The sequence below is a fragment of the Odontesthes bonariensis genome, chromosome 8 (assembly GCF_027942865.1).
Source record: "Odontesthes bonariensis isolate fOdoBon6 chromosome 8, fOdoBon6.hap1, whole genome shotgun sequence".
Lineage (NCBI taxonomy): Eukaryota > Metazoa > Chordata > Actinopteri > Atheriniformes > Atherinopsidae > Odontesthes > Odontesthes bonariensis.
In genome coordinates, this window is record NC_134513.1 from 37,221,157 (window position 1) to 37,338,639 (window position 117,483).

The 117,483-nt window shown below is 45.9% G+C and overlaps 2 protein-coding genes and 1 long non-coding RNA gene across 12 annotated transcripts; all 3 read right to left on the reverse strand.

Moving 5' to 3' along the window:
- Positions 1-16,017: 16,017 nt before the first annotated feature.
- On the reverse strand, positions 16,018-92,494 carry LOC142385656 (filamin-C-like). Of its 8 annotated transcripts, XM_075472360.1 has the most exons (49): positions 91,640-92,493; positions 69,285-69,533; positions 68,337-68,434; positions 64,568-64,718; positions 64,172-64,368; positions 63,843-64,005; positions 63,219-63,419; positions 56,792-56,914; positions 54,586-54,723; positions 53,136-53,262; positions 52,754-52,890; positions 52,183-52,376; positions 51,984-52,097; positions 51,742-51,885; positions 47,997-48,120; positions 47,499-47,659; positions 47,310-47,400; positions 46,948-47,117; positions 46,753-46,870; positions 46,328-46,590; positions 45,404-46,001; positions 41,910-42,083; positions 40,402-40,564; positions 40,161-40,321; positions 39,913-40,080; positions 38,219-38,342; positions 37,986-38,142; positions 37,576-37,692; positions 33,425-33,614; positions 33,312-33,335; positions 30,295-30,542; positions 29,578-29,670; positions 28,910-29,009; positions 28,627-28,767; positions 28,420-28,548; positions 27,252-27,425; positions 26,273-26,434; positions 25,965-26,168; positions 25,732-25,884; positions 22,222-22,344; positions 21,851-22,105; positions 21,155-21,424; positions 20,737-20,874; positions 19,929-20,044; positions 18,491-18,623; positions 18,219-18,395; positions 17,919-18,137; positions 17,543-17,749; positions 16,018-17,468 (listed from the first exon to the last, which is right to left on the reverse strand). In XM_075472360.1, exons 1-49 carry the CDS (start codon positions 92,016-92,018, stop codon positions 17,281-17,283), a joined length of 8,448 nt encoding a protein of 2,815 aa, XP_075328475.1. In that variant the 5' UTR covers positions 92,019-92,493; the 3' UTR covers positions 16,018-17,280. The 8 variants fall into 8 exon arrangements, with proteins under 8 accessions (XP_075328475.1, XP_075328481.1, XP_075328478.1 ...); XM_075472366.1 differs by lacking the exon at positions 21,851-22,105 and having other exon boundaries at positions 91,640-92,494; XM_075472363.1 differs by lacking the exon at positions 56,792-56,914.
- Positions 92,495-94,916: 2,422 nt separating this feature from the next.
- LOC142385890 (uncharacterized) lies at positions 94,917-95,351 on the reverse strand. The gene is made up of 3 exons (XR_012770266.1): positions 95,274-95,351; positions 95,074-95,185; positions 94,917-94,972 (listed from the first exon to the last, which is right to left on the reverse strand). It is a non-coding gene; the product is annotated as an uncharacterized LOC142385890 (long non-coding RNA).
- Positions 95,352-98,824: 3,473 nt separating this feature from the next.
- parp12b (poly (ADP-ribose) polymerase family, member 12b) lies at positions 98,825-115,631 on the reverse strand. 3 transcript variants are annotated; one of them, XM_075472370.1, is made up of 8 exons: positions 115,236-115,631; positions 105,479-105,614; positions 103,804-104,053; positions 103,170-103,259; positions 102,870-102,996; positions 101,546-101,711; positions 101,335-101,455; positions 98,825-101,060 (listed from the first exon to the last, which is right to left on the reverse strand). In XM_075472370.1, the coding sequence occupies exons 1-8, from the start codon at positions 115,547-115,549 to the stop codon at positions 100,948-100,950; spliced, it is 1,317 nt and encodes a 438-aa protein (XP_075328485.1). In that variant the 5' UTR covers positions 115,550-115,631; the 3' UTR covers positions 98,825-100,947. The 3 variants fall into 3 exon arrangements, with proteins under 3 accessions (XP_075328485.1, XP_075328484.1, XP_075328486.1); XM_075472369.1 differs by having other exon boundaries at positions 101,546-101,714; positions 115,236-115,630; XM_075472371.1 differs by having other exon boundaries at positions 101,546-101,714; positions 114,819-115,328.
- Between the last annotated feature and the right edge of the window lie 1,852 nt (positions 115,632-117,483).

Consider the following 117,483-nt stretch of genomic DNA (forward strand, 5'->3'; position numbering starts at 1 on the left):
ACAGAGTAATGTGCACCTTTAACAACAGGGCATCCACAGACAGAGCAATGTGCACCTTTAACAACAGGGCATCCACAGACAGAGCAATGTGCACCTTTAACAACAGGGCATCCACAGACAGAGCAATGTGCACCTTTAACAACAGGGCATCCACAGACAGAGCAATGTGCACCTTTAACAACAGGGCATCCACAGACAGAGCAATGTGCACCTTTAACAAAAGGGCATCCACAGACAGAGCAATGTGCACCTTTGACAACAGGGCATCCACAGACAGAGCAATGTGCACCTTTAACAACAGGGCATCCACACACAGAGCAATGTGCACCTTTAACAACAGGGCATCCACAGACAGAGCAATGTGCACCTTTAACAACAGGGCATCCACAGACAGAGTAACGTGCACCTTTAACAACAGGGCATCCACAGACAGAGCAATGTGCACCTTTAACAACAGGGCATCCACAGACAGAGCAATGTGCACCTTTAATAACAGTGCACCCACAGGCAGAGCAATGTGCACCTTTAACAACAGGGCATCCACAGACAGAGCAATGTGCACCTTTAACAACAGGGGATCCACAGACAGAGCAATGTGCACCTTTAACAACAGGGCATCCACAGACAGAGCAATGTGCACCTTTAATAACAGGGCATCCACAGACAGAGCAATGTGCACCTTTAACAACAGGGCATCCACAGACAGAGCAATGTACACCTTTAACAACAGGGCATCCACAGACAGAGCAATGTGCACCTTTAACAACAGGGCATCCAGAGACAGAGCAATGTGCACCTTTAACAACAGGGCATCCACAGACAGAGCAATGTGCACCTTTAACAACAGGGCATCCACAGACAGAGCAATGTGCACCTTTGACAACAGGGCATCCACAGACAGAGCAGTGTGCACCTTTAACAACAGGGCATCCACAGACAGAGCAATGTGCACCTTTAACAACAGGGCATCCAGAGACAGAGCAATGTGCACCTTTAACAACAGGGCATCCACAGGCAGAGCAATGTGCACCTTTAACAACAGGGCATCCACAGACAGAGCAATGTGCACCTTTAACAACAGGGCATCCAAAGACAGAGCAATGTGCACCTTTAACAACAGGGCATCCAAAGACAGAGCAATGTGCACCTTTAACAACAGGGCATCCACAGACAGAGCAATGTGCACCTTTAACAACAGGGCATCCACAGACAGAGCAATGCGCACCTTTAACAACAGGGCATCCACAGACAGAGCAATGTGCACCTTTAACAACAGGGCATCCACAGACAGAGCAATGTGCACCTTTAACAACAGGGCATCCACAGACAGAGCAATGTGCACCTTTAACAACAGGGCATCCACAGACAGAGCAATGTGCACCTTTAACAACAGGGCATCCACAGGCAGAGCAATGTGCACCTTTAACAACAGGGCATCCAGAGACAGAGCAATGTGCACCTTTAACAACAGGGCATCCACAGAGAGAGCAATGTGCACCTTTAACAGTGCAGACTCTGCTGTGAGACCTGAACCCAGATTGGAATTTCTCAAAAACAGAGTTATCCTCAAGAAAGGACTGTAATTGTATAAAAACAACTTTTTCTAAAACCTTAGAAAGAAAGGGCAGATTGGAAACAGGTCTAAAATTTGACAACACTGAGAGGTCAAGATTAGGCTTTTTAAGAAGGGGCCTGACCACAGCCTGTTTAAAGGCAGCTGGGACAGTTCCTAATCTCAGACAGGAGTCAATAAAAACCAGGAGACTGGGCCCCACAGTATTAAAAACCACTTTGAAAACATTGGCAGGGACAATATCCAATGGGCAGTTTGTAGGTTTCAGATTTCACTACGTCACAGAGAGAAGAGGGAAACCCGCTCAAACTGATCAAACGCAGCAGAAAGAGGTGGGGCAACAAGTAGATCCTTATTTCTACTCAGAATAACATTACTGGGGCAACAGGTAGATCCTTATTTCTACTCAGAATAACATTACTGGGGCAACAGGTAGATCCTTATTTCTACTCAGAGTAACATTACTGGGGCAACAAGTAGATCCTTATTTCTACTCAGAATAACATTACTGGGGCAACAGGTAGATCCTTATTTCTACTCAGAGTAACATTACTGGGGCAACAGGCAGATCCTTATTTCTACTCAGAATAACATTACTGGGGCAACAGGTAGATCCTTATTTCTACTCAGAGTAACATTACTGGGGCAACAGGCAGATCCTTATTTCTACTCAGAGTAACATTACTGGGGCAACAGGCAGATCCTTATTTCTACTCAGAGTAACATTACTGGGGCAACAGGCAGATCCTTATTTCTACTCAGAGTAACATTACTGGGGCAACAGGTAGATCCTTATTTCTACTCAGAGTAACATTACTGGGGCAACAGGTAGATCCTTATTTCTACTCAGAGTAACATTACTGGGGCAACAGGTAGATCCTTATTTCTACTCAGAATAACATTACTGGGGCAACAGGCAGATCCTTATTTCTACTCAGAGTAACATTACTGGGGCAACAGGTAGATCCTTATTTCTACTCAGAGTAACATTACTGGGGCAACAGGTAGATCCTTATTTCTACTCAGAATAACATTACTGGGGCAACAGGCAGATCCTTATTTCTACTCAGAGTAACATTACTGGGGCAACAGGCAGATCCTTATTTCTACTCAGAGTAACATTACTGGGGCAACAGGCAGATCCTTATTTCTACTCAGAGTAACATTACTGGGGCAACAGGCAGATCCTTATTTCTACTCAGAATAACACTACTGGGGCAACAGGCAGATCCTTATTTCTACTCAGAATAACATTACTGGGGCAACAGGCAGATCCTTATTTCTACTCAGAGTAACATTAATGGGGCAACAGGCAGATCCTTATTTCTACTCAGAGTAACATTACTGGGGCAACAGGTAGATCCTTATTTCTACTCAGAATAACATTACTGGGGCAACAGGTAGATCCTTATTTCTACTCAGAGTAACATTACTGGGGCAACAAGTAGATCCTTATTTCTACTCAGAATAACATTACTGGGGCAACAGGTAGATCCTTATTTCTACTCAGAGTAACATTACTGGGGCAACAGGCAGATCCTTATTTCTACTCAGAATAACATTACTGGGGCAACAGGTAGATCCTTATTTCTACTCAGAGTAACATTACTGGGGCAACAGGCAGATCCTTATTTCTACTCAGAATAACATTACTGGGGCAACAGGTAGATCCTTATTTCTACTCAGAATAACATTACTGGGGCAACAGGCAGATCCTTATTTCTACTCAGAATAACATTACTGGGGCAACAGGTAGATCCTTATTTCTACTCAGAGTAACATTACTGGGGCAACAGGTAGATCCTTATTTCTACTCAGAGTAACATTACTGGGGCAACAGGTAGATCCTTATTTCTACTCAGAGTAACATTACTGGGGCAACAGGCAGATCCTTATTTCTACTCAGAGTAACATTACTGGGGCAACAGGTAGATCCTTATTTCTACTCAGAATAACATTACTGGGGCAACAGGTAGATCCTTATTTCTACTCAGAATAACATTACTGGGGCAACAGGTAGATCCTTATTTCTACTCAGAGTAACATTACTGGGGCAACAGGTAGATCCTTATTTCTACTCAGAGTAACATTACTGGGGCAACAAGTAGATCCTTATTTCTACTCAGAATAACATTACTGGGGCAACAGGTAGATCCTTATTTCTACTCAGAGTAACATTACTGGGGCAACAGGCAGATCCTTATTTCTACTCAGAATAACATTACTGGGGCAACAGGTAGACCCTTATTTCTACTCAGAATAACATTACTGGGGCAACAGGTAGATCCTTATTTCTACTCAGAGTAACATTACTGGGGCAACAGGCAGATCCTTATTTCTACTCAGAGTAACATTACTGGGGCAACAGGTAGATCCTTATTTCTACTCAGAGTAACATTACTGGGGCAACAGGTAGATCCTTATTTCTACTCAGAGTAACATTACTGGGGCAACAGGTAGATCCTTATTTCTACTCAGAATAACATTACTGGGGCAACAGGCAGATCCTTATTTCTACTCAGAGTAACATTACTGGGGCAACAGGTAGATCCTTATTTCTACTCAGAGTAACATTACTGGGGCAACAGGTAGATCCTTATTTCTACTCAGAGTAACATTACTGGGGCAACAGGTAGATCCTTATTTCTACTCAGAATAACATTACTGGGGCAACAGGCAGATCCTTATTTCTACTCAGAGTAACATTACTGGGGCAACAGGTAGATCCTTATTTCTACTCAGAGTAACATTACTGGGGCAACAGGTAGATCCTTATTTCTACTCAGAGTAACATTACTGGGGCAACAGGTAGATCCTTATTTCTACTCAGAATAACATTACTGGGGCAACAGGCAGATCCTTATTTCTACTCAGAGTAACATTACTGGGGCAACAGGTAGATCCTTATTTCTACTCAGAGTAACATTACTGGGGCAACAGGTAGATCCTTATTTCTACTCAGAATAACATTACTGGGGCAACAGGTAGATCCTTATTTCTACTCAGAATAACATTACTGGGGCAACAGGTAGATCCTTATTTCTACTCAGAGTAACATTACTGGGGCAACAGGTAGATCCTTATTTCTACTCAGAGCAACATTACTGGGGCAACAGGTAGATCCTTATTTCTACTCAGAATAACATTACTGGGGCAACAGGCAGATCCTTATTTCTACTCAGAGTAACATTACTGGGGCAACAGGCAGATCCTTATTTCTACTCAGAATAACATTACTGGGGCAACAGGTAGATCCTTATTTCTACTCAGAATAACATTACTGGGGCAACAGGTAGATCCTTATTTCTACTCAGAATAACATTACTGGGGCAACAGGTAGATCCTTATTTCTACTCAGAGTAACATTACTGGGGCAACAGGCAGATCCTTATTTCTACTCAGAGTAACATTACTGGGGCAACAGGCAGATCCTTATTTCTACTCAGAATAACATTACTGGGGCAACAGGCAGATCCTTATTTCTACTCAGAGCAACATTACTGGGGCAACAGGCAGATCCTTATTTCTACTCAGAATAACATTACTGGGGAAACAGGCAGATCCTTATTTCTACTCAGAGTAACATTACTGGGGCAACAGGTAGATCCTTATTTCTACTCAGAGTAACATTACTGGGGAAACAGGCAGATCCTTATTTCTACTCAGAGTAACATTACTGGGGCAACAGGCAGATCCTTATTTCTACTCAGAGTAACATTAATGGGGCAACAGGTAGATCCTTATTTCTACTCAGAGTAACATTAATGGGGCAACAGGTAGATCCTTATTTCTACTCAGAGTAACATTACTGGGGCAACAGACAGATCCTTATTTCTACTCAGAGTAACATTAATGGGGCAACAGGTAGATCCTTATTTCTACTCAGAGTAACATTAATGGGGCAACAGGTAGATCCTTATTTCTACTCAGAGTAACATTACTGGGGCAACAGGCAGATCCTTATTTCTACTCAGAATAACATTACTGGTATCTTTTCTGACAGAATCCACTTTGTCAACAAGATAATGAAGAAAATTCTCACAGTGGCTATCGATACGTCAGTCACAGAAGAAGTGCAGGGGTTAACCACAGCGTTAATTGTATCAGATAACACTTTGGGACAATGACTGCTGCTAGAAATGATATTAGAGAGAAACTGAGATTTTGCTTCACGTACGGCTCTCTGATAATCAGCGAGACAGTCCCTTAACATTTCCACATGCAGTTTGTCCCAGCACAGGTGGAATGGAAGGAGGAAAGAAAATAATCAGGACAGAGAGGGGGTGCAAACTGGGAGGCATTGAAAGCAGCAGTAAATTCATCGGCCGTAGAGGAGGTGATGATACGCCGTTGACGGGATGGAGCGGGGGGTTTGCTGACTGGTTGGGGGGCCATCACTTCAAAAACGACAGGGAGATGATCTGAGATCGCCGTTTCAGAAATCTCTAAAAGGGAAACTGAGAGTCCGAAAGAAATAACAAGGTCCAATGTGTGCCCAAGAGTTGGTTTATCCACGGATTGAGTCAAATTAAAAGTTGCCAACAGGTTTTTAAAGTCAGTGGCGAATTGCTCAGATGGGCAACAAACATGAACATTAAAATCCCCACTGATCAGGAGCTTGTCATATTTTGGGAGAATGTCAGCCAGAAACTCAGAGAACTCCTGAATAAAGCCCTTATTTCTACGGTTGTCCTGTCTGTGGGTTTTTGCCATGTTTTTAGTTTCTGTTTAAGTTCTTAGTTTTACCATGTTTTTAGTTTTTCATGTCTTAGTTTTGTTAAGTTTTAGGTTCAGGTCTTGTTTTTAGTTTTTGCCATGATATGCCACCTCAGTCTTTCAGCTGCCCTGCCATCACCTGTGTTTCTCCCCCTCAGCTGCACCAATCACCCTCCTCAGTATTTAGTTTCCAGGTTTTTCCATGCACTTTTCCAGATCCTCACTGTCACTCATGGTCTCAGGTCAAGCCAATCAAACTAAGCTAAGTCTTTTGTTTTCTCACAGTCATGGTCATGTTTTGTTTTTTCTCAGTCTATTTTTTGTCATCCAGCTCACCCGTGCTTTGTGTTAATTTTGTTTTTTTTAAATAATAAATCAGCTTGCTTTTACTTCTGAAGTCCGCATCCATGTCCTTCCACGCCTCGCACCCCCTCCCACGTGACAACTGTAGGGTAGAAATGTCCCCTTAAAGCAGAAATGTCCTTACAGGGCTTTTGTTGGAGGTGATTAAATGTCTAAAACATCACTAAATGTCCACACAACACCAGCTGTAGGCCGTGTCACTTTATAAATCTTTGAATTCCTTCCTAATTCTGATATTTTAAAGAAGTTTAATCACTCAGTCCCATCTGTGTTTACTCGGGTCTGGTTCTCTCAGGTCTACTTTATATCCTCTGTTTTAATATTTGTTGCTGCTGTTCAGTCAGTTTATACAAACTTGTCATAGACACACGTGGACAAACTCTCCTGAGCTTTGATGGTTCTAAAAGTCCTCAAATCTCTTGAAGAGTCAGTAATTAAATAATTTAGTCTTATACTGTTGAAGAACAATGTCAGTTTTGCCCTTAGTTATCAGGACTTGTGTTGTATGGCTCACAATCATGATGAATTGTGAATTCAGCACACATGTACGCACTTCTTGTTTTAGCTGGTCTGTTCCATGAGTCTCTGCTGCCACCTGCTGGTTTGCCGGAGCAGCTTCATACAGCCAACTGGATCTGATCATTCATCACATACTTAAACCGGGAAAACAAACTGCTCTTCAAAGGTTGCTACGAGCATTGAATTCATGTAACTTTGTAATGATTTATATGGTTTCTGTGTCATCAAGCCCAAATAGCCGACATAGTCTGGGACACTTCTGGTTCATTTACAGCACTGCCAAGGATCATGTGGGCCAGAAGTGACCCAAATGTGCTTTCTGATCAGACCTTTGGTGGATCTGGGCTCAGCACTGTATGCAGACATTCAAAGCCATGCAAAGTCCAAAAGAAAACTGCAAATGTGGACCATAATTAGTCCAACATCCTCTGCCATTTGGGACATTTGACTTGATTTCACATCTGACTTGCTGCCATGTGAAGCACTTTGTTCAATGTCTCTATGGCCAGTTTCAGCTGCCACTGCCAGTCAATCCGTAATCAAGCCCTCCAGGCGCCCTCTGCAGGAGGTGGGTTCACAGGATGGTGCTCCCATGTAGCTCTCTTGGGCTGTGCCTGGTCAGACCCCATAGGGAAAGGTCCAAACAACAGTTGCTCACTGAAGATTGCCCAGGCCTCGCCATGCGGTGAGGCCCTGGTCTCCCTTACCTGGGCAAGGTGGTTTGGCCTTGAATCACCCATCGTGAGGGTTTATGAAACACCCCAGGACCAGCTTGCCTTAGGATACTCTCTCAGGGGCATATTTTCTGGGATCCCAGAGGGTCTCAAACCCATCCAGTGTCAAGATGGCAATTCATGGAGGAAGGACATGTCTTGGACAGTTATGAGAAGGGAGGAGCTGAGCTGTCAGCTGGTCACCACCTGGTGGTGAGGTAGATCAGATAAAAAGGTAGAATGCCAGATAGGCATGGTGTATACCAGCATCTACTGAGGGTGTGTTGGGAATGTTTGGCAGAGACCCTGGTCCAGGATATCTTCAACTCCCATCTCAGACAGAACTTCTGCTGCTTTTCGAGAGAGGAAGCGGACATTGAGTCCAAATGGGCAGTTTTTCAGGGCTGGTTGGTGCTCGTAGTGGTACAACTCCCATTCAATGGTGGGCACATGAGGGATAAGGAGGGGAAGAAGTGTGAGGAAGAAGAACTCCTACAGTGGTTGGTTTGGTGGGGGGCTCCATAGTCAGCAAATAGACAGGCCAAGCAGAGAATGGCCTCAAGAATCTGTCATGAAGATGCCTCGGGCAGGGAAGTGGTCCTTTAATACTGGGCACAACAGAGGTTACAGTCCAGCAGTGGAAGGAATACTTTGTGTTGTTTATGCATTTGGCAGACGCTTTAATCCAAAGCAACTTACACTCATTTCCCAGGTAGGCAGGTAGTGTAAGGGGGTCTTGCCTAAGGAACCCTACTGGAAGTAGTACCTTTCATGCAGGGGATCAGGATTCAAACTCATGAACTCACATGAAAGGCAGCAATCTTACCACCACACTATCCAATCACTTTGGGGATATTCTAAATGGATGAGTGGGGCTGAGGGGATGAGTCCCCAATCACTGCTGCTGAAGACGCCGAGGTAGCTGGACTCCTGGATGGATGAATACTGCCCTAAGTTCCTAAAGGGCCTGGGTGTTGTTGTGCTGTCATGGTTCAGCATCGTTTGGAAAGGCTGCAAACCTCAATGAACTGAAGCAGCGCTGGAGAGAATAGTGGGCCAAGATTCCTCCTCAACCATGAGAGAGACTGGTAACGTCCCACAGGAAACCAGCTGCTGGATCAGGGGTTCACTTAGTTTCTCACTCACTGCTGCTACCAGCTGCTGGATCAGGGGTTCACTTAGTTTCTCACTCACTGCTGGTACCAGCTGCTCGATCAGGGGTTCACTTAGTTTCTCACTCACTGCTGCTACCAGCTGCTGGATCAAGGGTTCACTTAGTTTCTCACTCACTGCTGCTACCAGCTGCTGGATCAGGGGTTCACTTAGTTTCTCACTCACTGCTGCTACCAGCTGCTGGATCAGGGGTTCACTTAGTTTCTCACACACTGCTGCTACCAGCTGCTGGATCAGGGGTTCACTTAGTTTCTCACTCACTGCTGCTACCAGCTGCTGGATCAGGGGTTCACTTAGTTTCTCACACACTGCTGCTACCAGCTGCTGGATCAGGGGTTCACTTAGTTTCTCACTCACTGTTGCTACCAGCTGCTGGATCAGGGGTTCACTTAGTTTCTCACTCACTGCTGCTACCAGCTGCTGGATCAGGGGTTCACTTAGTTTCTCACTCACTGCTGCTGCCAGCTGCTGGATCAGGGGTTCACTTAGTTTCTCACACACTGCTGCTACCAGCTGCTGGATCAGGGGTTCACTTAGTTTCTCACTCACTGCTGCTACCAGCTGCTGGATCAGGGGTTCACTTAGTTTCTCACTCACTGCTGCTACCAGCTACTGGATCAGGGGTTCACTTAGTTTCTCACTCACTGCTGGTACCAGCTGCTGGATCAGGGGTTCACTTAGTTTCTCACTCACTGCTGCTACCAGCTGCTGGATCAGGGGTTCGCTTAGTTTCTCACTCACTGCTGCTACCAGCTGCTGGATCAGGGGTTCACTTAGTTTCTCACTCACTGCTGCTACCATCTGCTGGATCAGGGGTTCACTTAGTTTCTCACACACTGCTGCTACCAGCTGCTGGATCAGGGGTTCACTTAGTTTCTCACTCACTGCTGCTACCAGCTGCTGGATCAGGGGTTCACTTAGTTTCTCACTCACTGCTGCTACCAGCTGCTGGATCAGGGGTTCACTTAGTTTCTCACTCACTGCTGCTACCAGCTGCTGGATCAGGGGTTCAATTAGTTTCTCACTCACTGTTGCTACCAGCTGCTGGATCAGGGGTTCACTTAGTTTCTCACTCACTGTTGCTACCAGCTGCTGGATCAGGGGTTCACTTAGTTTCTCACTCACTGCTGCTACCAGCTGCTGGATCAGGGGTTCACTTAGTTTCTCACTCACTGCTGCTACCAGCTGCTGGATCAGGGGTTCAATTAGTTTCTCACTCACTGTTGCTACCAGCTGCTGGATCAGGGGTTCACTTAGTTTCTCACTCACTGCTGGTACCAGCTGCTGGATCAGGGGTTCACTTAGTTTCTCACACACTGCTGCTACCAGCTGCTGGATCAGGGGTTCACTTAGTTTCTCACTCACTGATGGTACCAGCTGCTGGATCAGGGGTTCACTTAGTTTCTCACTCACTGCTGCTACCAGCTGCTGGATCAGGGGTTCACTTAGTTTCTCACTCACTGCTGCTACCAGCTGCTGGATCAGGGGTTCACTTAGTTTCTCACACACTGCTGCTACCAGCTGCTGGATCAGGGGTTCACTTAGTTTCTCACTCACTGCTGCTACCAGCTGCTGGATCAGGGGTTCACTTAGTTTCTCACTCACTGCTGCTACCAGCTGCTGGATCAGGGGTTCACTTAGTTTCTCACACACTGCTGCTACCAGCTGCTAGATCAGGGGTTCACTTAGTTTCTCACACACTGCTGCTACCAGCTGCTAGATCAGGGGTTCACTTAGTTTCTCACACACTGCTGCTACCAGCTGCTGGATCAGGGGTTCACTTAGTTTCTCACTCACTGCTGCTACCAGCTGCTGGATCAGGGGTTCACTTAGTTTCTCACTCACTGCTGCTACCAGCTGCTGGATCAGGGGTTCACTTAGTTTCTCACTCACTGCTGCTACCAGCTGCTGGATCAGGGGTTCACTTAGTTTCTCACTCACTGCTGCTACCAGCTGCTGGATCAGGGGTTCACTTAGTTTCTCACTCACTGCTGCTACCAGCTGCTGGATCAGGGGTTCACTTAGTTTCTCACTCACTGCTGCTACCAGCTGCTAGATCAGGGGTTCACTTAGTTTCTCACTCACTGCTGCTACCAGCTGCTGGATCAGGGGTTCACTTAGTTTCTCACTCACTGCTGCTACCAGCTGCTGGATCAGGGGTTCACTTAGTTTCTCACTCACTGCTGCTACCAGCTGCTGGATCAGGGGTTCACTTAGTTTCTCACTCACTGCTGCTACCAGCTGCTGGATCAGGGGTTCACTTAGTTTCTCACTCACTGCTGCTACCAGCTGCTGGATCAGGGGTTCACTTAGTTTCTCACTCACTGCTGCTACCAGCTGCTGGATCAGGGGTTCACTTAGTTTCTCACTCACTGCTGCTACCAGTTGCTGGATCAGGGGTTCACTTAGTTTCTCACTCACTGCTGCTACCAGCTGCTGGATCAGGGGTTCACTTAGTTTCTCACTCACTGCTGCTACCAGCTGCTGGATCAGGGGTTCACTTAGTTTCTCACTCACTGCTGCTACCAGCTGCTGGATCAGGGGTTCACTTAGTTTCTCACTCACTGCTGCTACCAGCTGCTGGATCAGGGGTTCACTTAGTTTCTCACTCACTGCTGCTACCAGCTGCTGGATCAGGGGTTCACTTAGTTTCTCACTCACTGCTGGTACCAGCTGCTGGATCAGGGGTTCACTTAGTTTCTCACACACTGCTGCTACCAGCTGCTGGATCAGGGGTTCACTTAGTTTCTCACTCACTGCTGGTACCAGCTGCTGGATCAGGGGTTCACTTAGTTTCTCACTCACTGCTGCTACCAGCTGCTGGATCAGGGGTTCACTTAGTTTCTCACTCACTGCTGCTACCAGCTGCTGGATCAGGGGTTCACTTAGTTTCTCACACACTGCTGCTACCAGCTGCTGGATCAGGGGTTCACTTAGTTTCTCACTCACTGCTGCTACCAGCTGCTGGATCAGGGGTTCACTTAGTTTCTCACTCACTGCTGCTACCAGCTGCTGGATCAGGGGTTCACTTAGTTTCTCACACACTGCTGCTACCAGCTGCTGGATCAGGGGTTCACTTAGTTTCTCACACACTGCTGCTACCAGCTGCTAGATCAGGGGTTCACTTAGTTTCTCACACACTGCTGCTACCAGCTGCTGGATCAGGGGTTCACTTAGTTTCTCACTCACTGCTGCTACCAGCTGCTGGATCAGGGGTTCACTTAGTTTCTCACTCACTGCTGCTACCAGCTGCTGGATCAGGGGTTCACTTAGTTTCTCACTCACTGCTGCTACCAGCTGCTGGATCAGGGGTTCACTTAGTTTCTCACTCACTGCTGCTACCAGCTGCTGGATCAGGGGTTCACTTAGTTTCTCACTCACTGCTGCTACCAGCTGCTAGATCAGGGGTTCACTTAGTTTCTCACACACTGCTGCTACCAGCTGCTGGATCAGGGGTTCACTTAGTTTCTCACTCACTGCTGCTACCAGCTGCTGGATCAGGGGTTCACTTAGTTTCTCACTCACTGCTGCTACCAGTTGCTGGATCAGGGGTTCACTTAGTTTCTCACTCACTGCTGCTACCAGCTGCTGGATCAGGGGTTCACTTAGTTTCTCACTCACTGCTGCTACCAGCTGCTGGATCAGGGGTTCACTTAGTTTCTCACTCACTGCTGCTACCAGCTGCTGGATCAGGGGTTCACTTAGTTTCTCACTCACTGCTGCTACCAGCTGCTGGATCAGGGGTTCACTTAGTTTCTCACACACTGCTGCTACCAGCTGCTGGATCAGGGGTTCACTTAGTTTCTCACACACTGCTGCTACCAGCTGCTGGATCAGGGGTTCACTTAGTTTCTCACTCACTGATGGTACCAGCTGCTGGATCAGGGGTTCACTTAGTTTCTCACTCACTGCTGCTACCAGCTGCTGGATCAGGGGTTCACTTAGTTTCTCACTCACTGCTGCTACCAGCTGCTGGATCAGGGGTTCACTTAGTTTCTCACACACTGCTGCTACCAGCTGCTGGATCAGGGGTTCACTTAGTTTCTCACTCACTGCTGCTACCAGCTGCTGGATCAGGGGTTCACTTAGTTTCTCACTCACTGCTGCTACCAGCTGCTGGATCAGGGGTTCACTTAGTTTCTCACACACTGCTGCTACCAGCTGCTAGATCAGGGGTTCACTTAGTTTCTCACACACTGCTGCTACCAGCTGCTAGATCAGGGGTTCACTTAGTTTCTCACACACTGCTGCTACCAGCTGCTGGATCAGGGGTTCACTTAGTTTCTCACTCACTGCTGCTACCAGCTGCTGGATCAGGGGTTCACTTAGTTTCTCACTCACTGCTGCTACCAGCTGCTGGATCAGGGGTTCACTTAGTTTCTCACTCACTGCTGCTACCAGCTGCTGGATCAGGGGTTCACTTAGTTTCTCACTCACTGCTGCTACCAGCTGCTGGATCAGGGGTTCACTTAGTTTCTCACTCACTGCTGCTACCAGCTGCTGGATCAGGGGTTCACTTAGTTTCTCACTCACTGCTGCTACCAGCTGCTAGATCAGGGGTTCACTTAGTTTCTCACTCACTGCTGCTACCAGCTGCTGGATCAGGGGTTCACTTAGTTTCTCACTCACTGCTGCTACCAGCTGCTGGATCAGGGGTTCACTTAGTTTCTCACTCACTGCTGCTACCAGCTGCTGGATCAGGGGTTCACTTAGTTTCTCACTCACTGCTGCTACCAGCTGCTGGATCAGGGGTTCACTTAGTTTCTCACTCACTGCTGCTACCAGCTGCTGGATCAGGGGTTCACTTAGTTTCTCACTCACTGCTGCTACCAGCTGCTGGATCAGGGGTTCACTTAGTTTCTCACTCACTGCTGCTACCAGCTGCTGGATCAGGGGTTCACTTAGTTTCTCACTCACTGCTGCTACCAGCTGCTGGATCAGGGGTTCACTTAGTTTCTCACTCACTGCTGCTACCAGCTGCTGGATCAGGGGTTCACTTAGTTTCTCACTCACTGCTGCTACCAGCTGCTGGATCAGGGGTTCACTTAGTTTCTCACTCACTGCTGCTACCAGCTGCTGGATCAGGGGTTCACTTAGTTTCTCACTCACTGCTGGTACCAGCTGCTGGATCAGGGGTTCACTTAGTTTCTCACACACTGCTGCTACCAGCTGCTGGATCAGGGGTTCACTTAGTTTCTCACTCACTGCTGGTACCAGCTGCTGGATCAGGGGTTCACTTAGTTTCTCACTCACTGCTGCTACCAGCTGCTGGATCAGGGGTTCACTTAGTTTCTCACTCACTGCTGCTACCAGCTGCTGGATCAGGGGTTCACTTAGTTTCTCACACACTGCTGCTACCAGCTGCTGGATCAGGGGTTCACTTAGTTTCTCACTCACTGCTGCTACCAGCTGCTGGATCAGGGGTTCACTTAGTTTCTCACTCACTGCTGCTACCAGCTGCTGGATCAGGGGTTCACTTAGTTTCTCACACACTGCTGCTACCAGCTGCTAGATCAGGGGTTCACTTAGTTTCTCACACACTGCTGCTACCAGCTGCTAGATCAGGGGTTCACTTAGTTTCTCACACACTGCTGCTACCAGCTGCTGGATCAGGGGTTCACTTAGTTTCTCACTCACTGCTGCTACCAGCTGCTGGATCAGGGGTTCACTTAGTTTCTCACTCACTGCTGCTACCAGCTGCTGGATCAGGGGTTCACTTAGTTTCTCACTCACTGCTGCTACCAGCTGCTGGATCAGGGGTTCACTTAGTTTCTCACTCACTGCTGCTACCAGCTGCTGGATCAGGGGTTCACTTAGTTTCTCACTCACTGCTGCTACCAGCTGCTAGATCAGGGGTTCACTTAGTTTCTCACACACTGCTGCTACCAGCTGCTGGATCAGGGGTTCACTTAGTTTCTCACTCACTGCTGCTACCAGCTGCTGGATCAGGGGTTCACTTAGTTTCTCACTCACTGCTGCTACCAGTTGCTGGATCAGGGGTTCACTTAGTTTCTCACTCACTGCTGCTACCAGCTGCTGGATCAGGGGTTCACTTAGTTTCTCACTCACTGCTGCTACCAGCTGCTGGATCAGGGGTTCACTTAGTTTCTCACTCACTGCTGCTACCAGCTGCTGGATCAGGGGTTCACTTAGTTTCTCACTCACTGCTGCTACCAGCTGCTGGATCAGGGGTTCACTTAGTTTCTCACTCACTGCTGCTACCAGCTGCTGGATCAGGGGTTCACTTAGTTTCTCACACACTGCTGCTACCAGCTGCTGGATCAGGGGTTCACTTAGTTTCTCACTCACTGCTGCTACCAGCTGCTGGATCAGGGGTTCACTTAGTTAGAGTTTAGCACCTGCTGAGGAACAGCTGGTTTTATTATGTCCTGACACGTAAAACTGAAAGTTAATCTTTCTTTCATCGATACTGTTTGTATGGAAGTTTAAGCTCTAAAACAGACAAACAGCAGCAGCCAGTTTGCAAATAAAGTTTTATTATGCCTGCACAATGTTGCCATACTGAAGGTTAACATATCAAACACACTCATCCACCTGGATACATATAAAACACTATAAAATGTCACTCTGTAATACTGTCTCTGCAACATCACTGCGTCTTCTCCACATTCACAGAATAAAATGGCCGCTTCACTGCCTTCCTTCCTGTGGTACAAAAATCTAAATCATGGATCAAACTCGTCCCAGGCTCCTCCCAACTGTAAGACCATTTTCTGTCAAAGAAAATCAAAAAGGAGAGAAATAAATAAAAAGTCACAGCACAGTTTGTCCCCACGCCGTCACACATGACAGCTGCTGCTGCTCCATCACCCCCCCCATCACCCCCCATCATCCCCCATCATCCCCCTATCACCCCCCCCAATCATCCCCCCCACCATCACCCCCCAATCATCCCCCATCATCCCCCTATCACCCCCCCCCCCCCCCAATCATCCCCCATCAGCCCCCCATCACCCCCCTATCATCAGGGTCTGCAGTGGCTCTGATGGCAGAACGAAGCCCCCTGAGTCGGGGGCTGCAGGTGAGGTAACTGCAGAACAACTTTGAGGAGTTATTTTGGAAAATCTGACCTTCGGATAAGGAAGTGGACCTGGATCTGGTTCTGGATCCAGGTTTGTCCAGGACCGTGCCTCAGCACATGGGGCAGTTGAAGGCTCTGCCAGAACCTGCTTTGATGTGAGTAAAGCGAAATATTTAACGGTTACTTGGTAAGCCATCGTGAAGGATGACTTAATGAACCCAGACGTGGACCTTTGACCTTTGACCTGTTCCCACTGCAGCAGACGGCACCAGAACCCGACACCATAAGAACAAACTTTTAAACTCTGACATGACTTCATGTTGGCCTCTGAAGACCTGGATCCAGAACCAGATCCGGTTTCAGGGCTTCTGACTCGGTTCTGTGGTGCTTCAACAATCTGGACCAGTTCATCACATCAGTACCAGGTTGTTCCTGAAAGATGGGTCAGAACCCAGCGGAGTGTGTGTGATGATCTGAGCTCTCAGATTATTCACAACACCTTTAAAGGAGTGGAACTTTGCATGAGCCAGAGGAATAGGAGAGGTTTCTACCCACAGGGATTCATCTTCATGTCAGAGAGTTTTAAGACTTCGAAAAGGGGAGAATCCTCCACAGATGCTGGGAGGAACACAGCAGGAAACCTGTCAGAGAACCCAGAGGAACCTCCACCAGCTGAGCGACCGGATCTGGGAGGACCTTAGGGGTTTGACCTGAGCTGCTCAGCTGCAGCCTGCAGAACACATGGCAGGGGTGTGATCAGCACTGCATGTGGACGCATCCAGGAGGAACCTCTCAGTAATTCATGATCCGATGTGCAAAATGAAGGAGCTGGAATCCCACATCAGGCCCACGTCTGACCAGATGATGCATTCTGCAGAAGAGCCTGCAGAAGAGCCTGCAGGGTTGCTGTGTTTGAATGATTTACAGCCGAAATGAAAGCTTGTGTTTTTACAGGTCGTGATGCGTGTGCAGTGACCAATGAGGCGGTTTTACTTGTGCAAACACTCGATAAAAACAGATATTAAGATGAAAAAGCACATGAAGTGATATTCTGAGGAGCGAAGGCGGTCACCAGGAGGTCGGCGGGAGGTCGGCAGGGAGCAGAACAAACGGAGGAGCCTTCAGTGCGTCAGGAGGATGGGGGGGCGAGCAGCTGCACGGGGACGGAGAAGAGTTCAGTTTCAGGGGACAGTGACGTGGAAGGGGCTGCCGGGGACGTTCTCGTCCCCCCACTTGACGATGAGGATGTAGCTGCCCTGCTCCTTCACGGTGTAGGTCACGCTGTACATCCTGTTGCCCATGTGTTTGACGTACACCTCCTCACAGGGCGCCTTCGGCCCGTGGACACCCACCATCAACATGTTGGTACCTGCGGAGCGACAAACGGGAGCGTCAGGAAGGAAAGTCTCCCCTCCCCCGGCATCAGATCCCACAGCAGCTCACCTGCTTTGCTGCAGTCCACTGTGAACGTGTTCTTCTGACCGATGAAGGCTTTGGACAGGCCGGCGCCGCGGGAGACGACGTTACTGGCATCTGAGGAGAAGGTGGGCAGAGAGGCAAAGGCCCCGCCCAGCGCCGAAGTCTTGGAGACGGTTTCCACGAGAACAGACGACGTCTCGTGGAGATTGTGGCCGCCTGACAGACGAGGACCTGGGGGAAGATGCAAAGAGGTAGACTTTCTCCCAAAGCAAGCGGACACTGACCCTGCAGCTGACCTCATCAGCCTGGGTTACCCTAACAGCACAGAGAAAGCCACTAAAGAGAAACCCCAGGAACCCTTCACCAGTGAGGGAACTCGGCTCTGTTTGGACCGACCCACCTGAGACTTTGGCTTTGAAGGGGCTGCCAACGATGTGCTGGGGTCCTCCGTACTTAATGGAGATCAGGTAGCTGCCCGGAGCCATGGGTGTGTAGGACACCTTGTAGCCCTCGGGACACTCCTGGCAGTCCATCTTGACTTTCGACGGCCCGTCGATGGTCACAGACAGAGCTCCTGCGCCCGCGTTGCACGTGTTGACAATGAACTCTGACGCCACGCCTGAACGAGGAGATGCAACCTCCTTTAAAATCCACTTCCTGCTTCCAGTAAAGTCTTTGAAATGAAAGGGTCGGTTCGTACCTGTGGTTCCTCCCTCCAAGCCCGGTCCGAAGGCAGACACAAGTCCCGGATCTCCAACCTGGCCCGGTTCTCCCACTCGGATCTTGAAGGGGCTGCCGGGGACGTGGCTGCCGTTAAATCGCACGTCGATAGAATGAACGCCGTTCTCCTTTGGGATGAATCTGACAGCGTGCTGATCTGCAGAAACACAGAGACGAAAGTGCCGTGGTCACCTCTGCAGACGGGTGGAAGCAGTTAAATGTAGGGGCCCGGGGTTCTGCTTGGGCTCTCACCGCTGTCCAGATCGGTGATGTGACACTCCTCTGTGGCCCCTGACGGAGTGTGGATCTTTGCATCGATCAGGCCCCGGGCCCCGTTCAGCTGCACAGCGAAGGACGCCTCCTGACCCACCTTCAGACCCATCTCCTGGAAGAACAGAGGACAAGAACAGAGGACAGCGACGGTCACTCTGATCTGCTGCATGCTGGGAGCTTTCAGTAAATCTAATAAATTCACCTCCATGTTTCTACAGCCAAACGTTTTGTTAGATTTGTGTTTCTGATGCATAAAATAAAGCTTTTAATGTCTGCTGATAGGTTCTTACTGAAGTTCTAATGTGGTTTAGAATCATAAAATGCACAGCAGGATTCTGGCTTTGATCTGAATAGAATCCTGGTGTTTACAGTTCCAGATATGATGATCCTCTGAACATATGACTGATCATAACCTGATCTCCATGTTCCCCTGCACCCCCGGGGCTGCATCGCTCTGCTGGATGCTCACTGAGCTTTTAATTCACTTTTAATGACAGCAGAAATACTGCTTCTACTTGATTCTTTCTACAGTGAACTCTGCATTTCTAACCTCTGAGCTCAGGTGGGATCTGCCGCTGCATTCAGTATTAACTTGGAACTCAGAACTTCTGAATCATACGACACATTAAAATCAACAGGAAGCAGATCTGTCTTTGGTTTATCTAAGTGCCAACTCATTGGACAGAGCCAGAATCCCACTGTTGCACATCGAGTCCCCATAAAAACCAACAGGAAGGTTTGCACTGCGGCGTGCACCTGCCCAAACCGATCCTGGTGATCCTCAGAGCCTGAACAAGGCCCACTGGACGTCTTCTTCTTGGCTCTTGAAGACGTTTCAGCTCCCTCCTGAAAGGCTTCTTCACTTCCTAACTAGTTGGTTCAGAACAATTTAAAAACCGTTTTAAGTTTTCATTTTGGTTCCTGAAGGGAATCAGAGTGTTTCCCAGTAACAACCGCACTGTTCCCAACACTGCACAAACTTTCTGCCCACAAAGAAGAAACAACACCAGCTTTAATAGACAATAAAGATACTATCTGCTTTATCTTTTAATGTGTACATGAAAGTTTATTATCAACACTGTATTTGAGATAATGAAGATGAATATAAAAGCAAGTTATTATTTTTGATGGAAGAATCTATAATGGGTTGAATGTGAAGATAAAGTTAGCTTTGCCTTTCTGGTGCATCACACAGCAGAGGATGAATAAATAGAGGTGCAGTTGTAACAGGAGGGCAGCAGAGATACATTTACACACATAAACACAGAAATAGATCGTCAGTGCAGAGCAGCCACTAATAATAACAGAGATCTCATAGTATCACCTTCAAAATAACAGTCTTATATGGCAGGACATCACATTTAAACGTGTGACCTCAGCCGTACAAAATGTCTCATCATAGAAGCTGTTTTCTCACCTGCAGGCTGGTGATTGTGAGGCGGCGAACGTCCTCCGACAGCGTGGCGATGGGGACGATGAAGGGCGAGTCTGGGATGTGTTCATCGTTAAATTTAATGGAAACTTCGTAATCACCTGAAAAGAGGAAGAATCGTGACCGTGGTGCTCCTCAGGGATCCGTTCTGTGCCCACTGCTGTTCTCAGATAACATGTTACAAAAGAATTACTCATAAAAGCACAAAATAATAGATCACAGGTAAAAAATGATAAGTTAATGCTGTCTTTACAAGACGCAGCTGTTCGGAGGTGCTGAAATGTGGATGAAATGCAGTCATTTTGATCCATTTTAATGGCTGTAAGCAGATTTATTTGGTGTAACAATAGTTTTACAGTATTTTCCCTTTTGAAGTCAGGCAGGAAGTGGATGCATCTGGGTCCTGAAGGCACAATAATTCAGCTGGTTGTCAGATACACGGCCAGCAGCAGAAATGTGATTCTGTGAGTTTTCAAAGCTCAGAGTGGAATTCAACCTGATGGAAACGAGTCAGGATCAACAGACAGGAAGTCAATATAATGACCTGTTCTGACCCCCACTGTGGGACGAGTAAAGGTTCATCTTTATCTATAGTGTACACGCAGCTGCTGGGGTTACTGCCTTGAAACAAACATCTAGATGTTTGCTTGTTTATTTCTCAGAAAGTTCGCTTCATTCTGCTCTCATGAAGCAGATCCTGAACGTCTTATTATCCACCTGCCCTGTGACTATTAACTGTGTTTATCAGGGTTTAAGTCAACAGTCTGATCTGGGGTGTGTGCTTCAGTCCTACCAGGCTCCTGCACCACGTAGGCAACCCCACAGGAACCGTCCTTCCTGTCTTCAAAGCTGATCTCAGCCTTGCTGGGCCCCTCAACAGCGATCGAAAGACCCCCAGCTCCGGCTTCTCTGGTCCAGATACTGAACTCAGCTGCAGAACAGCACACACACACACACACACACAGGTGAAACACACCGAGTCTTCAGAACTGTAGTTCCTCTGGCGACCACAAGAGGGCAGCTCCAAAAAATGCAGAATCTTGCACTTTTTTTTAAATTGTTTAAGAAGTTATAACAAAAGTTCGACTTTAGTTTTTGGGAGTAAAACTGTTAAAAAGACTCATTTGATGAAAACTAAAACAAATTTTCATAAAAATAGAATAAATGACTGAAATAAAAACAGGAAGACCAACGCAAACTGTCCAGCCCACCTGGGATCCCTGCCACTCCGCGGTCTAGTCCGGTTCCTCCTGCTCGGACCTTGTGGGCTCCTCCCTCCCCCAAGGGCCCCACAGTGAACTGGAAGGGGCTCCCGGGGACGTGTTGGCCCCGGTATTTAACGTTTACTGTGTGAGGTCCCATCTCCTGAGGAATGAAGCGGACGCTGTAGGTGCTGTCCTCTCCTTTAATGATCTCTGCATCCTCCGTCTTCCCTCCAGGACTCGTGACCTGAGCCGTCATCTCCTGGTTAGCTGCCTCACCTGAGAGCGGGAGGGTGGAGGACAGAGCAAGGCTCAGCTTTGTTCTGCCGGTGTAACCCTAACCCGGGCTGTTTCTGTCACGTGCACATGTGAAAGTTAAGCTAAATAACACGTTAACTCCTGTTAGTACAGTTAAATAGTTAATAGTTATAATGAGTTTTCTGGGAAGGTGTGAACGAGTCTGGAGACGTTAGTGCTGAAGTTTGAACGCCTCAGATCATCTGCAGAACTGCTGAGTGTGTTCAGGCATGAGGACAAAGGAACACACTGCTTCACTTGTTTCATGTTTATCCAGACTTGAGTCCTTGCAGATGTGTTAGATCTAAAATGTTAGAAAACACATCTGTACCAGCTGTAGATTGTTATAGAAAAAGCTTTGAGTGGAAGCAGAAGCAGGGAGAGTCCACACACACTTCACACACACACCGTCCTGCAGTGGCGGTCGGCTGCCGGCGGGCATCCCGCTGAACCCGCTCAGACTCTCTCGTCCGAGAAAATCTCCGAACACGTCTCTGAAAGGATCTCCAACCTGCGTGCTCTCCTCCACCCGGACCTCCCGCTTGGTCTCCCCGGCTCGAGTTTTGCTGATCTCCGTCCGCTCGGTCCGGGTGTAGGTGTGGCTGCTGCGGGTGAACGTCCGTGTTAGGCGTTCCTGAGCTGAAACCATCTGAAACCAGTTTCCTGCAGCCAGGAGGAGGAAGAGCAGCCAGGGAGGAATGAAGAGATGAGGGATGAAAAGAAGGAAGCAGGAGAGATGGGCGCGGACAGGTGGAGGAGACACTGATCACACAGCTCACCTGGGATTTTAAGGTTGAGGTCGCAGGTGCTGCCCACTGTGGCGATGGAGGGAGCCTGGCGCTTCCTGGTGATGCTCTCCTTCATCCGGCCCTCGCCAAATATCTTCACTGTGAATGGACTTCCTTTTCACACACAGACGTTCCAGACAATAATCACAAAAATTCAGGAAAACTGTCTGATTATCTGACCTCATCTCTAAAAGTAATGTGTCTGCAGTTTCTGTTTCTGGCTGTAGAGGTCAGTGTGTCTGCAGTTCCTCTTTCTGCCTGTAGAGGTCAGTGTGTCTGCAGTTCCTGTTTCTGCCTGTAGAGGTCAGTGTGTCTGCAGTTCCTGTTTCTAACTGTAGAGGTCAGTGTGTCTGCAGTTCCTGTTTCTGCCTGTAGAGGTCAGTGTGTCTACAGTTCCTGTTTCTGCCTGTAGAGGTCAGTGTGTCTGCAGTTCCTGTTTCTGCCTGTAGAGGTCAGTGTGTCTGCAGTTCCTGTTTCTAACTGTAGAGGTCAGTGTGTCTGCAGTTCCTGTTTCTGCCTGTAGAGGTCAGTGTGTCTGCAGTTCCTCTTTCTGCCTGTAGAGGTCAGTGTGTCTGCAGTTCCTGTTTCTGCCTGTAGAGGTCAGTGTGTCTGCAGTTCCTGTTTCTAACTGTAGAGGTCAGTGTGTCTGCAGTTCCTGTTTCTGCCTGTAGAGGTCAGTGTGTCTGCAGTTCTTGTTTCTGCCTGTAGAGGTCAGTGTGTCTGCAGTTCCTGTTTCTGCCTGTAGAGGTCAGTGTGTCTGCAGTTCCTGTTTCTGCCTGTAGAGGTCAGTGTGTCTGCAGTTCCTGTTTCTAACTGTAGAGGTCTGTGTGTCTGCAGTTCCTGTTTCTGCCTGTAGAGGTCAGTGTGTCTGCAGTTCCTGTTTCTGCCTGTAGAGGTCAGTGTGTCTGCAGTTCCTGTTTCTGCCTGTAGAGGTCAGTGTGCCTGCAGTTCCTGTTTCTGCCTGTAGAGGTCAGTGTGCCTGCAGTTCCTGTTTCTGCCTGTAGAGGTCAGTGTGTCTGCAGTTCCTGTTTCTGCCTGTAGAGGTCAGTGTGCCTGCAGTTCCTGTTTCTGCCTGTAGAGGTCAATGTGTATGCAGTTCTTGTTTCTGCCTGTAGAGGTCAGTGTGTCTGCAGTTCCTGTTTCTAACTGTAGAGGTCAGTGTGTCTGCAGTTCCTGTTTCTGCCTGTAGAGGTCAGTGTGTCTGCAGTTCCTGTTTCTAACTGTAGAGGTCAGTGTGTCTGCAGTTCCTGTTTCTGCCTGTAGAGGTCAGTGTGCCTGTAGTTCCTGTTTCTGCCTGTAGAGGTCAGTGTGCCTGCAGTTCCTGTTTCTGCCTGTAGAGGTCAGTGTGTCTGCAGTTCCTGTTTCTGCCTGTAGAGGTCAGTGTGTCTGCAGTTCCTGTTTCTGCCTGTAGAGGTCAGTGTGCCTGCAGTTCCTGTTTCTGCCTGTAGAGGTCAGTGTGTCTGCAGTTCCTGTTTCTGCCTGTGGAGGTCAGTGCAGTTTTTACTTCTAACTTTTACTAATTTTAGCTTGTAAATAGCTTCATGACATCACTTGAATTTCCTGCCATTTAAAATACATTTTTGCTCATATTTCACTCAATTTTCATGAAATTGGTGCATGTGAAATGATGCCCACGTGCCTGGATTTAAAAGTTTGTGGGTGTGGTCAGCTAAAAGCCGCGACCATTGAAGCGTTAAAGGTCCTATGGCATGAAAATAAATGGAGGCTTTTATATATTTTTATAGGCTTTAGTGGTCCCCTAATACTGTATCTGAGTTTTTTTCCCCAAAATTCTGCCTTGGTGCAGAATTACAGCCAGTCCCAAAAATGAGCTTTCCTTAGGATCCTCAGAATGAGCTGTTTAGTGGGGGTGTGGCCTTACTTACGCCCGTGGTACCTTGCGCAAATGTTTTGTGAATCGCTATGGCACGTAGATGGCGCGGCAGCCCTATGCCGTAAAACTAGCGAAACCTGTTGAAATGAGCTTACTTTGACAATATGACGAACTAGTTAGTGAACAACTCTCCTAACACAGTCAAACATCAAGCAAGTGCTACACAAGTCACAGCAAAAAAGGCGTGCGTGAAGGGGAAAGCAGGAGTGAGGATTTTGACATTCTCAGCTGATTGCTCTGGTTAGCAAAGATGCACGTAGCGCGAGTCATTTCAATCAGGGGAAAGGCAGATATCGTGCGCGCCATAACACCAACAGCAGGACGGCTATCAAAACAACAAATACGTACACAACACTCGCGTTACAGTAAATGAGGTGTCCACTTGCATACCTCATGCTATTTACCGTTACATTAGCGACAGTGACCGAGCTATTAGCTGCAGAGCTAACGACACAGACAGACTGACCGTTTTGACTCTGGAACCATGAATGAATCATTATCCTGATGAAATGCACTGAATTTGCGGATTCATTCTTCTTCAGGAAGCTTGAAGTCGGGGGTTTTGGTCTAAAATGAGCGCGCTAACCATCTCATGGGCATGCAAACACCTCCAACAGCCCAGTTGACAGAGATAAGAGCTTGCAGATGCTATTAGCTGCATAGCTAACCGTTAGCTAACGATACAAACCCTTTCCTGTGGTAACAAGCTATATAACTATACTGTACATACAGGAAAGCAACACAATAATAGAGCGTTAAATTACTTACTCTCGGGAATGAGATCCTTCCCCAAGTGAGGGACGAATGGAGCAGGAGATTGACAGGCGGATCGGTGCGGCGTCTGCAGTGATGCGGGCTCTGCACCGGCTCATCGTGGTGAAGAAGGAGCTGAGCCAGAAGGCCAAGCTCTCGATTTACCGGTCAGTCTATGTTCCTACCCTCACCTATGGTCACGAGCTGTGGGTAGTGACCGAGAGAACGAGATCGCGAATACAAGCGGCCGAAATGAGTTTCCTCCGCAGGGTGTCTGGGCTCTCCCTTGGGCTCGGTATTAGCCCAAGTTCTGAAAACATTCGTAGGTGAAATATTTGGCGCACACACAAATCTCTTCGGTTCTGTCGTCACTTTCCCAGAAAAAAACAAAATCTGTCCACTGGCTCTTTAGAGGTTCTGATGCAGGAGCTCTAAACAGATTTTTTACATCCATATACAGCGCAATGAGCTGGCCAAAGAGCTGTGGGCGGGGAAAGGCAGTTTTGGCATAGCCATATATGGGCTCTGGGTGGAAACAACCTCCATGTCATAAGCGGCAGCTTTCCCGATCAGGCCATCTGCATGGTCACATTTCCAAAGGCGGAGAATAATATCCAGTGCATGGTTTAGGTCTATCGTCATTTTTAGCCACTGGGGGACCACAGGCAGGCCAGAGGAACTCATATTAATGTTAAACAACCTTAAAAAGTGAAAATTTCATGCCATAGGACCTTTAAGAAGCAGCGTGAAGTCTTGATGCTTTCTTTCACATTCAGACTTATGGTCGAACCCTTTTGGCTGAACTTAACTGGAATAAACCTGGACTCCTCCATCATAATCCCAGCTGAACGTACCTGGAACGTGTTGGTCGGCAAACTTGATGTTGATGATGTAGTTTCCAGGTTCTGTTGGACAGTAGGTGACCTTACATGTCCCGTCCTCAACGTCCTCGCAGTTAATGTCCACTTTACTGGGACCCTCAATGGACAGACCCAGACCTCCATAACCTGCCAAACACAGACATGGCAAGGGGTGAAAATGCTGACACAGAGAGTGCTCCTTGGATGAGCGAGGTCGAACAGCCCACCTGCATTCCTGGTGTCCACGATGAACTCGGACACCTCAAAGGTGTGTCCCTCCACCAGCCCCTGGCCATAGACCTTCACCTTGCTGGCGTCTCCAATCTCTGACTGTCCCACCATGATCTTAAACGGACTGTTGGTCACATGTTTGCCGTTTTTCTTTACGCTCACCACGTGTTCGCCCACTTCTTTGGGCGTGAAGGAGATTCCTGAGGAAAGGAAGAGAAGCGTTACCATATTTGTTCAATCTGGTCTGATGGACGAAAGTTTGAGTCCAAATAAACCCTGGAAAGTCGTGCAAAGGGAAACAGACCAATGTGTCTGTTGGGTAGCTTCTTCAGCAGGCACGGCTCCTCGTGTCCCGACGGCGCTCTGATGGTCGCCGTCAGGCTGCTCAGGTCCGTCTCTGTGATCTTCAGGGAAACATCTGTTGCCGTGCCGACGTTGAGCTGGGACGTCCTCATGGAGTCGTCACCTGGACGCCAAAAACACGGGATGAATGAAACGTCTCAGGGAGTTTTACAACGATGAAAATACAAACAGTTATTGGTTTATGAAGTCCAAAGAAAAATGTTCATTATATCCAGAAAACAGAACAAAACGTAGAATCTGAAACATCAGCACTCAGTAAAAGCTGCTCCAGAGTCCTGTTCCAATCCTGCTCCATCGGCTTTCTTTAACGACCCTTTTGAACGCTTTGGGAACACTGATTGTTGCAGTTTTTCCCAGGAATCTGGGTCCATTCCTGCTGAATCCCAGCTTTCAGCTGCTCAGCAGTCCCTGGTTGTTGTTGTCTGGTTCTCCAGCAGGGCTTTCTGTCCTTGGCCTTTCCACGCTGAGGTTTCCCCAGACTCCCTGAATCTTTCCACCATATTCTGCTCTGTAGATGCTGAGAGACCAAAGTTCTTTACAGTCTGACTCTGAGGAACATTTGCTGAACTTATTGATGGTTCTCTGATGGAGTTTGGCCCAAAGCGGGGAGCCCTGACCCATCCTTGTTGGAGAGCCTGAACCTTTGGTGGATGCTGCTGTTCTACCCAACCCTGACACCCTCACCTGTCAGCAGGTAACCTGCTGGTTGGAGAAGCTTCCAGAACGCTGTTCCTGTAGATTCTGGAAACTTTCTGTCTTTCTGGGACTCCAGAACAACTTTTACTGAGTGCTGCTGCAGCAGGTTCTGGGTTTGGTTCTGTTGGTCAGTGAAGACTCTGAGAATCAGTTCTGTGGACTTCTTCCTGTTAAATTAAAGGTTCTGAATCTTTGAAATTCGGACTGAATCACAGGTCCAGTACCGGTGATCTTGGCGGTGAAGGGGCTGCCGGGGATGTGTTTGTCATCAAACTTGACGATGATGTTGTAGTCTCCAGGTGCGGTGGGCAGGTAGGACACCGTGCACGTCCCGTCTTTGTTGTCCTTGCAGCTGATCTCTGCTTTGGACGGACCTTCAACAGCCAGGGACAAACCCCCTGCAGAACCACAAGAACCTTCTGTAATCGGCTTTGTTTCTTAGTTTTAGCTTCTCTTCATTGGCTCCCTGTTAAATTCAGAATAGAATTTAAGATTCTCCTCCTTACATATAAAGCTCTTAATGACCGAGCTCCATCATATCTTAAAGATCTCATTGTAAGATATTTTCCTAACAGAGCACTTCGTTCCCAAACTGCAGGTTTACTTGAGGTTCCCAGAGTTTCTAAAAGTAGAATGGGAGGCAGAGCCTTCAGTTATCAGGCCCCTCTATTGTGGAATAAGCTGCCAGTAAATGTCCGGGAAGCAGACACCCTTTCCACTTTTAAGACCAGGCTTAAAACTTTCCTTTCTGATAAAGAACATAGTTAGGGATGGCTCAGGTGACCCTGAAACATCCCATAGTTAAGCTGCTATAGGCCTAGACTGCTGGGGGGCCTCATCTGACACACCTTTCCTCACTTTACTCTCTTTATGTATATGTGATATTATTGTGGTCATTAACTCGTGTTTCCCTGTTCCTACAGATATCCTTTGAATGGTGTTACAGTGCCCCCCCCCCCCTTTCTGTCTTCTCAAACCCCAGCTGGTGGAGGCGGATGGCCACCCTTCCTGAGTCTGGTTCTGCCAGAGGTTTCTTCCTGTTCAAAGGGAGTCGTTTCTCTCCACAGTCGCCTCAGGCACGCTCAGGCCGGGAGATTGGACCAAAAAACAAAATGTTTTCAGTGCAATCTGTTGGTTTTCTTAGCTAGGAAATTGTTTTTGAATTGGCTCTATATGAACGAATTGGATTATTTTATGATATAATAATTATGATTATAATATGACAATGAATTACAATGAATTGAATTCCAATTGGCTTGAGTTGGACTTTATTATCTAAGTGCCTTGAGATGACATTTGTTGTATTTGGCGCTATATAAATAAAAATGAATTGAATTGAATTGAATTGACATGTCAACACAAGAAGCTCATGGTGACCGACTGGGTCGGTACCTTCTCCGGCATCTTTAGTGACGATGGTGAAAGTGGCCGCTCGGTTCACCGTGCCGTGGCTCAGACCCGGCCCGTACGCCGTCACGTGACCGCTGTTGATGGCATCAACGTAGAACTGGAGCGGGCTTCCTGTAACAGAGAGGTGGTCCCTGACATGACTGAGGTCCGAGGCTCAGAACCTGGTTCTGCCCCAGCAGCGAGGCTCACCTGGGATGTGGCTGCCGTCATACTTTATGTCCATCTCATGCAGACCCCGTTCAGTCGGGGAGTACTTCACTGTGACCGTTCCATCCTTGTTGTCGGTGATGTGAGGATGAGCCGTTCGACCGGACGGCATTCGGACTTCACCTGCACAGCAACACAAAGCGGGTTCACCAGCAGAAAACCCTGAACGTGAGGATATTCTGCTGCTGCTGCTGCTGCTGCTCTCTAACAACGCCGACTCAGCACAAACTGTTTGCTTCTGAAGCAGAGAGGGGTGCATCCATACCTGTGATTTCCCCTTTCTGCACCGTGAAGGGGATGACCAGGCTGAAGGGACGCAGCACGGGCTCCACGCCATCCACGGGGATGATGGGGTCATCGGTGGCCTAGAGCAGAACCAGAGAGTCACTGAGAACATACTGGGAGCTCTGGGATCTGGTCCAGAGAGAGGAAGAGAAGGAGAAGGAGGAGGCACAGCAGGGTTGGAGAGAAGCTGACAGGCAGACTGAACCAGTTCACTTTAAACTGGTCTGAAACCGGAGAAATCAGACCGTAAAGTGCTGAAAATCAGCTGAACGGAACAAAGGAGGCTCTTTAAAAGGAGGTTTAGTACAAGAAGAACAAAAACTATCAAAGAAATTTGACTAAATGAGAAACTTGCAGAAATAGGAGACATTTGAAACAAGTTTAAAAGGCAAAGAGAAATGATCCAAAATAAAAAGAGGAATAAATAAAAAGATCATCAAAGACAAGAAGACGTCAAAAATAAGACAGATAACACAGAGAGGGAAAAGATAAAACTAAAAGAGCTTCGAAGAGCAGCAGCATGCTGAGCCAATACCCCATCAATGAGGGAATCTGGGCTGTTATCGACTGTGTCGGCGATGGAGGGAGTAAGGGTGGAGGGGGCCGGTTTGCAGCGGCAGATAATCAGTGAGAGAGTAAAGGTGATACCCAGTGAGGGGAGAAGCCCACGAAGGGCGAGTAGGGCGGCTGTAACTGAAGCTTGTCACATGGTTCCTCTATTATTGGGATGGTATCACCCGCCTGACGGGGAACAAGGTGTAGCGGTTAGAGCGCGCGCGCACACACACACACAGAAAAATAAATAAATAGAAAAATAAACAAACAGGAAAAATAAACAAACAGGAAATAAACAGAAAAATAAACAAATAGAAAAATAAACAAACAAAACAGAAAAGTAAACAAAGACTAACAGAAAAGTAAACAAAGACTAACAGAAAAATAAACAAACACAAACAGAAGAATAAACAAACACAAACAAAGCAAGACACAAACACACGAGTCCTTCATTTAAACCCTAAAACAGCTGGGGGGGAATATTCATGATAATATGAAACATATGATAATATCATAACATCTGCGTTGATTCTTAACTTCATCAACAATACACTTGTTTATTCCTTAAGAAGTAAATGTAATTATGGCTCAGATTAGATAAGTTACTGAATTTATTCTCTTTTTATTTATTCATCTTTATTTTGTTGCACTTTATAGAATCTAAAATGTTAGTTTTCTCAGGTAGGAATTAGTGACAGCAGTCACATGTCTCTGAGTGTAAATCAGGTTCATTTAGCTCTTAGAGGAACAACCTGCAGGCTGGGAGCAACGAATCTTCAAACAGACGGCGTCAGCAGGGCGGGGACTCACCACCACGTGGAATGGGCTGTTGGGGATGTGTTCCCCTCCGAAACGGATGGTGATGACGTACTTCCCGGGCTCTGGGGCGGTGTAGTAAATGTCGAAGGTCCCGTCTGCGTTCTCCACCACGTCCACATCCAGCTCCGCCCCGTCTGGGGTGGACACCTTACAGGTGACTTTACCTTTCCCAGCAGCCTTTGCGTCCACGGTGATGACGGTCTCCTCTCCGATCTGGATGGTCGGACCGAGACCTGAACCTGACAAGATGGAGGTGATGGACAGGAGCTGCTTTATGTTGATGAATCATTGTTATTCATACACAGACTTTTGCTTTGGCACGGCTCGGTGTGCATAGCTCGGTGTGCACGGCCCTTTGACCTGGAACAGGCTACAACAGGACCTGACGCCTCATTGGAAACTGTTTCCAGTACTTTTTGACTTGGTAGCCTACTTTTTATCTAAACGCTATATGTTTTGTGCTGATTATTATGTTCATTTGTAGTTGATTTGTTCAATTTGATGTTTTTCTTGCAAATGAGACTCATGTCAATGACACGATCCGTATCAATAAAGGTTAAAAAAAGGAACTGGTTTGTTTCTTTAAAGCTCACAGCTGACACACCGCCGGTCTCATGTTCACTTAACTCCATGCTAACTTCACAGAGGTTGGTTACTTTACGCCATGCTAACTTCACAGAGGTTGGTTACTTTACGCCATGCTAACTTCACAGAGGTTGGTTACTTTACTCCATGCTAACTTCACAGAGGTTGGTTACTTTACTCCATGCTAACTTCACAGAGGTTGGTTACTTTACTCCATGCTAACTTCACAGAGGTTGGTTACTTTACGCCATGCTAACTTCACAGAGATTGGTTACTTTACTCCATACTAACTTCACAGAGGTTGGTTACTTTACGCCATGCTAACTTCACAGAGGTTGGTTACTTTACTCCATGCTAACTTCACAGAGGTTGGTTACTTTACTCCATGCTAACTTCACAGAGGTTGGTTACTTTACGCCATGCTAACTTCACAGAGGTTGGTTACTTTACTCCATACTAACTTCACAGAGGTTGGTTACTTTACGCCATGCTAACTTCACAGAGGTTGGTTACTTTACTCCATGCTAACTTCACAGAGGTTGGTTACTTTACTCCATGCTAACTTCACAGAGGTTGGTTACTTTACTCCATGCTAACTTCACAGAGGTTGGTTACTTTACGCCATGCTAACTTCACAGAGGTTGGTTACTTTGCGCCATGCTAACTTCACAGAGGTTGGTTACTTTACGCCATGCTAACTTCACAGAGGTTGGTTACTTTACTCCATGCTAACTTCACAGAGGTTGGTTACTTTACTCCATGCTAACTTCACAGAGGTTGGTTACTTTACTCCATGCTAACTTCACAGAGGTTGGTTACTTTACTCCATGCTAACTTCACAGAGGTTGGTTACTTTACGCCATGCTAACTTCACAGAGGTTGGTTACTTTACTCCATGCTAACTTCACAGAGGTTGGTTACTTTACGCCATGCTAACTTCACAGAGGTTGGTTACTTTACTCCATGCTAACTTCACAGAGGTTGGTTACTTTACGCCATGCTAACTTCACAGAGGTTGGTTACTTTACTCCATGCTAACTTCACAGAGGTTGGTTACTTTACTCCATGCTAACTTCACAGAGGTTGGTTACTTTACTCCATGCTAACTTCACAGAGGTTGGTTACTTTACTCCATGCTAACTTCACAGAGGTTGGTTACTTTACTCCATGCTAACTTCACAGAGGTTGGTTACTTTACGCCATGCTAACTTCACAGAGGTTGGTTACTTTACGCCATGCTAACTTCACAGAGGTTGGTTACTTTACTCCATGCTAACTTCACAGAGGTTGGTTACTTTACTCCATGCTAACGTCACAGAGGTTGGTTACTTTACTCCATGCTAACTTCACAGAGGTTGGTTACTTTACTCCATGCTAACTTCACAGAGGTTGGTTACTTTACTCCATGCTAACGTCACAGAGGTTGGTTACTTTACTCCATGCTAACTTCACAGAGGTTGGTTACTTTACTCCATGCTAACGTCACAGAGGTTGGTTACTTTACTCCATGCTAACTTCACAGAGGTTGGTTACTTTACTCCATGCTAACTTCACAGAGGTTGGTTACTTTACTCCATGCTAACGTCACAGAGGTTGGTTACTTTACTCCATGCTAACTTCACAGAGGTTGGTTACTTTACTCCATGCTAACTTCACAGAGGTTGGTTACTTTACGCCATGCTAACTTCACAGAGGTTGGTTACTTTACTCCATGCTAACTTCACAGAGGTTGGTTACTTTACTCCATGCTAACGTCACAGAGGTTGGTTACTTTACTCCATGCTAACTTCACAGAGGTTGGTTACTTTACTCCATGCTAACGTCACAGAGGTTGGTTACTTTACTCCATGCTAACGTCACAGAGGTTGGTTACTTTACTCCATGCTAACGTCACAGAGGTTGGTTACTTTACTCCATGCTAACTTCACAGAGGTTGGTTACTTTACTCCATGCTAACTTCACAGAGGTTGGTTACTTTACTCCATGCTAACTTCACAGAGGTTGGTTATTTTACTCCATGCTAACTTCAAAGAAGTTGGTTACTTTACTCAATACTGTCTTATTCCTGCTGTCATGTCAGTTTTTGTCATTTGATTCAAAACAATAAAAAATATATTGGCTCATCCTGTACTCTGGGGCGTGTACTAACTTGGATGCTTCCCAGAACAGCAGAGCTGTTCTGGGGTAGTGGGCGGAGCCTAATCAGGCCACTGGACTTGACCAAGTGCAGAATGGGATCTTTTTTAGCGATGGGGTGAAGTTTTGGAGCATTTCAAAGAAAACCGAAAATACTGTACAGTGTGTCCACTGTAAAACGAATTAGCTTAGCAATAGCACAACGCACAAAATGCGTTCGTTGTCATAGAACATACTCAGATTGATTTCCCATCAAAGTAATTTTAATCAATCAGACTCTTACTTACCGAGTCCGTGTCCTCCGATCGACACTGCAGGAAAACAACAACACAATCAGTGACGGCAGCAGGTGATAAGGTGACGTAACTGATGTACAGAGGAGCAGTGGGCGGAGCCTGACCTGTGACCAGACACTTGCTGGCGTCTCCAGAAGGCACAGCGTGGATCCGGTAAGGTGAGTATGGGATCTCGTCTCCGCCGTACTTGATGGTGATGGTGTAGCGTCCCGTCATGTCGGGTACGTAGGACACCGTGTACGTCCCGTCTCTGTTGTCTCTGATGTTGGCCTTTTTGGGTTTTCCCTCTGGGTCCTGGGGACATGTGGACAGGAAGTTAGTGGTGTCAACGGTAAACCACGACCCGGTGATGTCCTGCAGTCCATCACTGGTCTCCTACCATCTGCCACCTGGTAAAACTAACCCTGACTCTGGTTAGGTGGAGTTTCAGTCTTTATGTCTGATCGTATTGCTGTCATCAGGTCTTTCTCCTCCTATCTGTGAGTCACTCTGTATGTAAAGATATCAGCAGAACTACGAACACGAAGCAAGATTTCACTCACTTAGAAGCTCCTGAACATCTCGTTTGTATTCCAGGTTTTTCTGCTTTTACTTCATGACATCACGAATCACATCGCTATAGAAGGCTTACATAGTGGACCAATCAGAGCAGACTGGGGGGGGTTGTTAAGTTTGAGTTTCTATAAGAAGAATCTATGCCAAACTATTATTAAGAACTATGTTTTATTAGTATCTAATTGTTTTGCTAAATGAGACTGAAACACCTTAGAATGAACCGTTTAACTGAAGAAAGTGGAGGAATCATTATCCATTTGAGTAATGGAGGCTCCATCTTGTTAAAGAATGTACAAACAGACAATGACGACTGAATCATTCTGTTGAGTGAGGGGACAGACTCACTAATGAGTGCTACCTGCATCCTAAGAGCTTGAATAAGGACAAATTATCATCTCTCATCCAAAAGACTCTAAACTACCTCCAACTGGTTTAGAACTGAAGAAGGCTTTCAGATAAAAGGTGAAACATCTACAAGATTCAGATGACCTGGGTGACTGAGAATCTACATGATATATTGGCTTGCACTTTGGGAAGAACACCCTCAGATGTGTGCATGAGTCTGAGAGGATAGCATGAAAACCACCTGCATCTTAATCTGGACTGCAGAGCTCATACTGTTAAAGGCTCAAAGCTTCTTAGTGAAAAGATAACACAGGCTTGTTTTACTGTTGATGCACTGATTCAGAGGATAGATCTGAGCCCACAGCGCTTCTACCCAAGACTATCACAGAGGAGGTCTGCAGCCTCTTTGAAAAGCCTCACTATCCCAACACAAGATGTCTAAGAAAAGTGGAAATCCCAAACTACAGCTGAGTGCCAGAGCAGACCAACCCACGAGGACATAAAGACACTACAGTCATTGACATTAAGGAGCCGTGGGTACAAAACTTAAGAAGGGGATCTCACCCAACCAGCAAAGAATTTCTTAGCCATAGGACTCAAATATACAATTTCAGCTGGACCTCATCCTGGCCACTGAATCTGAGATCAGGGATAAGCAAATCTCTGAGGCAGAAGCAGAACAGCTACATGTGAAGGTAACAGCAGCCTTCTCCAGTCCTAAAACTCCTCTTTCTAACCTCCCACCACAGGAAAGGAAGGCCGTGACATCCCTCAGCAGAGAGCAAAACATCCCCATTTTACCAGCAGACAATCACCACCTACCAGGCTCTGAAAAGGGACCCAACGAGCAGCTGCCAGCAGCTATAAGCTGGAACTCCAGTTTAGAACTGAAGAAGCCTTTTAGATGATCTTCAAGATCCAAGAAAAATAAGTTCAGTTGCTCAAACTCTGACGTTTACCATGACCTGAGAATCTACACCAACACATTGCTATGTCCAGTTTTACCACTAGATGGCAGTAGCTGTTAAACACTGCGGCTTTCTTTGGAGATACCCCTCCACCATGTTAAGGTGGCGATTCTACAAAAGAGTCTTATTCAGTCTGAACGAGTGACTAAATTTATAAAGTTCAACTCTTTTACAAACACGGAGGGATTCAAATATTCAGCTAATCCTTCTATAAACCACCAAATGCTGCAGATGTGGGAGTATACAGATGTTTTCAGTGTTTTAAGATGATGTGAGATCCACGGATTTGATTACCGATTTACAGAAACGGCTGTAAATACTTCCTCTGTGACAGAAGATGTGTGAAGCCTGGATGGCTGTTGATGGTTTGAGAGCAGTGCTGCTGTCATCACTTACATGTTCACACAGGATCTAACTATTCAATGCAACGAGGTTGGAACTGGGTTTAAGAAGCAGTCCGGTTAGTGAAGGACTGAAAACCACATCTGTCTGTTAGCTCATTCAGCAAACTGGATGGAGTCAGTCCACATGGGGAGGGGGGCGCAGGGGTGGAGGCGGGAAAATTCAGCTTTGAAATATCTGAAATAGTTCCAGTCCACAGAAGTGCTGCTGGTTTATCATGAAAGCAGCTGTTTTCCTTTGTCTGAACATGCAGAGCACAGCTTCATCTTGAGGTACTGAGAAGTCTAGAAAGGCCCTGAAGGATGCTGGGGGGGGGGGGTTAGGTATCTGCTGATGAGAATCATGTGATGTGATTGAAAGCTGTAGTTTATTAGTTTAAACATAATTGAACAGAATTAACTCCGGTTTCTTCACAGACAAATTTCATTGTATTAAGAAAACAGAAACAAATGTAGAATTTGATGCAGAAATCCATCCATTCACTTTCTGTCCCTTTTCCAGGACTGGATGGTGGGCGCAACACTGAGACCTCCCTCTCCCAGCCACCTCTTCTAGTCCTGGGGCTGTCCCATGGTCACCTCCCCTGGACGGCTGACACCCCCCCCCCCCATCTGATGGGGAGCCCAGGACATCTCAATCCCTTCCCACAGCTCATGACTACAGGTCAGGGTTGGAACGTAGTCACATTCTGGCCCAGCTCTCTCTTCACCACGATAGACCAGCACAACATCCACATGACTGCAAATCCACTCATCCCCCGACTTCTGAACCCAGGGACCCCAGGATACTTAAACTCCTTCATTTGAGGAAGCGACTCTCCCCTAACTTGGATCTACCAATTACTGACCGAGGACCATGGCCTCAGACTGCTAATTCTGGTCCTGGCTGCTTCCCCCTCAGCTGCAAATCCCCCCCTTCCCCAGTAGCTGCTGGAGGTCTCCGCTCAATAAAACAGGATCACACCGTCACAAAAAGCAAAGATACATTCCTGGGCCAATCAAACTGGAAACCCTCCGCCCTTGGCTGTGCCTGGAAATTTTGTCCATGAAACTCATGAATAGAATCGGTGATAAAGAACAGGCCTGGCAGAGTCCAACACTCACCAGAAAACAGTTTAACTTACTGCCAGCGACGTGAACAAAGCTCCCACTGTGGTAGTACAGGGCCTGCATGTCCCATACCCCTGGAGCACCTCCCACAGGACACCATGAGGGGTATGTTCTTAAGCCTTCTCCATGCCCACCCTGGCAGGGCGAACACCCACTCACCCTACAGCATCCCTGCAAAAGTAAAGATCTGGCCCAGTGTTCCATGACCAGGATTAAAACCACATTTTCCTCCCTGAATCTGAGGAACGACTGTCTGCCAGAATCTTCTCTCCAGCACCCCAGCATAGACTTTCTGAACATTGTGATCTCCCTGCAGCTGGAACACAGCCTCTGGTCCTCTTCCTTACAAACAGGGAACACCAACCCAATTGAGGCTCAGACCTCAATGTTGCTCAGAAGTGTCAACCCAGACAGGTAACCTGCTGGTTGGAGAAGCTTCCAGAACGCTGTTCCTGTAGATTCTGGAAACTTTCTGTCTTTCTGGGACTCCAGAACAACTTTTACTGATTGCTGCTGCAGCAGGTTCTACGTTTGGTTCTGTTGGTCAGTGAAGACTCTGAGAATCAGTTCTGTGGACTTCTATCTAAAGCTCAACGAAAGTACAGTTACAGTTTATTTACATTTTAAATGGGGGTTGGACCTCAGATCCTCGGATGTTAACTAGGATTAATCAACAGCATCCACACTTTTAATAGCAGATAATATAGATTATTATCATCGGTGCAGAACAACTCCCCTCTGAAACAATGACAAAGCTGTATGTTTAATCTCTGGTTTAATGGGACGAGGAGGCGGCGACGGAGGGGGGAGGGTAAGGATAGACGTGAGATGAGGTGAAAGGGGGAAGGAGGTGAAGGAGGAGAGCGCAGGCCTTACGCAGCCTCTCTTCAGAATACTGAAGGGGATGGTTTTCTTTACTATATGAGTCTCCCACACCCTCCTGCCCCAGTCCTCCACAAACAGCGAGGCCTCGCGCCTGCACCCGTCCGGATCCTGCAGCGACAGCAACAAGCCGGCAGTTTGGGATGGAATCGGGATTAAAAGAAGCAGATACACATCACAGAAGAGACACCTGGGGGTAAGGCTACCTCCCCATTACCTGCTTTACTCATTATTCTCTTGTTAAATTCTTCCAAATTTAATACAGTCAGAATTCATTGAGACATTTTGGTTGATGAAGTCATCATTCCCAGTTCTGACAGTGGGAATCAGAATGGATATCAATGCTCTGATGACCTGAGATTGATTGGGAGATGCCTCTATCATTTGTGGAGGCGGTGACTCACCAGGATCTGGACCGTGAGCAGTCCCTCCCCAGCATCTCTGGCATCTATGGTGAACTCAACCGGCAGACTGGCTGGGACTCCGGCAGCATTCAGGCCTGGACCGCTGGCTCGAACTTTACTGGCATCGTGAGCTGGTAAAGTTTTGATCTTGAAAGGACTGAGCGATAGAAGTTTGAGAGGTTACATGCCAACCTGAGGGATCAGGTATGTAGAAGTCATCTTCCAGCACCTACCTGCGTGGGACCTCCTGGTCGGCATACTTCACGCATACCGTGTAAGGGCCGTCGTTGGCAGGAGTATAGTTGACCGTGTGAGTGCCGTCACCATTGTCTGTGATGCTGACCGGCTCCACTACACCTGGTGACAAACCAGAGGGTGAAAACATGGCAACAGAAGCTACAAACCATTGGGCACCAGTTAAAGATGAGAGCGTTTGGAGTAAAGTCTAACCCTGCTCACTGGGAGCTCAGCTGATGGGATTCAAATGACATGAAGGTGCTCTGCTTTCCCTTTTAGTTTCAACCAAGCCCAGAGGAAAGTTCTTTGTTTCATCCCGTGAACATGTTTTCAGGTCTGAAGGTTGGGTTCGGGTCATCTTCAGAAAGAACTCTGAGCTCATGTTCTCTTTCTCCTGCTTCACGTCCATGTTGAAGTTCTTATTTATCCTTTTGGATCAGACAAACTGGTTCTGGTTTTTAAACATAGAGGTCACACAGTCTTAGTATGTCTGGTTAGTCTCCATAGCAACCAGAGCTGGTGCTGCTCTGGAACTATGTTGTATACTAAGTCAGTTCGAAGGCTGTTTGAACAGAAAGAACTGGTTCCACTGGCTCTGAAAAATTAGTTTTTAAGTGTAGTGAGTGTTTATTGATAACAGACCAAATGTATCGTCTCTGGCATTGTAAAGAAACCAAACCAACATTTCCTCTATCAGCTGAACTTCATCTGATATGATCCTTCTACCGGCGTTACCGTGAGCCATGTGGCATGAGTCTGGTCCTTTATTTTATTATTTATTTTTTCGTTAGCACAAGTTTCTTGTGTTTACCTTGAATAGGGATGGCTCAGGTGATCCTGAAACATCCCATAGTTAAGCTGCTATAGGCCTAGACTGCTGGGGGGCCTCATCTGTCACACCTTTCCTCACTTTACTCTCTTTATGTATATGTGATATTATTGTGGTCATTAACTCGTGATTCCCTGTTCCAACAGATATCCTTTGAATGGTGTTACAGTGCCGCCGCCGCCGCGCCCCCCCCCCCCGTCTTCTCAAACCCCAGCTGGTGGAGGCGGATGGCCACCCTTCCTGAGTCTGGTTCTGCCAGAGGTTTCTTCCTGTTAAAAGGGAGTCGTTTCTCTCCACAGTCGCCTCAGGCACGCTCAGGCCGGGAGATTGGACCGAAAAACAAAAAGTTTTCAGTGCAATCTGTTGGTTTTCTTAGCTAGGAAATTGTTTTTGAATTGGCTCTATATGAACGAATTGGATTATTTTATGAATTATGATTATTATTAATTAATTGAATTCCAATTGGCTTGAATTGGACTTACTATATAAGTGCCTTGAGATGACATTTGTTGTATTTGGCGCTATATAAATAAAAATGAATTGAATTGAATTGAATTAAAAGGCCTGATTCTGTCAAGCAGACACACAGTTGAGTTTTTCTGGGTTCAAAGGGCTTTGGCTTCAGTTTGGGGCCTTTCAGAACTCGGAGTAAACCTATTCTTGGTTTCACGTTGATTATTGGTTGGACTGACTTCTCTCGACCTTAGGAAGGTGACATTACTTTTCATCAGCATTAGAATCGGCTGTGTTGGGACGGCCTTTGAACCCTCCTAGCATTAGAATCCTGTCGAACTCTAATATCTTAGTTCAGACTCGGACTCATTTTGGTGACATGTGTAGTTGGAGGGCAGATGGCCTTACCTGTTGGCCCATAGAGTTGGACCTCCAGGGGTGCCACCCCTGCCTTGCTGCTGTCTACAGTGAAGGTCTGAGGAACATGAACCCGGACTCCACTGCCGAGGCCAGGACCCGAACACCTCACCTTACTGGGATCAACCAGTTCTCGCACCGGGACTCGAAATGGGCTTCCTGCAAAAAAAAGGGCAGACTCAATGAGGTCTGAACGTGACAGTAAGGGGTCAGAGGTCAGTGGGTTCGTGGATCCTCACCTGGGATAGGAAGGCCCCCGAAGGTGATATTGACATCGTATTCTCCAGGAGTGAAGGGGATGTACTCAACACTGCAGCTACCATCTTTGTTGTCTTTACACGACATCTTTGCCTCTGATGGACCCTCAATGGCCAGACCAAGACCTCCAGTGCCTGCACCCCTGAGCATCGAGCAGAAGAGGAAGAAGTCTAAGTCCCAAGCATTCAGATTTCTGTTAATCGAGAAACAGTGAGACAGTACCTGGTCTCAACAGTGAAGCGGTTCGATTTGTTCACCAGCCCCTCCTCCAGACCTGGACCAAAGGCTCGGACTCGACTCGGATCGCAGCCCTCGGTCACTGACACCCTGAAGGGACTCTTTGGGACCGAGACCTCATCAAAGAGAACTTCAATGAGGTGCAAACCTGCAGTGAGACACAAAAGAGTCCATGATACAAGCAACAGTTACAAAAACAGGTCCAACCATGCCAGCTGCTGGTTTGTAGACGTGTAGACTTTGGAGTTCAGCGTTTTGAGCATCACCATTTGGATTGATTTAACACAGAAGAAGGTGAGAAACACAAAGACTCAACAATCACTGTGAGAAGCTGCTTGTTGATCCCAGCATAGTCACGCCTTGATGAGTTACAGAAGCCCTGAAACCAGTGACTGAGACCACAAACTCATTAAAGAAATGTTCACTGTGGTCACAAGTCAAGTGAGAAGGGGAGTCACTTTCTCATAGACTTCTTTTGTGACGTCAGTAGATGAACAATAACACCAATGTAATCTTCTTTTATATAGCCCATGGTTTGAACCTGCTCTACAGCGCCCCCCGGAGCCTGGACTAATGACACTACACTTTAACGTAATAAAAAATACTTAATAAAAACCCTGCTGTTGTTTTGTGACTAGCAATGTTTTCCTCCTAAACTGTTTTCATTGTGCAATGAGAAAAACAGTTTTCACCCTCAACAAACAGTGTTTTACAATCATTTAGGTTTAAATAGAAGATTGTAAAATGAGGTGGAAAGAGTCCCAGAATAGCAGCAACTGTTTAGACGTGTGAATTAATGTTTCTTTGCCAGCAGACTATCTATTTAGAGGTATATTATCCACAGCAGGAATCAATCACAGCTCCTTCTCTTATTACAGAAACCACTTGGCAATTAAGGGGTTGGAACCAGCAACCTCTCAGCACAGGTCTTGAGTTGAGTATTTTTTGAGCTTCAGACAGAGATCCACTTTCCATTAAAATTCCAGCCCAACTGAAGCCTGCGCCGAGCATTTCTGTCCCACAATGCACTGGGCTCCAGCATGTCGCACATTACTATCAGTGGAAAACCATCTGCTGCCTGCAGACAGACTGCAGCTATTAATACCGTCAGCTTACCCTGACCACCTCTCACTGCTGCTGCTCCTTGGTGCATCAGTTCATTTCAGCTGATTTAACGGATGTGTTTTCTGGGTGTAAGCATTCCACATTAGTGTTGCTAAACATAACAAAATCATGTGGCAATCTGAAGCCACAACTGTCTCCTTTTTACTGCCACGGAGGCAAAACAGAAGCTTTATGAGAGCCACACAGCTCGTTACTTCACAGTTATGAAGTGCTGCAGTGAAAAAACATCCATAAAGCAGCAGCAGAACTCCTTCTGTTCACTCTGCTGCTGAACTGTGGCTGGACTCATTCAGCAGTCCACAAACTGTGACCACCACACCCCCTGACTCACACAGCACACTGCAGTGCACGCTGCACAAGAGCCTCACCGTCCTCGAAAGGTGTGTACTCCACCCTGTAGGTCCCGTCTCCTTTGTCGGTGATATAGGCGTCCGTGTTGGCGCCGGATGGGTTGGAGACGTCCACTTTGATATGGCTGCCCCCGCTCTTGTAGTGAGTTCGGACGTCCACGATGAAATGGGTAGTAACTTCCCTCAGGACGCCTGTGAGAAGAGAGAGAAACTCTTGCACCTTTCTGCTTCATCTTTATTTCATTGATTAATTTGAACATTTTCACAATCGTGAAGAACAAAGACTGAAACAATTATACAGCCAAGACACAGAACAAAAAAATCACCTCCAGCAGACACAAAATCACCACCAGCAGAAACAAAATCACCACCAACAGACACAAAATCACCACCAACAGACACAAAATCAACAGAAAGACACACAAAATCACCACCAACAGACAAAATCATCACCAGAAAGACACAAAATCACCACCAGACACAAAATCACCACCAACAGACACAAAATCACCACCAACAGACACAAAATCACCACCAACAGACACTAAATCACCACCAACAGACACAAAATCACAACCAACAGACACAAAATCATCACCAACAGACACAAAATCACCACCAACAGACACAAAATCACCACCAACAGACACTAAATCACCACCAACAGACACAAAATCAACAGAAAGACACACAAAATCACCACCAACAGACAAAATCATCACCAGAAAGACACAAAATCACCACCAGACACAAAATCAACAGAAATATACACAAAATCACCACCAGACACAAAATCAACAGAAATATACACAAAATCACCACCAACAGACACCAAGTTACCACAAAGACACACAAAATCACCATCAACAGACACAAAATCACCACCAACAGTAACAAAATCACCACAAAGACACAAAATCACCACCAACAACAGACACAAAATCACCACCAACAACAGACACAAAATCAACACCAACAGACACAAAATCATCATCAACAGACAAAAACCTCCACAAGCAAGATACAGACCACTCACTAATATAAAAAACACCAGAAACTGACAAAAAACCTCCACAGAGACACAAAGCCATTACAAACAGACCCAAACCACTACAACCGACACAGAATCTCCAGAGATAAACAGAAAACCATCAGAACCAGATGGAGAGTGAAACAGTACTGGTTGAAATTTGATTTAATAACTTACACGCGTAGATGATTTTGTTCTCTGTCTTTTTTGTTCCATCAAACTAACACAGTTCGGATGCTGTGTTGGTGGAAACTTTAATGTTAATATTTCCATCTGACTGAGCCAGATGAGTTTGACTTCAGAACAAGTTAAACTGACAAAAGCCTCGATGGAAGAAACTCTGATTATCATCCCACCTTAGTTTGGACGTGAAGACATACTGAATTAAAGCTGATTTTTCATCCCTGATCAAAATAACAGCTTTCACATATAATCATATACATAAGGGACTTTATCAATTAAAGGTGGGATTTCTTTTTGTTAAGCTATTACATCAGTGGTGGAAGTGCTCACCAGTTTTTGTTTTCTCATTGCTTTACCGTTTCATCATCAACTTGAATGAAAAAAGTCTGAACTAAACCATAAAAAGAAAAGTACAACCTGAATAAATGTGACTGTTATAACTGAAGCTCAGGAGGCCAGTAAACAAACCACAGAGAGCTGAGAGCAGGTCAATCTGGACTGAAACACATCATCGGAAAAACAGACCTCAGAACAGCAGAGTCTGGAAAATATAGTTCCTGAAGGCCCTGTCACACTGTTGCGTATGAGAGAAGCGTATGAGTTGCGTATGAAAATTAATCATACGCACGAAAAGTCCTTGAAAATAAAGAATGACTAGCGTATGAGTAGCATATGAACTGCGCATGCCCAGCGTACGTTTCAACGCGCCTATTGAGAATGAGGAGTCACGTGACTCCAGTCGGCCGGTCGGCCATGTTGGCAGAAGACGCTATTGGTTGCCAGGGGCAACGCCATTAACTCAGCAGCCTTTCCACATTGCTCCATTATTGCAGTAGACGACGCGCTATCAACATCTCTCGAGACATTCATCTCGATCATGCCTCCCAAGAAGCAATCGTCGTTTGCCCGGGCCCCGGGTCGAGGAAAAGGCAAAAAAACACAAGAATCATTCTCACCCAAACCTGCTGAAATGCCTGATGCACCTGCGGCTGATGAGTTACATGCTTCTGAGCGATCAAGATCCCCAACTCCTCCTCCTGACCGCTCCCGTGAATCGTCGGTTGCCTGCCGCCTCCATCTCCGCCCGTCTGGCGGAGATGGAGGCGGCAGACGGGCGGAGGCTATAAATACGCTAGCTGTACGGTACACCTTCATGCCAACATATGGCAATTTATGTCCAGCGTTCTCGACCTATCAGTAACGTACCTATTTCGTACCTCTAGCGTATTCAGCGTATGCCAAGCGTATGCTTAGCGTATTAACCATACGCACAAAAGTTTTGAGCATGTTCAAAAATTTATTTCTGCCTCAGCGTATGCCAACGTATGCCAACGTATGCCAGCGTGCTTGAAACGTATACAACCTATGCCTAACGTTCCCCTGGCGTATGTCAGCGTATACCAGCGTATGAGTGATAATTTTCATACGCTAGTGCCATACGCAACAGTGTGACAGGGCCATGACGTGATGTCAGAGAGTTTGAACACATCAGTCATAGACTTTTATTCTGAAACTTACTGTGTAGGGCTGAACCTCAGTAGCTTTTGTGGATAATGAAGGGACTTTCAGAGGACATGAGTGTATGAAATACTGGCTCTGTAGCTGCTAGATAAAACATATTTTGAGATGTTTCAGGATCCGTTAAGCATAAAATGATTTAAAGGACTATATTCTTCATGAAATACAGACTCAGGTTGAAGAACAAGATTAGATTCTGACTAAATCGTACAAACAGCTAGCCTAGCAAGCCAGACCCCTACAGCAAAAAGCTGTACAGGGGTCTGGTGACGCTGGATAGCAGTGTGGGCGGGACAAACGGCTGTCTGTTAAGTTGCCTCTGCACTCAACGCCACGCAATAGGATGGCGCAACAACCAATCAGAGCGATGAAGAAGGATTACGTAGTCAGCGCGACGGAAAGTACATCGTGGTGTGTAGTCTAATGTCAGAGAGGAAAGAATATTATTTTTCTTTTCGACTTTGCCTGTGTTTTCAATACCGGCACTCCAATCTGTTAATGTAGAAACTACGCAAATAATGTGGAAGAATGGAACTAAATGACAGTTGCCGGGCGCAGCCATTGTTTACCTCTCTCTGGAACTACACACTGAAACGTCGCACCTCTGTCGTCACTAGGTAGCCCGGCCTCCGACCCCGCTCCTCACGATTTGATTGGCCTGATTAAGTTTCGATTTTCAGCCTCGCAAAACGACCACAAGTGACTAGACTAGCCCGGGAGCAAATTAAATTTGCGGTCGCTTGGGGCGTCTAGATTTCTAGGCTAACAAACAGCAGCTCACCTCTGGGTTCCACTCCTGGTCCGTAGACCTTCACCCCGCTGGTGTCGATAGCTGGATCCACCTGCAGGCGTGCAGGGAACTGGGGCACTGCGTGACCTCCGTATTTGATGGTGATGGTGTACATGCCGTGGCACTGGGGGATGTAGGTGATGGAGTAGGTCCCGTCGCTGTTGTTCTGAATGTGAACTTCAGCTTTTGCTCCGGAGTCTGAGATGATCTCGATGGTCAGCTCTGCCTCTCCAGCCTTGGAGCAGTCCACCGTGAAGGATCCGGTCTCATTCACCTTGCCCTGCACCAATCCAGGGCCGCTGGCCGTCACCTTGCTGGGGTCAAACACCGACTGGACCACAGCCTTGAAGGGGGACCCGGGGATGTGCTGCTCTGCGAACAGGATGTTGATGGCATACTCACCGGGCTCGGTGGGCAGGTAGGACACGGAGCAGGATCCATCTCCGTTATCCTGGCATTCAATCTTGGCCTCGCATGGGCCCTCCACCGTCAGACCCAAACCGCCAGTACCAGCGCCCTTTGTGTCGATGGCAAAGGGGGCCGGTTTACCCACCACACCCCCCTGAAGACCAGGACCAAAGGCTCGCACCTGGAGGGTAAACAGGCAAAAGAATACATAGGGATGAGTTCATAAGACCACAAAGGAGAAGCAGCTAGAACTCAGGTTGATGTGGAGAGAGATAAAAACATTTATTAGAACTGAGGAAGGTTTATTTGGACCAAGCAAATGTTACTGGAACCGAAGCAGGTTCAATGGGTTGGAGAAAAGTTTAAGAAAGGTCTCGTCGGTTGTCTAAAGATATGGATGTATTTCTTTGGATTTCATTAAAGTATAACTATTTCAAGCATGACTGATGTAAACCATATGGAATTAGTGTTTTTGTGTGGGAGGAAAAATGAGCGACAGTAACTGACCTTTGAGGGGTCGGGGGGCATGACCCCCTCCACAGTGAAGGGACTTCCTGGGACGGGGTTTCCATCGTAGCTGATGTCCAGTCTGTACGGTCCCTCCTCGGGGGGAACGTAGTTCACTGTGTGTACCTCATTGGCCCTGCCAGACTCCACCTTGCAGGGGATTGGACGACGGGATGGAGAGGTGACCTTGACATCCAGTTTGCCCTGACCTCCAGCACCACGAGTGCTGACGGAGAACTCCTGATCCTTTCCAACATCCACCTCTTTGGTTTGCACACAAAGACAGCAGGATGGTTAGTAGCTACTATAAAGCAGGTGGTGGGACATTTGGGATTGTGGAGCTATGGGTGGAGACTGCATGAAAGCAGCAGGAAGACCCAGCAAGGTTTTCCTCAGGGGGGTTGATTTGAACCTCACATACTTACTGTTGTTCAGCCCCTGAACTTTAACTTTGTTGAGGTCCAGCGGGGGAGCTACAACAATGCTGAAGGGACTTTTAGGGATGGGGTCTCCTCCGTGGCACACGGTGATGGACATGTTCCCCTGAGAGACACACAAACTGCAGTTAACATGGGTTTGTGAGACATTCTACCCTTGCACACGTTGAGGTGTGGCGGTACCTGCTGCACTGCCGTGTAGCGGACGGTGTATGAGTAGTCGTGGTTGTCAATGATCTCGAAGTCACGGACAGCTTCGCCTTTTGCTGCTCCGATGAAATGAACCTCAGGTTTGGCTTTACCGGCTCCCTTTGTAAATATGGTGAAGTGAGTGGGTTTGCCCACCTCCACACCTGCACAGGTGAGGATAGACAACACAAGTTGGAGGTTCAGGACACAGAGACAGATTCTTTATTAAAGTTTCTGTGCATCTTTGTGGTCATTTTGTATCATCTTATGCATATTGAGCGATCAGGTATCCCTACATCGTGTTTTGTCTCAGCTCGACATTATGTGGCTTCATAACGTTGATAAAACCATCTCACCTGTCCTGCTGAGTCCAGGTCCCTCTGCTCTGACCTTAGCTGCATCATGAGATGGATCCACCTTTATCCTAAAAGGGCTGATGGGAATTTCCTGAGTCCCACATTAAAGGTGAAGAGTTTGATCAATGTTCGGCCTTAAGAGAGCATGTTTGCAGAAGTGCTTCACCTGTGGGCGGGTTCGGGTCTCACCTGATCGGCGAACAGCACCATGATGGTGTACTGACCGGGACCTGGAGGCATGTACTTCACCGTGAACGTGTCGTTGTCATTCTTGATGATGTCGAAGTCAATGTCGGCCTCCGCGGGTCCGACCACACCGGGAGCGCACTTGATCCCGATGCTGACATCACCTGGAAGAAAAACAAATGCTTTGTGGCGTCCAAACAGCTGCAGAAGGTAACAAAACATCCACAGCTGAACTCCCAGAGATGCTGAAAGTCATCCAGGAAGAAGTCAAAAACCAGTTCAAAAGAAACAACGATATGTAACTGATGTCATATAAAACATCAAAGGTGCTTTCTTTCCCACAACAAATGAAGACGTAAACTCAAAGTACAGTTTCCCTCATAATGAAGCTCATTAATCTTAACTAAGATTTAGAATATCTACACGTCTGTATGTATGTTGAATAAAGCATAAAGTCCAGCATCTCATGAAAACAGGATAAAAGGCAGCAGCATGTCTTACCCTGTCCGGCGTCGCTGCAGTCCACAGTAAAGTACGTGGGCTCGTTGGCCTTCAGTCCCGTCTTCTCCACGCCTGGACCGTAAACCTTCACGTTCTCTGGATGGCTGCCCTCTCCGATCGTCACCTGATCATCAGCACCAGAACAATAATTTTGTTTACCCTCTTTACAAACAAACTTAACTATGGACCAAAAGTGTGATCATTCCATAAGATTATTGGGCCTCATGCAAGAACATTTTCGTATTTTTATTCTAAATTTCTCTCACTTTTTTCGTACGAAGGTCTCGTACGAACACGCCACGTCAGATTCAACAAACGCTCTTAACTTCGGAAAAAGTGTGTAAACGACCTGCGTAAATGATGAATACCACTCATGCGTATATAAGTTCACGTGCACGAGGATAGTAGATTTGCATACTCCACGCCCTAAATGATACCATATTAGGCTGTGCTTCCTCTCTCCTGTGCCAGGAAGTGTTGAGTCATGAGAATGGCATCAAGGTGCAAAAAGAACAACTTTAGGGGCTCTGAGACTGAAGTTCTGCTTTCAAAGATCCAAAAAGGAAAATCTGTCATTTTTAGCAGTGTCAGCAGTGGAATTACGGGACCTGCTAAAGCCAAGAAATGGGAAGCAATTACGAGTGCTGTTAATTCTGTGTCACCTGTAGTTCGTAATGTCACCGAAATAAAAAAATAAATAGTTTCATATGAAAATGGCTTGAAAAAAACGTCTCGCCATGGGCAGGCGATCGATGACTACAACTAAAGCCGTGCAATCAGTTGTTGCCTCATCATGATGGCACTTTGATGGGGTGGTCCATGAGGAGGGTCTTCTGGCACCACAGCTTCTGGTCTGCCTGGGCTGGTTCAGGTGGAGACCCTCATTCATGGCAATATTGCGCCATGAACGAGGTATCGAGACACACCCACCTGGCCTTCAGCTCAGTGCGCTCCACGACGGCACGGGTGTTTGGATGCGTATATGTGTCTCGTGCTCCAATTACGTTTGGCAGTCCAGCCACGGGATGAAAGTCCCTCTTAATTTGTACTTGTTGGACAGCGGTATATGGGAATTTGATGTACCATGGGTGATAAACTGATGAGAGCTTTGATGACCAAGGGGAGCGCACGACTCACAGAGGACTGGGACACCCCCGATCCGTCTCCAATCTCCCTCTGAAAGCTTCCAGTGGCCAAAAATCCAAGGGTGGTGAGGACCTGGACATGTGGTGGAATTGGGTTTGATCGGTGTGTTTTTCTCTGGAGTTGTGGCTCCAGCAAGCTGCATATTTGTAGCAGCACAGTCCTTGGGAATCTTAATCGTGATGTCAGCCATTCGTCTATCTCCACACGTTCTCTTCAAGAGCCTGACGCACTAAGGTATCCAAAAGTAGCAAGACAGCCGCTGGTTACTCTTCCCATTGACCTTGTTATATACAAATTCAAATGAACCTTCAATTAGTGCACAATTGAAGTCAAACAGAATAATTTCAGCATCATTATGGGGTATAATGTATATTTATTTATGTTTTCTTCAAAGTAATTAAATACACAATCCATTAGTCAAGCAAACTTGATTTGAATAACAGCGGACTATTTTACGAAACTCCTACGACAGGTCTGGATCACTCGTAAATTCTGTTCGTACCTGAAAGAAAACGTAAAATACAAAAAGATTGGTGAATGCGCAAATTCTCTTAAATCACTCGTACGGACGATTTAAGAACAAATCTGTGCGTATGAACGGTTCTTGCATGAGGCCCATTGTGAGTAAAAGTTGATCCTAATGTTGGAAGCAGCTGGTGACCAAACAGTTCCAGTACAAGTTTGATTTCATATTTTTTCTGGAGCTTTCTTCATCTTTGGATTACCTTCTCCTTTTCCCTTTATTTATGGTCGCTCTCATGTTAATGGGAACCACTGCTGAAAAGAAGTGTTCCTTTATAGACGTCTGCGACACTCCAAAGCATGGAGTATCTCAAGGCTCTATCATAGGTCCGCTTTCATTCGGCATTTACACTCGACTGCAGGATTGTCAGTGATTTTCTACATTGATGACATAGTTCTATTGGTCTCTAAACTGTGTCCTTTAAACCAAGGGTCTCACAAGCTTTTCCCCACAGTCACCAGTTTTTCACCACAACACTCAGGCACTAGTTACTCAAGTTAATTGTCGACATAACTCCTTATTCGTGGCCAGTCACCCTTCCAAGCTTGGGTCCTCTACCAGAGGTTCTTCTGAGAACTTTGTTGTTCTTGACAGACACAGAGATCTCTGATGTTGTTTCTGGGGTCTGTTGATGCCACTCTCACGGGTTGACGGTCACAGCTCCGAGTGCTACAATCATCACTGGTACCACTGCTGCCTTCGCTTCGACCTCGACAGTGTCCAGTTGGTTCGCCATCACCTGTTTATCAGTCTGGATCTGGGAGTCCCGCAGGATCTTAGCTCTGTCATCCTCCACCACCTTGACTCTTGACTTTGGTACTTCCAACCAATACTCTGCATAGATGTTCGTGTACACTATTCCCCCCACTTGGTTATAGTGTTCCATGTGTGCCGTACCTGCCTGCGTCTTCCACCCTGCTACGTTGGGGCGGACTGTCTCAGAGGCCTCTTTGTTCAGCCTGCACCTGGGGTCCTGTCCGGTGTGGTAGACCCTGGCCTCTCAGAGCCTGTTCTTGAGCTGCCATAATTAGTCTTACAGACCAGATTTTTCTAGCCACTGATAGGACTTCTCGATATGAGCCACTTCTTCAATCTGCCAATGGTACATGCTGGACAGAGGTTTGTCCTTTCACAAAGGTTCCTCCTGTTCCTCACCCCCTCCGCTGGGTTTCAGCTGCCTGAGACGCTCTCCTAGCAGTGCATCACTGGGGTCCATCCTCCTGATGTATTCCTGATCGTTGTTGTTTCATCCTGGATAGTGACTCTGATGCTCACTGGCCCCTGTGCATTTTCTTGTCTAGATATCAGTGGCTTGCATCTCCTCCATTGTCCAGGTTATTGTGTCACCGGGTTATCTGATGACTGACATGGCATACGTGTTGATGACTCAGACTTTGTTCTTCCCATTCAGCTGACTCTTCGGGACCTGCCTTACACTTTGCAGGTACAGTGCATGGTTGTTGCTGACTTCCTGGCAGCCACTTTGTGGTTGCCTGTGGGACCCCAAGTTATTTGTAGCTGTCCTGAACATCTGTTTTGGTGCCTTCTGGTACCCCTTGAGTTGTGCTCATCTCGCTCTCTTTGATATCATTCAGCTGCTTTTGGAACATGTAAAATACCCTCTCCTCTCACCGTCCCAACTAGGGCTGTAGCGATACACTAATCTCACGATACGATACACGATATTCAGCCAACTATACGATTCGATTCGATTCGATTCAATACGAATCGAGACACTTATATAATTTTCTGGGGGTAAAAAAGGGACTGTGTGATTTGACATGAATCGTCGCTGATTTGTTCTTCTGCTGTTGAATCTTATTTTCTGTTACAGACGCTGCTTCAGGTCTTTTTCTGTATACAGCAGCTCACAGCAGTTTCATTACATTTAAGAGTTAGGAACACCTCAGTGGCATCAGTTCTATCTGAAACAGTTAACTGACAAGCTCATTGCACATAAAGCAGTCCTGATGGATAAATGGCACCACAGGCGTTTAGCATTTAAAGCTGCTCTGATGTGTGAGGCAGAGGTCTGTTTCAGTGATTTAAATGTACAAGTGTGTGAATCTTTCATACCCTGAAGGGGCTGTTGGGGACGTTGACTTCGCCCCAGATGATGATGATGGTGTGTTTGATGGGTTTTGTGGGGATGTAAACACAGAAGTAGGTGCTGTCTCCGTTATCTGTGATCTGTATGTCGATGGGGAAACCGTCGGCGTCCTGAGAGCACAAACACAGAATTCACACATTACGGTAAAGGACACATTTACACCATGTTTTTAGAAGACTGAAGAACATTCCCAACTTTAAATTCTCACCTGAGCGTAGAGCTTCAGCTCTCCACTGCCGACTCCTTGGGTGTCGATAGTGAAATCAGCCGGTTTGTTGACAATGAGGCCCAGAGGCTCCAAACCGGGACCGTGACATTTCACCTGAGGAGCAGTGAACATTCAACACATCATATTGAACAATACAGCATCTAAGAAAGGGTTAAACCCAGTGACACTCTGTTCAGACCTTCTCTGGGAAGACGTCATTGGCAGCAGGGAGGATGTGAGCCATGAAGGGACTGTCCTTGATGTCCTCGTCATCACAGATGACGTGGACAGCGTAGTCGCCTGGTTCAGTCGGCCAGTATCGGACATCACACGATCCGTCACCCTTGTCATCACACTCGATCTTAGCCTGAGACGGACCCTCGATAGAGAAACCTGCACATAAAAAACATTGATGTTACCTCAAACTGTGTCTGTGAGGAGCAGAGATGTTCAGAGGATCTCCAGTTTGTCCACAAATGTGTTTAAAACAATGTTCCTCAGAGAAAGATTGGAAGGGATTTGCATATTTATCCCTCTGCAGAGCAGAATATCATTAAAGCATTCAAGGAATCATGGAGGAGTTTCAGTGTGTAAAGGACAAGGGAGCAAGCCTAAGCTGGACCCCCGAGTCTCAGGACTTCGGCACAGTCCTGTATGTTACAGGTCAGCGTGGGTAAGAGATGACTTGAAGAATCGCAGGTAAAGTCCACCTCTGACTGAACCATCCAAGTTCCTGAGCAAGAGCAGAATCATTGTGTGTCGTAACGTACCAAGAGTTCCCACTTCTGTGCCGATGGCCTCCACCACAAAGTCGGCGCTCTTCCCCACCATGCCGGTCTCCAGACCTGGACCCCAGGCCCTCACCTTCTGAGGCCCTGCCTCTTCACCAATATGCACCTCAAAGGGGCTGAAAACACATGACACACACAGCAAGTGAAGTTTTCATCATTATTCCAGTAATATTTATACAAAATCCAATCTCCGGAGACCCTCAGGGTTCCATCCTGGGACCACTATAGTTACTTAAGGGCATAATTGGTCAAATGGGACAAATGTGTGAAATGTGCGATTTAACACAAAGTGACACGCAGCTCTGGGACACAACAAGTAACACACAGTTCCTGAATAATGAAATATCTGCATCCATCTCACCTGCGGGGGATGCTGTGTCCACCCCAGGTGATGCCTATGATGTATTTTCCCATCATGATGGGGTAATAATTACATTCATACTCTCCATTTTCCATCTCAAGCACCTTCACTGGCTCCTCCAGGCCTTCTGGGAAATAAAACCAAATATAATCCCCCATGAACAGATGAATGAACAAAGGCATAAAAATACTTTTTAGTGTAAAATCTGAAAAACAAACACCAAGAGTACAGATTCTAAACAAAGTAATAAAAGGATTTTAGCTTACATTAAGTAAGAGGAAGTATTGTGCCAGAAAAACCTGCTGATTGGCTGATGAGCATGATGCTTTTTACAAGGATGGTATAGAAAATGGATGTATGGGACTTGACCAAAGCCAAACTAATATGCACACATAAGCACTGATCTGTGGTGGTTTCAACCCCCGGCTGTAGCACCGCTGTAGCCCGAAACTTAAAGTGCTTAAAACCCTGAAACCCAGAGATCTCTTCATTTGTCTATCCATGTAAAAACATATAAAGAACATTTGGGAATGTCTCATGTTTTCAAGTAGAAAACTGCTTTTTGGCAAAGTTAATTTTTTGGTGACTATATTGAATATTTTAACTGATTATCGGATGGATAAGAATGTTTTTAAGGACAAATATTCCCTTAAATATACCCCAAAGAATGAAGTGACCTACTTAATTAACACTTCTGAATCAGGTGGAGTCTTTAACACCACTGTCATAAAATAAAGCTGTGTGAGCCCTGCTCATGCACAGCCATGCACATGAATTTATTATCACATTGAAGATGCCATCTCATGAGGTGCAGGGCTGGAAACTAAAATGTTTTTTTCTTATTGGAGACATAAAACTGTAGTCTGACTTTCATACGACAGACAGATCTACGTGGTTTGGGGTAGATGCTCAAAATACATGGTTAGCATAAGAAAAGTTTGTTTTGTCTGCAGAATCTGTCCGTCTTCCACACCAACAGGAGCATTCTGACACTCCTGCATAGATCTCTTATTGAGTTGGTTTGATCTTCGTCCTTGATGTGGCGGTACGCTAACCTGTCTTTGAGGGACAGAAACAAACTGGTTGGTAAATCCCAGCTTGACCTGGAGTCTGTACAGCAGACAGGTGCAGAGGACGACCAGCTCCATCTTAAACGATGAAACCACCCCTTTCATGGGGAGTTTCAGCTTCTTCCGTTACAGAAACAGCTCTGTCCCAGCTGCTATGTGCAAACTGGACACATATTTACTTCCATTTATTTATTCATTTGTTTAATGGGAATCTACTTATTGTTTTTTTGTTGCAGTGATTTAAGCCTGAGGGTTGAAATTGTGTTTTTATTGAAGCCTGGAGCTCTCTCTGAACTTTGAACTCTGTTCCTGACGTCTGGTTGCTTATTATCTGAAAAAAAAATCTACCTGAGGGGATCCACAGAGTCTTGTTGTCTTACTTGGTCCCTTCACGGAGACTTTGAGCTCTCCGCTGCCAGCTCCTTTAGTGTACACTTTAAAATCGGCCACCTCCTTCACTCTCAGGCCTTTCTGCTGCAGACCTCGGCCTGACGCTCGGCAGGTGTTGGGGTTACAGGCTGTCAGAAGGAGACGGAGACATTAGGACTGGAAAACCACTTTAAAGTCACACTGAAACCAACGACTCACACAAATGTTTTCTCAGCTCACAGAATGGACTGACCCTGAAGGTCGAACAGAACAGTGTAACGCTCAGAAAGCTGGTTTTATGACAAACACACGCAGAGCTGCAGGAGTTTCTGTTAGTCAGCTGATGATAAAGAAGCAGTTTGAGGAGGCTGAAAGAAAAAAGCAGCAAAGATGAAGACGATAAAGAGTTCAGAGCTGCATGTTCTGCTAACAGATAAACACCACGTGTCCTTTTAAAGATCAGAGCATATGAAGTCACGGGAGAAAAGTTAGAAACATCCGTTTTCAGAGCAGGAAGCTTGAAAATGAGAGTTAGCTGCAGGAGGAAATGAGCCACACATTAATGGTGATGATGGCGATGTTGAGCCTCAACATGAAGATGATTGGTGGATATGTACAGTCAGTGTGTGACATGATGTTATGTGTTCATTTTGCTGTCTTTCTGTCTAAATTACAGGATGGATCCAATGATCAGTTTTCTGTTTTTCCTATGAACACATTGGGTCGGGTCAGGTTTCTGAGCATCTTTCCACCAGCTTTTTCCAGAGGATTGATCAGTCACGTAGCTCCAGATGTGCTGCATAAATCAGTGTAATTGATAACTTGAATGTCTGAGACAAAATAAAGCTACTGCTGCTGCTCCAGATGATTTCAGCGATTTGCATCGAGCTGCCAGGAAGTGACACAAACACACAAACAATCCCCTATGGATGACTCTTACTATGGGCAATAATGCTTCCATACTCTGCCCCTCACTTCTTCATACATTGTCAAAAGTAGTTTGTCTGTTCTATGAGGACACAACTCTGGTTCATCCCTTGAGTTAGGAGCCTTTTTCCTGCCTGAATGCTTCATAGCTCAGAGTTAAGTGGCTTAACAAAGAAAAAACACATTCCTGAAGATGCTCAGGTACAAGGACTGGACTTGATGATGATAACTGAAGTGAGCATCACTGTTCTGACACCTTTACCTGGTCAGAGATTGTGTCTCTACTATTTGAATGAACGAATAAAGAAGAACTTGGTAACTCTGACAAAGAAGGTGAAAATTTAAACAAATTCATATTACAGGCCACTCCCCCTCCCTCTCTGCTGTGCTTCAGCTCTAAATCTGAAGCCCCTCCCTGCAGTCACATCTGTCCAATGACAGATCACTTCTCACTCTGTTCAAGTGACATCATTCCTCAGACCCTGTCATGTGACCTCACTGCTCAAGCTGTTAGCCTTTTGACCATGAGTGGATGGCTTCCTCATATGAATGAAAATAACTTTCACTTATTGCATCATAACCGTCCAGAAATGCTAATGCTAATAATGCTAACAGCAGTTGATTCATTTCCATTCATTTGTTAGATTAATAAATGCTAATCTTATCAATGAACTAGTCATAAAAGATTCACAATTGGTTCTGCGGATGGCTGCGGTCCCCCCGGCTGGGCAGTACTGGTACATTCCAACAGTAACACTGAAAACTACAGTGGAAAATCAAAATAATAAGCTAATCTTAAACATTTTTTTAACCATTCTGCTCCCATTTAGCCTGTGAGGACTGTGGTGATTCCATTTTCTGAGGTTTTGGTGTCTTATTTCTATGTTGTTTTACAAGTCTTTTTTATACCTACATGTATATATATAAATCTTTTGTTCATTTTGTGTTCACTGTATGAGTATTGTTGTGTTTATTGTTGCTGACCTGAGCTAAAAATGTGTTAACAGAATAGAAACATTCTTGAGATCCTGTCCCAGGATACCAGAACAAACCCAGTTCGAAGTGATTTGAGAAGCAGTTCCTGATGTCATCCAGAGAGGACTCAACACATCCACATTCACACAGATTCTGTAGAAAAAGAAAAAGCTGCTCAGGACCAAGCGGTGCCGGCACATGCTGTGAAGACCCATCCAGAGGGGTCGCGGCAGAAGTGGTTTCAAGTTGAGCCGGAAAGGACCAGGCTAGCGCAGGCAGGCTCCAGTCACACCCCCATCCCTGGCCTGTACTAACTTGGTCGCCTGGGTTTGGGAGGTGTTGGAGGGGGGGCTCTCCTTGTCTTGTCTGAGGGTGGGGTGCATGTGGTCTGAGGTACAACCTGCACCGGAGACCCAGGGGGAGGGGCGCTCTGTGGAACTGAAGGAGGGAACAACAGTGGTGATACATTTGTAAACAGGCAGGGTGGGGACAGAGACCTCCAGACCAGCAGATGGCAGCACCACCAAACCTGAAAGCACAAAACTTTAGTCCTAAAGCGACCCCTGTTCAAAGAAAGAACAGTTTCAGTAAAATCAATATGAAGTCAGCCTTCGTCGGGGTGTTCAGAGATAAAGTATTTTCAAACAGACATTTATTTTCCACTGTAAATGAAAACAAGCCAGATGATTTTCAGATGTTAGATTTGATCTGTTGGTGTTTTCCTCTTGCAGGAAACAATGGTAGCAGATCTGATGGCGTCCAGTGAAATGCTGTTTGAACACACACTGCTGGTGTATTACTTTACATTACATTACATTACGGTCATTTTGCAGACGCTTTTAACCAAAGCGACTTACAATAAGTGCATTCAACATCGGTAGGCAAAAGAACTTCAGGTCACAAGAAATCATAAGTGCATTTCCTTCCAAAACCAAACAGCTAAGAGCAAAACTAGTGCTAGAGTAAGTGCGATAAGTCAGGTACCTCAGCCTCTCACCAACTGCACACGAGTCACAGCGGGGTGGGGATGCAAACCAGTGGCTGCGCTAGACTTTTTCACTGTCCGTCATTTTGACGGACAGGGTCGTAAAAATTCCGTCATTGTCCATTATTATCCGTCATTTTATTTTAAATGGTAATATACAGGCTTTTAAATGGTAGGCTAATATACAGGCTATATCCTAATGCTTATAATAACTCGTGTTTTATTGACTTATTTTCATTTAAAAAATAATTCACAGAACAAGCGTGTATTATCTAATATTTTTTTTTATTTATGCATTTCTTCAGAGATTGACATTCGGTCACTTGTGAACTCGTTTTTTTCGCTGCTAAAAACATTGCGGCTGTTGGGCATATGAACATGTTATTTTATAACGTAGTCGAACGAAGAAAATTGTAGTGAAAATACGAACAGTCCACTTAGAACAATTGAAGTGAAATATGAACAGTCCACTTAGAATGGTTGCAGTGGTAATCTGCAATTGACCTGTTGTAGCTCAAACCTTCCTTCTGGCCCGCATTGATTTGAATAGGGAGCTCGCTTGTGTGTAATCGAACGCATCAATTGAGACTGCTGCCGAGGCGATTGTCATTAAATTTTGCGTCCTTGCCTCCGACAGACGACTTCTCATTGAGGTTTTAATTTTATTCTGAAGGCTGAACCCACGCTCAGCTGCGACGCTGGAGACTGGAATGACCAGCGCCACTTCAGCCAAAGCTCTGAAGTCGGGAAACATGTCTCCCAATGAAACGATAAGAAGCCGGCAAGAGCCTCTGAACGTGATGACAGCTAATCAATCGCTAATAAATTGCTAATTAATATGCACGAGCTCGCCACCACCAGGTCGGGTGTGAGGTTACCGGTAGGCTACTTTTATGATTCATCATCTGTCAAAGTTACAGACGGGCGGCTATCAGAACACCCTCGCGCAGCTGGCTACAATGTATCGGCCCACTGAACACCAAAGCTTGCGGCTCAGATTGAAAGTTGGTGACGGCAATGAAACTTATGTAGAGTAAGAAAAATGTCATAACTTGCCTATGATTTCAATTGTGTGTTTTATTGTTATTTTTTTTATTATTGGTAATGGTAATGGTCAAATCCGTCAAAATGACGGACGGCCTTCAAATTTTTCCGTCATAGCTGAAAAAAATCCGTCAATGACGGACAATTGTCGGTTAACGCGAACTCTGATGCAAACCCTGGTTCGGGTAGGGGAAGAAATAAAAGAGGTAAGAAAAGCAGGAATGGGATTCAAACCCTGGTTCGGGTAGGGGGTAATGAAAATATAGAGGGTGCCAGAGGTGGAGGAAACAATAAGTGCGTAAGGAACTAGGACGGAGCAGGTGATGTCCTAAGAGGGCGGATCAGGGTAGTGTTTCCTGAAGAGGTGGGTTTTCAGCCTGCGGCGAAAGATGGGCAGCGACTCAGCTGTCCTGATATCAGTCGGGAGATCGTTCCACCATCGGGGTGCCAGAACAGAGAAAAGCCGTCACCGTGTCGATCGTGCGCAGGGACCCCTGAGTGACGGGGCAGCCAGGCGCCTGGTGGCCGCAGAGCGAAGTGGTCGGGCGGGGGTGTGGCTTGACCATAGCCTGGAGATATGAAGGAGCTGTTCCTTCCACTGCCCTGTAGGCCAGCACCAGAGTCTTAAACTGGATGCGAGCGGCTACAGGGAGCCAGTGTAGAGAGCGGAGAAGGGGAGTGGTGTGGGAGAACTTGGGGAGGTTGAACACCAGACGAGCAGCAGCTTTCTGAACCAGCTCCAGAGGTCTGATGGCAGAAGCCGGGGCGCCAGCAAGGAGGGAGTTGCAATAGTCCAGGCGGGAGATGACAAGAGCCTGGATGAGCACCTGCGCTGCCTTGTCGGTGAGGAAGGGGCGAATCCTCCGGATGTTGTAGAGGAGGAATCGGCAGGAACGGGTCACTGATGCGATGTTTGGCGAGAACGACAGTTGGTCGTCCAGGGTCATTGGACGTTGGTATTCATGGTGTGGACACACTCTGATGTTTTACTCTGACAGAAACATCAAACCCTCCGTCCATCAGCTAACGCTTCAACATACCAACGTAATTACATCTTTAACATCAACATTGGGTTCCAGTTTGTGTCAGCTAATCTTAGCACCCCTACAGATCAGAATATTAAGAAACTCGCATCTTATGTGAGATAAAGGCAAATCTACACTGAAGGTTATCCTGAACAATACCCATGAGTCATGTCAAGTCCATGATGGCGCTCACCATCGTGTGTGAGAAAATGTAAAGGAAATATAGAAAATCAAAGAAAATCAGGCTCTCAGGCCTTCAGGCCCTCAGGCCCTCAGGTCCTCAGGTCATCAGGCCTTCAGGTCCTCAGGCCCTCAGGTCTTCAGGCCCTCAGGCCCTCAGGTCCTCAGGCCTTCAGGTCCTCAGGCCCTCAGGTCTTCAGGCCCTCAGGCCCTCAGGTCCTCAGGCCTTCAGGTCCTCAGGCCCTCAGGTCTTCAGGCCCTCAGGTCCTCAGGTCCTCATGTCCTCAGGCCTTCAGGTCCTCAGGCCCTCAGGTCTTCAGGCCCTCAGGCCCTCAGGCCCTCAGGTCCTCAGGCCTTCAGGTCCTCAGGCCCTCAGGTCCTCAGGTCCTCAGGTCCTCAGGCCCTCAGGCCTTCAGGTCCTCAGGCCCTCAGGCCCTCAGGTCCTCAGGCCCTCAGGCCCTCAGGTCCTCAGGTCTTCAGGTCCTCAGTTCCTCAGGCCCTCAGGTCCTCAGGCCCTCAGGCCTTCAGGTCCTCAGGTCCTCAGGTCTTCAGGTCCTCAGTTCCTCAGGCCCTCAGGTCCTCAGGTCCTCAGGTCTTCAGGCCCGCAGGTCTTCAGGCCCTCAGGCCCTCGGGTCCTCAGGAAGGCTGTTCCAGAGACGAGGCCCATAAAGACTAATTTACATCTGGATCAAAAATAACTCCGTCTGAGGGGTGATGCAAAGTGTCTTCAGTACAGTTCCTCTCTGTGTGCCTCCGGATCGATAACCAGTATTTCTGTTTTGTCCCGGTTAAGCTGTAAAGAATTAGTTGTTGTTAAAGAATCAGTTTAAAAGGTCATCTATAGGGCGAGTGTCACCAGGTATAAAGCTGTGTATCATCAGCATGACTATGAGCGTTTATGAAAAAATTATCCTGGGGAAACACCCGTCCTGAATCAAGTTCAAAATGAAGAAAGACAGGAAGTCCGGGGTCAAGTAAAGTCTTCTAGAAGAGATCCAACAGAGACCAAAGTACCAACCCAGATCCCAGATCAAGACTAAAGGCCTACGTCACACATTGGTCAAATCCTCAGTTCAAGTCACGCATCAGTCAGAACAGAATAATAATAGTAATAATAATGACTTGGTTTTATATAGCGCCTTTCAAGTAACCCAAGGTCGCTTTACAAAAAGGAGATGGGGCAAGGGAATAGAGGAAGAGGAGGGGAGGGGGTAGAAATGGGGATGGGGCCAAAGTGATTAAGCACCATAGGCCTCAGTGAATAAGTGGGATTTGATGTGCTTTTTGAACGTTTCCAGTGTGGGAGCTTGGCGGATATGGAGAGGTAGACTGTTCCAAAGGGTGGGGGCAGCAACACAGAAGGCTCGGTCTCCAAAGGTCCGTAGTCTGGAGCGGGGAGTGATGAGCTGGTTCTTGCCAGAGGACCTCAGGGACCTTGGTTGGGAGTGTTGCTCGATGAGATCGGAGAGGTACTGGGGAGCAAGAGTGTGGAGGGATTTGTATGTGAGGAGTAGGATTTTGTAGGTGATGCGTGACTTCACTGGGAGCCAGTGAAGGTGTTTCAGTGTGGGGGTAATGTGTTGCCACCGCTTTGTGTTGGTGAGGATCCTGCCAGCCGAGTTTTGGACACGCTGTAGTCTGTCCAGTGCTTTGTTTGGAAGACCATAGAGGACACCATTACAGTAGTCCAGACGGGAGGTGATGAAGGCATGGATCAGATTCTCTGCAACTGGGTCTGACAGTGAGGGCCGGAGTCTGCAGATGTTTTTGAGATGGAAGAAGGCGGATTTGGTGGTGCTACTGATGTGAGCTTGGAGTGAGAGGTTACAGTCCAGGATAACACCCAAGTTGCGTACTTCTTGGGAGGGCCTGATGGTACAGCCATCAACATTCAGTAGGACATCCCCAACTTCCTTGGACTGAGATGGAGAGGCCACCACCATGAGCTCTGTCTTGTTGTTGTTCAGTTTGAGTAGGTTGGTGGCCATCCAAGTCTTAATGTCTCTCAAACAGTGAACTAGTGATAGGGGAGGGAGATGGGCAGATGGTGTAGTGCTAATATAGAGCTGGGTGTCGTCAGCATAGCAATGAAAACTGAGCCCATGTTGGCGGATGATCTGGCCGAGAGGGAGCATATAGATGGTGAACAGCAGGGGGCCAAGCACTGAGCCTTGGGGCACGCCGTGGTTGACTGGAGCTGGGGTCGAGTTGGAGTCCTTGATAGCGATGTATTGCGTCCTAGTGGAGAGGTAGGAGTGAAACCAGGAGAGGGCGGAGTCAGAGAGGCCTAAGTGATCATGGAGACGGTGCAGCAGGATGGTGTGGGAGACTGTGTCAAAAGCTGCAGACAGGTCTAGGAGGATGAGAAGGCTGATGAGGCCATTGTCTGCAGCTATGAGGAGGTCGTTCATGATCTTAATGAGCGCCGTCTCCGTGCTGTGGTGAGGTCGAAAGCCAGATTGGAGGGGTTCATAGAGTTCATGGTGGGACATGTGGTCTTGTAGTTGGGCAGCCACTGCTCTTTCCAGAATCTTGCTGAGGAAGGGTAGGTTGGAGATAGGGCGGTAATTTCCAGGGTCATCAGGGTCCAGGCTGGGTTTTTTGAGGGTGGGAATGACCACAGCCGTTTTAAAACTGGAGGGCACCACACCAGATGTAAGGGAGGTATTAATGATGTCAGTCATGGTAGGGCAAAGCGTGGGTAGGCAGGCCTTTACCAGTGCCGTGGGCATGGGGTCCAGTTTGCTAGAGGTGGTTTTAGCTTTTGACACAAAGTCCATGACCTGGTTGTTACTGAGTGGTGAAAATGAGGAGAGGGAGCACTGATGTGGCTGGGCAGAAGAGGTTGAGTTGCAGTCCTTCAGGTGAAAGGTAGGAGGACATGGAGCGCCTGTCTGACGGAGCTGCAGGTGAATGTCGTCCACTTTCTGCTGAAAGAAAGTTTGGAACTTGCCGCAGAGTTCAGCGGCAGAAGAGTCAAATCCAAAGTCCTGCTCCACTATGTGATGATGACTATATCAGGACAGACTCAGTGTGGGTCAAACCACAAGTGGAGACTACACGTCCGGTCCTCAATCATCAAGGTCACAGTCAGTCAAAGGTTGGCAGTTAAGGACCGAAACCCACCAGTCAAAGTCAGAAGACACAAATCCAGTTCTGAGTGAAGCCAGGTCCAAAGATAAACCCCAAATCAACACAAGCAAGTCCCAAGTAGTCCAAGTCCTGTTAGGCAAGACTCTTCATCGAAGTCCAGTCCAAACACCCCACAGATCCTGAGAGGACTCAGCCTCAACCAACAGGAACCAGAACTGGACCACAGCTGTGTGTTAGACTCTTACAGAGACCAAACTGAACATGAACCCACATCAATGCAGTGGAACGCTGACAGAAAGTTAATGAGAGTAAAGGTTCAGGAACATGTACTCTGTAACATTTACAGACGACACCTGCAGAGAATAATAAGACAGAGCTGTGGACAGAGTTGTGGACAGAGCTGTGTGAGACGCACCCTCAGAGATGTTGACGGTGAAAGGACTTCTGGGAATCTGCTGCCCAGCAAAGGTCACATAGACGGTGTGAGGCCCCTCCAGGACGGGCACATAGGTGCACCGGAAGATACTGTCGCCTCTGTTCTCCAGGACAATCTCCACAGTGTCCCTCCGACTGTTTGAGTCCACAATGATGACGCCCACATCTCCGGCGCCCGCCCCTGGTGGACAGACAGAGGACAAGAGGACCTTTAACCGCCGCAGGAGGAGGGTGGTCGTCATGGGAACAGTATCAGAGAAAGGAAGCTCAGCTGATCTGGAAATCAGTTTCAACTCTAATATCAGTTCCATTAACTGTAAAGTAAAAGCTTTTTCACTCATGTTCAGTAAAGAACGTGTTCATCTGAGGTTTTAACGCCTGCCGAGGAACATGTCCTGATGTGTAAAGCTTCAGGACTCATCTCTCACACCAACATTACAGAGGTTAAACCCTGTCTCAGAAGCTGCTGCATACCATGATGACCTGCTCTTCCAGGACTGGCCCAAACGGGCCCAATCTTTACTGAAGTTTCTACATCTGTTTGTTTCTTTCCTCCTCCTAACCCTTGGCCTCCACATTTCTCCCATGAAGACATCTTTGTTACCTGCAGTGTAAATGTCAAAGTATGTTGGCTTGTTGGCCACGTTCCCCACCGACTGCAGCCCGGGCCCACGGGCCTGAACTCTGGTCGGGTCGCCCATGGCCTTGGAGACGTTCACCATGAAGGGGCTTCTGTCGATGTCCTGCCCAGCAAACAGCACCTTCACCTGGGAAGAGGAGGACACAGAGGCCTGTCAGCGGGGAGCACGAAGACTTTCTGTAGACGAAGGACCAAGAACCAGAACCTGGATCTGATCCGGTTTCATTCGAAATGTGCTGCTTTTCTTCAGCCTGAAACAGGATGGGGGGGGGGGGGGGGGGGGGGGGTCTCACCTTATGGAGCCCCTCCACTTTGGGCAGGTAGACCACAGAGTAGGTTCGGTTCTTGTCGTTGTTGGGGATCACTCGAGCCTCCTCTGTGTGTCCCTCTGGGTCCTCCACATAAACCAGAACTTCTCCCAGTCCGGCCTCAACCGTCTCCACCAGAAACTCTGCTGCTTTCAGAACCATGTTACCTCGGGGCTCGATACCTGTCAGGGAAACCCCCCAGAGAAGAAGATGAATGCCATGTGATGCTGTGAGCTGTGGGAGCGCCCCACGTTGTGTTCGTTAGGAACCAACGGCGCGCTGACACAGCCCACCCATGGACCCTGAGGATGGGGAAACAGGAAAGTTCCACGTGTTTCTCCTAAAAGCAGCTGTGAACCCAAACAGGTGGGTTCTCCTCACCTGGTCCGTAGGCTTTGGCCCTCTTGGGGTGCAGCGTCTTGGCCCTGAGCGGGGCCCCGGGCTTCAGTTTGGCTTTGGGGAACTGAGACAGGTACGTCATGACAGAGTGCTCGTCCACGTTCGGATCGACAATCTCCTCTGGGGCGATGACCTGGAGAGAAGGGACGGGTTTTAACCTGAAGGCCTCAGCAGCAGCAGCACCGAACACAGCCGGACCCGTTTAAAACACGTGATCAGGAATAAAACCCGTTTAAAACACGGGATCAGGAATAAAACCCGTTTAAAACACGTGATCAGGAATAAAACACGTTTAAAACACGGGATCAGGAATGAAACCCGTTTAAAACACGTGATCAGGAATGAAACCCGTTTAAAACACGTGATCAGGAATAAAACACGTTTAAAACACGTGATCAGGAATAAAACCCGTTTAAAACACGTGATCAGGAATAAAACACGTTTAAAACACGTGATCAGGAATAAAACCCGTTTAAAACACGTGATCAGGAATAAAACACGTTTAAAACATGTGATCAGGAATAAAACACGTTTAAAACACGTGATCAGGAATAAAACCCGTTTAAAACACGGGATCAGGAATAAAACACGTTTAAAACATGTGATCAGGAATGAAACCCGTTTAAAACACGTGATCAGGAATAAAACACGTTTAAAACATGTGATCAGGAATGAAACCCGTTTAAAACATGTGATCAGGAATAAAACCCGTTTAAAACACGTGATCAGTAATAAAACACGTTTAAAACACGGGATCAGGAATGAAACCCGTTTAAAACACGGGATCAGGAATAAAACACGTTTAAAACACGTGATCAGGAATAAAACACGTTTAAAACATGTGATCAGGAATAAAACACGTTTAAAACACGGGATCAGGAATAAAACCCGTTTAAAACACGGGATCAGGAATAAAACACGTTTAAAACACGGGATCAGGAATAAAACACGTTTAAAACACGTGATCAGTAATAAAACACGCTTAAAACACGGGATCAGGAATAAAACACGTTTAAAACACGTGATCAGGAATGAAACCAGTTTAAAACACGAGATCAGTAATAAAACACGTTTAAAACACGTGTTCAGGAATAAAACACGTTTAAAATATGTGATCAGGAATAAAAAACGTTTAAAACACGGGATCAGGAATAAAACACGTTTAAAACATGTGATCAGGAATAAAACCCGTTTAAACATGTGATCAGGAATAAAACACGTTTAAAACACGTGATCAGGAATAAAACACGTTTAAAACACGGGATCAGGAATAAAACCCGTTTAAAACACGGGATCAGGAATAAAACACGTTTAAAACATGTGATCAGGAATAAAACACGTTTAAAACACGGGATCAGGAATAAAACACGTTTAAAACACGTGATCAGGAATAAAACATGTTTAAAACAAGCCCCTCTTTGTGGTTTGGGAGGCAGAGCCTTCAGTTATTAGGCCCCTCTCTGTGGAACCAGCTGCCAGTTTGGAAGGCAGAGCCTTCAGTTATCAGGCCCCTCTCTGTGGAACCAGCTGCCAGTTTGGGAGGCAGAGCCTTCAGTTATCAGGCCCCTCTCTGTGGAACCAGCTGCCAGTTTGGGAGGCAGAGCCTTCAGTTATCAGGCCCCTCTCTGTGGAACCAGCTGCCAGTTTGGGAGGCAGAGCCTTCAGTTATCAGGCCCCTCTCTGTGGAACCAGCTGCCAGTTTGGGAGGCAGAGCCTTCAGTTATCAGGCCCCTCTCTGTGGAACCAGCTGCCAGTTTGGGAGGCAGAGCCTTCAGTTATCAGGCCCCTCTCTGATGGAACCAGCTGCCAGTTTGGGAGGCAGAGCCTTCAGTTATCAGGCCCCTCTCTGATGGAACCAGCTGCCAGTTTGGGAGGCAGAGCCTTCAGTTATCAGGCTCCTCTCTGATGGAACCAGCTGCCAGTTTGGGAGGCAGAGCCTTCAGTTATCAGACTCCTCTCTGATGGAACCAGCTGCCAGTTTGGGAGGCAGAGCCTTCAGTTATCAGACTCCTCTCTGATGGAACCAGCTGCCAGTTTGGGAGGCAGAGCCTTCAGTTATCAGGCCCCTCGCTGATGGAACCAGCTGCCAGTTTGGGAGGCAGAGCCTTCAGTTATCAGGCCCCTCGCTGATGGAACCAGCTGCCAGTTTGGGAGGCAGAGACTTCAGTTATCAGGCCCCTCTCTGTGGAACCAGCTGCCAGTTTGGGAGGCAGAGCCTTCAGTTATCAGACTCCTCTCTGATGGAACCAGCTGCCAGTTTGGGAGGCAGAGCCTTCAGTTATCAGGCCCCTCTCTGATGGAACCAGCTGCCAGTTTGGGAGGCAGAGCCTTCAGTTATCAGGCCCCTCTCTTGTGGAATAAGCTGCCAGTTTGGCTTCAGGAAGCAGACACCCTTTCCACTTTTAAGATCAGGCTTAAAACTTTCCTTTTTTATAAAGCTTATAGTTAGGGATGGCTCAGGTGATCCTGAAACATCCCATAGTTAAGCTGCTATAGGCCTAGACTGCTGGGGGGCCTCATCTGACACACCTTTCCTCACTTTACTCTCTTTATGTATGTGTGACATTATTGTGGTCATTAACTCGTGTTTCCCTGTTCCAACAGGTATCCTTTGAATGGTGTTACAGTGTTTGTTGTCCCCTCTCTTTCTGTCTTCTCAAACCCCAGCTGGTGGAGGCGGATGGCCACCCTTCCTGAGTCTGGTTCTGCCAGAGGTTTCTTCCTGTTCAAAGGGAGTCGTTTCTCTCCACAGTCACCTCAGGCACGCTCAGGACGGAAGATTGGACCGAAAAAGAAAAAGTTTTCAGTGCAATCTGTTGGTTTCCTTAGCTAGGAAATGGTTTCTGAATTGGCTCTATATGAATGAATTTGATTATTTTATAAATAATTATTACAATTCCAATTGGCTTGAATTGGACTTTATTATCTAAATGCCTTGAGATGACATTTGCTGTATTTGGCGCTATATAAATAAAAACAATTTAAAAAGTGAATTGAATTGAAAGAATCCGGAACAAACTCAGCGAGCAGGTCAGCTTCTGACTGTCTCCTGACCCGACACAGCAGTTCACGGTGGTGTCTGTAAACTGGGATCAGATGTGCTGGTGTGTCTAACTGAGTCAAACAGCTGTTGAGTCTGAAGGGAAACATCTGGAACATTGTTTTTCATGCAGGACAGAAATCATTTCAAATCCTCCAGATGAATTATTTCTCTACACTTTTAGGACAGATTTGAAACATTTTAAATGAAAAACGGATTATTCAAACGTTTTCAGTGTTTGTTGTAAAACTTCATTTGTCTTTATTGTGTCCCTAAGGGCCTCAGTACCGCTGTCATCATGTTTTCAGACCATTTTGACACATTTCCATGCTATGTTTCCGTGTTCCTTTCTCTTTCTGCAGGTGGAATCAAACGGCTGATCCACCTGTTGTGTCTAATCTTCACTCTGCTGCTCCTCTCTCTGCAGGCAGGAAGCAGAAAGCTTCATCACAGACTCGCCTTGGTTCACCGCTCCAAGCATCCTGACAGCTGGCTGTCAGCTGGCTTTTCCTGACTTATTTTGAATGACTTATTTTTCATGAATTAAGGAGACAGAAATGACTCTGAAGCCTCAGCACTCAGTGAAAGCTGTTCCAGAGTTCCAATCCTGCTCCATCAGCTTCCTGTTCCTGCTCCTTCTCTACACCTGGCTGTTTTACATCAGCAGCTCGCCGTGCTCGGGCTGTCAGCGGGTGTGTGTTACCGTGTTACCTGTGGCACTCCCAGCCAGTCGTCGGCCTGCTGCATGGCCTCTCGGGCGTTCTCCACCGGCTGACTTGGATCCCAGGTTTCCCAGTCCGGACACAGACCTGAAGGCAGCACACACACATTTATTCCCTCAGTCTGATGGAGCGGGTCAGAGGCTCGAGCTTTCACTCTGTTCTTCTAAAAGTTACTTTACAGTCTGTGATCATCTGTGACTATTTTACCTGCAGCTCCATCAGTTTATTCTAGTTCAAGTTTATCATATCATAAAATATTAGATCAGGAATAAACATGGACGCTTTGGACCCGTCAAAGTAGAATTACTCTGAAATATCTTCATCTTTGAGAAACAAAGGAGCTGCTGTTTAGCTTTACGATGGCAGCATATTTCCAGTAAAGTTCTGCAGCTTATGATGAGCAAAATACATGTTAACATGTTCTGTTTAAGTTCTAAGGAGAAGAAATAAACTGGAGAAATACTCTGAACTCAGACCAAAGAGTTGGAAAAATGACCAAAAGATCCTTCAAACAGTTTCTTAGTTGTTGCTGACGTTTCTTCTCCAGATAAAAGAAACAAACTGATGAGTTGGACCATCCAAGTAAAGCAGAAACACTCAGACATTAAAGCAGGTAGTAAGCATATAAATCTCCTCATCCTGAGCTGCTGACGTGGAGGATCAGACAGGATGGAGCCTGCAGTCAGGAGCTCCGCCTCCACCTAAATGTCCTCACTCTGCAGGTGACGGAGGCTGTTGTTCCTCCGTGTTTCTTTCTAATGAAGTGACATTCCCTCAGCCTTCAACAAGCTGCTGCATAAAAGCAGTGATGTGCACTTTCATTTCTTCTTCTCTGCAGCTAACTTACAGAAACCTTCTCTGTTCCAAACATCGACTGGATGTGTTTAAACTCATCCCCGTGCCGGTGGTCTGCAGTACTAAGTGGGACTCGTCCTACCGGGGGCGCAGTTGTCCACCAGCGCTCCCAGCGCTTTGCCGTCCCTCCAGTCTCGGTGGAAGTTGGTGATGGGGAGCTGGGGCACCTTGTTCTGGATCCAGCCCAGCAGACGCTGTTTGGGGGTCAGCTTCTTGGCATCTTCGTCGTCCTCATCTTCCCACATGGGCATGGAGATGGAGTAGTGCAGGATCAGGGTCCAGATCAGACCCAGGATCAGCTTCAGGTTCCCGTCCACGATAGCTTTAGAGTCTGGAGGACAGAGAGAAAGAGGAAGTGACTCAATGAAAACACTGTGACTTTATTCATTACCGATGAGGAAAAATCTCCTTTCAGTGGATTTAAAATCAAATCTGCACCCAGCTGAGTGTCAGAAGGTGAATAATAATCACATGTAAACATGCTTATTTCAGGAATCTGCTGTTTTTTTTCTGTCCCAGGAATGTTGAGCGGGTCTGTTTTCCAACATTTCCTGACCCAGTTTCCTGCTCTGCAGAGGAGCCCCGACCTGAAAGCTCACGGGTTCACTCGCTTTATGGTGCACACATCAGGAGATTTCTCTTTTCTCTGTCACTGTGGAGAAAAGTTCATCCATCAGCAGCAGGGAGCAGATCTGCAGCAGATGATGTCATGCTGCCCCCGGCTCAGGAATGAGGTCACTTTAAATAGGAAACACATGCACACACACACACACACACACACACACACACACACACACACACTCACACTCACACTCACACTCACACTCACACACACACACACACACACACACACACACACACACACATCTGAGGGAGGACACCGTCTGCAGTTTCCTCCCCGAGCGCTCGGCGTGTTCACGGCATGAACTCGTGTCATCTTCCCTCAGTGGAAAGCACTCGCTCCCCTGAGCCCAGTTAAACTTTCTGATGGATCGTCCAATCAGGAAGCTGTGACATCACAGAAAACGCACACTTCATGCGGTAACTCACAGATGGCTGTTCAACGCTTCAACGCCTCGCTTCAACGCCTCGCTTCAACGCCTCGCTTCAACGCCTCGCTTCAACGCCTCGCTTCAACCCCTAGCTTCAACGCCTCGCTTCAACGCCTCGCTTCAACGCCTCACTTCAACGCCTCGCTTCAACGCCTCGCTTCAACGCCTCGCTTCAACGCCTCGCTTCAACGCCTCGCTTCAACGCCTCGCTTCAAATTCTAGCTTCAACGCCTCGCTTCAACGCCTCGCTTCAATGCCTCGCTTCAAACTCTAGCTTAGACGCCCCGCTTCGACGCCTTGCTTCAACGCCTCGCTTCAAACTCTAGCTTCAACGCCCCGCTTCAACGCCTCGCTTCAACAACTCGCTTCAATGCCTAGTTTCAACGCCTCACTTCAACGCCCCGCTTCAACGCCCCGCTTCAATGCCTCGCTTCAACGCCTCGCTTCAACGCCCCGCTTCAACGCCTCGCTTCAACGCCTCACTTCAATGCCCCGCTTCAACGCCTCGCTTCAACAACTCGCTTCAATGCCTAGTTTCAACGCCTCGCTTCAACGCCTCGCTTCAATGCCTCGCTTCAATGCCTCGCTTCAATGCCTCGCTTCAATGCCTCGTTTCAATGCCTAGCTTCAACGCCTCGCTTCAACGCCTCGCTTCAATGCCTCGCTTCAACGCCTCGCTTCAACGCCTCGCTTCAACGCCTCGCTTCAATGCCTAGCTTCAACGCCTCGCTTCAACGCCTCGCTTCAATGCCTAGCTTCAACGCCTCGCTTCAACGCCTCGCTTCAATGCCCCGCTTCAATGCCTCGCTTCAACGCCTCGCTTCAACGCCCCGCTTCAACGCCTCACTTCAATGCCCCGCTTGAACGCCTCGCTTCAACAACTCGCTTCAATGCCTAGTTTCAACGCCTCGCTTCAACGCCTCGCTTCAATGCCTCGCTTCAATGCCTCGCTTCAATGCCTGGCTTCAATGCCTCGTTTCAATGCCTAGCTTCAACGCCTCGCTTCAACGCCTCGCTTCAATGCCTAGCTTCAACGCCTCGCTTCAACGCCTCGCTTCAATGCCTAGCTTCAACGCCTCGCTTCAACGCCTCGCTTCAATGCCTAGCTTCAACGCCTCGCTTCAACGCCTCGCTTCAATGCCTAGCTTCAACGCTTCGCTTCAACGCCTCGCTTCAATGCCTAGCTTCAACGCCTCGCTTCAACCCCTCGCTTCAACGCCTCGCTTCAACGCCTGGCTTCAACGCCTCGCTTCAACGCCTGGCTTCAACGCCTGGCTTCGACCCGTAGCTCTGAGGTGACCCTAACAGGACTGTTTGGGTCCATCTTTGTGTTCGTGGGACATAAATCTCTTCTGAGTGACTCCTGCTCCCCTGAGCTCGATTACTGGGACTCTGAATATTTGGCTTTGACCTGTTAAACTTTGATTCAGATGAAGTCTCTGCAGCATGAGTGATGGAAACCCAACTCTGTGTGTTTCCAGTCATGAAATTTTCCTTCTCAGGAAGCTCCAGAAGTTAGACGGAGCCGCCGCTCAGTGTAACCTTTCCAGGAAACAGGAGCTGCCCTCTCTGGGTCGCATAAACACATTCGGCCCTATCAGCTTCTCACAGATGGAAGCTGGAATTGTTCTGGGAAATTTTTCCAGATACTTCAGTTGTTCTGAACACTTTCAGATCAAACCGGTTTGCTTTTTAAAAGCAGAACTGATGGAAGTGAACAACCATAAATCAGCCTGTGTGGCAGCAGAAAGCAGTAAATCAGGAATGGACTCTGGTTGTTCTGCCAGACGCTTTCTGAGCTGCACAACAACTCGTCTGTGTGAACACAAGTCGTCCTGTTTGTAACAGCCACGCTCGCCAGTCGCCAACGGTTACCAAACAAACAAGCCGAAGGACGCCGAGCTGCAGAGGAACAATGGAGTCCTGACAGAGGAAAACACCCCCACCTCCATCTGACCGGTCCGAGGGGGACGGAGGAGCTGTGTAATGTGACATTTACAAAGAAAGGGTTCATGGAGCTGAGAGCCGAGGAAGGAAAAGAGATGATGACCACAGAGGGAAGGAATTAAGAAGAGGAAGAGTGTGAACTCTGCTGGAGTCCGACAGGATGAAAGTCCATCAAACGCATCCAGATGGGAGTTCATCATGTGGCAGCAAACAGATCAGAGGTTCTGTGATCCAACCGGTCTGAAACCCACCTTCATCTGCAGCTGTCAGGCCAACAAGAGCCCCCCAGGATCCTTCAAACCGTCAAAGAGCCCCCCAGGATCCTTCAAACCGTCAGAGAGCCCCCAGGATCCTTCAAACCGTCAGAGAGCCCCCCAGGATCCTTCAAACCCTCAGAGAGCCCCCCAGGATCCTTCAAACCGTCAGAGAGCCCCCCAGGATCCTTCAAACCGTCAGAGAGCCCCCAGGATCCTTCAAACCGTCAGAGAGCCCCCCAGGATCCTTCAAACCGTCAGAGAGCCCCCCAGGAACCTTCAAACCGTCAGAGAGCCCCCCAGGATCCTTCAAACCCTCAGAGAGCCCCCCAGGATCCTTCAAACCGTCAGAGAGCCCCCAGGATCCTTCAAACCGTCAGAGAGCCCCCCAGGATCCTTCAAACCGTCAAAGAGCCCCCCAGGATCCTTCAAACCCTCAGAGAGCCCCCCAGGATCCTTCAAACCGTCAGAGAGCCGAGTGTCAAGAACGTGAGAGAGCAGGGGGTCCTGATGCCTGAGGGTCTCACACCAGACAAAGTCCAGACTGGCGTCCTTTTTTTTTAAGTGTTTTTTTGGGCTTTTTATGCCTTTAATGTTAGGACAGTTGGAGAGAGACAGGAAGCAGGGGGCAGAGAGAGGGGGGAGACACGCAGCACAGGGCCGCTCGGTGCGGGACTGGAACCGGGGCCAGCTGCAGCGAGGACTGTAGCCTCTGTACATGGGGCGGCTGCTTAACCCACTACGCCACCGACCGCCCCCAGACTGGCGTGAGGACAAATGAACCCCAACAGGGTCTCAGCTTCAGTCTGAGGGTCTCACCAGAGTTTGGACCGGAAACCACAGATAAGCCGGCAGTAGAAGAAAAACAACTCCATCATTAAAACTCAGTTTCAGTTTGCTTCTCATCTTTTTATCCAGTGAAATGCTGCGTGAGCTCAGAATGAAGCAGATCCTTCCACACGGGACGCATCACCGCCATGAAAGCAGATCCTTCCACACGGGACGCATCACCGCCATGAAAGCAGATCCTTCCACACGGGACGCATCACCGCCATGAAAGCAGATCCTTCCACAAAGGACGCATCACCGCCATGAAAGCAAGGCGGAGGGAGATGAGGAAGAGGATGTAGGGATCTGTGGCATGCTGACAAGTGTCAGGGAAATGAATCCACCTCGTCAAACAAAAGAAAACAAGAAAAAGAATAAGTTAAAGGACCATTTCGGTCGTTTACAACATCCAGCTGTATTGTCCAATCTACCCATGATTTAGCCATAGCAAAGACGCAAAAAAATGTCATCTGACCCTGACAGTGTTGCTTGCACGGAGATTTCGGACTGACAACATAGCCATGGGGGCATGGATTTATATTGTGTTTTAAACGCTATTTTTACACCTCTTCTACAGCTCCAAACAACATAACACTTGCGTGGTAGTGAGTAGAGGGTCCCTAAAGCCAAACCGAAGTGTCCCGAGGTCTTCATGTGGTCGGATATAGAGTCCAGAATGAATTTAATCAAGCCAGTACCTGCTCTCAATCAGAGCATCTTCCGTCAACATGAGACGTGATGTCTCGCGTGAGATAGCCTCCTCTATATCCGACCACATGAAGACCTCGGGACACTTCGGTTTGGCTTTAGGGACCCTCTACTCACTACCACGTAAGTGTTATGTTGTTTGGAGCTGTAGAAGAGGTATGAAAATAGCGTTTAAAACACAATATAAATCCATGCCCCCATGGCTATGTTGTCAGTCCGAAATCTCCGTGCAAGCATCACTGTCAGGGTCAGATGACATTTTTTTGCGTCTTTGCTATGGCTAAATCATGGGTAGATTGGGCAATACAGCTGGATGTAAACGACCGAAATGGTCCTTTAAAGACATGGTAGGTAATCCTGTTCAGAAACACATTTTGTAATACTGGGTGAAATGGTCCGTCTATCCTGAGAGAAATCTATACAAGATGTATTTAGAAAAAGGGACGAAAATAATCAGACCTCTGTGGCAGCTGCAGGACTGAGAAAAAGCTGACCAATCCGAGATCAGCGTCCCGCTGATCTCGGATTGGTCGCCTACAAAAAACCAATCAGATGCCTCTGCTTTCTGCCTACGCCCCCCTCTGCCGGCTCCCTGCTCCATGTGCGCATGCGGTTCCACCGGCTTTGGATGAAGCACTGACGGAATGGGGAGGGGGGGGGTGGAGCTTAGAGGAGTGGACACTTTCGAATCTTGCTAGCTCTCTTGCTAGCTCTCTAGGATTACCTACCATAGCTTTAAGATAGATGAAAATAGAAAATATTTCAGAGAATATGTGGGACAGCCCATAAATAAAGAATTACAGTAGTCCAATCCTGAAGTAACAGATGCATGGAGCAGTTTTTCTGCATCACTCTGAGACAGGATGTTCCTGATTTTAACAATATTACGAAGGTGAAAGAAGGCAGTCCTAGAAACCTGTTTTATATGCGAGTCAAATGATAAATTCTGGTCAAAAATAACTCCAAGGTTCCTCACTGTAGAACTAGAAGCCAAGGAAATACCATCTAGAGTAACTATAGAACCAGACAGTTTCTCCTTGAAGCGCTCAGGTCCAAAGATAACGACTTCAGTTTGTCTGAGTTTAGAAGCAGACAGTTCTGAGTCATCCAGGTCTTTATGTCTGTAAGACATGCTTGTAGTCTGACCAACCTATTGGGTTCATCTGGTTTTATAGATAAGTACAGCTGAGTATCATCAGCAGAGATAGACGTCCTGATTCGACTGTTTCCTCCAGTGAACCTGAACTGAAAGATGATCGTGAATGTTTCCTGAAGCGGCTGAAGGTGACAGAAACAACCCAGAGTATGAACGCTTGGTCGGTTTGATCTGTGTTACTGCAGTAAACTAAAGCAGCTGTCAGACTGAAGGCGCCTTTAAGAGATGGATGAGGTGTCAGCAGACTGACGGAGCGCAGAGGGTTCCTGTCGGTGCCAAGCCCAGAGATGTCCACATCTGTGTGGGAGAGTTTCTGTTATCGCTCAAACTGCGCGCTTTCTGTCCAGCTGGGACTCTGCTGAGCAAACCTCAGATTTATCCCAGAAGATCCCCTAAAACAACGCTGCTCAGTTCAACAACCTTTATTCAAGCTTTGGTGTCTTTGAGGAGGAAGAAAAGAACGGGACGTGAACAGAGGGAATGATCAGACGCTGCTCTGCTTCTGTTTGGCCGACTGATTCTTTCCCACAGAGGGGACAGTTTCTGTCTTCGTCCTGGACGTTTAGTTGAGCTGAAACATGGAGAAAAGAAAGTCCAACAGCTTTCAGTCCTGAGGTTTCACGTGTCAGGACAGAATAGGTCTTAAACCTCAGTAAAACAACCTCGGACGAACAACAACACGTGACATATTCCACTGTGTCACCGTTTATTCAACAGTTTGTTTCTTCTGCACATTTCTGGGTTAGAGTTCGGAGAATGGAAACTTTTATGAATCGGTTCTGATTTATCAAACACGTTAATCACATCATCTATCAGTTGCTTCTGCTTCTGGAGAATAATCCAACACTTGGACATAAACTCCTACAGATGCCAGGTTCTGTTTGTCTCTTTCCACCAGATTTAGTGACCAAGAATCTGTTTAAAACAGCGCCACCTGCTGATCACAGGACACACAGTAGTTTATTCACCACAAAGCAGCTGATGGAGACGAATCTGCGTCAGCTGCTCCTCTTCATCCCTGTTCAGCAGTTCATCCTGAGCAGGTGGGCAGCAGCTGTGTAAACATGTGTTTGTGGCTAATTATCCTGATCAGAGCTCCACTTCAGAAACACCACAGCTATTTAAACACACACACACCTGGGAGCTATAAAGGACTGAAGTCCAAGCAACACACTTCAGAGGACATTATGCCCACTTACAGTGTCAAAGAAGCTGTTATGAGGCTGAAAAACCAGAATAAAACCATCAGAGACAAGGGTCAAACCTCAGGATTACCAACATCAGCTGATGGAAGATCATGAAGAAGCAAGAAAAAGGAAAAGATGAACCTGCATCAGAGTGATGGCAGGAATAAAGTGTGGAGACCAACAGGAAGAGCCCGAGATCCAAAGCATAGCAGCTCCTCTGTTAGGCACGGTGGTGGGGGTGTTATGGTGTGGGCATGTATGGCTGCCACAGGTACCAGCTCACTGATCTGAATTCTGAGCTGGATAGAAAAATCTGATCTGCTCCAGCTCCAGTAAATGCCTCCAAAGCTTCATCCTGATAACAAGATAAACAAGATAATGATCCCAAACATCCTGCTGAGCAGCAGCAGAGTTTCTCAGAGCTGAAACATGGCCGAGCCAGTCGGCTGATTCCCATCCAGCTGAGCAGGGCTTCTGTGTGCTGAAGGAGAGACTTAAAGGGACAAACAAAGTGCTAAAGATGGCTGCTTTAATGGAGCCACCATCACTCTGTCCCAAACATTATGGAGCCTGAACTGAAGGGCATTGTGGATAAAAAGTGTTGTAATTTCTAAATAAAAGTAGGAAAATTACTTTAAAGTTGAATGTGACTTTAATCACATCTGAATATTTTGAGTTAGGATTTTACTCTGAGAAGCAGAGAGGGGCTCAGAGAGAGATGGGACTCTGTCTCAAAGATTAAGGAGGGAGCTGTAGATTAAATTCCTGCAGGTTTAACATCAAACTAACATTAACTAACATTAAACTAACTACCTAATATTAACTAACATTAAACTAACAAACTAACTAACATTGACTAATATTAACTAACATAAAACGAACAAACTAATATTAACTAACATTAAACTAACATTAAACTAACAAACTAACTAACATTGACTAATATTAACTAACATAAAACGAACAAACTAATATTAACTAACATTAAACTAACATTAAACTAACTAACATTGACTAATATTAACTAACATTAAATGAACAAACTAATATTAACTAACATTAAACTAAAATTAAACTAACATTAACTGACATTAACTAACATTAAACTAATATTAACTAACATTAAACTAACATTAAACTAACATCAAACTAATATTAACTAACATCAAACTAAGATTAAACTAAGATTAAACTAACATTAACTGACATTAACTAACATTAAACTAACATTAAACTAATATTAACTAACATCAAACTAAAATTAAACTAACATTAAACTAACATTAAATAACATTAAACTAAAATTAAACTAATATTAACTAACATCAAACTAAAATTAAACTAAAATTAAACTAACATTAACTAAAATTAAACAAACTAACATTGACTAACATTAAACTAACATTAACTGACATTAACTGACATTAAACTAACTAACATTGACTAACATTAAACTAATATTAACTGATATTAACTGACATTAACTAACATTAAACTAACATTAACTAACATTAACTAACATTAAACTAATATGAACTAACATTAAATTAATATTAACTAACATCAAACTAAAATTAAACTAACAAACTAACATTAAACTAACTACCATTGACTAACATTAAACTAGCATTAAACAAACCTGAGTGAACGTTACTGTAACTAACATTAAAACTAACATTAAACTAACTAACATTGACTAACATTAAGCTAACATTAACTAACATTAACTAACATTAACTAACATTAACTAACATTAAACTATCATTAAATAATATTAAATTAACCTGAGTGAACGTTACTGTAACTAACATTAAACTTACATTAAACTAACCTGAGTGAACGTTACTGTAACTAACATTAAACTAACATTAACTAACATTAACTAACATTAAACTGACCTGAGTGAACGTTACTGTAACTAACATTAAACTAACATTAACTAACATTAACTAACATTAAACTGACCTGAGTGAACGTTACTGTAACTAACATTAAACTAACATTAACTAACATTAAACTGACCTGAGTGAACGTTACTGTAACTAACATTAAACTAACATTAACTAACATTAAACTGACCTGAGTGAACGTTACTGTAACTAACATTAAACTAACATTAACTAACATTAACTAACCTGATTGAACGTTACTGTAACTAACATTAAACTAACATTTACTAACATTAACTAACATTAAACTAACCTGAGTGAATGTTACTGTAACTAATATTAAACTAACATTAAACTAACATTAAACTAACCTGAGTGAACGTTACTGTAACTAAATTAAACTAACATTAACTAACATTAAACTAACCTGAGTGAAAGTTACTGTAACTAACATTAAACTAACATTAAACTAACATTAAACTAACCTGAGTGAACGTTACTGTAACTAACATTAAACTAACATTAGGTTATTCCTAGAGCATGGCGTAGGGCAGGAGGCGTTCTTATTCCAAAGGAGAAAGAGTCCTCGGACCTGAGTCAGTTCCGGATGATCTCTCTCCTAAATGTAGAGGGGAAGATTTTCTTTAGTTTGGTTGCACAGAGATTAGCTAGTTATTTAGAAAAGAATAGCTTAATAGATACTACTGTGCAGAAGGCAGGAATACCAGGTTTCGCAGGGTGTTTAGAGCACACTAGCATGATTTGGCATCAGATTCAGACAGCCAAGATTGAGAAAAAAGACTTGCATGTTATATTTCTAGATCTAGCAAATGCATTTGGTTCAGTGCCACATAGCCTTATTTGGGAAGCATTTGAGTATTTTAGAGTGCCTGTAGTAGTTGTTAACTTAATAAGAGCATATTTTCAAGATATTAGACTGTGCCTAAGTACAGCAGGTTTCACAACAGGTTGGCAGAGGCTAGAAATAGGCATTATGGCAGGGTGTACAATTTCTCCATTAGCATTTACAATGGCCATGGAGATAATTATTAGAGCTTCCAAGTGGGTTGTAGGAGGAGAGAGACGTCAGGATGGCATGCGCCTTACGCCAATTAGAGCATACATGGATGATATGACGTTAGTGACTACAACAGTACCATGTATGAAGAGAATACTTGAGAGACTTGATAAAAATCTAAAGTGGGCTGGGATGAAAATCAAACCTACTAAGTCTAGAAGTATCTCAATAAGTAGAGGGAAATTAAGTGATAGAAAGTTTGTAATAGATGAAGAAAGCATTCCAATAATTAGGGAAAAGGCAGTAAAGAGTTTAGGTAGGTGGTACCAGGCAGACATGAATGATGGAAAGCAGTCAGTGCAGTTTCGTGAAGATGTTGTTGAGGGACTGGATAGAATAGATAAATCAGAGCTTCCAGGAAAGTTGAAGCTGTGGTGTCTGCAGTTTGGATTGTTTCCTAGGTTGATGTGGCCACTGTCTGTGTATGAGATTCCATTATCTGTTGTAGAAAAAATGGAAAGATTAGTTAGCTTTTATATTAGGAAGTGGCTAGGTGTTCCTAGATGTTTAAGTACTGTGGCACTGTATGGGAAAGGCATACTCCAGCTCCCAGTATCTAGTCTAGTAGAGGAGTTTAAATGTACTAAAGTTAGGACAGAGCTCCTGTTAGCTGGGAGTAAAGATGTGGTAGTTAGTAAGGTGGTTCCAAACCCAACCAAGGGGAGGAAATGGAAACCAAGATTGGCAGTTCAGGAGGCAGAAGCAACTCTTAGACATACAGAGATTGTGGGTAATGTGCAAATAGGGCGGGGAGGCTTGGGGCTTGGCCCAGGCAAACCAGTGTGGAGTAGAGCAGGTCCCAAGGAGAAGAGAAAGCTAGTTGTTGAGCAGATTCGTAGACAGGAGGAAATGTTAAGGGGTGCAAAGGCAGTGGCTCAGGCTAAGCAGGGACGATGGGTGAATTGGGAAGGTGTAGAAAAGAAAAAGCTTAGTTGGAAAGAACTGTGGAGTATGGAGGAAAGGAGTGTTAGATTTTTGATAGGGGCAACATATGATGTATTGCCAACTCCCCAGAACCTAAAACTCTGGGTAAATGGAGACCCGTTATGTTCGTTATGTTCAGGTACTGCAACTCTAAAGCATATTTTGTCAGGTTGTAAGGTTAGTCTGTCACAAGGCCGGTATACATGGCGACATGACCAAGTATTAAGAAGTTTAGCTGCAGGTATTGAAGATAAACGAAGGCAGGTAAACTTAGGAGGGTCCAAGGTACAGAGAGTTGCAATTCAGTTTGTTCAAGAGGGGGAGAAAGTTAAAAAGACGATAAGGAGGCACGGTAGCTTGGAGGATGCTTGTGATTGGGAGATGCAGGTAGATTTAGGAAATAAGCTTGTTGTTCCCCAGGAAATAGCCTCTACAAACCTAAGGCCTGATATAGTCTTGTGGTCTAGGAGTAGAATGAGAGTCTATTTCATAGAGCTGACTGTTCCTTGGGAGGAATTAGTAGCGGAAGCATATGAAAGGAAAAAGCTTAGATATGTGGAGTTGGGGGCAGAAGCAGAGCAGCGAGGATGGAAGGTTAGAATCTGTCCAGTGGAAGTAGGATGTAGAGGATTTGTTGCAAAGTCTGTTGTCTCATTGCTGAGGGAGCTGGGTGTAAGTGGACAGAGTGTGAGAAAAATAGTGAAGGAGGTTTCAGATAAAGCAGTAAAATCCAGCCAGTGGATTTGGATTAGAAGATGCAATAGCGACTGGGGGCCCAGCAGGGGGGGCACTTAGGGTAAACAGACTTTTGAAAAAGCAAAGAAGAAGTTCAAGCTATTTAAGTGGAGGGTTTGGCACATGTGATCCTTTTGAAACCAGGCGGCCATTTTGGGTGAGTTGGCTTGGAGTGAGTTGTATGGATTTGTTTTTGCTGGCATTGTTAGTGATTATAGGATTGTTTAGGTGAGTTTGTCTGCTGAATCTGCTAGTGTGTCTTGTCCTTCCTCCACCTCTGGCACCCTCTATATTTTCATTACCCCTACCCGAACCAGGGTTTGAATCCCAGTCCTGCTTTTCTTACCTCTTTTATTTCTTCCCCTACCCGAACCAGGGTTTGCATCCCCACCCCGCTGTGACTGGTGTGCAGTTGGTGAGAGTGAGTTGTATGGCTTTGTTTTTGCTGGTATTTTAGTGATTATAGGACTATTTAGGTGAGTTTGTCTGCTGAATCTGCTAGTGTGTCTTGTCCTGCCTCCACCTCTGGCACCCTCTATATTTTCATTACCCCTACCCGAACCAGGGTTTGAATCCCATTCCTGCTTTTCTTACCTCTTTTATTTCTTCCCCTACCCGAACCAGGGTTTGCATCCCCACCCCGCTGTGACTGGTGTGCAGTTGGTGAGAGGCTGAGGTAGATTATGGTTGTTGTGGTGTGAGGGGCAGTGTTGGCTGGCATTAGGGGGGTGACTCTGGGACGCCAGTGGTCATTGTCTAGCCTCCTGGAGGTGTCGTGGGCCCAACTAGACGAAACACTGATGAAAGGAGGTTCCCACCTGATGACCCCAATGATATGTTGGTCAGCACTGCTCATTGATCTATATAATACGGAGTGTAGGGAATTATTCACTGAGTCTGGTCCTTTATTTTATTTATTTTATTTTTTATTTTCTTTAGCACAAGTTTCTTGTGTTTATATTGAATTAACTAACATTAACTAACATTAAACTAACCTGAGTGAACGTTACTGTAACTAACATTAAACTAACATTAAACTAACCTGAGTGAACGTTACTGTAACTAACATTAAACTAACATTAACTAACATTAACTAACATTAAACTAACCTGAGTGAACGTTACTGTAACTAACATTAAACTAACATTAACTAACATTAAACTGACCTGAGTGAACGTTCCTGTAACTAACATTAAACTAACCCGAGTGAACGTTACTGTAACTAACATTAAACTAACATTAACTAACGTTAAATGACTTGAGTGAACGTTACTGTAACTAACATTAAACTAACATTAACTAACATTAAACTGACTTGCGTGAACGTTACTGTAACTAACATTAAACTTATATTAACTAACATTAAACTAACCTGAGTGAACGTTACTGTAACTAACATTAAACTAACATTAAACTTACATTAACTAACATTAAACTGACTTGAGTGAACGTTACTGTAACTAACATTAAACTAACATTAACTAACATTAAACTGACTTGAGTGAACGTTACTGTAACTAACATTAAACTAACATTAACTAACATTAAACTGACCTGAGTGAAAGTTACTGTAACTAACATTAAACTAACATTAACTAACATTAAACTGACCTGAGTGAACGTTACTGCAACTAACATTAAACTAACATTAACTAACATTAAACTAACATTAAACTAACCTGAGTGAACGTTACTGTAACTAACATTAAACTAACATTAACTAACATTAACTAACATTAAACTAACCTCAGTGAACGTTACTGTAACTAACATTAAACTAACATTAACTAACATTAAACTGACCTGAGTGAACGTTCCTGTAACTAACATTAAACTAACCCGAGTGAACGTTACTGTAACTAACATTAAACTAACATTAACTAACGTTAAATGACTTGAGTGAACGTTACTGTAACTAACATTAAACTAACATTAACTAACATTAAACTGACTTGCGTGAACGTTACTGTAACTAACATTAAACTTATATTAACTAACATTAAACTAACCTGAGTGAACGTTACTGTAACTAACATTAAACTAACATTAAACTTACATTAACTAACATTAAACTGACTTGAGTGAACGTTACTGTAACTAACATTAAACTAACATTAACTAACATTAAACTGACTTGAGTGAACGTTACTGTAACTAACATTAAACTAACATTAACTAACATTAAACTGACCTGAGTGAAAGTTACTGTAACTAACATTAAACTAACATTAACTAACATTAAACTGACCTGAGTGAACGTTACTGCAACTAACATTAAACTAACATTAACTAACATTAAACTAACCTGAGTGAACGTTACTGTAACTAACATTAACTAACCTGAGTGAACGTTACTGTAACTAACATTAACTAACATTAAATAACATTAAACTAACATTAACTAACATTAAACTAACATTAAAACTAACATTAAACTGACCAGAGTGAACGTTACTGTAACTAACATTAAACTAACATTAACTAACATTAAACTAACATTAACTAACATTAAACTAACCTGAGTGAACATTACTGTAACTAACATTAAACTAACATAAAACTAACATTAAACTAACATTAACTAACATTAAACTGACCTGAGTCAACGTTACTGTAACTAACATTAAACTAACATTAACTAACATTAAATAACATTAAACAAACATTAACTAACATTAAACTGACCTGAGTGAACGTTACTGTAACTAACATTAAACTAACATTAACTAACATTAAACTAACCTGAGTGAACGTTACTGTAACTAACATTAACTAACATTAACTAACATTAAACTGACCTGAGTGAACGTTACTGTAACTAACATTAAACTAACATTAAACTAACCTGAGTGAACGTTACTGTAACTAACATTAAACTAACATTAACTAACATTAAACTGACTTGCGTGAACGTTACTGTAACTAACATTAAACTTATATTAACTAACATTAAACTAACCTCAGTGAACGTTACTGTAACTAACATTAAACTAACATTAAACTTACATTAACTAACATTAAACTGACTTGAGTGAACGTTACTGTAACTAACATTAAACTAACATTAACTAACATTAAACTGACCTGAGTGAACGTTACTGCAACTAACATTAAACTAACATTAACTAACATTAAACTAACCTGAGTGAACGTTACTGTAACTAACATTAACTAACCTGAGTGAACGTTACTGTAACTAACATTAACTAACATTAAATAACATTAAACTAACATTAACTAACATTAAACTAACATTAAAACTAACATTAAACTAACATTAAACTTACATTAACTAACATTAAACTGACCTGAGTGAAAGTTACTGTAACTAACATTAAACTAACATTAACTAACATTAAACTGACCTGAGTGAACGTTACTGCAACTAACATTAAACTAACATTAAACTAACCTGAGTGAACGTTACTGTAACTAACATTAACTAACCTGAGTGAACGTTACTGTAACTAACATTAACTAACATTAAATAACATTAAACTAACATTAACTAACATTAACTAACATTAAACTAACATTAAAACTAACATTAAACTGACCAGAGTGAACGTTACTGTAACTAACATTAAACTAACATTAACTAACATTAAACTAACCTGAGTGAACATTACTGTAACTAACATTAAACTAACATAAAACTAACATTAAACTAACATTAACTAACATTAAACTGACCTGAGTCAACGTTACTGTAACTAACATTAACTAACATTAAATAACATTAAACAAACATTAACTAACATTAAACTGACCTGAGTGAACGTTACTGTAACTAACATTAAACTAACATTAAACTAACATTAACTAACATTAAACTAACCTGAGTGAACGTTACTGTAACTAACATTAACTAACATTAACTAACATTAACTAACATTAAACTGACCTGAGTGAACGTTACTGTAACTAACATTAAACTAACATTAAACTGACATTAAACTAACATTAACTAACATTAAACTGACCTGAGTGAACGTTACTGTAACTAACATTAAACTAACATTAACTAACATTAACTAACATTAAACTGACCTGAGTGAACGTTACTGTAACTAACATTAAACTAACATTAACTAACATTAACTAACATTAAACTGACCTGAGTGAACGTTACTGTAACTAACATTAAACTAACATTAACTAACATTAAACTAACCTGAGTGAACGTTACTGTAACTAACATTAAACTAACATTAACTAACATTAAACTATCATTAACTAACATTAACTAACATTAACTAACATTAAACTAACATTAACTAACATTAACTAACATTAAACTGACCTGAGTGAACGTTACTGTAACTAACATTAAACTAACATTAAACTAACCTGAGTGAACGTTACTGTAACTAACATTAAACTAACATTAACTAACATTAAACTAACCTGAGTGAACGTTACTGTAACTAACATTAAACTAACATTAACTAACATTAAACTATCATTAACTAACATTAACTAACATTAAACTAACATTAACTAACATTAAACTAACCTGAATGAACGTTACTGTAACTAACATTAAACTAACATTAACTAACATTAACTAACATTAAACTAACCTAAGTGAATGTTACTGTAACTAACATTAAACTAACATTAACTAACATTAAACTAACCTAAGTGAATGTTACTGTAACTAACATTAAACTAACATTAACTAACATTAAACTGACCTGAGTGAACGTTACTGTAACTAACATTAAACTAACATTAACTAACATTAAACTAACCTGAGTGAATGTTACTGTAACTAACATTAACTAACATTAACTAACATTAAACTAACCTGAGTGAATGTTACTGTAACTGCCAGAACAGTGAACTAAACCAAACAAACTGAATCAATCATAAATATCCCAGATAAACACACAACAAACACAGTAAACAAAGAAATCAATAACTGATGAGTTCAGATGATTATCAGGTGGTTGTCACTGTGAACGTGTCTGCTGATACACTCGATCTGGTCACCATAGGGTTAAGGTAATCCGGCTGCTGCTCACAGCAACTGTGACAACAGCTGACACACACACATCATGTCATGTGGTCTGTCTCAGATGGGGGGGGGGGCACAGTAAACCGACTCTTTGTTGTTTGGAGTCAAACTGAACGTTAAAGTGTGACAGTCAGCAGATCTCACACACACTCGGGGATGTCCGGGCTTTAATAACACAGTCAGACTTCCATTCAGAACTCCATAGAAAAAACTGCAGATTTTAGAGTCTGACGTTAAAGTCAAGGTCAACCGTAGGAGCTGGTGAAGCTCGTTGGAGACAAACTCACCTGGAAGCTGTTGGACAGAAAGCTGCAGCCGCCTTTCAGTCTGTCCACAAACACATCCTGTCAAATCTGATCCTGATTTAATAAACTCATCAGTTTCAGTCCAACAAGGGGCCAAGACACAAGTGTTGGCTTGTTTGTCAGTAAGACTCCTGAAAATCTACCAGGCTGAGACTAAAAACAAAGAGAATCACCATAAATCTACCTGAAGCTGTGGTTTGTTGAAACCTTGCATCAAATATCTGCAGGTCAGCATCCAGAGTTTCTTCCAGATAAACTGAAACAGTAAAATTGCTCTCACCTTAAATCTAAACCTAAAGGCATCATAGAAACAACAAACCCAACAGAACAGAGTTTCCACGCTCGGACAGTAACATGACGTCACTGAGCGTGAGATTTCATCAGCTGAATGAAGAGCTTTGTGTTACAGCTGTGAAACAACTGGACTGACACATGGATCAGGAAACGTCAGTCCTGGTATAATTCACAGCTGCGCGCTTTAAAGCAGAAAGCTGGAGAGACAGTGGCGTTCCTCTAATTTAGAAGAGTCTCAGTTAGTCTGGAAAGATAGTTTAACAATGTATAAGAAAGCCCTTCGTAAAGCTAGAACTGCTTATTATTCATCATTGATAGAAGAGAATAAGAATAATCCCAGGTTTCTTTTCAGCACTGTAGCCAGTCTGACTAAGAGTCCGAGCTCTGCTGAGCCAGTTATTCCTTTAACTCTCAGCAGTGATGATTTCATGAGCTTCTTCATCAATAAAATTGTTTCTATTAGAGAGAAGATTGATGGAGTCCTTCCCACTATTATCAGTGATGTATCATCAAGTACAGCAGCTTTAGAAGTATCTTTAGAACCTGATTTCGGCTAAACTTTGTGATCATTTACACTCCGTTGTCCTTTGATGGGCCCATTACAATGAAAACAAACTAAACGAATGAATGAATCAAATTAAATAAAACATCTGCTGTCTGCATCTTCTTCAGTCTTGGTCACATTAAACATCAGAAAAGCTTCTTTTGGAACATTTCAGCTCATTTATGTGCTCTTTGAAACTGCTGATGAGCCTTTGTTGATCACAGCAAAGCTAGAAGTCAAACCTGGAGGCCCTCATGATACTTTTCCCACTTTGTACAATGAAAATAAGGTAATATTTTTTAACTTTTAACTTGCCAATTCTGAGGTTGATCGAATGCAGCATGAGAGGCTTAGGGTTAGGTGGGCTGAACCATTCAGAGAATGGGGAGGGGGGTCCATAAGGCTTTGTTCCATCTGTTTTTACACAGAAACTTTCATTGTTCGAGGAGTAAATATATTATAATAAGAATGAAAACTCTATTGATCTAAAGTTTGCATGTCTGCAGTTGTTCAAAGTGCTCACGTCGGCTGTCGGTCATCTGAACCGACGCGGCAGGAGCAGCACAGGTGTGTTAATGAAGCCGGAATGCCTCCGAGTGGAGCCCGGCTGTTGTTCACGCTGCCAGGAGTCGAGTCAACGAGCAGGAAGTCTGGCCTGAGCACGGCAGGAGGTCAGAACCAAGTCAAACAGGAAACCCCGGAGACCAGCAGGTACGACTTTAACCCGACTCATCCATTCCTGCCTGCTCCCATGATGCATCTGCTCAGCAGCTGTCTCTGAAGTCCCAGCTCCAGTCTGCAGGGCTGCAGCCGGCTGCAGCTAATGCTAATGCTAACACGTTCAGCCTTATTTACACTTTCATCACCCAGCAGCGAAAGAGTGACTTCATCCTCCTCCAAGGTGCTCTGTGAGCTTCCATCAATCAGATAAACTGTGAAAGATCTTTTAAATGTCTCATTCAGTTCAAACAATGTCAGTGTTTCAGTGAAAGAAAGGCTGAAAATCCTCTGAATTCAGAAATAAATCTCTTTTCCAGCCATGTGTCGGTCTGTTAAAGAGCTCCAACAAAGCTGAGAACCAAGTCACACAGAAAACAGGAAACCCGACCCCTCCTCTCCGGCAGACCAGCGTCTCCGTGTTAACCCTCCCTGATGGTGACCTCTGACCTGCTGCCCCCGGCACACCTGCCGGTGTTTCAGCTTATCAGAATAAAACATGAAGAGCTGGACGGGACCCTTAATGTTTCCTGGAAGAGACTCGGACAGCATTGTTGGAGAGATGGCTGCTTTGGATGTGTGTGTGTGTGTGTGTGTGTGTGTGTGTGTGTGTGTGTGAGGTTCATCACATCCAGGACGGGGAAACGAGTCGGATCCAGAGCTGCAAACTAACCGGCTGCACCGAACACCAACAGGCAGACATTTAACAGGAAGTTAAAATGAGACGCAGCAGCCCTCTGACACACAGCTCTGAAATAACAAGTGTGTAGTGAGTTACTATGCAAGGGGGGGGGGGGGTCCTGGCTTCAGCTGAACATTCCTGGGTGCTGACTGCTGCAACACATGGTAACCATTACGCTGACGGAGAAACGTACAGATAGAATTAGAAAATACTTGAATGGAGTTTGGTTATTCAAACGGAGAGAGCTCGGAAAAGCTGAGCCGTTCCCGACATGTTAGAGGGAAGAATTCAGGTCACAGTCCCATCAGGAAGACCACAAGAGCCAAAACATTTACAGTTTCAACTCTGACGACTTCAAGGAACCGACTCCAAACAGTCCTGAAACAGTCCAGGAGAACCCCGAGAACACAAGTGAAGGAAAGAGGAAATGTAACCAGAAGCAAGTTCAGAGACTAACAAGGACGCAAAAGCTGATGCAAAGGAATCCAAAACTGATTGGAAACCAGAAAAAAGGACCCAGAAACATTCAAGAGGAAACCCAGAAACTAACGGGAAGAAATCCAGAAACAATCCAAGAATTACCAAGAAGAAAATGCAGAAACAAGTGATCAACGCTGCTGAAAGTGAAGCAAAGGACTCCTAAACGACCCAGAAACAAACTACAAGCAGTCCAGAAACATTCAAGAGAAAACCCAGACACTAAAAAACATTCCAGAAATGATAAACTTATCTGGAAAGCAACAAGAATCCAGACAGAAATCAACTAAAAACAACTCATAAGCCTTGTTCCCACTATGCAGTCCGGTACGGGTCGGGTCAGAACGGTTCTCTTATTTCAGTGTTTACACTACCCCGTTACCATGGAACCCGTTACCATGTCTGTAACCCTTCTGCTTGGGGTACCCAGCACACAGGACCGGTTCCAGGCTCTGCTCTCCGGTGTTGGTGAGGAGGCTGTGCAGCGGGAGCTCGATGGCGCTGGGCCAAACCAAAAAGTTTTCCAGCTGATTGCAGCAGAAATGTCAGAGAGTGGTTTCAACCGGTGGTTTTAATAAGAAGCTTGGAGGTGGTTCCACATTATGGATGTTATTTGTTATTTACGATTCGGCACACACTCCGCCCACCCCTGAGGGTCCCCTTTGTACAGTGGGAACGCAAAGCTGACCCCAAAGCGACCCGTACCGTACTGCATAGTGGAAACGCAGCTTAAGAAAAACCAGGAAGGAACCATCAAACCAGCAAAATCCAGGAACTAAATCATGTAAAATGCAGAAAGTAATGAGAACACTGAAACCTGTCCAGGTGTACCCTGCCTGTCGCCCAGTGGCCCCTGGGATAGGCTCCGGGCTCCGGGCTCCGGGCCCCTGGGATAGGCTCCGGGCCCCTGGGATAGGCTCCGGGCCCCTGGGGATAGGCTCCTAACTGAAATCTGTGGACAGAGCAACTTTGTTCTGTTAGAAATGAAGTTGGGAACATTTGCTCCGAGCTGTTCGGTGTTAAAGCCTCACGGTGTAATAACGGCTCAGTTTGCTGAAGCGGCTGGTTTTATTGGGGGTCAGCGGGGCCCACAGCAGATTCCTGCCCCGGGCCCTGAGCAGGTAAGAGGGGCCGTGCTCGTCCTGGTTTCTCCTGGGAGTCTATTTTCAGCAGAGATCAGCTGTCCTGCCATCAATCATCTCATACCCCCCCAAACCAGACACTTCCCCCTCCGGGCCCCACAGACCCCCGCCACCCCCCCCCCCCCCCAGCTGCAGATACACAACAGCAGCTCACACTTGGCTGATCTGGAATGTAAGAAATAAAAGCAGCTCGCCGGCGTCCTGCCACATCTCACCAAGGACCTGTGAGCCGTTTTATTTCCCCCTGAAAGAATCTCAGCTGGAGCCTCCAGGAGAGGAACATGACCATCCGATCTCTTCAGACACCTGCCACCTTGTTCTGAACCTTTGGAACAACCCAAAGAAACTCTGGAACTGAATCCTTGGAGGCCTTTCATCTAGACCTTGAGATCGGCCACATGAAGGACCTCCTACTATACAAACCCTACTGACAACTTCTCAGGACCTTTAAGGTCTTTAAGGACCTTTCGAACCCCTTTAGCTTCTTTACAACCACTGGAACCTCAACGGATACTTTTAAACCTTCTGGAACTTTTTAATTATTCCTGACAGGACATCTAAAGGCTCCTTTAAGACAACTTTTACATGTTCAAGACCTCTGAACCCTCTAAAAGAACACAAGTTCCCTCCTTTACAACACCTGAAATATCTCAGAAGGCTTTTTAATCTTTGTAGGAACCTGTGAAACTTTCCAAGACTCCTTTAATCCTCCTGATGGAACTCTGGAAGTAAATTCCTGAAAAACTTAATGACATCATAGTAAAACCTCCTCAAAGACCTTTAATAATTCCTCAACAATGTTTACGGCTCTCAGAAGATGTCCCCAAAGACTTCTAAATCCTCCCGACTTCATCCAGGGCTGCTCAGAATTCTCCATAATCCCAATCTTATCAGGTACCCTTAAAATCCAGCTTGGGAACCTCTGGAGCATTTTGAAGCGCTCATAAATTCTTTCTGACACCTCCAGCTGCCTCAGAAACCCAAAGAAAAGACCCATCTTCCATGATCTCTCTGGACCTAAAACACCCCGCAGACCTTTCCATGACCCCGGGATCAGGGACCCTCAGGGACCCTGGGACACCACAGCATCTGCACACGGTTGCTCATCTTCTCCCGGGGATAGATACTCTGCTGCTGATTCACATTGTTTCTACAAACTCTTCAAATATCTGTTTTCCTGGAAAACAACCCGCTAAATATCCTGAAAATTAACGCAATCGTCATGACACGCGCTTAAACAACCTGTCAGCAGGGTCACGCGCGGCTGTTAACCTCAGCGGCTCCCGCGCACCTGTGGCCCGCACCTGTGGCCCGCACCTGTGGCCCGCACCTGTGGCCCGCACCTGTGGCCCGCACCTGTGGCCCGCACCTGTGGCCCGCACCTGTCACGTGCCGGTCACAGACACATTAAACACGCGGAGGATCGTCTTTTACGCGCTCTGTCTCGTAACTTCTGCCGTGCGTTAAGACCGGCCGCGTGCGTGTTCGCGCCTCTTACCGATGGACACCAGCTTGATGTGCTCCCTCTCCAGGAACTCCAGCGCCACGGACACGTTCTCTAGCTTCATCTGCCGGAAGTTGGGCCTGGAGTGGTACTTTCTGTACATCTTCTTCTGGCTCAGCACCTCCAGCAGCCCGATCAGCTTCAGCCCGTCGCTCAGGTCCTTCTGCAGGTCGTTGATGCGCTTGTTGACCACCTTCAGGTGCTCGTTGCACCACCTGGTGAAGGTGTTCTGCTGGATCTTCTTCCAGGGCGCGTCCTCGGCCAGGTCCTTCTCGGTGGCCGGCATCTCCTCCTCCTCCTCGCCCAGGTCCGCGGTGCTGTGGTAGAACTGCGGCAGCTGCTGCGGCTCCAAGTAGCCGCTGTTGCTCATCATGGTGCTCCCCTCTTATAGCGCAAAGCGGTGGGAAGAGAAGGAAGAGCAAGAAGTGGAGCTGCAGGGGCAGTACCAAGCCTGCTGGGAGGGACGCACCTCACTGGAGTTTGCGTAAAGGGTGAGAGCGCGCGCCGCGCTGCGCCCCGCCAGCGGATCCACAGTCAGTTAATCCAGCCCGCGGGGTGACTCGTGCACTCCTGCGGGGTCACAGCACAGAGAAGTGGAGGTAGAGGGCGGAAAGTGAAGAAGAGGAGCTTGTGTTCTTCCTCCGGACTGAGGCGGTCTTTGGTCCGAGAGTGACGCGCAGACTGCGGCGCGGCGGCCTGGAGAGAGCAGGGACTGAGGCTGGAGGGGGGAGGGGAGGGGGGTTAAAAGGCTCCCGGAATGCCCCCACCATGATCATATTCATCTGCGGGTCGGGCAGAATCCCACCGAGATATGGGGGCCGCGGCTGATTGGTCCGCGGCGGGACGGGAGGGCGGGGACAGTCCTGCCCCCCTCCTCCAGGACACCCCCCAGGAGCAGGGCCGGGGCTCCGCGGACACGGTGACACCTCCGGGTATTTATAGAGACACCAAAGGGGGGGGAGAGGCTCCGGGGGGGCCGCTTGTAAAAAGCTTCTCGTTAACCGCAGAAAGCGTGTCGTCATCTGCCAGCAGCCAATCAGATCACTGTCAAATGTCCAGATTAATGTCCCCGCCACTGTCAACAGTGATGACGTGAAGCAGAAAGCATGAAGACCCCCGGTCACTTCAGAGGGAGTCAGGTTTTAGAAAGAAGCGCAGATCCTTCAGTTAGAGACAGAACAACAAGTGTTTGGGGACTGTGGTTATCTCCCAGGCCTGCCTCTAAAATACCAAAATTAGGGTTGGAGCTCACAGATCCACTTATTTCTTCCCACAAACTCCAGTGCGCAGCAGCACCGCCCCCTGCTGTTGGTTTCCATGTCAAACAAGTGGTTATTACAGTTTTTTTCCATCGCTAACAAGCGCTTACCCATACTTCAGATGCTTTTTCTAAACTCTTAACACAGACTCACACCTACAATACACAATTGGCCAAATGGATAATTTTCTTCTCAAAAACACATTTTGTTAAATATAAAATAAATCTTCATTTCAAAATAGAACACATCTTTCTCTGCACACATTAAAGGGGAACTGCGGTATTTTCAACATTAAGCCTCTTTTCTGAGTCGTCTGCAATGTTTTAGAACCCCCCTCACCGCTTTTTTGATGTTTACTGCTGTCTCCGGTATTTGCCTAATTTTGATTCTTCTCAACCTGCTTCAGAATGCCAAGTCATGTGCATGTCCAAAAAGGTCCGTAAAAGCACAATAAACGTCCGTTTTCTAAATCATCAACTCACCGGAGTGGTTACTGGTGTGCACTGGTAATCCATATCAAATTTCGTGGCGAAAAGTTGCTTCCGTCGTGTTTTATTTGACATTTTGTAGTGGATGTTGGTTGATATTACTCCGCCACCGCTAAGAAAATAGTGCGAGCATGAACGAGCTGCCAAATAAAACACGACAGAAGCAACTTTTCGCAACGAAATTTGATATGGATTACCAGTGCACACCAGTAACCACTCCGGTGAGTTGATGATTTTGAAAACGTTTATTGTGCTTTTACGGACCTTTCTAGACATGCACATGACTTGCCGTTCTGAAGCAGGTTGAGAAGAATCAAAATTAGGCAAATACCGGAGACAGCAGTAAACATCAAAAAAGCGGTGAGGGGGGTTCTAAAACATTGCAGACGACTCAGAAAAGAGGCTTAATGTTGAAAATACCGCAGTTCCCCTTTAACTTTACCAAAACACTGGAAATCTGACTCAAAATAAAATTATTCTTTCAAAGAATAACACTTGTTTACACTTCACAAGGTACATGCAGTCAATCAAAGTACACCAGGGGCCCGTTGCACAAAAATAGGATAAGGGATTAAGCCGGGATATGTTGGCTATCCTGGATCAACTTATCCGTGATCCAGTTGCACAAAAGTGGGATAGAGGGAAGTGGGATATGTTCAGACCTAAGTTACCATGGAGATTTATTCAGTGAAGCTAGCCTGCTCCAGACCAGGCTAAGTTCCAGGATCTATTTAATCTCATTCCTTATCTCAGTCAGCGGTCGCCACAAATGGAAACCAATATTTATTCCACTGCCTAGAACATATTGTTAAAACATTTAACTATACCCACTATCATTATTGAAACATTTGTGATCATTAATTACAATCATTTTAGATAACTGATGATTTTAGATGACCACTAGATAATTTAGTTTCCCACAGACTACACATAAAGTACATCACCATATAAATATAAATACACATTAGAGAGTACCATGATGTTCCTTTATTGAACAAGGATGAATCAAAGCAAGTAAACCATCAGCTCCTTTCAAAACTGAAGTCACACAGTGCTCTACAAGACAAAAAGCACAGAATCAAAGCATGCAGTTTGAGACAAACTGTTTGGAAAAATGGCCTATACAAATAAAATTGCCTTGCCTATACAGCACACAAACCTAACAAAAATTCCTCTGCCATTGCAGGCCCAACTTAAAGCAACATGCATATTAATTAAAATAATTTAACACATATTGTCTCTGACCAGCCGACCACAGCCGTCATCCGGGAAGATGGCAGTACTGTCCCAGTCTATGAGAGCTGGCACTCTGGGGGCCCTCTCCTGTCTCAGGCAGGCCACATTGTGGAGGACAGCACAGGCCACAATGATATCACATGCCCTGTCTGGGCTGACTCTCAGGTGGGTCAGACACTGAAAACGTGCCTTCAGTAGGCCAAATGTCATTTCGATCCGGGCTCTTGTTCTAGCATGGGCATGGTTGTATGCCAGTTATGCCTCCAGAGGGTCCGTAAATGGAGTGAGCAGAAAAGGCTGGCAGGCGTACCCTCTGTCACCCAGCAATACACCCAGGAATTCACCTGTGAATACAAAATGTTACCATCACAACCTCATAAGTAGTGACATTCTTAACACAGCCATGATGTTAAAAGTGGTTATCAATAGAGGTTCTGTGGCTCACCTTGTGATAGGCGCCGATAGATCTCTGAGTTCCGAAACACTCGGGAGTCGTGGACCGAGCCGGGCCACTTTGCCACAACATTACTGAACAAATAGTCAGCATTGCAGACCATCTGAAATGATGAGATGTTAAACCAATTAATGCACATCACAGGCAATGTACAGTGTTCATTAATTTACTTTATCAAAAGTCATGTTCACCTGTACATTGATGCTGTGGAAGTTTTTCCTGTTCACAAAATCCCCCTCATGGCCACCTGAGGGGGATTTTATTTTGATGTGTGTGCAGTCCACTGCACCAATGACTTTGGGGAAACCTGTAATATGATGCAATGAGTATCTTACTCTGAATGTTAACATTGTAATTGTAACTGTAATTTTTAAAAAAAAATTCTTACCTGCAATCCTATAGAACTCCTCCTTGATGTCACAGAGTCTTCTATGCCCAGGGAAGGAGATGAAGATGCTGTCAAGTCCTTTAATTGCGTTTTTTTTTCACTGCTAAAACAGTACAGGCAATGTGTGGGCAGGCACATTCTTAATAAAAAGTTGCTGCCATGTCCATTTTGGTTGCTTGCTTGCGCTTGACTCAGAGCGCGGATCTCGAAAACACATGAGAAGCTATACAGAATCATACGCGGCGGACAGCACAGCTTTATGCCAATTACGCACACAGGCTCCACACCTCCACACGCATCGCGTCTGCAATCATAACTCATTAGGGGAAATCACATTTTGCCAATATTTTAGAGACCCCTCAACATTTCCCAAATCATGTTTTCGGGGGGGTCTCGTGTCAGTTTCAGGGGGTCTCGGATCCCCCGAGTCCCCCCGTAGTTCGAACACTGCCTAATTGTGATAGTTTCAGTGGAGTGGTGAGTGTGTATTTGTGCACTACTTACGCATTCAGGCGGTCAGCAATGGTTTGCCACGCTTGCTCCCTTTGTTTTTTAACTGTGGCAGTATTTCCTTTTTGTTTTATTTTCTCCTTCACCTCTTCATAGGTTTCCATTAATAGTTCTTGCTCCGCTGGGGAGAAAATACGCCGCCCTTGTTGCCATGGTGAATCAGTGAATCTATGATCGATCGTGGGGTCTATTTAAGAAAGCCGTGTGCAGCACTTATCCGGGATCGCTTTCACCTGGCTTAATGAATCCGTGTCTGCTCATCCTGGCTTGGCCTTTGTGCAACCAACTGAGCCTGGGCGCCATGTTTTGGATTCCTTGAACCTGGCTAAGTAACTCATCCTGGATGTCTAAATCCTACTTTTGTGCAACGGGCCCCAGGTTTCAGAATACTGGCCATTGTTGACATTACAAAAACTGCATAGACTTTTATGTTTCAGTTTTACGGGTATTTGCATGCAAAACATGAAATCCACCGTTTTTTCACTAAATTTCTTGGTTGGGAACTGTATGTCCACATGTAATGTTCATATTCAAAGGCATTCCAGTAAAAAGCAAATAAGTTTTTTTTTTCCTTTACTGTTTACTACAGGAGGTACAGTAGAAATACTGTTTACAATATGATAGAACAGAAAACAGTTCACTTTCAATGAACAAAAAATCCATGAAATACACAAGAGCATTCTGAACAAAAAAACAACAGCAAAAAGCCCAGATAAAAAGGGGGGGGGGCTAAAAAAAAAAGCACAAAATTACTGCATCTAATCTCTGCGATCTTCAGGGTTAGGCCACATGTTTTCATCAACATCACATCTGATATTATCCAAGGCGAGGCACCCGGGATAAAACCGCTTGGTATGTCGGATCCACCCTTGGCAATCATCAACTGTGATGTCCCTGCAGCCAGCATCCATGGCTTCAAGGAGGGACATCTGGTCATGTGGCTGATGCTCATAAACCTTCCACCTCCCTGCAGAAAAGAACTCCTCTATGGGGTTGAGGAAAGGTGAATATCAGAGGTGGGAGAAAGTCCCTATGTTGCAAGTCCAAGTAGAGTCTCAAGTCTTTGCTCTCAAGTCCAAGTCAAGTCCAAGTCCTATGATTTTTGTTTCGAGTCCCAACCAAGTCCTAACAAATCGATTATAATTAATGATACGGATCACGACCACGCCTCAATTAAGTTGTTTATATTTTATTGTTAATGTTCTGCCACTTATTCATTTGTTTATTTTTATTAATATTGTGTTTAGATGCTTCGTCAATATAAGCACTGCCTTCTTGTGCCAATAAAGCAATTTGAAATTGAAAAAATTGGGTGATATCTTCAGTATTTTTTTTTGTGTGTATTGGCATTAATTATCCAGCCAAGACTGATAACAGGAGTGCATTTGTAAATCAATAGACAATAGACTTTGGGAGGTATTTCTCCTTTTATTTCTACACAAACTTCCTGAAACTTGCACAGAAAAAATTCAGGCGGCGTTCAGATGGCACTGACGGCTGGGATTTCTGGCTGCTACAGTATTGATGCGACACTTTTAAAAAATATTTTAATATTTGTGCTTGCTGCATGTGACTTGACTCGAGTCCAGAGGGTTAAGTCCAAGTAGAGTCCAAGTCTTTTTTTGATTTGGTCAAGCAAGTCTCAAGTCATCAAAATCGGGACTCGAGTCCAAGTCAAGTCTCAAGTCTCGAGTCCAAGTCCCCACCTCTGGTGAATAGGGTGGAAGGAAGAGACGTACCAGTCTTGGGTGGACTTAAAACCATGTTGTTATTGCTTGCGAATGATGGGAAGCCACATTGTCCCAGGTGATTACAAAGGTCCTCGTGTTTTCACCCTGCTGATCCTGCTCTGGAACCAGGCGCTGGTGGAGATCATTGAGAAAGGCAAGGAGGCGCTCGGTATTGTAGGGTCCAACCTGACATCTGTGAAGGACTAATCCTGCATTTGCAATTGCTGCACACATGGTGATGTTTGCCCCTCTCTGACCTGGCACATCAACTGTGGCCCTTTTTCCAATTACATTTCGTCCATGTCGACGCCTTTTGGCCAGATTGAATCCTGCCTCATCTATGTATATGAATCCATGAGGGGCCTGGTTGGCCTCCAATTCCATAACTCTCTGAAACAAAGTTTATGTAAATCTCATTACTGTATACCATACTGTACTGTAACCCATTACTGTGTAGGTTACCTACTTGCAAAGTGCAAAGCTTATAGAACTGGACGTTGAATTGAGTATACAGTACTATAGCTGGATATATTGTGGTCATAGCGCCTTGACTCTCTCACTGTTCCTCTCAAAGGGAACAGTGTAGAGCTGCTTCATCCGCACTCTGTGTTTGGACAATGTCCGAGTAATGGTTGTGAGGCTGATGCTATCGATATTGTCAAATATCTCACGGTCCTCCACAATTCTAGTTTGAATTTACCCAACATAAATCAGCTGTGTGTCCATTATTCAATTGTTTGTTTATTATCAGCTGAGATAAATTGTTTTTGAACTGATATCACTGCAGAAGCAGAGGTTTTTATACTGTATCTAAGGTTTGGAATATTGTTTTTGCTGTTGTGGGATGTTGTGTGTTAACATTCGTAAATAATACAAAAACAATCCATAATTTTGTTGGGGGGGTATAGCATGTCTGTTAAGGAAATGTGTTTGACTGCATATTGTGTGGAAACAACATGAAATGTGTGAATGGTGTGACCACAAAATACCGATGCTGTGCTAATTGTGTTTAGAGTTTAGAAAATGTGACAACTGTTTGGACAGACGTTTGTTAGCGAATGAAAAAAACTGTAACATGGAATATTTATTTAACAAAACACACAAAGTCAGACACTGAAGCTCTGAGGGTTTTACTGATGATTCACAGCATATCAGCACGTGTTTGAAACATGCGGTTCCAGTAAAAATCACACACATTTACAATAAGAAGGATTTAGAAAATAACAGAATAAAGTTAAAGAATAAAATTTTAAATCATTTTAAAAAGTAAAAAGCTTTTTAACTTGAACGTCAAACTGTTCCACACCTGGTTCATCTATTCCACACGTCAGAGCTCAGCGATCAGCTGGACATTAGGACACACACACACACATATACACACACATATACATACACACACACACACACACACGGGTCGAGGTGGACAGAGGTTTGGTACGCAGGGCGGCCATGTTGGAGCATGCAGTCAGGGCCGGGGAGGTGATAAATCCGGCTTCAGAAGCTTTTGACTTCCGCCTTAAAATGCAGCATAAACACATTTAGTGTGTGTGTGCTCAGGTCCGACTCTGATGTCATCTCAAAGGTTTCAGCTGACAGCAGAAGGTTGCACCCACCAAAAGCTTTCCTGTTTCCTGTTTCAGAGCTCATGCTGCATCTGGGGAATCAAACCTTCTGCTTCTGAGTGTTAACCCCTTAAGGCCTATTGTCGCATATATGCTACAAACCGTTTGACTCAATCAACCAGCTGAGATAGCATCTTTATTCCCCCAATGCCGGTTAGTCCATATTCACTACGGACCTAGGAACCTTTATATAAATAAATATGTAAAAAAAAAAAAGGGTGAATAAAAAAAACATTGTTTTTTCACTGTTATATTACTGTGTTGTTGTGATCTTATTATTGACCATTATTAGCCTAGCAAGCCAGACCCGTACAGCAAAAAGCTGTACAGGGGTCTAGTGACGCTGGATAGCAGTGTGGGCGGGATTAACGGCTGTCTGTCAAGTTCAACGCCACGCAATAGGATGGCGCAACAACCAATCAGAGCGATGAAGAAGTTTTATGTAGTCAACGCGACAGAATTTACATCGTGGTTTGTAGTCTATGGCCTGAAAAGCTGATTTCTCTTAAGCTCTAAACTCTGTAAACTTTAGCAACATTTGAAACATTTTCAGGCGAGAAAGTAGTCGTTTAGATCCCCAAGGTGTTGAAAATCTGACAAAATACCGGCTATTTACAATTTTGTTCCCACGAATTCGGCGCTACTAAAGCTAGCCGCAGTGAGCAACGCACTTCCGGTTTAGCCGTTTTGACTACTCTCGTCCCGTTAACGGAATTTGACCGTTCAAATGCCTTACCGGAGAGTTTTGTCAGCTCTGAGACGAAGATCGGCCCGCCGTCTTCGGTACATCATGCTCGCAATTGACTGGGGATTGCTCTCAGATGTAAGTTTACTTCGTTTCCCTATAAAGCTAAAGAGAGCTAGCTAATGGAACTTTTTTTTTTACCTCTCTCTGGAACTACACACTGAAACGTTGCACCTCTGTCGTCACTAGGTAGCCCAGCCTCCGACCCCGCTTCTCACGATTTGATTGGCTCGATCAAGTTTTGATTTGGAACGTTGCAAAACGACCACAAGTGACTAGACTAGCCCCGGAGCAAATTCCATTTGCGGCCGCTAGGGGCGTCTAGATTTCTAGGCTAGACCATTATGCCTGGTGTCGCAAATTTGCAACAAACCAAAATTTCTATTTATTTTTTGTGCAAAAGTGAAATTAATAATCTCAGCATTATTTACCATCTACTTAAAGGCTAAAACACACACAAAACATTTTGTTATGTACAGCTATATAAATTCAGGCGTTAAGGGGTTAAAGCCACAGGTGGAGCTGATGGAGCATAAAACAGTCAGACCCGTTATCCCACACCATCACCTCCTGAAAGACTAAAATCAACATGAAGGTAAAAATAACTCAGATGAGACTAAATTTAACAGAAATAGTTGAACTGACTGAATCTGAGACCTGAATCTGAGACCTGAATCTGAAATGTGACGACAGTCTGAATGTTGATCCGAAGCAGCTGCGAAGGAGCTCAGGTGCAGCTCAGGTGCAGCTCAGGTGCAGCTCAGGTGCAGCTCAGGTGCAGCTCAGGTGCAGCTCAGGTGCAGCTCAGGTGCAGCTCAGGTGCAGCTCAGGTGCAGCTCAGGTGCAGCTCAGGTGCAGCTCAGGTGCAGCTCAGGTGCAGCTCTGCGGGGCCACCTGGGCGTACACCTCGGCCCCGGAGACGAAGTGTGGGCGGCGGCGGACCCTCCTCTTGGTGTTGTGTTTGGGGTTCCTCTGGTACATGTCTGCAGAGAGGAGGAGGAGCCAGAAGATCAGTCCTGATCACATTCTGTTCTGGCACTGAACCCTGAGCGCAGTCTGACAGGCTCTGTCTTTAAGCATAGAAAGGGTGCAGGGGCCATTTAACCAGGGTTTGGGCTGGACCTGCAGGACCTGCGGGATCTGTGGGACCTGCGGGACCTGCGGGACCTGCGGGACCTGCAGGACCTGCGGGATCTGTGGGACCTGCGGGACCTGCGGGACCTGCGGGACCTGCGGGACCTTTAAAGGACGCCGTACCTTTAAAGCTGAGGACGTACTGCCTCTGGCCTTTCACCAGCTGGACTTCGGCGGCCCGGCCCGACAGGAAGGCCTCCTCCAGAGTCTGTGATGTCACTGATGTGGAGCGCTGCTTCTCATCCTGAGGACAGAGCCGCACGGAGACACGTCAGTCCACACATGTGAACCGGGACGCCTCCCACCCTGCAGAGACCCCATCAGTCCCACTCACCGGCTGCCCATACTCCACCCAGCTCCCGTGGTCGCCCTTGTAGTACCACTGCCACCGAGTCGTCAGGCTGTAGTGAGGCGGCTTCGTTACCGAGGAGACGGTAGAGAGACGGCGAACAGGCAGCGACTCCCACGTCATGCTCAGGAAGTCCACAGGCTGACACTCGCTGCTGAGAAACACAGAGAAGAACCCGTTCAGCCAGACCCTGATCCTGATCCAGATCCTGACCCAGATCCTGATCTTGATCCTAATCCAGATCCAGATCCTGATCCAGATCTTGATCCAGATCCTGATCCAGACCCTGATCCAGATCTTGATCCAGATCTTGATCCAGACCCTGATCCATACCCTGATCCTGATCCAGACCCTGATCCAGATCTTGATCCAGATCCTGATCCAGACCCTGATCCAGATCTTGATCCAGACCCCGATCCAGATCCAGATCCTGATCCAGACCCTGATCCAGATCTTGATCATGATCCAGATCCAGATCCTGATCCAGACCTTGATCCAGATCTTGATCCAGACCCTGATCCAGATCCAGATCCTGATCCAGACCCTGATCCAGACCCTGATCCAGATCTTGATCATGATCCAGATCCAGATCCAGACCCTGATCCAGACCCTGATCCTGATCCAGATCCTGACCCAGATCCTGACCCAGATCCTGACCCAGATCCAGATCTTGATCCAGATCCAGATCTTGATCCTAATCCAGATCCAGATCCTGATCCAGACCTTGATCCAGATCCTGATCCAGACCCTGATCCAGATCTTGATCCAGACCCTGATCCAGATCCAGACCCTGATCCAGATCTTGATCCAGATCCAGATCCAGACCCTGATCCAGACCCTGATCCAGACCCTGATCCAGATCCAGACCCTGATCCAGATCTTGATCCTAATCCAGATCCAGACCCTGATCCAGACCCTGATCCAGATCTTGATCCTGATCTTGATCCTAATCCAGATCCTGATCCAGACCCTGATCCAGATCTTGATCCTGATCCTGATCCAGATCCAGATCCAGACCCTGATCCAGATCCTGATCCAGACCCTGATCCAGACCCTGATCCAGATCCAGATCCTGATCCAGATCTTGATCCTGATCCAGATCCAGATCCAGACCCTGATCCTGATCCTGATCCAGACCCTGATCCAGACCCTGATCCTGATCCAGACCCTGATCTTGATCCTGATCCTGATCCAGATCCAGATCCAGATCCAGATCCAGATCCAGACCCTGATCCAGACCCAGATCCAGATCCAGATCCAGATCCAGATCCAGCTCCCAGCTGAGCTGCGGGGAGGCGTGACCCATCACCTGTGCGTCTTCGCCGGGTCGCAGAAGTCTCGCTCGATGTCCTCATTGTGCTGCAGGTCTGTCCAGGTGGCGCCGTCCCACACCTCCCACTTATAAGGAAGGTGGAAGTGGACCCGCTTACACGCGACTGCATGAACACACAAAGAACACAATAAGAAGACTGATCCACAGAAATCTGCAGGAATGGATCCACAAAGCAGAAAAATGTCTGTCAAAGTCAAAGGAAACCCTCAAAATAAAGACGAATAAGTTAGCATCTGCTGCTAACTCCCAGAGCAGCTGCAGATCCAGAGGACTCACCGTGGAACCTGCAGCTGTTTCTGATGAAGTGAAGACAGATGTCCATCTCAGCTGTCTGAGGGGAGTTACAGGGAGAATCTGTGTCCGTCTCTGAGCAAAATGAACAAACAGAAAGAAAGTGCCCTCAGATAAACGTCGGGTTCAAAAAAACAACCATGTCATTGGTTTAGGCGAGCTCATGTTCAGCTGCCAGTCAGAATCTTTCACATTCATGGACCAATGAGCTCATGCTTATACGACAGTTTTCTCATATTTGTGAAACAGTCGTGTTATATGAGACAGGTTTCTCCTATTTATGGTGTTTTTTTCATAAACGTGAGCTTTCTAATATCAATTAGAAAATTGGAAAATTCTCTCTCATATTTATGGGACAATTTTCTCTCATTTAAAGCAAAGTTTTCTCAGATTTCTGAAATGGTTTTATGATAATTATGGGATGGTTTTCTCATATGTGTGAGAAGGTTCTTTCACATTAACACTCCTGTATGCAGAACTGGTGAAATCTTCTCCTATTTCTTGATATTTTTGGTTCAACATAATAATCATCAGATTGGGTTATATCCACCCTGAGGAGAGTGGACCAGAGGAGCCCATGCTGGTGTGTTGTGCAGCCCATCGGAGGCTCTATCCTCACCAGCAGCAGCAACACTGAGGTGATGGATGTTCCTGTAGATCAAGGGCAGATTTTGAATGATGTCCACACTCAGATGTCTTTCCTCCAGCATTCTCCGGCCATGTTCATCGATGGCGTGCTGTCGTTTACACTTGCGTCCAAACATGCAGTCGCCCCGAACAAAGTGCTGACACAGGTGCACTTTGGTGCAGTCGCTCTGGAAGGTGCAGCAGCCGTGAGGACCGCAGCCTTTGTTATAGTGCAAACACACCTAAAGAGAAGCTTCCGTCAGTGGTGGAAACATGAAAGAGGAGTTCGTCTCGCTTTAAATAAAGCTCTGCAGCTCACGTTAACATCTTTTCAACGTATCGAAGGTCGTAGATCTTTTAAGAATGAGATTTTCTGTAAATATGAGGTGAAAATCTGCTTCAGAAATGTTTAGAAGCTGAGTTTTACTTTCCTCAGGTTTTATATTGATTTTTTTAGTTATTTTGTTTTTGTTGTTTTCATCAACCCCAGCTGGTGGAGGCGGATGGCCACCCTTCCTGGTTCTGGTTCTGATGGCCACCCTTCCTGGTTCTGGTTCTGCCAGAGGTTTCTTCCTGTTCAAAGGGAGTCGTTTCTCTCCACAGTCGCCTCAGGCACGCTCAGGCCGGGAGATTGGACCGAAAAACAAAAAGTTTCAGTGCAATCTGTTGGTTTTCTTAGCTAGGAAATTGTTTTTGAATTGGCTCTATATGAATGTATTGGATTATTTTATGAATAATTATGATTACAATTAATTGAATTCCAATTGGCTTGAATTGGACTTTATTATCTAAGTGCCTTGAGATGACATTTGTTGTATTTGGCGCTATATAAATAAAAATGAATTGAATTGAATCCGTTTCTTCTTCTCTGGACTTGGCGTTACTGTGGAACAGCCTTCGTATCCTGACACTGTTAAACTCGAGCTACTCTGGCCCGTCCGGCTCCAGCAAAGAAAAGAAACATCGACCAACAGCAGATTCAGAGCTGTTTGCACGAGTCGGGTTCATCAAACCCTCCGAATCTGTGGGAGTTATCGTCTGATGCATCTTAAACTGCTGTGTCCTAACATGCAAACGCATCTGAAACTCAGGCAGAACAAACTGCCAGTGGAGATTAAACTTTCACCAAATGGAGACATTTTTAAATCCAGGTTAAAGACATTTCTTTTCTCATGTGTCTATGCATGAAATCTGCACGATATCTTTGACCTTATCTCGACTGTTGCTTGTTTTTAAATTCATTTAAATGATTTTATTTGTTTCTCTTTATATTCTTTTACATATTTTTAATGCTTCTTCCACTCCCTGCTGCAATGCTTTTATTTTATGTGAAGCACTTTGAATTGTTTTGTAAAGGAAATGTGCTATATAAATAAATTTGATTTGATTTGAGAAGGAACAATATAAGGACAGAGCCAAGAGCTCAAACTAATTAAGTTTGAATTGAAACAGAAAACATGAACAGGAAGCGCTGAGGTCATGTTACTCTTTATCACAGACAGGTGGAGCTTATTTCTTCTGAAGGCACCAGATCACGTTTAGAGGTTTCACTTTTTCATTTCACTCCACTAGTTTGAACTTTTCTTTTCATTTATTGAGCCATAAAAACCTCTGCCTCATATACATCTCAATCAAAGGGTTAAAAAAGGGCGGAGCGGCCTGGTTACCTCGGGCAGCAGCGCCGGGTCGTTCTGCAGCAGCAGCAGGAACAGCTCGTCCTCCTTCAGCTCGTGCAGCGTGCAGTCTCTCAGTAATCCATGGTTATGATCAGATCGGATGTCATGGGAGAACTTGCACGGTTTCCTGTGATGAACAACAGCGTCAGTGATCTGAAAACGTGGTTTGGTGTTAAACTAGGTTGAACAGACAGCAGCTCCAGATCTGGAGGTTCTCTGCTGCAAAGTACGTGAAAAATTAGACTTTTTTTGGATTCATCCTGGTAGCTGGGGAGGGTGGCACATTTCTCCCTAAAGGACAAGAGAGAACGCTGAAGACAATCCAGACTCTGTTTATGTGTCGTTCCACGATGGTGGAATGACCTACCGAGTGCTACCAGAACAGGGGCGTCCCTGAACATCTTCCAACTGTAGAAGACCCAGCTCTCCAGAGAGCATCTCCTACCCTGCACTGACCCTGTACCTCCCTCTATGCCTGCTCTCTATCTCTGTCACCTCTGACAGAGTCCGACAGAGTCCGACTGGTGGTTTCCTTCTATGTAGCCTATTGTTAGCTTTGATGTTATATCCTCATCTGTAAGTGGCTTTGCCTAAAAGCGTCTGCAGAAACACAACAACATTACCACTTCCTCTGTGAGCATGTTTGCATGTGTGCAGGTGCAGAGGGTGGAGACGAGCTGCAGACAGTGTGGACTTTAAGGTTACCGTGAAGCACCGAAGGAAACATCTCAACTCCGTCCATGAATCTGATAAAGAAGTGAGTATTTGTCAGTTCAGATGCCAGTTCCTGTCCTTGGTCCAACTCCTCAGTTTTAGTGTCATCGAGCTTTCCAAACTGCCTCAAACACCCGGGTTGAAGAGCCAGATGAGAAGCAGGCATTTACCTCCACAGAATGAAAGTTCAAGTGAGTTTCCTGAGATGAATGTGGAGTTTGGCTGGAATAATCTTCATTCTGATTATAACAGATACACAGATGTTGAGTAAAACTGAAAATCCTGTTTCTAAAACATGCTTCAGGTCCAGTCCAGGTATGTTTGTTCGGCGGAACCTGAGTGTCTGTGCTTAAAGATTGAGCAGCAGGAACATCTGCTTATAGACTGAGCAGCAGCAACATCTGCTTATAGACTGAGCAGCAGCAACATCTGCTTATAGACTGAGCAGCAGCAACATCTGCTTAAAGACTGAGCAGCAGGAACATCTGCTTATAGACTGAGCAGCAGGAACATCTGCTTATAGACTGAGCAGCAGGAACATCTGCTTAAAGACTGAGCAGCAGGAACATCTGCTTATAGACTGAGCAGCAGCAACATCTGCTTATAGACTGAGCAGCAGAAACATCTGCTTATAGACTGAGCAGCAGCAACATCTGCTTAAAGACTGAACAGCAGAAACATCTGCTTATAGACTGAGCAGCAGGAACATCTGCTTAAAGACTGAGCAGCAGGAACATCTGCTTAAAGACTGAGCAGCAGAAACATCTGCTTATAGACTGAGCAGCAGGAACATCTGCTTATAGACTGAGCAGCAGGAACATCTGCTTAAAGACTGAGCAGCAGGAACATCTGCTTATAGACTGAGCAGCAGCAACATCTGCTTAAAGACTAAGCAGCAGGAACATCTGCTTATAGACTGAGCAGCAGCAACATCTGCTTATAGACTGAGCAGCAGCAACATCTGCTTATAGACTGAGCAGCAGCAACATCTGCTTATAGACTGAGCAGGAGGAACATCTGCTTAAAGACTGAGCAGCAGGAACATCTGCTTAAAGACTGAGCAGCAGCAACATCTGCTTATAGACTGAGCAGCAGGAACATCTGCTTAAAGACTGAGCAGCAGGAACATCTGCTTAAAGACTGAGCAGCAGCAACATCTGCTTATAGACTGAGCAGCAGGAACATCTGCTTAAAGACTGAGCAGCAGCAACATCTGCTTAAAGACTGAGCAGCAGCAACATCTGCTTATAGACTGAGCAGCAGCAACATCTGCTTAAAGACTGAGCAGCAGCAACATCTGCTTATAGACTGAGCAGCAGCAACATCTGCTTAAAGACTGAGCAGCAGGAACATCTGCTTAAAGACTGAGCAGCAGGAGCATCTGCTTATAGACTGAGCAGCATGAACATCTGCTTATAGACTGAGCAGCAGGAACATCTGCTTAAAGACTGAGCAGCAGGAACATCTGCTTATAGACTGAGCAGCATGAACATCTGCTTATAGACTGAGCAGCAGGAACATCTGCTTAAAGACTGAGCAGCAGGAACATCTGCTTAAAGACTGAGCAGCAGCAACATCTGCTTATAGACTGAGCAGCAGCAACATCTGCTTAAAGACTGAGCAGCAGGAACATCTGCTTATAGACTGAGCAGCATGAACATCTGCTTATAGACTGAGCAGCAGGAACATCTGCTTATAGACTGAGCAGCAGCAACATCTGCTTAAAGACTGAGCAGCAGCAACATCTGCTTAAAGACTGAGCAGCAGCAACATCTGCTTAAAGACTGAGCAGCAGCAACATCTGCTTAAAGACTGAGCAGCAGGAACATCTGCTTAAAGACTGAGCAGGAGGAACATCTGCTTAAAGACTGAGCAGCAGGAGCATCTGCTTAAAGACTGAGCAGCAGCAACATCTGCTTAAAGACTGAGCAGCAGCAACATCTGCTTATAGACTGAGCAGCAGCAACATCTGCTTAAAGACTGAGCAGCAGCAACATCTGCTTATAGACTGAGCAGCAGCAACATCTGCTTAAAGACTGAGCAGCAGGAACATCTGCTTATAGACTGAGCAGCATGAACATCTGCTTATAGACTGAGCAGCAGGAACATCTGCTTATAGACTGAGCAGCAGCAACATCTGCTTAAAGACTGAGCAGCAGCAACATCTGCTTAAAGACTGAGCAGCAGCAACATCTGCTTAAAGACTGAGCAGCAGCAACATCTGCTTAAAGACTGAGCAGCAGGAACATCTGCTTAAAGACTGAGCAGGAGGAACATCTGCTTAAAGACTGAGCAGCAGGAGCATCTGCTTAAAGACTGAGCAGCAGCAACATCTGCTTAAAGACTGAGCAGCAGCAACATCTGCTTATAGACTGAGCAGCAGCAACATCTGCTTAAAGACTGAGCAGCAGCAACATCTGCTTAAAGACTGAGCAGCAGCAACATCTGCTTATAGACTGAGTAGCAGCAACATCTGCTTATAGACTGAGCAGCAGGAACATCTGCTTATAGACTGAGCAGCATGAACATCTGCTTATAGACTGAGCAGCAGGAACATCTGCTTATAGACTGAGCAGCAGGAACATCTGCTTATAGACTGAGCAGCAGCAACATCTGCTTATAGACTGAGCAGCAGCAACATCTGCTTAAAGACTGAGCAGCAGCAACATCTGCTTAAAGACTGAGCAGCAGAACCAACTGCTTAAAGACTGAGCAGCAGAAACATCTGCTTCTAGACTGAGCAGCAGCAACATCTGCTTAAAGACTGAGCAGCATGAACATCTGCTTATAGACTGAGCAGCAGGAACATCTGCTTATAGACTGAGCAGCAGCAACATCTGCTTAAAGACTGAGCAGCAGGAACATCTGCTTATAGACTGAGCAGCAGGAACATCTGCTTATAGACTGAGCAGCAGGAACATCTGCTTATAGACTGAGCAGCAGCAACATCTGCTTAAAGACTGAGCAGCAGGAACATCTGCTTATAGACTGAGCAGCAGCAACATCTGCTTATAGACTGAGCAGCAGCAACATCTGCTTAAAGACTGAGCAGCAGCAACATCTGCTTAAAGACTGAGCAGCAGAACCAACTGCTTAAAGACTGAGCAGCAGAAACATCTGCTTCTAGACTGAGCAGCAGAAACATCTGCTTATAGACTGAGCAGCAGAAACATCTGCTTATAGACTGAGCAGCAGAAACATCTGCTTATAGACTGAGCAGCAGGAACATCTGCTTAAAGACTGAGCAGCAGGAACATCTGCTTAAAGACTGAGCAGCAGCAACATCTGCTTAAAGACTGAGCAGGAGCAACATCTGCTTATAGACTGAGCAGCAGCAACATCTGCTTAAAGACTGAGCATCAGCAACATCTGCTTAAAGACTGAGCAGCAGGAACATCTGCTTAAAGACTGAGCAGCAGAAACATCTGCTTAAAGACTGAGCAGGAGGAACATCTGCTTAAAGACTGAGCAGCAGGAACATCTGCTTAAAGACTGAGCAGCAGGAACATCTGCGTAAAGACTGAGCAGCAGCAACATCTGCTTAAAGACTGAGCAGCAGCAAACTCTGCTTAAAGACTGAGCAGCAGCAACATCTGCTTAAAGACTGAGCAGCAGGAACATCTGCTTAAAGACTGAGCAGCAGCAACATCTGCTTAAAGACTGAGCAGCAGCAACATCTGCTTAAAGACTGAGCAGCAGCAACATCTGCTTAAAGACTGAGCAGCAGGAACATCTGCTTAAAGACTGAGCAGCAGCATCATCTGCTTAAAGACAGCAGCAGCAACATCTGCTTAAAGACTGAGCAGCAGCAACATCTGCTTAAAGACTGAGCAGCAGAAACATCTGCTTATAGACTGAGCAGCAGCAACATCTGCTTATAGACTGAGCAGCATGAACATCTGCTTAAAGACTGAGCAGCAGCAACATCTGCTTATAGACTGAGCAGCAGCAACATCTGCTTAAAGACTGAGCAGCAGGAACATCTGCTTAAAGACTGAGCAGCAGCAACATCTGCTTAAAGACTGAGCAACAGCAACATCTGCTTAAAGACTGAGCAGCAGCAACATCTGCTTAAAGACTGAGCAGCAGCAACATCTGCTTATAGACTGAGCAGCAGGAACATCTGCTTAAAGACTGAGCAGCAGAAACATCTGCTTATAGACTGAGCAGCAGGAACATCTGCTTATAGACTGAGCAGCAGGAACATCTGCTTAAAGACTGAGCAGCAGGAACATCTGCTTAAAGACTGAGCAGCAGGAACATCTGCTTATAGACTGAGCAGCAGGAACATCTGCTTATAGACTGAGCAGCATGAACATCTGCTTATAGACTGAGCAGCAGGAACATCTGCTTCTAGACTGAGCAGCAGGAACATCTGCTTAAAGACTGAGCAGCAGGAACATCTGCTTAAAGACTGAGCAGCAGAAGCATCTGCTTAAAGACTGAGCAGCAGGAACATCTGCTTAAAGACTGAGCAGCAGGAACATCTGCTTAAAGACTGAGCAGCAGAAGCATCTGCTTAAAGACTGAGCAGCAGAAAGATCTGCTTAAAGACTGAGCAGCAGCAACATCTGCTTATAGACTGAGCAGCAGAAGCATCTGCTTAAAGACTGAGCAGCAGGAACATCTGCTCAAAGACTTAGCAGCATGAACATCTGCTTAAAGACTGAGCAGCAGCAACATCTGCTTATAGACTGAGCAGCAGAAGCATCTGCTCAAAGACTGAGCAGCAGCAACATCTGCTTATAGACTGAGCAGCAGGAACATCTGCTTAAAGACTGAGCAGCAGCAACATCTGCTTAAAGACTGAGCAGCAGGAGCATCTGCTTAAAGACTGAGCAGCAGCAACATCTGCTTATAGACTGAGCAGCAGGAACATCTGCTTATAGACTGAGCAGCAGGAACATCTGCTTATAGACTGAGCAGCAGGAACATCTGCTTATAGACTGAGCAGCAGGAACATCTGCTTATAGACTGAGCAGCAGGAACATCTGCTTATAGACTGAGCAGCAGGAACATCTGCTTAAAGACTGAGCAGCAGAAACATCTGCTTAAAGACTGAGCAGCAGGAACATCTGCTTAAAGACTGAGCAGCAGAAGCATCTGCTTAAAGACTGAGCAGCAGGAACATCTGCTTAAAGACTGAGCAGCAGGAACATCTGCTCAAAGACTGAGCAGCAGGAACATCTGCTTAAAGACTGAGCAGCAGGAACATCTGCTCAAAGACTTAGCAGCATGAACATCTGCTTAAAGACTGAGCAGCAGCAACATCTGCTTAAAGACTGAGCAGCAGCAACATCTGCTTATAGACTGAGCAGCAGGAACATCTGCTTAAAGACTGAGCAGCAGGAACATCTGCTTATAGACTGAGCAGCAGGAACATCTGCTTATAGACTGAGCAGCAGGAACATCTGCTTAAAGACTGAGCAGCAGGAACATCTGCTTAAAGACTGAGCAGCAGGAACATCTGCTTAAAGACTGAGCAGCAGGAACATCTGCTTAAAGACTGAGCAGCAGAAACATCTGCTTATAGACTGAGCTGCAGGAACATCTGCTTAAAGACTGAGCAGCAGCAACATCTGCTTATAGACTGAGCAGCAGCAACATCTGCTTATAGACTGAGCAGCAGCAACATCTGCTTAAAGACTGAGCAGCAGCAACATCTGCTTAAAGACTGAGCAGCAGCAACATCTGCTTATAGACTGAGCAGCAGCAACATCTGCTTATAGACTGAGCAGCAGCAACATCTGCTTAAAGACTGAGCAGCAGAAACATCTGCTTATAGACTGAGCAGCAGCAACATCTGCTTAAAGACTGAGCAGCAGCAACATCTGCTTAAAGACTGAGCAGCAGCAACATCTGCTTAAAGACTGAGCAGCAGCAACATCTGGTTAAAGACTGAGCAGCAGCAACATCTGCTTATAGACTGAGCAGCAGCAACATCTGCTTAAAGACTGAGCAGCAGCAACATCTGCTTATAGACTGAGCAGCAGCAACATCTGCTTAAAGACTGAGCAGCAGCAACATCTGCTTAAAGACTGAGCAGCAGCAACATCTGCTTATAGACTGAGCAGCAGCAACATCTGCTTAAAGACTGAGCAGCAGCAACATCTGCTTATAGACTGAGCAGCAGCAACATCTGCTTATAGACTGAGCAGCATGAACATCTACTTATAGACTGAGCAGCATGAACATCTGCTTATAGACTGAGCAGCAGGAACATCTGCTTATAGACTGAGCAGCAGGAACATCTGCTTAAAGACTGAGCAGCAGGAACATCTGCTTATAGACTGAGCAGCAGCAACATCTGCTTAAAGACTGAGCAGCAGGAACATCTGCTTAAAGACTGAGCAGCAGGAACATCTGCTTAAAGACTGAGCAGCAGGAACATCTGCTTATAGACTGAGCAGCAGCAACATCTGCTTATAGACTGAGCAGCAGGAACATCTGCTTATAGACTGAGCAGCAGCAACATCTGCTTAAAGACTGAGCAGCAGGAACATCTGCTTAAAGACTGAGCAGCAGGAACATCTGCTTATAGACTGAGCAGCAGGAACATCTGCTTAAAGACTGAGCAGCAGGAACATCTGCTTAAAGACTGAGCAGCAGCAACATCTGCTTATAGACTGAGCAGCATGAACATCTGCTTATAGACTGAGCAGCAGGAACATCTGCTTAAAGACTGAGCAGCAGCAACATCTGCTTATAGACTGAGCAGCAGCAACATCTGCTTATAGACTGAGCAGCAGCAACATCTGCTTAAAGACTGAGCAGCAGAAGCATCTGCTTATAGACTGAGCAGCAGGAGCATCTGCTTAAAGACTGAGCAGCAGGAGCATCTGCTTAAAGACTGAGCAGCAGGAGCATCTGCTTATAGACTGAGCAGCAGGAACATCTGCTTAAAGACTGAGCAGCAGGAACATCTGCTTATAGACTGAGCAGCAGGAACATCTGCTTATAGACTGAGCAGCAGGAGCATCTGCTTATAGACTGAGCAGCAGGAACATCTGCTTAAAGACTGAGCAGCAGGAACATCTGCTTATAGACTGAGCAGCAGGAACATCTGCTTATAGACTGAGCAGCAGGAACATCTGCTTATAGACTGAGCAGCAGGAGCATCTGCTTATAGACTGAGCAGCAGGAACATCTGCTTATAGACTGAGCAGCAGGAGCATCTGCTTAAAGACTGAGCAGCAGGAGCATCTGCTTATAGACTGAGCAGCAGGAACATCTGCTTATAGACTGAGCAGCAGGAACATCTGCTTAAAGACTGAGCAGCAGCAACATCTGCTTAAAGACTGAGCAGCAGGAACATCTGCTTAAAGACTGAGCAGCAGCAACATCTGCTTAAAGACTGAGCAGCAGCAACATCTGCTTAAAGACTGAGCAGCAGGAACATCTGCTTAAAGACTGAGCAGCAGCAACATCTGCTTAAAGACTGAGCAGCAGCAACATCTGCTTATAGACTGAGCAGCAGGAACATCTGCTTATAGACTGAGCAGCAGGAGCATCTGCTTAAAGACTGAGCAGCAGGAACATCTGCTTATAGACTGAGCAGCAGGAACATCTGCTTATAGACTGAGCAGCAGGAACATCTGCTTATAGACTGAGCAGCAGGAGCATCTGCTTATAGACTGAGCAGCAGGAACATCTGCTTATAGACTGAGCAGCAGGAGCATCTGCTTATAGACTGAGCAGCAGGAACATCTGCTTAAAGACTGAGCAGCAGCAACATCTGCTTAAAGACTGAGCAGCAGGAACATCTGCTTAAAGACTGAGCAGCAGGAACATCTGCTTAAAGACTGAGCAGCAGGAACATCTGCTTAAAGACTGAGCAGCAGCAACATCTGCTTAAAGACTGAGCAGCAGCAACATCTGCTTAAAGACTGAGCAGCAGGAACATCTGCTTAAAGACTGAGCAGCAGCAACATCTGCTTAAAGACTGAGCAGCAGCAACATCTGCTTATAGACTGAGCAGCAGCAACATCTGCTTATAGACTGAGCAGCAGCAACATCTGCTTATAGACTGAGCAGCAGGAACATCTGCTTATAGACTGAGCAGCAGCAACATCTGCTTAAAGACTGAGCAGCAGCAACATCTGCTTAAAGACTGAGCAGCAGCAACATCTGCTTAAAGACTGAGCAGCAGCAACATCTGCTTATAGACTGAGCAGCAGGAACATCTGCTTAAAGACTGAGCAGCAGCAACATCTGCTTAAAGACTGAGCAGCAGCAACATCTGCTTATAGACTGAGCAGCAGCAACATCTGCTTATAGACTGAGCAGCAGCAACATCTGCTTATAGACTGAGCAGCAGGAACATCTGCTTATAGACTGAGCAGCAGCAACATCTGCTTAAAGACTGAGCAGCAGCAACATCTGCTTAAAGACTGAGCAGCAGCAACATCTGCTTATAGACTGAGCAGCAGCAACATCTGCTTATAGACTGAGCAGCAGGAACATCTGCTTAAAGACTGAGCAGCAGCAACATCTGCTTATAGACTGAGCAGCAGCAACATCTGGTTTCAGGTAGTTATTCTCAGTTTTAGAACAAAGCAAACAGAAACCCAGCAGCAGAGCCCAAACTGGTTTCTTTTCTCTGGAAATCAAAACTCACCAGAATGGGGCGTGTTTCATTACGTCACTGTGACGTCTGATAAAAGGTACAAAGAATTTGTCAACAAGTTGCATCCCAGTCTGTTTTTTTCTTGGTGTTTCTGGTCCCGGTTCCGGACAGAGAACAGATTTAAGAACAGCAACAATAAATCAGCCCTTCTTCCTCCGCCGCTCTCTGCCTCGCAGTTCTTTAACTTTCGTTTTCTTCACTGCAGTAGGGCGTGTGTGTTAGTCCGCAGGTTGAAATAGTCCCAAATGAAGAAAATAAGTTCTGAACTGATGACAGCAGCACTTTGTTTGTTTTGTTGTTGTTTATTTTCACTTCTTCTCGTTTCTGTCAACATCGATTGTTTCTGAGGATTAGTTCTAGCGTCATAAACCCGTTTGTGACACACGCATGTGCTCGCGCACGGCTCACCTGCCCTTCCCGAACCTGCAGGTTCCGTAGATGTAGAACTTGCAGAGGTGCAGCTCCTGGCAGCCCCCGCAGGGCCGCTCGCGGCCGTAGCTCCGGCACAGCCGCAGCGACGTCCGGGCCACCACCGTGGAGTTCTCCGCGGGGTCGCCGACCACCAGGAAGCGCGAACACCCCTGGATGATGAAGATGAAGTCCTCCATGGTGGTGCCACATCGCTGCTGCAGCTCCCGGTGCAGCTGCAGCAGCTGCATGGACCCCCCGCTGCTGCACAGGCTGCTGGTGGCCTGAAGCACCGCTCCGCTGGTCCACGGCATGCTCACCCACCTGCCGCCCGACAGCTACTGAGGGCCGGGCAGGAGATGGGGAGGACCCGGGGGGAGGAGAGGCAGCACATATCCGCCCTCGCTGTCCCAATAACAGCAACAGGCTGGGGGCGGAGCTGTGCTCTCAGGCACTCTGCAGACAGGAAACCACAGCAGCACAGCTCCGCTGAAGAAAGTAGTCCTGATCACACCAGGACCAGGTTCATGAGGGCTCCTCTAGAGGGATACCCATCCGCCCATGTGTCCATCCTCCTGTCCATGCGTCCATCCTTCTGTCCATGTGTCCATCCTCCTGTCCACGTGTCCATCCTTCTGTCCACGTGTCCATCCTTCTGTCCCCGTGTCCATCCATCTGTCCAAGTGTCCATCCTTCTGTCCACGTGTCCATCCTTCTGTCCCTGTGTCCATCCATCTGTCCAAGTGTCCATCCTTCTGTCCACGTGTCCATCCTCCTGTCCACGTGTCCATCCTCCTGTCCACGTGTCCATCCTTCTGTCCCCGTGTCCATCCATCTGTCCATGTGTCCATCCATCTGTCCAAGTGTCCATCCTTCTGTCCACGTGTCCATCCTTCTGTCCCCGTGTCCATCCATCTGTCCATGTGTCCATCCATCTGTCCAAGTGTCCATCCTTCTGTCCACGTGTCCATCCTCCTGTCCACGTGTCCATCCTTCTGTCCACGTGTCCATCCTTCTGTCCCCGTGTCCATCCATCTGTCCATGTGTCCATCCTTCTGTCCATGTGTCCATCCTCCTGTCCATGCGTCCATCCTTCTGTCCATGTGTCCATCCACCTGTCCACGTGTCCATCCTTCTGTCCCCGTGTCCATCCATCTGTCCATGTGTCCATCCTTCTGTCCACATGTCCATCCTTCTGTCCCCGTGTCCATCCATCTGTCCATGTGTCCATCCATCTGTCCAAGTGTCCATCCTTCTGTCCACGTGTCCATCCTCCTGTCCACGTGTCCATCCTTCTGTCCACGTGTCCATCCTTCTGTCCCCGTGTCCATCCATCTGTCCATGTGTCCATCCTTCTGTCCATGTGTCCATCCTCCTGTCCATGCGTCCATCCTTCTGTCCATGTGTCCATCCACCTGTCCACGTGTCCATCCTTCTGTCCCCGTGTCCATCCATCTGTCCACGTGTCCATCCTTCTGTCCACATGTCCATCCTTCTGTCCACGTGTCCATCCTTCTGTCCACGTGTCCATCCTCCTGTCTACGTGTCCATCCTTCTGTCCACGTGTCCATCCTCCTGTCCACGTGTCCATCCTTCTGTCCACGTGTCCATCCTCCTGTCTACGTGTCCATCCTTCTGTCCACGTGTCCATCCTTCTGTCCATGTGTCCATCCTCCTGTCCATCTGTCCAGCATCCATTACATCACATTACGGTCATTCTGCAGACGCTTTTATCCAAAGCGACTTACAATCAGTGTGTTCCACATCAGGAGGCAAAAGAACTGTCAAATCAGAAGTGCATTTCCTTCCAAAACCAAACAGCTAAGAGCATAACTAGTGCTAGAGTAAGTGCGGTAAGTCAGGTACCGAGAGAAATGGGAAAATGTGTCCATCCTCCTGTCCATCCTTCTGTCCATGTGTCTCTATGTGTTGTTGCAGCTTTCCTTAAAAAGTACTTTCATATATAAATGTAATCTTTTTGCAGGATCTGACTCAACCTGCCTTGTTTCTTTAGTTTAAGCTTTTGTTAAAAATCTGCCCCCAACATCACTTTGTGCTCTCTCTAACTATGAAGAACCTTTTTATGTCTCGCTCTGGGACTCTCATCATGTTTCATGCTGCAGATGTGATTCACAGCACTTTCAGGGCAGAAGATGTGGCTGTCTCTTTAAGCAGAGGCCCCGCCCCCAGTGCTGGATCAGCTGCTGGGACTCCTGCAGGTGTGTGTAATCAGACAGGTGATGAAGGT

Bases quoted from the DNA above. Each gene is read 5' to 3' on its own strand.
- parp12b (XM_075472369.1), bottom strand. From the start codon at position 115,549: ATGCCGTGGACCAGCGGAGCGGTGCTTCAGGCCACCAGCAGCCTGTGC. The intron at 104,054-105,478 runs GTAACCAGGCCG...GCTTCTCTTTAG, and splicing joins ACCCGGCGCTGCTGCCCGAG to GTGTGTTTGCACTATAACAA. The intron at 103,260-103,803 runs GTGAGGATAGAG...CATTTTGCTCAG, and splicing joins CCTCAGTGTTGCTGCTGCTG to AGACGGACACAGATTCTCCC.
- LOC142385656 (XM_075472360.1), bottom strand. From the start codon at position 92,018: ATGATGAGCAACAGCGGCTACTTGGAGCCGCAGCAGCTGCCGCAGTTC. The intron at 52,377-52,753 runs GTACGTTACGAC...TTTTATGTGCAG, and splicing joins CACAGAAGTGGGAACTCTTG to GTTTCTCTATCGAGGGTCCG. The intron at 20,045-20,736 runs GTAGGACTGAAG...TCCTCTTTTCAG, and splicing joins CTACGTGGTGCAGGAGCCTG to GTGATTACGAAGTTTCCATT.